Source organism: Tachyglossus aculeatus, chromosome 6 (genome assembly GCF_015852505.1).
Source record: "Tachyglossus aculeatus isolate mTacAcu1 chromosome 6, mTacAcu1.pri, whole genome shotgun sequence".
In the NCBI taxonomy this organism is placed as follows: domain Eukaryota; kingdom Metazoa; phylum Chordata; class Mammalia; order Monotremata; family Tachyglossidae; genus Tachyglossus; species Tachyglossus aculeatus.
The window spans coordinates 59,537,034-59,681,212 of record NC_052071.1 but is presented as its reverse complement, the minus strand read 5'-3'; the positions used below and the strand labels follow the sequence as shown (position 1 = coordinate 59,681,212).

General features: G+C 49.2%; 2 protein-coding genes across 3 annotated transcripts; one reads left to right on the top strand and one right to left on the bottom strand.

Annotated features, from left to right (window-relative positions):
* Nucleotides 1–27,576: 27,576 nt before the first annotated feature.
* Nucleotides 27,577–38,774, top strand: LOC119930055 (vegetative cell wall protein gp1-like). The gene is made up of 5 exons (XM_038748493.1): nt 27,577–27,639; nt 28,318–28,358; nt 30,815–30,930; nt 31,379–32,239; nt 38,639–38,774. Exons 1-5 carry the CDS (start codon nt 27,623–27,625, stop codon nt 38,669–38,671), a joined length of 1,068 nt encoding a protein of 355 aa, XP_038604421.1. The 5' UTR covers nt 27,577–27,622; the 3' UTR covers nt 38,672–38,774.
* A 17,498-nt stretch (nt 38,775–56,272) lies between these two features.
* On the bottom strand, nt 56,273–140,828 carry RPS6KA6 (ribosomal protein S6 kinase A6). Of its 2 annotated transcripts, XM_038747982.1 has the most exons (21): nt 140,773–140,828; nt 122,346–122,462; nt 112,435–112,516; nt 108,500–108,580; nt 105,882–105,961; nt 104,029–104,135; nt 103,712–103,749; nt 99,355–99,497; nt 96,709–96,779; nt 94,091–94,179; nt 92,342–92,406; nt 91,302–91,404; nt 90,931–91,055; nt 81,345–81,470; nt 78,407–78,496; nt 75,088–75,246; nt 66,353–66,514; nt 65,150–65,226; nt 62,538–62,655; nt 58,428–58,568; nt 56,273–56,497 (listed from the first exon to the last, which is right to left on the bottom strand). In XM_038747982.1, exons 1-21 carry the CDS (start codon nt 140,815–140,817, stop codon nt 56,372–56,374), a joined length of 2,145 nt encoding a protein of 714 aa, XP_038603910.1. In that variant the 5' UTR covers nt 140,818–140,828; the 3' UTR covers nt 56,273–56,371. The 2 variants fall into 2 exon arrangements, with proteins under 2 accessions (XP_038603910.1, XP_038603911.1); XM_038747983.1 differs by lacking the exons at nt 62,538–62,655; nt 65,150–65,226.
* Between the last annotated feature and the right edge of the window lie 3,351 nt (nt 140,829–144,179).

The following is a 144,179-nucleotide window of genomic DNA, read 5'->3' as shown; positions in this document are numbered from 1 at the left end:
TGAGGAGTGGGGAAACATGAATTGAGCATTTTTGTAGAAAAATGACCCAAGCAGCAGAGTGAAGTATGGACCTGGAGCAGGGAAAGACAGGAGGTAGGGTAGATCAGTGAGGAGACTGATTTAGTAGTTGAGAGGGGATAGGATAAATGCTAGGATTAACGTGGTAACAGTCTGGATGGAGAGAAAGGGCAGATTTTAGTGATGTGATGACACTCAAACCTAAAGGGCTTGATGACACATTGAATGTGTAGGTTGAATGAGAGAGATGAGTTGAGAATAATGAGGTTGTGAGACCATCACTGTCTACAGCGATGGGAAAGACATGGGGAGAATAGGGTTTGGGTGCAAAGGTGACATGTTAAGTATGAGATGTTGGCGGGACATCATCCAAGTAGAGATCTCCTAAAGGCAGGAGGAAATGTGAGACTGCAGAGAAGGAGAGAGACCAGGGCTGGAGGTGTAGATTTGGGTATCATCCACGTAGAAGTGGTAGTTGAAAACATGGGAGCAAATGAGTTCTCCAAGGGACCGGATGTAGATGGGAGAATAGAAGGGGACCCAGACCTGAACTCTGAGGGATTCCTACAGTTAGGGGGTGGGGACAGAGGTGGAGTCAGTGAAAGAGACTAAAAATGAATGGCCCGGGAGATGGGAGGAGAACCAGGCGAGGACAGTGAAGCTGAGGTTGGATGATGTTTTCAGCAGAAGAGGAAACATTATCATCTCCAACCCACTGATCATGCTCTGGCCCTGCCTGGAGCCCCGCTACCACTTCAAATCGACCAAACTGCATCCTTTCCCGTTCAGGACCCCAATCTCAGATCTCTAGCTGTCGTTGTCCCTAAGCAGTTCTTCGGCACCCCGCCCCCTGGGTTCTGATTTCTGGCTGCTTGAGGTTCCCCCAGCTCAGGAAGATAACCCTGATCTCACCCGCCTATGCAGGAGTAGGCCCCTGAATCCACCCACCTATGTAGAAAGATACCCTCGACCCCTCTCTGGCTGCGTAGGATGATGCTGACCCTGCCCATCTGGGCAGGAGGACTCCCCTGGTCCCTCTCTGGCTGTGTAGGAGGACACCTTGACCCCTTTCACTTTTACAGATGGAATCCCCCTTACCCCCTCAGCTGTGTAGAGGGGGGTACCTCTGCCCACTCGTCCCTGTGCAGGGAAATACCCGGAGTCCCCCCACCAGCCAAGGGGGCCCAACCCCAAGCCCGGCTGCAGGCAGCTGACTCTCCGCGGTGGCCTCAATTTCCCTCCCCACCGGGGCCTTCCTGCGACTGAGAAAGACTCTCCCCCCATCGGTGTCCCCCCGGATCCTCTCTGCCTGACAGCGAGGCCTATTGTCTGGGAGCACAATGAGTGGAACAATGAAGAACAAACCCATCATTTTGGGGAGAAAGATTTTTGCTCCAGAGCGAGGGCGGATGAGGTCTGCCAGGGCCTGTGTGGAGTGAGTAAAACAACGAGATCCAGCCCCCCCGACACTCCCCAAACCCCGGCAACACTCTGTCAGACACGCACACACCTACCCACACTCACTGTTGATGCGGGTAGGGGAGAACACGAGGTCACAGCAGGGTCACGCAAACCAGGCCGTTGGTTATTTGATGCCCAGGGTTCCTTTGAGAAGTCATGCAGAAAGTCACGCAGCTTAGTACAGTACCTGGCACATAGTAAGCGCTTCACAAATCATCACTAAATCCTGTAAGACCCACCTTCACGACAACGCTAAAATCGTCCCTTTCCTCTCCATTCAAACTGCTACCACATTAAAACAATCGCTCATCCTATCTGGCCTGGATTACTGTATCAGCCTCCTTGCTGACCTCCCAGCCTCCTGCCTCTCCCCACTCCAGTCCATACTTCACTCTGCTGCCCGGATCATTTTTCTACAAAAACGTTCAGGACATGTCTCCCTGCTCTTCAAAGAACTCCAGGGGCTGCCCATCCATCTCCACATCAATCAATCAATCAATCATTCGTATTTATGGAGCGCTTACTGTGTGCAGAGCACTGGACTAAGAGCTTGGGAAGTACAAGTTGGCAACATGTAGAGACGGTCCCTACCCAACAGTGGGCTCACAGTCTAGAAGGGGGAGACAGAGAACAAAACCAAACATATTAACAAAATAAAATAAATAGAATAGATATGTACAAGTAAAATAAATACATACAAAAACTCCTCACCATTTGGCTTTAAAGTAATCCACCACCTTGACCTCTTTTATCTCACCTCGTTACTCTCCTTCTACAACCCAGCCTGCACACTTCACTCCTCTACTGCTAATTCATTCAATCGTATTTATTGAGCGCTTACTGTGTGCAGAGCACCATACTAATGTTCTCACTGCGCCTCCATCTCTCTTGTCTTTCTGCCAACCCCTAGCCCTTGTCCTACCTCTGGCCTGGAATGCCCTCCCTCCTCAAATCCAACAATTACCCTCCCCACATTCAAAACCTTACGGAAGGCACATCTCCTCCAAGAGGGCTTCCTAGAATAAGCCTCCCTTTCCTCTTCTCCCATTTTCTTCTGTGTCACCCTGACTTGCTCCCTTTGTTCTTCCCCTCCCCCAGCCCCACGGCACTTACGTCCATATCTGTAATTTATTTGTCTTGATGTCTGTCTCCTCGCCTCTACACTGTAAGCTTGCTGTGGGGAGCGGATTCCCTGTTTATTGTTGTATTTTAAGCCCTGTGTGGGCATGGGTTGTCTCCCTTTATTGCTGAATTGTACTTTCCAAGTGCTTAGTACAGTGCTCTGCACACAGTAAGCGCTCAATAAATATGATTGAATGAATGAAGGAAATATTATTAAAAAAGGGAGGGGGGAGGGGATCCATTTTGACTTTATGTCTGTTGGGAGGGACTCCTTGCGTGAGCTTGGATTGCTCTGCTGACTCAGTTATTCTTCAAGGTAATGCCCTTCCCTTCCCATGCCATTGGACACATGCTGTCGAGTCATTTCCACCCCAAGGTGACACCACGGACATATCTCTCCCAGAACGCCCAGTTCTCCATCTGCCATCATTCTGGTAGTGCATCCATAGAGTTTTCTTGGTAAAAATACAGAAGTGGTTTACCATTGCCTCCTTCCATGCACTAAAATTGAGTCTCCACTCTTGACTCTCTCCTCTGCAGCTGCTGCCCAGCATGGGTGAGTTTTGACTTGTAGCAGATTCCCGGCCACTCTCTAGAATGGGTAGGCCTCTGCTTTACTCTCCCTCCCAAAGCCGAGACTGGTAGAGTACTGGAAACTCTCCAGGTGTGACCCTGACAGGGGCCATTGCACGTTAATCATCAATAATATCTATTGAGAACTTACTATATGCAGAACACTGTACCAAGTGTTTGGGAAAGTACGATGCGACAGAGTCAGTGGACACAATCCCTTCCAGAAAGAGTTTACATCTATCAATCATCTTTATTGAGGGCTTACTCTTTGCAGAGCGTTGTATTAAGCGGTTAAGTCTACAGGGACAGGGCATAATAACAATAATAATAATAATAATGGCATTTATTAAGCATGTGCTCTGTGCAAAGCACTGTTCTAAGCACTGGGGAGGTTACAAGGTGATCAGGTTGTCCCACAGGTGGCTTACAATCTTAATCCCCATTTTACAGATGAGGTAACTGAGGCACAGAGAAGTTAAGGGACTTGCCCGAAGTCACACAGCTGACAATTGGTGGAGCCAGATTTGAACCCATGACTTCTGACTCCAAAGCCCGTGCTCTTTTCCACTGAGCCACGCTGCTTCACAAACCAGGAGGCATCAAACCAGATGCCTCCTGGGTCCAGTGTGCTGTACTGGGCTCCTACTGTGCGCTGAGCGCTGGGGAGGATATAAGGCACTCAGATTGGACACGGTCACTGTTTGACATGGACCTCACAGACTAAGAAGGACTCAGAGCAGGGATCTTAATCCCATTGTACAGAGGAGGAAACGGAGGCCCAGAGAGAATTCGTTACTTGCCTGAGGTCACCCAGCAGGCCAGGGAAGAGCTGAGACTTATGTTGCAGTGGGAGGTGAGAGATGAGGCTGGAGATAGCGTCCCCGTCAAAGGTCCCGTAACCCCCAATCAGCCCAAACCAGGAAACGCCAACCATCTCCAAGGGAGACCATTGGGAGAAATGAAGGAAAACCAAAGTAGAGTTCTCCCTCTCTCCCTCCTGCCACTCTTTCCCTCCCCCGTCCTCCTCCCCGTCCCCTACTCTGCCCAACCAATGCTCCTTTCCCCAAACACCCACATTGCCCCCTCAAAGACATTCTTCCCTAAGGTGGACTGCCCTTTCAAGTGAAAGGGCACTTAAGTACATATCTGTAATCTGTAAGTTCCCACGGCACTTATGTCTGTATTTGTAATTTATTTATATTCATGTCTATCTCCCCCTCTAGACTGTAAGCTTGTTGTGGACAGGGAATGTGTCTGTTACACCGTTGTATTGTACTCTCTCAAGCACTTAGTACAGTGCTCTGCACCTGGTAAGCACTCAGTAAGTACAACTGACTGCCCCTGAGACCCTTCCCCAGGTCTAGAGGAGGGGAGGGTCTCCTAGCCCCTGGAAGAATCCTCCAGGGCGACCGTGAACATTAGAATGATGGTATTGATTCCGCTCCAGGTGTGATCCAAGTGATGGGGTGGATAGAGGATAATCAGTTCTGGCACAGTCTATGAGGGAGTGAGAGCAGGGAAACCAATTTCCAGAGAGATTCGGTGACTGGCCCGAGGTCATTCAATCATATTTATTGAGTGCTTACTGTATGCAGAGCACTGTACTAAGCGCTTGGGAAGCACAAGTCAGGAACATATAGAGACGGTCCCTACCCAACAATGGGCTCACAGTCTAGAAGGAGGAAATTTACCTCATATAATCTACCTTTGATGGCCTTGAAGACCAGAGGGAGAGAAATAAAAGCGGGAGGTTATTTGCATGAAGCAAGTCGCTCCCTTTTCACCTCAAATATTCTCTTTTCTGGCCTTGAAGACTTTAGGTAAAGAAATAAAAGGAGGAGGTGGTTTGCATGAAGCAAGTCACTCAGTGGGGTAGAGCCAGGACTAGAACCCAGGACTCCTTACTCATGTTCTGGGGCTCTCTCCACTGGAGCCAAACTGCCTGCGAGAGAGAGAGAGAGAGAGAGAGAGAGAGAGAGAGAGAGAGAGAGAGAGAGAGAGAGAGAGAGAGAGAGAGAGAGATGTGTGAGTGTCTGGGCGTGTGGGTGTTTGTGTGCATACATGGGTGACCTTGACCCAGAAAATAATAATAATTATTATAGTGGCATTTATTAAGTGCTTACTATGTGCAAAGCAGTGTTCTAAGCGCTGGGGAGGTTACAAGGTGATCAGGTTGTCCCACGGGGGGCTCACAGTCTTCATCCCCATTTTACAGGTGAGGTAACTGAGGCCCAGAGAAGTTAAGTGACTTACCCAAGGTCGCACAGCTGACAATTGGCAGAGCCGGGGTTTGAACCCATGACTTCCGACTCCACAGCCCGTGCTCTTTCCATTGAGCCATTCTGCTTCTCACAAAGAGTATCATTTGTGAGGGGTTCTCAGGGTCGTCTGTGTCAACCTCCTTATGCGTGTGTGTGTGTGTGAGAGAGAGAGAGTGAAAGAAAGAGATGGAGAGAGACACACTCAGGACAGAGCATCAGGTGCGAGGAGCTCTTGGGGTCTTCTGTGTCAACACAGCCCTGTATTCATGGACCTGTAGTCAATCAGCAGCCCACAGACACTCCTGGATCATAGCCACTAGACACCAGCCCATTTTATAGATTTGGGAGTCGGGAGATCTAGGATATAGTCACAGCTTTGTTCCTGGCCTGCTAGGAGATTTTGAGCAAGTCACTTAGCGTCACTGGACCTTTGTTTCCTCCCCTGTAAAATGGGCATAAACCCACCTGTTCTCCCTCTCTCTGAGACTGTGAGTCCCTTGGGGGACAGGGACTGTCTCTGCTCCGATCATCCTGTATCTACCCAAGCCCCTAATGCTTAATCAATACTGTTATTATTAGCATTGTCACTGAAAACTCAATGAAGCTCAGAGGGGAGTGAGACAGTCCAGAAAGTAGCCTAGTGGAAAGAGCATGGTCTTGGGAGTCAGAGGACCTGGGTTCTAATGCCATCTCCCCAACTTGTCTGCTATGTGACCTCGGGCAAATCACTTCACTTCTGTTGGCCTCAGTTACCTCATCTGAAAAATGGGGATTAAAACTTTGAGCCCCATGTGGGGCAGGAACTGCGTCCAACCTGGTTATCTTGTATCTAGTCTCTCGATTAGAACAATGCCTGGCACATAGTCAAAAGCATAACAAATACTGTTCTAAAATTTTTAAGAAAGGTTTCTCTGCTCTGGACTAGAGCTGTATTTTAACTTTCCAAGAGTGGAGGCAAACTGGTCGAGAGGATTACTTACTGTGGGGAATTCCAGAGGCCTGTGTTCAAGACTCCCCTCTACTAGAGAAGCAGCTTGGCTTAGTAGGTAGAGCCCGGGCTTGGCAGTCAGAGAACGTGGGTTCTAATCCCGGCTCTACCATGTCTGTTGTGTGATCTTGGACAAGTCACTTAACTTCTCTGGGTCTCAGTTACCTCATCTGTAAAATGGAGATTAAGAGTGTGAACACCATCAGGTTTTAGCTCCCCAAAGTCACCCCTCCCCCATCCCCCATGGTCTCAACCCTCTCCGCTACTTTCCCATCCTTCTCGGCAGTATCTTCAAATGTGATCTCCTCCCTCCTCTCAAGTGCCACCCCAACCACCGGTGCTTCGGATCCCGTTCCCTCTCATCTTATGAAAACTCTCACCCCTTCCCTCCTCCCCTCCTTAACTTCCGTCTTCAACCACTCACTCTCCACTGGTTCCTTCCCCTCTGCCTTCAAACATGCCCACGTCTCCCCCATCCTAAAAACACCCTCTCTTGACCCCACTTCCCCTTCTAGCTATCACCCTATCTCCCTCCTACCCTTAATAATAATAATGATGGCATTTGTTAAGCATTTACGATGTGCCAGGCACTGTTCTAAGTGCTGGGGGAGATACAAGGTCATCAGGGTGTCCCTCATGGGCCTCACAGTCTTCATCCCCGTTTTAAAGATGAGGGAACTGAGGCCCAGAGAAGTTCAGTGTCTTGCCCAAAGTCACACAGCAGACATGTGGGGGAGCCGGGATTAGAACCCATGACATCTGGCTCCCAAGCCCGTGCTCTTTCCACTGAGCCATGCTGCTTCTCACTGCTTCTTTCCTTTCCAAACTCCTAGAACGAGTCGTCTACACTCCCTGCCTCGAATTCCTCCATGCCAACTTTCTCCTCGACCCCCTCCAATCTAGCTTCCGTCTCCTACACTCCACCGAAACTGCCCTCTCAAAGGTCACCTATGACCTCCTTCTTGCCAAATCCAATGGCTCCTACTCTATCCTAATTCTCCTCCACCTCCCGGCTGCCTTTGACACTGTGGACCACCCACTTCTCCTCAAAGCGCTAACTAACCTTGACTTCACAGACTCCGTCCTCTCCTGGTTCTCCTCTTATCTCTTCGGCCATTCATTCTCCATCTCCTTCACGGGTTCCTCCTCCCCCTTCCATCCCCTTACTGTAGGAGTTCCTCAAGGGTCAGTTCTTGGTCCCCTTCTGTCCTCTATCTACACTTACTCCCTTGGTGAACTCAATTGCCCCCACGGCTTCACTACCATCTCTACGCCGATGACGCCCAAATCTACAACTTCGCCCCTGTTCTCTCTCCCTCCAGTCTCGTGTCTCCTCCTGTCCTCAGGACATCTCCATTTGGATGTCTGCCTGCCATCTAAAACTCAACATGTCCAAGACTGAGCTCCTGATCTTCCCACCCAAACCCTGTCCTCTCCCTGACGTTCCCCTCACTGCGGATGACACTACCATTCTTCCCGTCTCACAAGCCCACAATCTTGGTGTCATCCTCAACTCTGCTCTCTCGCTCACCCTACACATCCAATCTGTCACCATAACCTGCCAGTCTCACCTCCACAACATCGCCAAGATCAGCCCTTTCCTCTCCATCCAAACTGCTACCTTGCTGGTTCAATCTCTTATCCTTTCCCCACTGCATCAGCCTCCTCTCTGATCTCCCATCCTCCTGTCTCTCCCCGCTTCAGTCTATACTTCACGCTGCTGCCCAGATCATCTCTGTGCAGAAACGCTCGGGGCATGTCACTACCCTCCTCAGAAATCTCCAGTGGCTGTCTGTCAACCTTAGAATCAAGCAAAAACTCTTCACTATTGGCTCCAAAGCTGTCCATCCCCTCGCCCCCTCCTACCTCCCCTCCCTTCTGTCCTTCTCCAGCCCAGCCTGCACCCTCTGCTCCTCTGCCACTAACCACTTGTATATATTTGTACATATTTATTACTCTATTTTATTTGTACATATTTATTACTGTATTTATTTTATTAATGATGTGTATATAGCTATAATTCTATTTATTCTGATGCTATTGACACCTGTCTACTTGTTTTGTTTTGTTGTCTGTCTCCCCCTTCTAGACTGTGAGCCCGTTGTTGGGTAGGGACCATCTCTATATGTTGCCGATTTGTACTCTCCAAGCCCTTAGTACAATGCTCTGCACACAGTAAGTGATCAATAAATTCGATTGAATGAATGAATGAATTCATTAATTCATTCAATCGTATTTATTGAGTGCTTGTCGACTTGAAGTACAAGTTGGCAACGTATAGAGACGGTCCCTACCCAACAGCGGGCTCACAGTCTAGAAGGGGGAGACAGAGAACAAAACAAAACATATTAACAAAATAAAATAAATAGAATAAATATGTACAAATAAAATAAATAGAGTAATAAATACATACAAACATATATACATATATACAGGTGCTGTGGGGAGGGGAAGGAGGTAAGGCGGGGGGGATGGGGAGGGGGAATGAATGACTGGGACTGTGTCCAACCTGATTACCTGGTATCTACCCCAGCGCTTAGAACAGTGCTTGGCACACATGGCCTCTGACTCCCAAACCTGGACTCTTTCCACTGAGTCACGCTGTTTTGTTTTTTTTTTTGTTTTTCTCCCCCTTCTAGACTGTGAGCCCGTTGTTGGGTAGGGACCATCTCTATATGATGCCGATTTGTACTTCCCAAGAGCTTAGTACAGTGTTCTGCACACAGTAAGTGCTCAATAAATATGATTGAATGAATGAACAAGTATCATAATTATCATTAGGCCCCAAACCCCATCAGTGTTGCCTTTCATCCCTAGGCTCTGCCTTTCGTCCCTGGGTCAGGAACTGTGACCTCCTGTGGGACCTTATCCCTTTTCCAACCTCCAGCTCCATTCATTCATTCAGTTGTATTTATTGAGCGCTTACTGTGTGCAGAGCACTGTACTAAGCGCTTGGAAAGTACAAGTTGGCAACATATAGGGACGGTCCCTACCCAACAGCGGGCTCACAGTCCCAGCCCAGTTGGGAGGCTCCAGCTGCAAAAACCAGCAAGGCGCTGCCGTCTTCAGCTGCAACATTGGAAGCACATGACATTCCCGTCCCACCGCCGGGAAAACCAGGACACGATCCCGGCCGGAACCCCAGTCCGCTGCCACAGATCCAGAGAGAAGCAGCATGGTGTGGTGGACAGAGCACGGGCCTGGGAGTAAGAAGGTCATGGGTTCTAATCCCAGCTCTGCCACTTGCCTGCTGTGTGACCTTGGACAAGTCACTTCACTTCTCTGGGCCACAGTTACCTCATCTGTAAAATGGGGATTGAGGCTGCGAGCCCCACATAGGACAGGGACTGTGTCCAACTCGATTTGCTTCTATCTACCCTATCTCTTAGTATGGTGCCTGGCATATAGTAAGTGCTCAATAAATGCCATAATAATTATTATTATCATCATTATAATAATAATAATGGCATTTATTAAGTGCTTTACTATGTGCAAAGCACTGTTCTAAGTGCTGGGGAGGTTACAAGGTGATCAGATTGTCCGGGGCGGGCCTCACAGTTTTAATCCCCATTTTACAGATGAGATGACTGAGGCCCAGAGGAGTTAAGTGACTTGCCCAAAGTCACACAGCTGACAATTGGCGGAGCCGGGATTTGAACCCATGACCTCTGACCCCAAAGCCCGTGATCTTTCCACTGAGCCACGCTGCTTCTCCCATTATCCAGGTGGATCTGTGACTTTTGGACATTTGATATTCACCCAGAGCACTTATGTACATTTTTTTTCGATGGTATTTGTTAGACGTTTACTATGTGTCAAACACTGTTCTAAGCGCTGGGGTAGATACAAGTTAATCAGGTTGTACAAAGTCCCTGTCCCACGTGGGGCTCACAATCTAACTAAGAGGGCAAACAGGAGAAGTGAATCTCGGAGAAGTTAAGTGACTTGTCCAAGGTCACACACAAAGCAACTGGCCGAGCCGGGTTTAGAACCCAGTTCCTCTGACTCTCAGGCCTGTGCTCTTTCCACTAGGCCATGCTGCTCTTTATATCAAAGTCTGTCTCTCCTCTAGACTATAAGCTCGTTGTGGGCAGGGAATGTGTCGAACAATTGTACTGTATTACTCTCCCTGTCACTTAGTACACTGTCCTGAACACAGTAAGTGCTCAATAAATATCACTGATGGTGATGATGGGAGGGATGTTTAGGGGTCAGTTTCCCATCTGCCAATTAGTCAATCAATCACTGCTACTTACTGAACACTTACTGTGTACACAGCACTGATGTTTAGGGGGTCAGTTTCCCATCTGCCAATTAGTCAGTCAATCACTGGTACTTACTGAACACTTACTGGGAGAGTACAACAGCGTGGCTCAGTGGAAAGAGCCCAGGCTTTGGAGTCAGAGGTCATGGGTTCGAATCCCAGCTCTGCCATATGTCTGCTGTGTGACCTTGGGCAAGTCACTTAACTTCTCTGAGCCTCAGTTCCCTCATCTGTAAAATGGGGATTAAGACTGTGAGCCCCACGTGGGACAGCCTGATTACCTTGTATCCCCCCAGTGCTTAGAACAGTGCTTTGCACATTGTAAGCGCTTAACAAATGCCATTATTATTATTACTGTGTACACAGCACTGAACTAAGTGCTTGGGAGAGGACAATGGATTAAATAGCCATACAAACATATGCTGTATTAGACACAGAATGGAGCATACTCACTAATAAGTGAAACAGCCTGAAGTGAAGCAGCGTGGCTCAGTGGAAAGAGCCCGGGCTTGGAATTCAGTGGTTATGGGTTCAAATTCCGGCTCCGCCAATTGTCAGCTGTGTCACTTTGGGCAAGTCACTTCACTTCTCTGTGCCTCAGTTACCTCATCTGTAAAATGGGGATTAAGGTTGTGAGCCCCCCATGGGACAGCCTGATCACCTTATATGCTCCCCAGCGCTTAGAACAGTGCTTTGCACATAGTAAGCGCTTAACAAATGCCAGCATTATTATTACTGATAATCGAATTATTGAGAAGCAGTATGGCCTAGTGGATAGAGCACGGGTCTGGGATCAGAAGGACCTGGGTTCTAATCCTGGCTCCGCCACTTGTCTGCTGTGTGACCTTGGGCAAGCCACTTAACTTTTCAGTGCCTCAATTACCTCATCTATAAATGGCTCTGCCACTTGTCTGCTGAATTACCTTGGGCAAGCCACTTAACTTTTCTGTGCCTCAATTACCTCATCTATGAATGGCTCTGCCACTTGTCTGCTGTGTGACCTTGGGCAAGCCACTTAACTTTTCTGTGCCTCAATTACCTCATCTATAAAATGGGGATTAAGACTATGAGCCCCATGGGGGACATGGACCGCGTTCAACTTTATTAGTGTGCATCTCTCCCAGCTCCCAATACAGTGCCTGACAATAAGTGCTTAACAAATACCATAAAAAAGTCTAATAATGATGACATCCTTATAGCCCTTACTACGTGCCAAGCACTGTGCTTAGTAGTGGGGCGATCTGAGGTCATCAGATCGGTCACAGTCCATGACTCAGTCTCTGATCGCCTGTATATATGTATATATGTTTGTACATATTTATTACTCTATTTATTTATTTTACTTGTACATATCTATTCTATTAATTTTATTTTCTTAGTGTGGTTTTGTTCTCTGTCTCCCCCTTTTAGACTGTGAGCCCACTGTTGGGTAGGGACTGTCTCCATATGTTGCCAACTTGTACTTCCCAAGCGCATAGTACAGTGCTCTGCACACAGTAAGCGCTCAATAAATACGATTGATTGATTGATTGATGGATTGAAGATTCCTCCGCCCTGGTCCATCCAGGGGGACGGGCACAGGTCGGCCATCCTCTTCTGCCCTGCTGCCCGTCAGAGAGCCCCCGGCAACTCTGGGCATCCACTAAAGAGCAACGTGGACCACCAGTGGCGGCCAGAGAAGAGATGGGGCTCTCCCCGCCACCAGCAGCAATGTGGACAACTCTCCCGGCTACCAGAAGGTTTGGTTTTCTCATCATCATCATCATCACCAATAATAATAATAATAATGATAGCATTTATTAAGCGCTTACTATGTGCAAAGTATTTAATAATGATAATTCTGGTATTTGTTAAGTGCTAACTAGGTGCCAGGCACTGTAATAATAATAATAATAATAATAATGGCATTTATTAAGCACTGACTACATGCAAAGGACTGTTCTAAGCACTAGGGAGGTTACAAGGTAATCAGGTTGTCCCACATGGGGCTCACAGTCTTAATCATCATCATCATCAATCGTATTTATTGAGCGCTTACTATGTGCAGGGCACTGTATTAAGCGCTTGGGAAGTACAAATTGGCAACATATAGAGACAGTCCCTACCCAACAGTGGGCTCACAATCCCCATTTTACAGATGAGGTAACTGAGGCACAGAGAAATTAAGCGATTTGCTCAAAGTCACACAGCTGGCAAGTGGCGGAGGTGGGATTTGAACCCATGACCTCTGACTCCAAAGCCCGGGCTCTTTCCACTGAGCCACGCTGCTTCTCAAGAACTGTACTAAGAGCTGGGGTATAGATACAAGCAAATCGGGTTGGACACAGTCCCTGCCCCCCGGGGGGCTCGCAGTCTCAATCTTTGTAGAGTGCTTTGCACACAATAAGCGCTCAATAAATATGATTGAATGAATGAATAAATCAATCAATCGTATTTATTGAGTGCTTACTGTGTGCAGAGCACTGTACTAAGCGCTTGGGAAGTACAAGTTGGCAACATATAGAGACAGTCCCTACCCAACAGTGGGCTCACAGTCTAAAAGGGGGAGACAGAGAACAAAACCAAACGTACTAACAAAATAAAATAAATAGAATAGACATATACAAGTAAAATAAATAAATAAATAAATAAATAAATAAATAAATAAATAAATAAATAGAGTAATAAATATGTACAAACATATATACAGGTGCTGTGGGGAAGGGAAGGAGGTAAGATGGGGAGGATAGAAAGGGGGACGAGGGGCAGAAGGGGAGAGGAGGGGGAGAATCCCCATTTTACAGATGAGGTGAGGCACAGAGAAGTGAAGTGACTTCCCCAAGGTCACACAGTGGACAAGTGGTGGAGGTAGGATTAGAACCCATGACCTCCAGACTCCCAGGCTCATGCTCTAGCCACTATGCCGTGCTGCTTCAATAATGGTATTTAAGCACTTACTATGTGTGAGGCAGTGTACTAAACGCTGTGGTGGATACAAGCAAATAGGGTTGGTCCCATGTGGGGCTCACAGTCTCCATCCCCGTTTTACAGATGAGGTAATTGAGGTACAGAGAAGTGAGGTGATTTGCCCAAGGTCACAAGTGGCGGAGCCAGGATTAGAACCCATGACCTTCTAATTCCGAGGCCTGGGCTCTGTCTACTATGCCGTGCTGCTTCTCTGTGTGCAGAACACTAGACAAAGCACTTCGGAGAGCGCTCTTTTCTTCTCCTCTCCCCTCCCCTTCTTGTCTTTTCTTCTGTTCTTATTTATAGCCGTTCTTTTGTATTTCAAACCACTCTCGTGTTCTCGAACCACTGTGGGCTCACAGAACATACTGAGCTACTGTTCTATGGGCACCACACCGAGCACATTCAGGGAGCAATCAAGTTGGAGTACTTATTAAGCACTTAATAATGATAATAATAATAATAATGTTGGTATTTGTTAAGCTCTTACAATGTGCCAAGCACTGTTCTAAGCGCTGGTGGGGGGGGGGGAAGCAGCGTGGCTCAGTGGAAAGAGCACAGGCTTTGGAGTCAGAGGTCATGGGTTCAAATCCCGGCTTCACCAACTGTCAGCTGTGTGACTTTGGGCAAGTCACTTCACTTCTCTGGGCCTCAGTTCCCTTATCTGTAAAATGGGGATTAAGACTGTGAGCCCCCCATGGGACAACCTGATCACCTTATAACCTCCCCAGCGTTTAGAACAGTGCTTTGCACATAGTAAGTGCTTAATAAATGCCATTATTATTTTTATTATTACAAGGTAATCAAGGTTGTCCCACGTGGGGCTCACAGTCCTCATCCCCATTTCACAGATGAGGGAACTGAGGCTCAGAGAAGTGAAGTGACTTGCCCAAAGTCACACAGCTGACAAGGGGCGGCGCCGGGATTAGAACCCACGACCTCTGATTCCCAAGCCCGGGCTCTTTCCACTGAGCCGTGCTGCTTCACTTGGTTGTAAAGCAGTAAAACAAACGCTACCTTATGCAGAGCTCTGCACTGAGCGCTTACCTCACACAGAGCCCTGTACTGAGCACTTCTGACACGCAGAGCATTGGGCTCCAACAGTGTGCAGAACGCTGTACTAGATGCCCTGAAACTTATAATGAAGCATTACAAGTGCTCCCTATGAGCTTTTTGAAAGTAGTCTCATACTTATACCCGTGTGGGACAGACACTGTGTCTAACCTGATAAACTTGTGTCTTTAGAACAGTGCCTGACACATACAAAGTGCTTAACAAATACAATAATGATAATAATAATAATAATAATAATGAAAAGCTAAGTGGCCGGATCTTCGGATCTAGCCCTTCTCCTGTCGTATTAAAAGCACTTCTCCTCCAAGAAGCCTTCCCTGATTTCCTCTTCCCCAACACTCTCTTGCACTTGGATGTGTACCCTTTATTTACTTGATCTCAGCCCCATGGCACTTATTTCTGTATCCATAATTCATTTATTTCTATTAATGTCTGTCTTTCCCTCTACGCTGAGAGTTCCTTATGGGCAGGGAATGTTATATCATACTCCCTCAAGCACTTAGTAAAATGCTTTGCGCACAAATGCTTAATAAATACAGTCAATTGATTGATGGATGGATAGATTGATTCCCCATTTGACCATAAACTTCTCATGGGCGAGGTTATGTTTTAGGCTCTTTTGAATCTTTGGAGTCAATCAATCAATCAATCGTATTTATTGAGTGCTTACTGTGTGCAGAACACTGTACTAAGCACTTGGGAAGTACAAGTTGGCAACATATAGAGACAGTCCCTACCCAACAGTGGGCTCACAGTCTAAAAGGGGGAGACAGAGAACAAAACCAAACATATTAACAAAATAAAAATAAAATAAAAAAATAAAATAAAATAAAATAACATAAAATAAAATAAAATAAAATAAAATAGCTCTGGGCCAATTAGGCACCCCAAATAATGCTCATCCCACAGTTGCTGCTGGTAAAGTGCTCTGCATCCAGGAGTTCTGTTCAGTGCTCCGTACGCAGTCGGATCCCAGAATGGCATTTTTTTGTTGTTGTTTTTTATCTTTTTCTTAAGAGTATTTACTAAGGACTTGCTATGCGCCAGACTTAAGTATTATGTTGCCAACTTGTACTTCCCAAGAGCTTAGTACAGTGCTCTGCACACAGTAAGCGTTCAATAATTACGATTGAATGAATGAATGAAGCGCTGAGGTAGATACAAACAGGTTGGACACAGTCCATATCCCACGTGGGGTTCACAGTCTTAATCACAATTTTAAAGCTGAGGTAACTGAGGCACGGAGAATAATAATACTAATGATGGTATCTGTTAAGTGCTTACTCTGTGCTAAGCACTGGAGTAGATACAAGGTTATCAGGGTGACCTCTCCCCCTCGTCCCCCTCTCCATCCCCCCCATCTCACCTCCTTCCCTTCCCCACAGCACCTGTATATATGTATATATGTTTGTACAGATTTATTGCTCTATTTATTTATTTATTTATTTATTTTACTTGTACATATCTATTCTATTTATTTTATTTTGTTAGTATGTTTGGTTTTGTTCTCTGTCTCCCCCTTTTAGACTGTGAGCCCACTGCTGCATAGGGACTGTCTCTATATGTTACCAACTTGTACTTCCCAAGCGCTTAGTACAGTGCTCTGCACACAGTAAGCGCTCAATAAAAACGATTGATGATGATGATGATGACCCACGTGGGGCTCAGTCTTAATCCCCAATTTACAGATGAGGTAACTGAGGCTCAGAGAAGGTAAGTGACTTGCCCAAAGTCACACAGCTGACAAGTGGTGGAGACGGGAGAAGCAAAGTGACTTGTCCAAGGTCATACAGCAGGTACGTGGTGGAGCTGGGATTAGACCCAGGCCCTCTGATCCCCAGGCCGGTGCTCTTTCCACTAAGACAGGCTGCTTCTCACAGACTAGGCACTTGGGAAAGCTCTCTACCCAGAGTAATAATAACAATAATAATGATGGCATTTATTAAACGCTTCCTATGTGCAAAGCGCTGTTCTAAGCGCTGGGAGGTTACAAGGTGATCAGGTTGTCCCACGGGGGGCTTACAGTCTTAATCCTCATTTTACAGATGAAGTAACTGAGACCGAGAGAACTTAAGTGACTCGCCCAACTGTCAGAGCCGGCATTTGAACCCACGACCTCTGACTCCAAAGCCCGTGCTCTTTCCACTGAGCACCCAATACAGAGCTCTACACTGATTAAACACCCTGTACAGTTCTCTCTGCCCCATGGACGCTCAGTATAGTAGTCTGCAGGGAATAGAGAGTACAGCACTCGACAGGAGGTGGGGACTCGGTGATGGGGACGATGGCCATAGCACGCGAGACTCCACCTGAATCTCTGAGGCCGCCTCGGTCAACTGGAGGCCCAACGAAAAGCCCAGCCGGTGATGTCACAACAGTTGCCCCTCTGCTCCGTGGGACGCACGGCCGGCGCTGAGGTAATAAAGCCGGTCAGAGTGCGAGGGTCAGTCGGGGCCGGTGGTCTGGAGGGAAGGAGCTGGCTGCCGGAGGACAGAGGGCAATGGAGCAAACCAAGCTGTAAGTAAAATCCACAGAACCAACCGTCCACTAGCCCACGGTCAGTCCGAGGCAGAGGGGCACACTTGGTGTTGGGGGACTAGCCCCAGTCCCTCTCAGCATCCTGATTCTGCTGGTGGAGGCTGGGTGGCCCAGGCAAACTGGCCGCAGGGATGGACTGGGTGGACTGGTGCTCGTATTTATTGAGCACTTACTGTGTGCAGAGCGTTGAACTAAGGGCTTGGGAAAGTACAATACAACAATAAGTGAAGTAGAAGGTTCTGCACACACCTAGGAAGCTGTTCTGGTGGGAATTTGGAAGGTGAAGCAATCAAACTCTGCAACTTTGAAACAGCCCAGAAAGATCAATAAATTGCTCATAATTTGCTGCTAAGATTTTGGCATTTAAGGTGTTATACTACTACTACTACTAATAATAATAATGGCATTTGTTAAGCTCTTACTATGTGCAAAGCACTATTCTAAGCTCCGGGGGGAAACAAGGTGATCAGATTGTCCCACGTGGGGCTCACAGTCTTCATGCCCCATTTTACAGAGGGGGTGACTGAGGCACAGAGAAGTTAAGTGACTTGCCCAAAGTCACACAGCTGACAATTGGCAGAGCCGGGATTTGAACCCACGACCTCTGACTCCAAAGCCCGGGCTCTTTTCCACTGAGCCACGCTGCTCCTCCTTGCTTCCAGCAGAAGCAGTATGGCTCAGTGGAAAGAGCACAGGCTTTGGAGTCAGCGGTCTTGGGTTCATATCCCAGCTCCGCCGATTGTCAGCTCTGTGGCTTTGGGCAAGTCACTTAACTTCTCTGCTTCCCAGTTACCTCTTCTGTAAAATGGGGATTGACTGTCAGCCCCTGGTGGGACAGCCTGATCACCTTGTAACCTCCTCAGCACTTAGAACGGTGCTTTGCACATAGTAAACGCTTAATAAATGCTATTATTATTATTATTATTATTATTAATAAACTGTGACAGTCCTTCCCCACAGTGAGTTTCTGGGCAGCAGGGATGGGCTAGGCTTACTGGGGCAGAATGGGCAACTGAGGTGGACTGGGCAGCAGGGTTGGGCCAGGCAGACTGGGTAGTTGTGGCAGGCCGGCACAACCCCGTCTCGTGGAACGGATCGGCCGGGACGAAGGGTCAGCCGTCCGCCCCTCTCCCCCGATAATAATAATAATAATGGCATTTATTAAGCGCTTACTATGTGCAAAGCACTGTTCTAAGCTCTGGGGAGGTTACAAGGTGATCAGGTTGTCCCGAGGGGGGCTCCCAGTCTTAATCCCCATTTTCCAGATGAGGGAACTGAGGCCCAGAGAAGTGAAGTGACTTGCCCAAAGTCACCCAGCTGACAAGTGGTAGAGCCGGGGTTCGAACCCATGATCTCTGACTCCAAAGCCCGGGCTCTTTCCACTGAGCCACGCTGCTTCTCGATGCCCCTCTCTGTGTAGGCCTGAACCCGAACTTTTCCAAAGCGAGGAAGAAGCCGGCTCTCTGGGCGAGGAGGAAGCTGGCAGGCTGGATGAAGGGAGCGAAGACGAAAACCAAGAGTTTTTCGATGCCCCAGAACCGGCCCCGGGCTCAGTCGCCTTCCCCCCATCACCCTTTCCCGAACAAGAGACGTGTGAGAAGGAGAATACGGATACGGCATGTACGGCTGCGGGCCCCGTCCCCATCCCCATCCCTGCGGACCCGCCCGCGGGCCCTACCGCTTCTTACCCTCAGCATCCTGGGCCGAGAGACGGGAGACCGGGGTTCTTGTCACCTTTACCTCTGGGCCTCGGTCTCCACATCTGTAAAATGGAGACGAGGAGGTGATCGCTGAGAATGTGCTCTGGAAATTTGAAAGTGCTGTCCCTAAAAATCACGGTGCAACTATTCGGCACGGTGCCTGCTGAGAGCTCACCAGACTGAGCCCCTTCCTTCCTCTCCCCCTCGTCCCCCTCTCCATCCCCCCCATCTCACCTCCTTCCCTTCCCCACAGCACCTGTATATATGTTTGTACATATTTATTACTCTATTTATTTTACTTTTACATATCTATTCTATTTATTTTATTTTGTTAGTATGTTTGGTTTTGTTCTCTGTCTCCCCCTTTTAGACTGTGAGCCCGCTGTTGGGTAGGGACCGTCTCTATATGTTGCCAATTTGTACTTCCCGAGCGCTTCGTACAGTGCTCTGCACGTAGTAAGCGCTCAATAAATACGATTGATTGATTGATTGATCGCCTGGCGAGCACTTCCTACGTCCCACCATGGGCTGGCCGGGTATCCTCGGGGAGGGCGTGCTGGGATCAGTGGTCCTAACCTCCCCGGTTCCTCCCTCCAGACCTCAACTCGGTGTTTGGGGAACTGCCTCCGCAGTTGAAGGTCAAAACCGACCCCACCTTCACCCGGCCGCCCGGCCCTAAGAGGAGGGCGAAGGTCAAGCATGTGACCCTGTTCCCCAATGCGGAGGTGAGTGATGATGAGCTAGCTGGGGGGCAGCTGCCCCCCAAACACTTCAGTCTTCCCTCTGTCGCCTGCCAAAATGGGGCAAGGGGCCGCCCGGCCGAAGCGGTGCGGCTTGATGAGGACAGGGTGGCCGAAGATCAGGTTTCTAATCCTTGCCCGCTGTGTGACCTTGGACAAGTCACTCTACAGCTCTCGCTCCAATTTCCTCGTCTGTAAAATGGGGATAAGTTACCTAACAATGATGATAATAATGCCAAGCAATCCTATTGATTGAGTACTTGCTGTGTGTAGAGCACTGTGCTAAGCACTTGGGAAAGTACAATATAACAGAGTTATAATAATGATTGTAGTATTTGTTCAACCCTTATTACATAATAATGGCATTTATTAAGCGCTTACTATGTGCAAAGCACTGTTCTTATTACATGCCAAGCACTGTACTAAACTCTGGGATTATCGGGTTGGATACAGTCTCTGTCATTCATTCATTCATTCATTCAAATCGTATTGAGCGCTTACCGTGTGCAGAGCACTGTACTAAGCACTTGGGAAAGTACAATATAACAGAGTTATAATAATGATTGTAGTATTTGTTCAACCCTTATTACATGCCAAGCACTGTACTAAACTCTGGGATTATCAGGTTGGATACAGTCTCTGTCATTCATTCATTCATTCAATTGTATTGAGCGCTTACTGTGTGCAGAGCACTGTACTAATCACTTGGGAAAGTACAATATAACAGACTTATAATAATGATTGTAGTATTTGTTCAACCCTTAATACATGCCAAGCACTGTACTAAACTCTGGGATTATCAGGTTGGATACAGTCTCATTCATTCATTCATTCAATCATACTGAGCGCTTACTGTGTGCAGAGCACTGTACTAAGCACTTGGGAAGTACAATATAAGAGAGTTATAATAATGATTGTAGTATTTGTTCAACCCTTATTACATGCCAAGCACCGTACTAAACTCTGGGACTGTCGGGTTGGATACAGTCTCTGTCATTCATTCATTCATTCAATCGTATTGAGCGCTTACTGTGTGCAGAGCACTGTACTAACCACTTGGGAAAGTACAATATAAGAGAGTTATAATAATGATTGTAGTACTTGTTCAACCCTTATTACATGCCAAGCACTATACTAAACTCTGGGATTATCGGGTTGGATACAGTCTCTGTCATTCATTCGTTCATTCATTCATTCAATCGTATTTATTGAGCGCTTACTGTGTGCAGAGCACTGTACTAAGCACTTGGGAAAGTACAATATAACAGAGTTATAATAATGATTGTGGTATTTGTTCAAATCTTATTACATGCCAAGCACTGGACTAAACTCTGGGATTATCAGGTTGGATACAATCTCTGTCATTCATTCATTCATTCATTCAATCGTATTGAGTGCTTACTGTGTGCAGAGCACTGTACTAAGCACTTGGGAAAGTACAATATAAGAGAGTTATAATAATGATTGTAGTATTTGTTCAACCCTTATTATACGCCAAGCACTGTACTAAACTCTGGGACTATAGGGTTGGATACAGTCACTGTCATTCATTCATTCATTCAATCGTATTGAGTGCTTACTGTGTGCAGAGCACTGTACTAAGCACTTGGGAAGTACAATATAACAGAGGTGTAATAATGATTGTAGTATTTGTTCAACCCTTATTACATGCCAAGCACTGGACTAAACTCTGGGATTGTCAGGTTGGATACAGTCTCTGTTATTTATTCATTCATTCAATCGTATTTATTGAGCGCTTACTGTGTGCAGAGCACTGTACTAAGTACTTGGGAAAGTACAATATAACAGAGTTATAATAATGATTGTGGTATTTGTTCAAATCTTATTACATGCCAAGCACTGGACTAAACTCTGGGATTATTGGGTTGGATACAGTCTCTGTTATTCATTCATTCATTCAATCGTATTTATTGAGCGCTTACTGTGTGCAGAGCACTGTACTAAACGCTTGGGAAGTACAAGTCGGCAACATATAGAGACAATCCCTACCCAACAACGGGCTCACAGTCTAGAAGGGGGAGACAGACAACAAAACAAAACGTGGACAGGTGTCAAGTCGTCAGAACAAATAGAATTAAAGCTAAATGCACATCATTAACAAAATAAATAGAATTGTAAATATGTACAAGTAAAATAAATAGAGCCCACACAGAGCTCACAATATAAGTCTGAGAGATAACAGGCATTTTAGACTGTGAGCCCACTTTTTAGACTGTGAGCCCACTGTTGGGTAGGGACTGTCTCTATATGTTGTCAACTTGTACTTCCCAAGCGCTTAGTACAGGGCCCTGCACACAGTAAGCGCTCAATAAATACGATTGATTGATTGATTGATTGAATCTTTTCTCCCTTTTAGACTAATCAGGTTGGACATGATCCATGTTCCATATGGGGCTTGGGAACAAATCATTATGTTTGGTTTTGTTCTCTGTCTCCCCCTTTTAGACTGTGAGCCCACTGCTGGGTAGGGACTGTCTCTATATGTTGCCAATTTGTACTTCCCAAGCGCTTAGTACAGTGCTCTGCACATAGTAAGCGCTCAATAAATACGATTGATGATGATGATGATGATAATAAAGATAATGGGGTTTATTAATGGCTTACTATGTGCCAAGCATCTAGAATAGATCAGATGGGACATGGTTCCCATCACACACAGGGTTTACAGTCTAAGAGGGAGGGAGAGTTGGTGTCTGATCCCCCCCATTGTAAAGATGAGGAAACTGAGGCCCAGAGAGGTTCTGGGACTCGTTAGGGGTCACAGAGCGGGCCGGGAGCAGACTGGGACTAGGCCCCGGGGCCACCAGCGTGCGGGTCATTCATTCATTCATTCAGTCGTATTTATTGAGCGCTTACTGTGTGCAGAGCACTGTACTAAGCGATTGGGAAGTCCAAGTTGGTAACATATAGAGACGGTCCCGACCCATCAGTGGGCTCACAGTCTAGAAGGGGGAGACAGACAACAAAACTCGGTGGAAAAGAGCCCGGGCTTTGGAGTCAGAGATCATGGGTTCAAATCCCGGCTCTGCCAATTGTCAGCTGTGTGACTTTGGGCAAGTCACTTCGCTTCTCTGGGCCTCAGTTCCCTCATCTGTAAAATGGGGATTAAGACTGCGAGCGCCCCGTGGGACAACCTGATCACCTTGTAACCTCCCCAGCGCTTAAAACAGTGCTTTGCACATAGTAAGCACTTAATAAATGCCATCATTTAGACTGAGCCCACTGTTGGGTAGGGACTGTCTCTATATGTTGCCAATTTGTACTTCCCAAGTGCTTAGTACAGTGCTCTGCACATAGTAAGAGCTCAATAAATATGATTGATGATGATGATCATGATTATTATTATTATTATATTAACAATCGAGTGATGCCTGTGTTTGCGGTGCAGCTGTTTATGGGCGACGACGACCCCGATCTGAACGGCCACATCAAGATACTACACAACAAGGGCCAGGAGGACGAACCCAAGAAACACTACCTGCGGCTCCGGGGCCTGCCGACGCAGGTCTTGCCCATCCCGGGAGCGGGGAGGCCCTTCTCGGAGGAGGAGAGCGACTGCCCGTGAGCGGGGAGCGCGGCCCCCGGAGACGGTGGGCAGGGACCTGTGGTGCTCCGTCCAGTCCCGCTGTGCTCCCAAGTTAATAAAACATGGCTCCCTTGGCCAAGCATTGGGCGAGGGATGACGTCCAGTCTCGGGAAGAAGCTTTTGTCTCGGTCGAAGGGGGAAGGATCCATGGTGGGACACTGGTAGAGAGGCAGGGATGGAGACAGGAGAGTCAGGGGGGTGGGATGGTCTGTGCTGGGTTATTTTTATTGTTGCCTGTTCTACTTGCCTGGAATGCCCCCAATCCCTCTGCCCATCCACCAAGCTCGCTCTCTTCCTCCCTTCAAGGCCCTGCTGAGAGCTCACCTCCTCCAGGAGGCCTTCCCAGACTGAGCCCTTTCCTTCCTCTCCCCCTCTCCATCCCCCCATCTTACCTCCTTCCCTTCCCCACAGCACCTGTATATATGTATATATGGTTGTACATATTTATTACTCTATTTATTTATTTATTTTACTTGTACATTTCTATCCTATTTATTTTATTTTGTTGGTATGTTTGGCTCTGTTCTCTGTCTCCCCCTTTTAGACTGTGAGCCCACTGTTGGGTAGGGACTGTCTCTATGTGTTGCCAATTTGTACTTCCCAAGCGCTTAGTACAGTGCTCTGCACATAGTAAGCGCTCAATAAATACGATTGATTGATTGATTGATTGATTCTACTGATGAGAAGCAGCGTGGCTCGGTGGAAAGTGCACGGGTTTGGGAGTCAGAGGTCTGCCGCTTGTCTGCTGTGTGACCCTGGGCAAGCCACTTAACTTCTCTGTGCCTCAGTTACCTCACCTGTCAAATGGGGATTAAGACTGCGAGCCCCACGTGGGACACCCTGATCACCTTGTAACCCCAGCACTTAGAACGGTGTTTGGCACACAGTAAGTGCTTAACAAATGCCATCATTATTATTATTGTTATTATAAGACAACCTTGATCACCTTGTAACCTCCCCAGTGCTGAGAACAGTGCTTTGCACATAATAAGTGCTTAATAAATGCTATTATTATTATTGTATTGATCAATCAATCAATCGTATTTATTGAGTGCTTACTGTGTGCAGAGCACTAGGCCCCGGGGCCACCAGCGTGCGGGTCATTCATTCATTCATTCAGTCATATTTATTGAGCGCTTACTGTGTGCAGAGCACTGTACTAAGCGCTTGGGAAGTACAAGTTGGCAACATATAGAGACAGTCCCTACCCAACAGTGGGCTCACAGTCTAAAAGATGTCTGTCTCCCCCCCTTTAGAATGTGACTAAGTGTACTAAGTGCTTGGGAAGTACAAGTCGGCAACATATAGAGATGGTCCCTACCCAATAAAGGGCTTACAGTCTAGAAGGGGGAGACAGACAACAAAACAAAACGTGTAGACTGGTGTCAAAATTGTCAGAACAAATGGAATTAAAGCTAGATGCACATCATTAACAAAATAAATAGAATAGTAAATATGTACAAGTGAAATAGAGTGATGAATCTGTACAAATATATATACAAGTGCTGTGGGGAGGGGAAGGAGGTGGAGGTAGGGTGGGGGGGATAGGGAGGAGGAGAGGAAAAAGGGGGCTCAGTGCGGGAAGGCCTCCTGGAGGAGGTGAGCTCTCAGTAGGGCTTTGAAGGGAGGGAGAGAGCTAGCTTGGAGGATTTGTGGAGGGAGGGCATTCCAGGCCAGGAGAAGGACATGGACTGGGGGATGACGGCGGGACAGGCGAGAACGAGGTACAGTGAGGAGGTTAGTGGCAGAGAAGCGGAGGGTGCGGGCTGGGCTGGAGAAGGAGAGAAGGGAGGGGAGGTAGGAGGGGGCGAGGGGATGGACAGCCTTGAAGCCGAGAGTGAGGAGATTTTGCTTGATTCGTAGGTTGACAGGCAGCCACTGGAGATTTTTGAGGAGGGGAGTAACATGCCCAGAATGTTTCTGCACAAACACGAACCGGGCAGCAGCGTGAAGTATGGATTGAAGTGGAGAGAGACACGAGGATGGGAGATCAGAGAGAAGGCTGATGCAGTAGTCCAGACGGGATCAGATGAGAGCTTGAATGAGCAGGGTAGTGGTTTGGATGGAGAGGGAAGGGAGGATCTTGGCGATGTTGTGGAGGTGAGACCGGCAGGTTTTGGTGACGGATTGGATGTGAGGGGTGAACGAGAGAGTGGAGTAGAGGATGACACCAAGGTTGCGGGCTCGTGAGACGAGAAGGATGTTAATGCCATCTACAGTGGCGGGAAAGTCAGGGAGAGGGCAGGGTTTGGGAGGGAATATCCTGAGGACACACCGGGCATGGCTCTTTCCAGGCCACTAGCCCAGCCGACCTTCAGTCTTCCGGGCAAACAGCTGTTACCCTGGACTATCCCCCCCTAATAATAATAATGATAATGATATTAATTGTGGTATTTCATTCAGTCATTCATTCAATCGTATTTATTGAGCACTTACTGTGTGCAAAGCACTGTACTACGTGCTTGGGAGAGTACAATATAGCAACAGACACATTCCTGCCCACAATGCGCTCACAGTTGAAAGTGGGAGGCAGACATTAATACAAATAGATAAGTAAATTAACAGATTACTGATATATACAGATATTTATATTTGTAAAGCACTTAACTATGTGCCGAGCACTGTTCTAAGCACTGGGGTAGATTTAAGGTAATCGGGCCGGACACAGTCCCTGTCCCACATGGGGCTCACCGTCTTAATGCCCACTTTACAGATGAGGTAACTGAGGCTCAGAGAAGTGACTTGCCCAGGTTCACACTGCAGACATGCGATGGAGCCAGGATTAGACCCTTGGTCCTTCTAATTCTCAAGACCATGCTTTCACTCATTCATTCATTCAATCGTATTTATTGAGTGCTTACTGTGTGCAGAGCACTGGACTAAGCGCTTGGGAAGTCCAAGTTGGCAACATGTAGAGACGGCCCCTACCCAGCAGTGGGCTCACAGTCTAGAAGGGGGAGACAGAGAACGAAAACAAACGTATTAACAAAATAAATAAATAAATAAATAAATAAATTTAAATAAATAAATGCTTTATCCACTAGGCCCATGTTCTATCCACTAGACAACTAGGCCACGCTGCTTTCTGGTGGGGCTAAGCCCTGTGGGGCATAGAGAAGCAGCGTGGCTCAGTGGAAAGATCCCGGGCTTTGGAGTCAGAGGTCATGGGTTCTAATCCCAGCTCCACCACGTCTGCTGTGTGACATTGGACAAGTCACTTCACTTCTCGGAGCCTCAGTTACCACATCTGTAAAATGGGGATTAAGACTGTGAGCCCCACGTGGGACAACTTGATCACCTTGCTTCCCCCCCAGCGCTTAGAACAGTGCTCTGCACATAGTAAGCGCTTAACAAATGCCGTTATTATTATTATCATTATTACAAATAAACTGGGTTGGATACAGTCCCTTGTCCCACATGGGGCTCACAGTCTCAATCCCCATTTTACAGATGATGTAACGGAAGCACAGAGAAGTTAAGTGACCTGCCCATGGTCACCCGGCGGACATGTGGCAGAGCCAAGATTAGAACCCACGACCTTCTGACTCTCAGGCCAGGGCTCTATCCACTATGCTATTCCGTCTCCGTTTTCCATGAGGAAACTGAGGAACAGAGAAGTGAAGTGACTTCCTCCCTTCAAAGCCCTCCTCAGGAGAGCTCACCTCCTCCAGGAGGCCTTCCCAGACTGAGCCCCCTTTTTCCTCTCCTTCTCCCCATCCCCCCACCCTACCTCCTTCCCCTCCCCACAGCCCCTGTATATGTTTGTACAGATTTATTACTCTATTTTACTTGTACATATTTACTATTCGATTTATTTTGTTAATGATGTGCCTCTAGCTTTATTTCTATTTATTCTGACGACTTGACACCTGTCCACGTGTTTTGTTTTGTTGTCTGCCTCCCCCTTCTAGACTGGGAGCCCGTCGTTGGGTAGGGACCGTCTCTCTATGTTGCCAACTTGTACTTCCCAAGCGCTTAGTCCAGTGCTCTGCACACAGTAAGCGCTCAATAAATACGATTGAATGAATGAATGAATGACTTGCTCAAGGTCACCGAGCAGACAAGTGGTGGAGCTGGGGTGAGACCCCAGGTCCCCAACTTCCAGGCCTGTGTTACCCCTCCCTTTAGGCCGCGTTGCTTACATTGGTGTCTCCCTAGCCTATGTTCTAAGCATGGTGAGGGGTTCCAGGGCCTCAGTGCTCCGTGAGCACTGTTGCCCAGTCAACGACGGCCAGAAGGGTTCTTGGTGGCCACCCCCTTTGTGAGGTCACAGGCCAGTCTGACCGACTGGCTCCCCACCCGTCCGTTGGGCTCCGGCTGGAGCGAGCGCATGGCCACGTCCAAGCTGTAAATCCGGGGGATAATCCGGGCTGGGCGTGGTGTGCGATGACATTTCCTTCTGCCTTCGATGCCGCCTGGCAGGGCCACCCCGGGGGCGGGCTGGGGAGAGACCCCAGGGAGTGATCGGAGGGACCCCAATCCCAAGGGGCAGAAACCACCGGGGCGGGGATTCTGTGGGGTGCTCCTCCCTGGATCAGAGGGGACTTTTGGGAGGAGGGAGGCTGAAGGAGCAAAGCCACCTGCATCCACGGGGCTGGAGGGTCTGCTCCTCATAATCAATCAATCAATCGTATTTATTGAGCGCTTACTGTGTGCAGAGCACTGTAGTAAGCCCTTGGGAAGTACAAGTTGGCAACATATAGAGACAGTCCCTACCCAACAGTGGGCTCACAGTCTAAAAGGGGGAGACGGACAAATGACTCCCCGCTCTCCCCTGCCCCGAATCCGAACGAGCAACTCCTGCCCCAGAGGCAGGGAAGGGTTGACTCAAAGGCCCTGCCTCACCCCCCTCCATCAGCCCACGAGAGACCGGGCCGCTGAGGCTGCTGGACCGCTGGCCCTGGTCTGTCCCAAACCACCTCTGCAGCCCGCCGCTTCCTACCCCCGCAGCCAGCCCGCCCCCACCACTCATCCTGGGCCAAAAGAGCCTATTTTCCCACCTATTTTCCTTCTTCCCTCTTGCAGGTACCAAGCAAGCCTTGGAGAGCATGACAGATCCACATCAGGTGAGCCTTCCATCTCCACCCCAGTCAGGCCCGGCCTTCTGTTAAAGTTTTCCCACCTGACCCGGCCTTGGCCTCCAAATGGGGTGACGGGTGCTCCAGAGTTGGCTGCGAGGTTCTCTGACTGCACAGTAGGGGAGAGAGAGACAGAGAAAGACAGAACAGGAGGGGACCGTCTCTATATGCTCATTCATTCAATCATATTTATTGAGCGCTTACTGTGTGCAGAGCACTGTACTAAGCGCTTGGGAAGTACAAGTTGGCAACATATAGAGACATATAGGGGCCCAGACTGAGCCCCTTCCTTCCTCTCCCCCCTCCATCCCCCCCTTACCTCCTTCCTTTCCCCACAGCACCTGTATATATGTATATATGTTTGTACATATTTATTACTCTATTTATTTTACTTGTACATATCTAGTCTATTTATTTTTGTTAGTATGTTTGGTTTTGTTCTCCGCCTCCCCGTTTTAGACTGTGAGCCCACTGTTGGGTAGCGACCGTCTCTAGATGTTGCCAACTTGTACTTCCCAAGCGCTTAGTGCAGTGCTCTGCACACAGTAAGCGCTCAATAAATATGATTGATTGATTGATTGCAAGTTTCTCTGACTGCACAGTAGGGGAGAGAGAGACAGAAAAAGACAGAACAGGAGGCTACAGCCCAGAGGCCGCTGCATTCTGGGCCCATCAGACTGGCAGGGGAGAAGAGACAAACTAAGCACAGCAGGGGAGACTGTATGGGACTGTCAAGAAAGGAGGCTGGAAGGCAGGAGTCCCTGGTTCCGGTCCCTGCTCAGCCCTGGTCTGCTGGGTGACTTTGGGCATTCATTCAATTCGTTTATTTATTGAGCTCTTACTGTGTGCAGAGCACTGTACTGAGCGCTTGGGAAGTACAAGTTGGCAACATAGAGAGACGGTCCCTACCCAACAACGGGCTCACAGTCTAGAAGGGGGAGACAGACAACAAAGCAAAACACGTGGACAGGTGTCAAGTCGTCAGAATAAATAGAATTATAGCTAAATGCACATCATTAACAAAATAAATAGAATAGTAAATATGTACAAGGAAAATAGAGTAATAAATCTGTACAAGCATGTGAGCCTGCTCTTGGGTAGGGACTGTCTCTATATGCTCATTCATTCGTTCAATCGTATTTATTGAGCGCTTACTGTGTGCAGAGCACTGTACTAAGCGCTTGGGAAGTACAAGTTGGCAACATATAGAGACGGTCCCTACCCAACAGCCGGCTCACAGTCTAGAAGGGGGAGACAACTTGTACTCAACAGCTTGTATGTTGCCAACTTGTACTTCCCAAGCACTTAGTACAGTGCTCCGCACACAGTAAGCGCTCAATAAATACGATTGAATGAATGAATGAATGAATAAATATACACAGGTGCTGTGGGGAGGGGAAGGAGGAAGGGCAGGGGGGTTAGGGAGGAGGAGAGGAAAACCTCTGTAAGACGGATTTGAACCAACTGTTCTCCGTCCCTCTTTGACAACGAGCCCCAGGTGGCCCAGGGACCGCGTCAATCAATCAATCAATCATATTTATTGAGCGCTTACTGTGTGCAGAGCACTGTACTAAGCGCTTGGGAAGTACTAGTTGGCGTCCAATCTCAATCTCTTATTTCAGTCCCAGGGGTCAGGGTTCGACACCTAGTTAGAGCTGAATTGACCCAATGTGGGATCCGGTTGAGAGGGAGGAGTGGGGGTGTGGAATGTGCATGGGATTAATCAGGGAAGGCTTTGGGAAGTAGGTGGGCCTCGATCTGGGATTTAAGGGAGGGGGAGGTGGAATGGGAGGAAAATGAATTAAGAGGGGGAGATAATGTAATCTCCCAGATTGGATGTAAAAAGTTTCAGAGAAGTGGTGAAGGATGTCATAATAATCGTGGGATGAGATCCCATTTAGGCTGAGCAATGAACTGAGGCCACCAACACACACATAATAAGCGCTTAACAAATGCCATCATTATTATTATTATTATTATTATTATTATTATTATTAACACACTCCTGCTTAGCTATCTCAATCCATTAATGAGAAGCAGTGTGGCTCAGCGGAAAGAGCCCGGGCTTGGGAGTCAGAGGTCATGGGATCTAATCCCGGCTCCGCCGCTTGTCAGCTGTGTGACTTTGGGCAAGTCACATCACTTCTCTGGGCCTCAGTGACCTCATCTGTAAAATGGGGATGAAGATTGGGAGCCCCACGCGGGACAACCTGAATACCTTGTATCTCCCCCAGCCCTTAGGACAGTGCTTGGCAAAGTGCTTAGCGAATACCATCATTACTATTATTTATTGGGTGCCTATCATGTGCAGAGCACTGTGCTGAACTCTGGGGGTAGTGTTAAAGAGTAAGGAGACCCTCTCCCTGTCCTTGGGAACCTGAACAAAGGGCAGAACAAAGGCTGGACGTTGGCCCCATGCCCACCTCTGCCATATCCGATTCCAGGCTGGCAACCAGAATCTTGGCACCAGCTTTATTTCCCTCTGGCCTTCCCCAAACCCCCTCGCCCGGGCACCAAGAAGCGATCGAAGCCCTCTCAGCTCACGGCAAGGAGAGAACACGTGAGTGGGGCTGAGGGCACAGGGGGTGAAGCCCAAACCAGGAGGCGGTGCCCCCGACCTCGCCAGCCTGGGGAATTGGGGGAGGAGGGCGGGGAAAGGGAGAGAATGCACCGAACCCCTTCTTCGGACAATCCCAGGGACCGTGTTCAGATGGAAGATCTTTGTGGGATGAGGGCAGGGGGAGGGTGGTCGGGGGGCGAAGGGTGGGGTCTGACCTCCCCAAAAGTCACCGAGGCCGAGGGAGGTGGGGGTGGAGGGAGGTGATGGTTTGGTACGGGGGGTGGGTGGAGGGAAATGGGGGTGGTCTGAGATAGGAGGTGGGGACGGTTTGGGGCAGGAGAATGGGTGCGAAGGAAGGTGGGGGCAGTTCAGGAGAGGGTAAGGGGGTGGAGGGAGGACAGGGAGCCGGGGTTGGCCACGCCGCTGAGCCTCGGCCTTGGTGTTTCAGAGCGCAGCTGCCCTTCCTTCCCCGCTCCCCCCGGGCAGGAGGCCGCTCTGGATGAGCCGCTCCTTGGGAGAAATGTCCTGGCAGCTGAGGGCGGACAACAGGCCTAGGAAGCACCCGGCGGCCGTGCCCATCTCGCCCTCGCAGGCCAAGCCGGCTCCGGTCCCACCCCCACAGGACCCACCCCCGCCCTCCCCACCGGTGCCAGCCTCGCCGTCAGAGGCCTCAGCCACGCTGCCACATGCCCAGCCGGAGAGCCCCGGCTCGGGCCTACTCCCGGCCCCGGCGGGCTGTCCCCAAGACCGGGCCCCTCCTCTGCCCCCAAAGCCCGGGTTTATGAGGTTCTTCAAGTGGAAATGGAAGACCCCCAAGGAGGCTCCTGAGAGACCCCCGAGGGGCCCCTCCCGGCCTCTGGGGACCCCGCTGGAGGGGTCTCCGCCGGGTGCCCCCATGGTGGAGCCGGAGGGCAAGAAGATGGCCGTGCCTGCCCTCCTCAAGGGCCCCTCGGCCCCCGGCTCCCCGGAACCCCAGTCCCCCGAGCCCGAACCCAGCGGGCGGCCGGCCCCGACCTCGCTCCGACGCTTCCTGAAGAAGCATCGCTCCGGCCCCAGGACCGGTCACCCTGGGCCCCCCAGCTCTCCTGAGGCGGCCTCCCCTGACCAGCATGAGCGGGATGCAAGACCCCCCGCCCGCCCCCCAGAGAGGCCTCCGCCCCCCAAGGCCGCCTCCACCCCCCGGATAACCGAGAAGACGCTGGCGAACCAGCTGCGGGTCGTGCGAGTGGAGCGGCCCTCCCGGGACCCCGCGACGCCCCCCGAGGAGCCGGCCCCGCACCCCGCCGAGGGCACCCGTGCCGTCCCGTTGGTGAGCCTCGGGGGACGGCCGCGGTGCCCAGAGGGGTGAGGGGGCCGGGGGGCCGGCCCGCCATCAGAAGTGCGGCCTAGCAGCCACAGCACAGGCCTCACAGGCAGAAGGATGCAATTTCTAATCCCCATCCCACCGCTTGTCTGCTGTGTGACCTGGGGCAAGTCACTTCACTTCTCTGGGCCTCAGTTACCTCATAATAATGATAACGATGGCATTTGTTAAGCTCTTACAATGCACAAAGCACTGTTCTAAGCGCTACGGGGGATACAAGGTGATCAGGTTGTCCCACGGGGGGCTCACAGCCTTCATCCCCATTTTCCAGATGAGGTCACTGAGGCTCAGAGGATAATGATAATGATGGTGACGGCATTTATTAAGCGCTTACTATGTGCAAAGCACTGTTCGAAGCACTGGGGAGGTGACAAGGTGACCAGGTTGTCCCACGGGGGTTCACAGTCTTCATCCCCGTTTTACAGATGAGGTAACTGAGGCTCAGAGAATACTAATAATAATGATGATGGCACTTATTAAGCGCTTACTATGTACAAAGCACTGTTCTAGGCACTGGGGAGGTTACAAGGTGACCAGGTCGTCCCACGGGGGTTCACAGTCTTCATCCCCGTTTTACAGATGAGGAAACTGAGGCTCAGAGAATAACAATAATAATAATGATGATGATGATGATGGCGTTTGTTAAGCGCTTACTATGTGCAAAGCACTGTTCGAGGCACTGGGGAGGTTACAAGGTGACCAGGTTGTCCCACGGGGGTTCACAGTCTTAATCCCCATTTTACAGATGAGGTAACTGAGGCACAGAGAATTTAAGTGACTTGCCCAAAGTGACACAGCTGACAATTGGCGGAGCCGGAATTTGAACCCATGACCTCTGACTCCAAAGCCCAGGCTCTTTCCACTGAGCCATGCTGCATCTGCAAAATGGGGATTGAGGTTGTGAGCCCTGGGTGGGACAAAGACTGAGTCCAACCTGATTTGCTTGTATCCACCCCTGTGCTTAGTATAGTGCCTGGCATATGGTAAGCACTTAAATACCATAAAAATAATATATATTATTATTTATATATATATTATTATATATAATAATATATATTATATATATATATATTATGTATATATAATATTATTCTTCTTTGGGCCTAGTTACCTCATCTGCAAAATGGGGATTGAGGTCGTGAGCCGTGGGTGGGACAAAGACCCGATTTACTTGTATCCACCCCAGTGCTTAGTACAGTGCCTGGCATATGGTAAGCACTTAAATACCATAAAAATAATACATATAATAATAATAATATAATATTATTCTTCTCTGGGCCCCAGTTACCTCATCTGCAAAATGGGGATGAAGACTAGGAGCCCCACGTGGGACAGGAATTCTAACCAACCTGATTTTCGGGTGGCTAGTACAGTGCCCGGCACATAGTAAGCATTTAGAAGCATCGAGAAGCAGCGTGGCTCAGTGGAAAGAGCCCGGGCTTTGGAGTCAGAGGTCATGAGTTCAAATCCCGGCTCTGCCAATTCATCGTCATCAAACGTATTTATTGAGCGCTTACTGTGTGCAGAGCACTGTACTAAGCGCTTGGGAAGTACAAATTGGCAACATAGAGAGACAGTCCCTGCCCAACAGTGGGCTCACAGTCTAAAAGGGGGAGACAGAGAACAAAACCAAACATACTAGGTGACTTTGGGCAAGTCACTTCACTTCTCTGGGCCTCACGCTCATCTGTGAAATGGGGATGAAGACTGGGAGCCCCACGTGGGACAACCGGATCACCTTGTAACCTCCCCAGCGCTTGGAACAGTGCTTTGCACATAGTAAGCGCTTAATACATGCCATTATTATTTAGAAATACCATTTTTAAAAATGGGCTATCTCTTCCCCCCGTACAAGACCCCCGACCTCCCCTCGTCCCCTTCATCCCCAGCTCCAGAACCACTGGGTCCCCTCTCCTCAGAATGGCTTCCGCCGTCCCCGACCCCACCGGAGTCTGTGCAAGTCCGGCCCCAGGGCCTCGGTGCTGTGAGAGGGAACAAATGGAAGCATCTGGGTCATGGGTTCTAATCCCGCCTCCGCCACTTATCAGCCGGGTGACTCTGCGCACATCACTTCCCCATCCCTCAGTTACCTCATCTGTAAAATGGGGATTAAATCTGCGGGCCCCACTTTGGACAACCTGATTACCTTGTATGCATTCATTCAATCGTATTTATCATCATCAATCGTATTTATTGAGCGCTTACTATGTGCAGAGCACTGTACTAAGCGCTTGCTATGTGCAGAGCACTGCGCTGAGCGCTTGGGAAGTCCAAGTCGGCAACGTGTAGAGACGGGCCCTACCCAATGACGGGGCTCACAGTCTAGAAGGGGGAGACGGACAGCGAAACAAAACATGGGGGAAGGTGTCAAGTCGTCAGAACAAATGGAATTAAAGCGAGATGCACCTCATTAACAAAAGAAATAGAATAGTCAATATGTACAAGTAAAATAAATAGAGTAATAAATCTGTGCAACTATATTGACAGGTGCTGTGGGGAGGGGAAGGAGGTAGGACGGGGGGATGGGGAGGAGGAGAGGAAAAAGGGGGTTCAGTGTGGGAAGGCCTCATGGAGGAGGTGAGCTCTCAGTAGGGCTTTGAAGGGAGGAAGAGAGCCAGCTTGGTGGATGTGCGGAGGGAGGGCATTCCAGTCCAGGGGGAGGATGTGCTTGGCACTTAACAAATACCATTATTATTATTATTCCCCATAAATGCCATTATTATTATTATTATTATTATTATTATTATCTCATGTGCACTGAGATCATCAGAGGGCACGGCGCTGTTCTGCAGCAGGGAGGGATTACAACATGATGATGGCATTTATTAAGCACTTACTATGTGCAAAGCACTATTCTAAGCACTGGGGAGGTTACAGGGAGATCAGGTTGTCCCACGAGGAGCTCACAGTCTTCATCCCCATTTTCCAGATGAGGGAACTGAGGCACAGAGAAGTGAAGCAACTTGCCCATATCAATCAGTCAATCAATCAATCGTATTTATTGAGCACTTACTGTGTGCAGAGCACTGTACTAAGCGCTTGGGAAGTACAAGTTGGCAACATATAGAGACGGTCCCTACCCAACAGTGGGCTCACGGTCTAGAAGTCACACAGCTAAGTGGCGGAGCAAGATTTGAACCCATGACCTCGGACTCCAAAGCCCGGGCTCTTTCCACTGAGCCACAACATGCAGAGTGCTGAATCTGCCATCGACTGTGTGCGTGGTACGGTCTATGTGTAGAGCACTGTACCTTGTCCCTTCTGGGTGGAGAGCACTGTATTGGACCCCTAAAGTAGGCAGCGCACTGTTCTGGGCGTCTAAAGTGTGCAGAGAGCTGTTCTGCGTGCTTGCGGAACATTCAGGAGTAAAAGACAGGCTTCGTGCCTTCAGGAGCCTTTTCTGTCATGGGGGTGGCAGGCAAGGAGGGTTTTTTTAAAATGCCAGGCACTGTGCTAAGCGCCGGGGTAGGTACAAGTTCATTAAGTTCTGGACCGTGAGCCCACTGTTGGGTAGGGACCGTCTCTATATGTTGCCAACTTGGACTTCCCAAGCGCTTAGTACAGTGCTCTGCACATAGTAAGCGCTCAATAAATACAATTGAATGAAAATGCCAACTTGTACTTCCCAAGCGCTTAGTACAGTGCTCTGCACACAGTAAGCGCTCAATAAATACGATTGAATGAATGAATGAATGAAAAGAAGCAGCATGGGCTAGTGGAAAGACCACAGGCCCGTGAGTCAGAGGACCTGGGTTACAATAATAATAATGGCATTTATTAAGTGCTTACTATGTGCCAAACACTGTTCTAAGTGCCGGGGGGATACAAGGTGATCAGGTTTGAATGAATGAATTAGGTTGGACACAGTCCTTGTCCCTCAGAGTGCTCACAGTTTTAATCATTATTTATCATTATTATTATTATTATTATTATCCATGTTAATGCCTGTCTCCCCCTCTAGCCTGTAAGTTCTTTATTCATTCAATCATATTTATTAAGCGCTTAGATTGTGTGCAAAGTACTGTACTAAGCGCCCGGGACAGCACAATATAACAATTTACGGACACACATGCACACGCATAGACTGTACCTTGCGTCTGCCGTTTGCTGGGCCTGGGATTCCTTTTCGCTTTTCCCTCCTCAATCTCCCCAAGCGCTTAGTCCAGCGCTCTGCACACAGTAAGCGCTCAATAAATACGATTGATTGATTGATTGATGGGAACTTCCGACGGGTTTCGGTCCCCGGGGTCCCCGTGGAGCCACTTCTTTGCCAATCTCAGGTAGCCAAATGCCAGCCTGGGTTGCCCAGAGGCCCGGTGGATCTGGCTTGGATCAGGCGGAGAATTCGCCCTTCATTCATTCATTCAATCGTATTTATTGAATGACACCTCAAGGGGCGGGTGGCCAAGGATGGGGGGGCGGGTGAGGAGAGTGAGCGATGCCAAGACCCAAGCGCTTAGTACAGTGCACTGTAAGCGCTCAATAAATACGATTGATGATGAAGACCTGGGAAGGCCGGCCTCGGGGCACATACTACACCAGCGGATGGACTGGCCTCCACCCTCTTGGAGGCAGGAGACAGGGCCAAGTGACCTTTCAAGATCCTTTCATTCAGTCAGTCAATCAATCAATCAATCAATCGTATTTACTGAGCGCTTACTGTGTGCAGAGCACTGTACTAAGCGCTTGGGAAGTACAAGTCAATGGTATTTATTGAGCGCTTACTGTACTAAGCACTTGGGAGAGTACAGTGCTTTGCACATAGTAAGCGCTTAACTTAGTAAGCCAGGAGCTCGTGGCTCAGTGGAAAGAGCTCGGGCTTTGGAGTCAGAGGTCATGGGTTCAAATCCCGGCTCCACCAACTGTCAGCTGGGTGACTTTGGGCAAATCACTTAACTTCTCTATGCCTCTGTTACCTCATCTGTAAAATGGGGATTAAAACTGTGAGGCCCCCATGGGACAACCTGATCACCTTGTAATCTCCCCAGCGCTTAGAACAGTGCTTTGCACATAGTAAGTGCTTAACAAATACCATTATTATTATTATTAACAAATGCCATCATTATTGTTATAATACAACAGCAAACAGATGCATTCCCTGCCCACAGTGAGCTTAATATGTTTTGTTGTCTGTCTCCCCCTTCTAGACTGTGAGCCCGCTGTGGGGTAGAGACCGTCTCTATATGTTGCCAACTTGGACTTCCCAAGCGCTTAGTACAGTGCTCTGCACACAGTAAGCGCTCAGTAAATCAATCAATCGTATTTATTGAGCGCTTACTGCGTGCCAAGCACTGTACTAAGCGCTTGGGAAGCCCAAGTTGGCAACATATAGAGACAGTCCCTACCCAACAGTGGGCTCACAGTCTAAAATACGACTGAATGAATGAATTAATGAATGAATAAAAACCGTTGTATTTGTTAAGTGCTTACCATACAATAATAATAATAATGATGGTATTTGTTAAGCGCTTACTATGTGCAAAGCACTGTTCTAAGCATGGGGGGGATACAAGGTGATCAGGTTGTCCCACGGGGGGCTCAGTCTTCATCCCCATTTTACAGATGAGGGAACTGAGGCTCAGAGAAGTGAAGTGATTTGCTCAAAGTCACACAGCAGACAGGTGGCGGACCGGGATTCGAACCCACGACCTCTGACTCCCGAGCCCGGGCTCTTTCCACTGAGCCACGCTGCTTCAGTAGAAGAGTAGAAGTGAAGTCACACAGAGGGCAGTTGGAGGAGCCAGGATTTGAACACACAACCCCTGACTTCCAAGCCCGTGCTCTTTCCACCGGGCCACACTGCTTCTCAAGATCTGGCCCGGAGAGTGTAATAATAATGATGATAATAATAATAATAATACAAATTGTGGTATTTGTTAAGCACTTACTATGTGCCAGGCACTGTAGTAAGCGCTGGGGTAGATACAATCCCATACAATCGCTGAGAAGCAGCTGGACTCCGTGGAAAGAGCCTGGCCACTGGAGTCAGAGGTCGTGGGTTCAAATGCCGGCTCCGCCAATTATCAGCTGGGGGCAAGTCCAGCGCTTAGAACAGTGCTTTGCCCATAGTAAGCGCTTAATAAATGCCATTATTATTATTATTAAGTCACTTAACTTCTCTGTGCCTCAGTTACCTCATCTGTAAAATGGGGATTATTTTAATCCCCTACCTGTTGGGTAGGGACCAGCTCTATATGTTGCCAACTTGTACTTCCCGAGCGCTCAGTACAGTGCTCTGCACACAGTAAGCGCTCAGTAAATACGATTGAATGAATGAATCAATGCATCCAAAGCACTGTACCGCACGGGCGGGCCCTGACTGTTGTGTCCTTTCTCCTTTCCCAGCCCGGAGCCGAGTGGGTCCACAGACTGCTCTGAGGAATTACCAGTCGCCGAGGGCTCCATGGTGGAGGAAGCAGTGGGGGGGACGCCCCCCAACCCCAACCCCCGCCACCACCACTGGCGAGCGGCTCAGCAATAAACCCCTTTCCATGGGGCATGAGATGGACACTGAGTGGTCACTGCCAGGGGTTGGATGAGCATGAGGGAGTTGGGATGGGGGGAAGAGGAAAGCAGATAATAATAATAATAATAATGGTATTTGTTAAGTGCTTACTATATGCCAAGCACTGTTCTAAGCGCTAGGGTAAGTACAAAGCTATCAGGTTGTCCCACGTGGGGTTCACAATCTTAATCCCCATTTTCAGATGAGGTAACAGGCCCAGAGAAGTGAAGTGACTTGCCCAAATCAATCAATCAATCAATCAATCAATCAATTTATTGAGCGCTTACTATGTGCAGAGCACTGTACTAAGCGCTTGGGAAGTACAAATTGGCAACACATAGAGACAGTCCCTACCCAAAAGTGGGCTCACAGTCTAAAAGTCACACAGCTGACAAGTGGCAGAGGCAGGATTAATAATAATAATAATAATGGCATTTACTAAGCGCTTACTAGGTGCAGAGCACTGTTCTAAGCGCTGGGGAATTTACAAGGAGATCGGGTTGTCCCACGTGGGGCTCACAGTCTTCATCCCCATTTTACAGATGAGGGAACTGAGGCTCAGGGAAGTGAAGTGACTTGCCCAAAGTCACACAGCTGACAAGCGGTGGAGCCGGGATTTGAACCCATGACTTCTGACTCCAAAGCCCGGGCTCTTCCCGCTGAGCCACGCTGCTTCAGTAGAAGTGAAGTCACACAGAAGACAGTTGGAGGAGTCAGGATTTGAACCCTGGATTTTTTAGACTGTGAGCCCACTGTTGGGTAGGGACTGTCTCTATGTGTTGCCAATTTGTACTTCCCAAGCGCTTAGTACAGTGCTCTGCACATAGTAAGCGCTCAATAAATACGATTGATTGATTGATTGATTGATTTGAACCCACAACTCCTGACTTCCAAGCCCGTGCTCTTTCCACCGGGCCACACTGCTTCTCAAGATGAGGGGGTGGGGGAGAGGGGAGACAATCCAGTAGCCACTGGTGTTTACAGAGCACCTATTCAGTGAACCCCCTCTCAGGGTCATTCATTCATTCATTCATTGTCGCATTTATTGAGCGCTTACTGTGTGCAGAGCACTGTACTAAGCGCTTGGGAAGTGCAATCCACACTGGAGAGCTTCCAGGACTCTACCAGTCATGACTACAGGATGGAGAGTCAAGCCCCAGAGAAGCAGTGTGGCTCAGTGGAAAGAGCCCGGGCTTTGGAGTCAGAGGTCATGGGTTCGAATCCCGGCTCCGCCACATGTCTGCTGTGTGACCTTGGCCAAGTCACTTAACTTCTCTGAGCCTCAGTTACCTCATCTGTAAAATGGGGATTGACTGTGAGCCCCACGTGGGACAACCTGATCACGCTGTATCCCCCCAGCACTTAGAAAAGTGCTTTGCACATAGTAAGCGCTTAACAAATGCCATTATTATTATAATTATTATTATTATTATTACCCATTCCATTTCTAGCTTGGCCAGTGGCTAGTGAGTGGAAGGAAATCTGTTACAAGTCAAAACTTCCAGACTGTCTCCCCCTTCTAGACTGTGAGCCCGCTGTTGGGTAGGGACCGTCTCTATATGTTGCCAACTTGGACTTCCCAAGCGTTTAGTACGGTGCTCCGCACACAGTAAGCGCTCAATAAATACGATTGTATGAATGAATGAATGAAAACTCCCCTGTGCTGGGCGGCAGCGGCACAGAGAGAGTCGAGGGTGGAGACTCGTTTGCTATGTGGAAGGAGGCGATGGTAAACTACTTCTGATTTTTACCAAGAAAACTCTATGGATACGCTACCAGAACAAGCGCACATGGAAGTGGGGCGTTTTGGGAGAGATGTGTCTATGGCATTGCTATGGGTTGGACACGACTCGATAGCATAAGACAACATCATCATCAATCGTATTTATTGATGATTTTTTACCAAGATTACCATACCAAGATTACCGGCTCAAGGTAACCAAGATTACCTTGGTTACCAAGGTTACCATAGATTTTTACCAAGAAAACTCTATGGATACGCTATCAATCAATCAATCGTATTTATTGAGGGCTTACTATGTGCAGAGCACTGTACTAAGCGCTTGGGAAGTACAAATTGGCAACATAGAGAGACAGTCCCTACCCAACAGTGGGCTCACAGTCTAAGAGGGGGAGACAGAGAACAAAACCAAACATACTAACAAAATAAAATAAATAGAATAGATATGTACAAATAAAATAAATAGAGTAAAAAATATGTACAAACATATACACATATATACAGGTGCTGTGGGGAAGGGAAGGAGGTAAGATGGGGGGATGGAGAGGGGGACGAGGGGGAGAGAACAAGCGCAGATGGAAGTGGGGAGTTTTGGGAGAGATGTGTCTATGGCATTGCTATGGGTCGGACACGACTCGACAGCATAAGACAACAACAACCCGGTGTGGTCTCATCACTTCGGAGGCATAAACGGGAGGTAGAAGACACACTGAGAAGCTTGTCCTCCTGGGGATTCCCCTCTAACAGCTAAGCGGGTGCAACAGAAGGCGGCAGGGCCCTTTGACAGACTGGGGGAAAGGAACAGATGGTCTCCTGGAGATCAACATTCATTCAATCGTATTTATTGCACGCTTACACTGTGCAGAGCACTGTAGTGAGCACTTGGCAACATATAGGGACGGTCCCTACCCAACAATGGGCTCACGGTCTAGAAGGGGGAGACGGGCAACAAAACAAAACTTGGGGACGGGTGTCAAAACCGTCAGAACAAATAGAATTAAAGCTATATGCTTCAACAAAATAAATAGAATGGCAAATATGTACAAGTAAAATAACTAGAGTTGTAAATCAGTACAAATATATATACAAGTGCTGTGGGGAGGGGAAGGAGGTAGGGCGGGGGGATGGGGAAAAAAGGGGGCTCAGTCTGGGAAGGCCTCTTGGAGGGGGTGAGCTCTCAATAGGGCTTTGCAGGGAGGAAGAGAGCGAGCTTGGCGGATGTGTGGAGGGAGGGAATTCCAGGCCAGGGGAAGGACGTGGGCCCTGTAGCCTCTTCGCTGGTCTGGAGTCATCATCCTCATCATCATCAGTCGTATTTATTGAGCGCTTACTATGTGCAGAGCACTGTACTAAGCGCTTGGGAAGTACAAATTGGCAACATATAGAGACAGTCCCTACCCAACAGTGGGCTCACAGTCTAAAAGGGGTCGTGGGGAAGCGACTACAGCTTGGAACCAGAGACCGTGGAGCCGGTTCCCCATCCCGCAAGGTGCCAGCCTCTCCCCACCCCCGGTCCCATCCTTCCTCCTTTTTTTTTTTAATGACATTTAAGTGCTTATTACGTACCAGGCACTGTACTGAGTGCTGGAGTAATGCACAAGCTTATCAGGTTGGACACAGTCCCTGTCCTAACCTGATTATCTTATATGTACCCCAGATCTTCCCCCTCTCAGGGTCGCACCTAGAGGGTTTCCAGTCCTCTACCAGTCTCGACGATGGGAGGAAGAGTGGAGCAGAGGCCTGTCCATTCCATCCCTAGCTTGGCCAGTGACAGGTGATCTGCTACAATTCATTCATTCATTCAATCGTATTTATTGAGCGCTTACTGTGTGCAGAGCACTGTACCAAGCGCTTGGGAAGTCCAAGTTGGCAACATCTAGAGACGGTCCCTACCCAACAGCGGGCTCACAGTCTAGAAGGGGGAGACAGACAACAATACTAATAATAATGGCATTTGTTAAGCGCTTACTATGTGCAAAGCACTGTTCTAAGCGCTGGGGGGGATACAAGATGATCAGGTTGTCCCGCGTGGGGCTCACAGTCATCATCCCCATTTTCCAGATGAGGTAACTGAGGCTCTGAGAAGTTAAATGACTTGCCCAAGTTCACCCAGCAGACATGTGGTGGAGCCGGGATGCGAACCCATGGCCCCTGACTCCAAAGCCCGTGCTCTTTCCACCTAGCCACGCTGCTTCACAACAAAACACGTTAACAAAATAAAATAAATAGAAGAAATATGTACAAATAAAATAGAGTAATAAATCCGTACAAACATATATACATATATACAGTGCTGTGGGGAGGGGAAGGAGGCAAAGCGGGGGGGAGGGGGAGGGGGGGGGAAGGGGGAGAGGAAGGAGGGGGCTCAGTCTGGGAAGGCCTCCTGGAGGAGGGGGAAGGAGGAGTACAGTGCTCTGCACACAGTAAGCACTCAATAAATACGATTGAATGACCCCATGGCCCCTTCGTGGGACAGCAGGCAGACCCGAGGCTCAGGCCGGGAGTGCGCTTAGTACAGAGCTCTGCACACAGTAAGCGCTCAATAAATACGATTGAATGAATGAAGGCCTCCAGGAGGCCTTCCCAGACTGAGCCCCTTCCTTCCTCTCCCCCTCGTCCCCCTCTCCATCCCCCCATCTTACCTCCTTCCCTTCCCCACAGCACCTGTATATATGTATATATGTTTGTACATATTTATTACTCTATTTATTCATTTATTTATTTTACTTGTACATATCTATTCTATTTATTTTATTTTGTACGTTTGGGTTTTTTTCTCTGTCTCCCCCTTTTAGACTGTGAGCCCAATGTTGGGTAGGGACTGTCTCTATATGTTGCCAATTTGTACTTCCCAAGCGCTTAGTACACTGCTCTGCACGTAGTAAGCGCTCAATAAATATGATTGATTGATTGATTGATTGAATGAATGAATGTGAGACTGATGGCCAAAGGCGGTGGACTATCGCCACCTGCTGGGCGCGCGGGGAATGGCGTTGGAAGTGGAAAATCCGGCGACCAAAAGACCTCACCGGGAAAACTCAGAGGCATCAACCCAGCCTTTATTAATAATCAAGCAATCAATCAATCAATCAATAGTATTTATTGAGCGCTTACTGTGTGCAGAGCACTGTACTAAGCGCTTGGGAAGTCCAAGTTGGCAACCTCTAGAGACGGTCGCTACCCAACAGTGGGCTCAGTCTAGAAGGGGGAGACAGAGAACAGAACCAAACGTATTAACAAAATAAAATAAATAGAATAGATATGTACAAGTAAAATAAATAGAGTAATAAATATGTACAAACATATATACGTATATACAGGTGCTGTGGGGAAGGGAAGGTGATAATAATAATAATAATAATAACAATAATAATGATAATGATGGTTCAGAGAAGCAGCGTGGCTCAATGGAAAGAGCACGGGCTTAGGAGTCGGAGGTCATGGGTTCTAGACTGTGAGCCCGCTGTTGGGTAGGGACTGTCTCTATATGTTGCCAACTTGGACTTCCCAAGCGCTTAGTACAGTGCTCTGCACACAGTAAGCACTCGATAAATACGACTGAATGAATGAATGAATCCCGGCCCCGCCAATTGTCAGCTGTGTGACTTTGGGCAAGTCACTTCACTGCTCTGGGCCTCAGTAACCTCATCTGTAAACTGGGGATGAAGACTGGGAGTCCCCCGTGGGACAACCTGATCACCTTGTAACCTCCCTAGCGCTTAGAACAGTGCTTTGCTCATAGTAAGCACTTAATAAATGCTGTTATTATTATTATTGTTATTATTATTATTATTATTATTATCTGGGCCACAGTTCCCTCATCTGTAAACTGGGGATGAAGACTGGGAGTCCCCCGTGGGACAACCTGATCACCTTGTAACCTCCCTAGCGCTTAGAACAGTGCTTTGCTCATAGTAAGTGCTTAATAAATGCTATTATTATTATTATTATCTGGGCCACAGTTCCCTCATCTGTAAAATGGGGATTAAGACTGTGAGCCCCACGTGGGACAACCTGATCACCTTGTAACCTCCCCAGCACTTAGAACAGTGCTTTGTACTGAGTAAGCCCTTAATAAATGCCATCTTTATTAGAGAAGCAGCAGGGCTCAGTGGAAAGAGCCCGGGCTTTGGAGTCAGAGGTCATGGGTTCAAACCCCAGCTCCGCCAATTGTCAGCTGTGTGACTTTGGGCAAGTCACTTTACTTCTCTGGGCCTCAGTTCCCTCATCTGTAAAATGGGGATGAAGACTGTGAGCCCCCCGTGGGACAACCTGGTCACCTGGTAACCTCCCCAGCACTTAGAACAGTGCTTTGCACAGAGTAAGCCCTTAATAAACGCCATCGTTATTAGAGAAGCATCATGGCTCAGTGGAAAGAGCCCAGGCTTTGGAGTCAGAGGTAATGGGTTCAAACCCCAGCTCTGCCAATTGTCAGCTGTGTGACTTTGGGCAAGTCACTTCACTTCTCTGAGCCTCAGTGACCTCATCAGTAAAATGGGGATGAAGACTGTGAGCCCCCCGTGGGACAATCTGATCACTTTGCATCCTCCCCAGTGCTTAGAATAGTACTTTGCACACAGTAAGCGCTTAACAAATACCATTATTATTATTATTTAAGCGGTTACTGTGCACCAGGCGGTCTTTAATAATAATAACAAGCGCTTAGTACAGTGCTCTGCATTCAGTAAGCGCTCAATAAATACGATTGAATGAATGAATGAATAATGATGATGCTGGTGGCTCAGTGGAAAGAGCCCGGGCTTGGGAATCAGAGGTCATGGGTTCTAATCCCAGCTCCGCCACTTGTCAGCTGTGTGACTTTAGGCAAGTCACTTCGCTTCTCTGGGCCTCAGTGACCTCATCTGTAAAATGGGGATTAAGACTGTGAGCCCCATGTGGGACAACCTGGTCACCTGGTAGCCCCCCAGCTCTTAGAATAGTACTTGTCACATAGTAAGCACTTAACAAATGCCATTATTATTATTATTTGTTAAGTGCTTACTGTATGCCAGGCACTGTACTAAGCGCTAGGGTGGATACAAGCAAATCAATCAATCAATCGTATTTATTGAGCGCTTACTATGTGCAGAGCACTGTACTAAGCGCTTGGGAAGTACAAATTGGCAACATATAGAGACAGCCCCTACCCAACACAGTCCCTGTCCCACGTGGGGCTCCCAGTCTCAATCCTCATTTTACAGATGAGGTAAATGAGGCCCAGAGGAGTGAAGTGACTTGCCCGGGGTCACAGAGCCGGCACGTGGCGGAGCCGGGATTAGAACCCATGACCTTCTGACTCGCAGGTTCTTGCTGTATCCGTTAGGCCAGGCCGCTTCTCATCCCTCCGTCACGGAAGCCTGCTGGCTTCTCTTCACCAATCAATCAATCAATCGCATTTATTGAGCACTTACTATGTGCAGAGCACTGTACTAAGCACTTGGGAAGTACAAATTGGCAACATATAGAGACAGTCCCTACCCAACAGTGGGCTCACAGTCTAAAAGGGGGAGACAGAGAACAAAACCAAACATACTAACAAAATAAAATAAATAGAATAGATATGTACAAATAAAATAAATAAATAGAGTAAAAAATATGTACAAACATATATACATATATACAGGTGCTGTGGGGAAGGGAAGGAGGTAAGATGGGGGGGATGGAGAGGGGGACGAGGGGGAGAGGAATCAATCGATCAATCAATCAATCGTATTTATTGAGCGCTTACTATGTGCAGAGCACTGTACTAAGCGCTTGGGAAGTACAAATTGGCAACACATAGAGACAGTCCCTACCCAACAGTGGGCTCACAGTCTAAAAGGGGGAGACAGAGAACAGAACCAAACATACCAACAAAATAAAATAAATAGGAAAGAAATGTACAAGTAAAATAAATAAATAAATAAATAAATAGAGTAATAAATATGTACAACCATATATACGTATATACAGGTGCTGTGGGGAAGGGAAGGAGGTAAGATGGGGGGGATGGAGAGGGGGACGAGGGGGAGAGGAAGGAAGGGGCTCAGTCTGGGAAGGCCTCCTGGAGGAGGTGAGCTCTCAGCAGGGCCTTGAAGGGAGGAAGAGAGCGAGCTTGGCGGAGGGGCAGAGGGAGGGCATTCCAGGCCCGGGGGATGATGTGGGCCGGGGGTCGACGGCGGGACAGGCGAGAACGAGGCCTAACGGTGAGGAGATCAGCGGCGGAGGAGCGGAGGGTGCGGGCTGGGCTGGAGAAGGGGAGAAGGGAGGTGAGGTAGGAGGGGGCCAGGGGATGGACAGCCTGGAAGCCCAGGGTGAGGAGTTTCTGCCTGATGTGCAGATTGATTGGTAGCCACTGGAGATTTTTGAGGATTTTCACCACTTTTCTCTTGTTTGTAACCAGCTTGAGCGATCAATTTTCCAAGGGAGAATTCCCCTTACCTTCCAGTTCAGAGTCTTTATCCTCCATCAGCTTGTCAAAACACTGCAGCGCTTCCTCCCGGAAGCGGCATTCCCATCCCGCTCGATGCCCAGAGTCCCTCGGGTTGCTTCCGCTGTGCTCAGCTGATGAAGCAAGATCAAATCAGGTTGGGGGAGCCCCAAATCAGGTTGTTTACGCCAAGATAAGGAAAATTTCTCTTACTGGATTTTCTGGACCCTTTCAGCCGCCGGCCGTCCACGTTGGGAACGCACTCGGCGCATCCAGCAGGCGCTGAGGAATCCTGTGGGTTTTTGTTCCGGTCAACCGGCTGGGGGATCTTCGTGTTGCTTCACCCCTCATCAATCGTATTTATCGAGCACTTACTATGTGCAGAACACTGGACTAAGCGCTTGGGAAGTACAAATTGGCAACATCTAGGGACGGTCCCTACCCAACGGTGGGCTCACAGCCTAAAAGGGGGAGACCGAGAACAGAACCAAACATACTAACAAAATAAAATAAATAGAATAGATATGTACAAGTAAAATAGAGTAATAAATATGTACAAACATACATACATATATACAGGTGCTGTGGGGAAGGGAAGGAGGTAAGATGGGGGGATGGAGGGTGGGGGGAGAGGAAGGAAGGGGCTCAGTCCTCTGGTCCAGTCTTCTCATCTGTGAAATGGGGAGAAGATCCACGCTCTCCCTCCCTCCGCCTAGACCCGGCGTACGGAAGGGCCTGTGGGGAGCTAGTGGGGCACGGTTCCCCTAGCAGAGGGACCACGTTTGGCCCTCGGGGACTTGAGCCCCCCACATTTGCCCTCACGTCCCCCCGTACCAGGCAGGGCAAGGAACAACGGAAAACCGGATTGGGAGTGGAAACCCCGGCGCGGTGGCAGCCGTCGCTGCTGGTGGTGTTCACAAAGCGGCGGCACGTAGACGTGGCTCGGGACAGGCCGGGGCCCGCGATCCAGCAGCCGTGGGCGAGTGGATGCCTTGGCGCTTCTCACGGAGGGAAAGGAGGGAAGATGGGGACAGAGTGGGAAAGAAAAGAAGGGGAGGTGGGGCCCGAAAACCAATTAGCTCCTCAAAACATGAGCAAAATGAGCCAGAAATCCCAACATTTCCTCTCTCGGGGTCCCCGCTACGCTCGCCGCCCCGCACCCTGGTGATTGACAGCCCGGCTGGAGCCCCGGCCCAGCTGAGGCAGCGAGGCGTTGGAGAAAATTAATCACTTTTTGGCACTTATTGGTTCCTCGTTCCTGTTTAAAATTCGTTTTAGAATTCATTAAACCACCTTAGAAATGTAATTCTTCTTCCTCCCGCTCCCCCGGGGCCTCCGCTGTGTGTTTGTCTAAGAAAATTAAGCCCCGAACTAAACGCTGAAGAAGGGAGAAACGCTCAATGAGCCCCGGGCATTAGCGGTGTTCATTTGCATTAATTAATTTGAAGGGGAATTAATCGGGTTGCGAGGCAGTTCTGAGCCATCCCCCCGGAAGCGGGCCCAGAGCCCCCCGGGGTTAGGCGAGAGGACCCCGCCGCCCCCCAACCGGCTCTACCGGTGGATCGGGCCCATCGGGCCAGCATGTCTGCTGTGTGACCTTGGGCAAGTCACTTAATAATAACAATAATAATAATAATGGCATTTATTAAGCGCTTACTATGTACAATGCACTGTTCTAAGTGCTGGGGAGGCTACAAGGTGATCAGGTTGTCCCACGGGGGGCTCACAGTCTTCATCCCCGTTTGACAGATGAGGGAACTGAGGCCCAGAGAAGCGAAGTGACTTGCCCAAAGTCACCCAGCTGACAATTGGCGGAGCCGGGATTTGAACCCATGACCTCTGACTCCAAAGCCCGGGCTCTTTCCACCGAGCCACGCCGCTTCTCAACCCTTCTCAACCCTTAACTTCTCTGAGCCTCAGTTACCTCCTCTGTAAAATGGGGATTGATTGTGAGCCCCACGGGGGACAGCTTGATCACCTTGTATCCTCCCCAGCGCTTAGAACAGGGCTTTGCACGTAGTAAGCACTTAACAAATGCCAGCATTATTTATTATTTTATTTATTATTCATTTATTTATTTATTATTTATTAAATTATAATAAATAATTTATTTATTATTTATTTTCTGAGCCCCGCACTTGCAGTGTCGATTGGGTGCCCACCATGGAGCCAAACACCAACCGGGGGCATTTTGCGGGCACGGCCTTTGAGGGCAGGGTCTGAATTGGGCCCCCCAGGTGAGCAAACCGTGCTTAGAGTTCACATTTGGACTCCAGCTAGATTGCTACTGCCCACGCGATTTCTGGTGCCTCTTCAGCTCGTGGAATCGGACAACAATCCCCCACTCTGCAGCTTGTAACATCTCCTGCTCTCCCCGACAAATAACAATAATACTAATTCTGGTATTTGTTAAGCACTATGTGCCAAGCACTGCTCTAAGCTCTGGGAGCTACAAGGTCATCAGGTTGTCCCACGTGGGGCTCCCAGTCTTCATCCCCATTTTACAGATGAGGGAACTGAGGCCCAGAGAAGCAAAGTGACTTGCCCAAAGTCACACAGCTGACAATTGGTGGGGCAGGGATTCGAACCCAGGACCTCTGACTCCAAAGCCCGGGCTCTTTCCACTGAGCCGCGATCAGAGAAGTGAAGTAACTGGCCCAAAGTCACACAGCTGACAATTGGTGGAGCAGGGATTCGAACCCAGGACCTCTGACTCCAAAGCCCGGGCTCTTTCCACCGAGCCGCGATCAGAGAAGTGAAGTGACTTGACCAAAGTCACACAGCTGACAATTGGTGGAGCAGAGAGATTCGAACCCAGGACCTCTGACTCCAAAGCCCGGTCTCTTTCCCCTGAGCCACGATCAGAGAAGTGAAGTGACTTGCCCAAAGTCACACAGCTGACAATTGGTGGAGCAGGGATTCGAACCCAGGACCTCTGACTCCAAAGCCCGGGCTCTTTCCACCGAGCCGCGATCAGAGAAGTGAAGTGACTGGCCCAAAGTCACACAGCAGACAATTGGTGGAGCAGGGATTTGAACCCAGGACCTCTGACTCCAAAGCCCGGGCTCTTTCCACCGAGCCGTGATCAGAGAAGTGAAGTGACTTGACCAAAGTCACACAGCTGACAATTGGTGGAGCAGGGACTTGAACCCAGGACCTCTGACTCCAAAGCCCGGGCTCTTTCCACTGAGCCACGATGATGTTATTTGTTAAGCGCTTACTGTGTGCCAGGCATTGATTCAATCGTATTTATTGAGTGCTTACTGTGAGCAGTGCATTGTACTAAGCGCTTGGAAAGTACAATTCAGCAACAAATAGAGCGGTAGGGTAGACACAAGCCAATCAAGTTGGACACGTCTCTGTATGTTGCCAACTTGTCCTTCCCAAGCGCTTAGTACAGTGCTCTGCACACAGTAAGCGCTCAATAAATACGATTGAATGAACGAATGACACAGTCCATGTCCCACAAGAGCAGCGTGGCTCAGTAGAATGAGCACGGGCTTTGGACCTGTATAGATGGATATACGTTTGTACATATTTATTACTCTATTTATTTATTTATTTTACTTGTACATATCTATCCTATTTATTTTATTTCGTTAGTATGTTTGGTTTTGTTCTCTGTCTCCCCCTTTTAGCCTGTGAGCCCACTGTTGGGTAGGGACTGTCTCTAGATGTTGCCAATTTGTACTTCCCAAGCGCTTAGTACAGTGCTCTGCACACAGTAAGCGCTCAATAAATACGATTGATGATGATGATGGTCACGGGTTCAAATCCCGGCTCCGCCGATTGTCAGCTGTGTGACTCCGGGCAAGTCACTTCTCTGTGCCTCAGTTACCTCATCAAGGCCCTGCTGAGAGCTCACCTCCTCCAGGAGGCCTTCCCAGATTGAGCCCCTTCTTTCCTCTCCCCCTCGTCCCCCTCTCCATCCCCCCCGCCTTACCGCCTTCCCCTCCCCACAGCACCTGTATATATGTATATATGGTTGTACATATTTATTACTCTGTTTATTTATTTATTTATTTATTTTACTTGTACATTTCTATCCTACTTATTTTATTTTGTTGGTATGTTTGGTTCTGTTCTCTGTCTCCCCCTTTTAGACTGTGAGCCCACTATCGGGTAGGGACTGTCTCTATGTGATGCCAATTTGTACTTCCCAAGCGCTTAGTACAGTGCTCTGCACATAGTAAGCGCTCAATAAATACGATTGATTGATTGATTGATTGTAAAATGTGGATGAAGACTGAGAGCCCCCCGTGGGACAACCTGATCACCTCGCAACCTCCCCAGTGCTTAGAACAGTGCTTTGCACGTAGTAAGCGCTTAATCAATGCCGTCATTAATTAATTAACGAATCCCGTGCCTATCCGAGGCCCGGCCAAGGGGGTCACGGTGCCCACCCTCGCGACACCGTGCTCCCGTGCGACCGGCTCCGAAGAGCGGGTCGCCGCTGCCGGGCTTGTCGAGGCCTCAGAAAACTCTCCGCCCGCAAAAACCACAGAGTTTGGTCCTTCGTAAAGTATTATAAATTCGCAGCCTTTTTATTCTAGTACCCGCAGAATGCCAGTTATCAACATGGTTATCTTCATCGCGGTCGCTCACAAGAGTCTCAACAAGAACAAAAAATAAATACAATTTCTGTGTTGTCTTTGGCATGTCATAATTCGCAGGGAAAGCAACCGTAGCAGCACTGGGCGAGGAGAACGCACAACCGGATTCAGCCTTACGAGGAGGAGGATGTCATACAATGCAAACTTTAATGTCAATATATACAGAGCTTCAAAGGAAACAACCCACCCCTCCAAAAAAAATTTTTTTTTAAAGAAATAAATAGAAGGGGATACAAAATCCACAATCTGTTTAGAGCGGGGAATGAGCGGTTCGGTATCGGATCGCTGGGGACGCCGCGTCGGTCGGTATCGCCGCCGTTAAGAAGGACTTCGGGCAGGACGTCCATTATCATCATCAATCGGATTTATTGAGCGCTTACTGCGTGCAGGGCACTGTACTAAGCGCTTGGGAAGTCCAAGTTGGCAACATATAGAGGCGGTCCCTACCCAACAGTGGGCTCCCAGTCTAAAATCCTGCACAGAGGTCTCACTAACGCCCTTTCCCGTTTGGGAAATTGCAGCCACGGTCACCAGTCGGAGGATCAGTGCAAGAACGCCAAAGTGCGGGGAATGCTGTCCAGGCCCCCCCATACACGTACACAATCTACACACAAACACACTTGTGTGTGTCTGCCCACAAAGCCTGCGATTCCTCATTAAAAAACCAGACAAAAAACAGAAAAAAAAAAAAGGAAAAACATCACAAAGCCCAAAAATCCTGCACAGAGGTCTCACTAACGCCCTTTCCCGTTTGGGAAATTGCAGCCACGGTCACCAGAAGGAGGATCAGTGCAAGAACGCCAAAGTGCGGGGAATGCTGTCCAGGCCCGCCCTACACGTACACAGTCTACACACAAACACACTTGTGTGTGTCTGCCCACAAAGCCTGCGATTCCTCATTAAAAAACCAGACAAAAAACAGAATAAAAAAAAAGGAAAAACATCACAAAGCCCAACCTCCTCCCCAAGACTGGACTATGGAATCGAAGCTCGGGATGGAGTCCTCATCGCTCAGGTGGGACGGCATCCAGACGTTCAGCCGAGAGTTTCTAGACCGCGAGCCCGCTGTTGGGTAGGGACCATCTCTAGATGTTGCCAATTTGGACTTCCCAAGCGCTTACTACAGTGCTCTGCACACAGTAAGCGCTCAATAAATACGATTGATTGATTGAGTTTCAAGAGAAGCAGCGCGGCTCAGTGGAGAAGAGCCCGGGCTTTGGAGTCAGAGGTCACGGGTTCAAACCCCGGCTCCGCCAATTGTCAGCTGGGTGACTTCGGGCAAGTCACTTCACTTCTCTGGGCCTCAGTTGCCTCATCTGTAAAATGGGGATTGAAACTGTGAGCCCCACATGGGACAACCTGATCACCTTGTAACCTCCCCAGCGCTTAGAACAGTGCTTTGCACAAAGTAAGCGCTTAATAAGAGCCCACTGTTGGGTAGGGACTGTCTCTATATGTTGCCAATTTGTACTTCCCAAGCGCTTAGTACAGTGCTCTGCACATAGTAAGCGCTCAATAAATACGATTGACGATGATGACGACGCGACAAGAACGACTCGAAAAACGGTGGCTTCTGGTCGGGTGGTTCTCCTTAGGCGGAAGCACGAAACAGTGCCGAGGGGGACCCCCCCCCCCCCGGGACCCTCCGCGTGCCACGGCCTTGGACTCCAGAGCGGGAGTGACCCCGACGCCCTCGGCGTGTTGATCCCCAGCGGGAAAAGCGAATCCCGGCTCCGCAGAGGGTCCAGGAGTTGCAGAATGGAAGGAAGCAGGGAGCGGGGAGGCGTTTGAGGCCATGGACTTGTTTCCAGGAACTAGAAAGCGGGACCCGAAGGACGCCAGTCATCTGTGCATGGCACAATTCCCACCCCTTTCCTTGGTGCCCGCTGGCTGGTCTCGCCGACACAGAGACACGCACACCTCGGGGCGGAGCACAGCCAACTTTCTGCCCTCCTCCTCCTCGTCACTGCTGCTTCCCTCCGGGCGGTCGCTTAGCAGAACCGAGGCCTGGTCCCTCCGGAGGCCCTGGCGATGGGGAAGACCCTTTCGGCCGCGGACAACCGGCAGGGTCCCACCCCGCCTCGCCATCCCCATCTTCAAATTCCACGCAGCGCTGGGACCTCAACAGGGAGAGAAGCTGGGTGGTCTTAGGCGAGGCGGCCCCTCCTCTGGAGTCCCAGACGCTTGGCGAATGGGTCGGAGCGCGGCACCCTCCCCGACAATCCTGTCGGTCTTCAACTGAGCCCGCTTTCGAAGATGCCGAGCCACTGTGCGATCAACTCTCTGCAAGGCTTGGGGACAACCGATGCCACCAGGGCGATGGCTGCTCTTAATCTTGAGCGACGTCACATCCCAGAGCCCAGATTGAGGAGGAAGAGCACCAGGTTTCAGTCGGGAGGTTGGAGTCCCGACACCACCACCGATTTTCTGTGTCGCCCGACTGACGTGCGACCTTCTCTGGGGCCTCATTTCTCTCCCTGCACAGAGGGGAAACCCATTTGTGTCAGGGATATCGTGCATGTGTGTTTGTGTATCCCTGTGTGTGCGTGCGTGGAGTGGGGTGGCGGGGGATGCGTGGACAAAAAACGTGAAAACTTCTTGAGCACATTGGAAGGGCAGAATTTTTCATTTTCTCATAGGATACGATCGAGGGAAATGATTTACAATTTTGGTACCAATCACAGTAACTATTTCCAAGTCCGTACACTCAATGCTGAAGCATTCTTGGAGCTAATAAAAGCAGGCTGAAAACCTATCTAGTCTTTCCAAGGTGACTGGGACAGTCGTCTTTTTCATAAAACAGCCAGCTAACTTCCCCTAATTCGATAAGCAGGGAAACGCGCATCGCTTGGCAGCTCTCGCCTGACTCTCGGTAAACACAAAACCCAACCGACAAAACGCCCATGAAAATCGCCTCCGCTCCGAAAGCGGACCCCGCGATTTGCGTTATCGAGCTGTCTAATGTTTTTTTTCCTGAGTTTATTCACGCTAAGATGTGCTTTAGGACTAACGCTTGTTGGTCTGAGCAGAAATGGTGGCGTTTCCTAGTGGCGAGGACCCCGGTTTTCGTGCCCGGCCCGGCCACCCTCTGAATTCCGGCTGAAGCCGGGGCGAGGGGCCGGTCGGGGCAGCCTGGCTATCACTGCCCACCCTCACGGTGGTAGTCGCTGGCCTAGGCTACCCTGGAATCGTCGGCGGGAGGCAGGGTGGGCGCATCCCTGCCCCTCCACAATAGACTTCCCCTTTCCAAGCCAGACGGCCTCCCCCCCCCCGCTCGCCTTCCACGGTCCAGTCTCCGTGAGGCTCTAGCCCCTACCTTTCCCCAGGGCAACCTAAACGGAACCCCCCATTTACCAACACCCGCTTTCTGTTTTTTTTTAAATAGGTAGCAACAAAACCAAAAACTTGGAAACCGCCTCTGGGCAATTCCCCTTTCCCTGTGCCCACTTTATTTTGCTCCGGGTGAGCGGTACAGAGAGGGGCAGGCCGGAGAAAAGAGCTTTCTCTAGGGCTTCGCCTCTCCCGGATCACCGCCAGCGGAAAAGTTATCCGCCGATCCAGGCGGGCGAGGCGAGGGGACGGCGCCCGTCCTACCCGCCCTGGGCAGACACTGCTGGCCACAAAGTCAGGGGACGGCGGGGGAGAGCCCCGAGGTGGGACCCCGGAGCTCCTAGAGTGCTGGGAATGGTAGGGGAGGAGAGGGGGAGAGACAGAGAGACAGAGACAGCCGTACACGTTTTCCTTTCTAATTAAATACCAAACCTATAAGTCTCCCGGCCTAAGTCGCACAGTACATCAGTGCTTCAAAATAAGTTTCCTGTTCCCGGCGTGAACCAAAATACACAGCAACAGAACCCCAAGTGCTCGCAAGCAGCTCACAAGTATTCACAAAGCCCGAGCCGCCCCCCACCCCTGCCTGCTTCACACTGGCGAGTTCCTTCAGGCCCGCCGGGGGTGACGGGCGCCCGCCGCGCTGCCGTCTCTGCCCGGGGCCTCGGGGCCACGAGGTTCGGCCGGAAGCGGTTCCAAATCCGTAACCGGAGGCCGTGGGCCGATTCGGCCGGCTTGGTTTGCGACGCGCTCCGTCGGAGGGGTGGCTCGTGAAGAGAACTTCTTCCTAAGTGAAAGGCGACTCTGCTTCCCTGACTTAGCATTAGGCCGCGGGACGGGGGTGGAGTCAGGGGGAGAATTGATCCCATGGGCCCACTGGGAGGTGTTGGGAGGACTCATTGAGGAGGTCAGTGCTCACACTCGCAGGGGACCCGGGCCACGGGACCCCCGGTTTAAAACCCAAGTTCTCAAGTGGACTTAAGACGCCCCTCCGGCCCCGAGGCCTCACTGCCCTTCTCCCCGGGCGAGAGTTACCACCGCCACGGAGCTCCCGCTCGCTCCTGCTGCCCTACCTTCCCCGGCGCGGCCACCGAAGGGGAGATGACAGGATCCACCGGATGGGCCCGGGCCCTCTCCCCGACCCGCAGACGGACAGTGCCGGAGCCTCCGATCTCCGGTGGGACCGGAACGCCGGTTCCCCGCGGCCTCCAGCCGCACGTCCTCTCCGGGCCCGTACACGGAAGCGCCTCTCTGTCGGGATGACGAAGCCTAACGGTCAACCGAAATAAAACGCACACGTGGGCAGCGCCTGCAAACGACACGGTGGGAGTCCCGAGGGCCGGGGTCTTTTTCTTTTTCGTCTTTTCTAAAAAAAGGGACTTGTACAGAGTCTTCAAGTAGTGCAGCGGGAAGCTCCGTCGGTCGCAGGCGGGGCCGGCGGCCGTCCCGAGTTCTGTCGCGGCCCTGCCGGAGCGCTCGCCTACAAGTCCGTGGACGTCAGCTTCTTCATGCTCCGCCGCTGAGCTAAACTGGAAGCGGCCACGGGCTCCAAGACCGGCTGGAACGTCTTGTGATTCAGGGCCGAGTAGGTGGCCGCCATGGCGCCCTGGGAACGGGGGAGACGTAGCACGGTGTCAGCGGCCGGCAGCCGAGGCGGGCCCCCTCCCGGACCCCTGCTTCCCCCCGTGGGGGGAAAAGCGGCATTTTAACGGGACATTTCTACTGTAGACGGGAGGCCGCGAAGCCTGCTGGAATGAACATGGAAACGGCAGGCCGGAGACCCGGGTTCAGGCCTGACCCCAGCACCGGCCGGCTGGGTGCCTTGAGGAGAGTCACTGAGCCTCTCTGGGCCTTGGTGTCCTCCTCTGTAAAACGAGGAGATAAGATCCCTGCCCTCCCTCCATCCTACACTGGGACCCCCCCCCCGAGCCCCTTCCTTCCTCTCCCCCTCGTCCCCCTCTCCATCCCCCCATCTTACCTCCTTCCCTTCCCCACAGCACCTGTATATATGTATATATGGTTGTACATATTTATTACTCTATTTATTTATTTATTTTACTTGTACATTTCTATCCTATTTATTTTATTTTGTTGGTATGTTTGGTTCTGTTCTCTGTCTCCCCCTTTTAGACTGTGAGCCCACTGTTGGGTAGGGACTGTCTCTATGTGTTGCCAATTTGTACTTCCCAAGCGCTTAGTACAGTGCTCTGCACATAGTAAGCGCTCAATAAATACGATTGATTGATTGATTGATTGATTGACCCACCCCGGGGGGGAGAGGCAGGGGTCATGCCCCATCAGAGCTTAGAACAGTGCTGGCACTTAGAACAGTGCTTTGCATATAGTAAGCGCTTAATAATAATAATAATAATAATGGCATTTATTAAGCGCTTACTATGTGCAGAGCACTGTTCTAAGCGCTGGGGAGTTTACAGAGTGATCAGGTTGTCCCACGGGGGGCTCACAGTCTTCATTCCCATTTTACAGATGAGGGAACTGAGGCCCAGAGAAGTGAAGTGACTTGCCCAAAGTCACACAGCTGACAGTTGGCGGAGCCGGGATTTGAACCCATGACCTCTGACTCCAAAGCCCAGGCTCTTTTCCACTGAGCCACGCTGCTTCTCACTTAACAAATGCCATCATTATCTGATTATCTTGTGTGGGTCCTACCACTTAGTAAAGAGCAAGTGCTCAATGAATCACATGATGAATAATTAATGGGGGAAACTGTTCTCTAGTAAGCACAAATCGACTGGGAATACTACTAATAATAATAACTGTGGTACTTGTTAAGGGCTATGTGTCAAGCACTATACTAAGAGTGGCACAACATCATCATCAATCGTATTTATTGAGCGCTTACTGTGTGCAGAGCACTGTACTAAGTGCTTGGGAAGTACAAGTTGGCAACATATAGAGACAGTCCCTACCCAACAGTGGGCCCACAGTCTAAAAGGGGGAGACAGAGAATGATGATGATGATGAAAGAGCCTGGGCTTTGGAGTCAGAGGTCATGGGTTCAAATCCCAGCTCCGCCAATTGTCAGCTGTGTGACCTTGTGCAAGTCACTTAAACTTCTCTGAGCCTCAGTTACATCATCTGTAAAATGGGGATCAAGACTGTGAGCCCACGTGGGACAACGTGATCACCTTGTATCCCCCCGAGCGCTCAGAACAGTGCCTTGCACATAGTAAGCGCTTAACAAATGCCATCATTACTATTATTACTAAGTACAGGGGCAGATACAAGTTAATTAGGTCCCACATGGTGCTGACTGTCTAAGTAGGAGGGAGAGCAGGTATTGAATCACCATGCAGATGAGGGAACTGAGGCACGGAGAAGGGAAGGGACTTGCCCAAAGTCCCCCAGCAGACAAATGGTGGGGCTGGGATTCGAACCCAGGTCCTCTGAGTCCCGGGCCCGGGCTCTTTCTACTAGGCCTAGCACCCAGGATGGCTCCCCGCTGCTGGGACCCGCCCCGGGGTCTGCGGCCCGGCGGTCGAGGTGGTCCCGAGGGCCGGCCGGGAGCGAGTTACCTTGACTAGATGGGGCGCGTCTTGCCTGTTGAGCTGATAGTGAGGCAGCTGGTCCCTGCAGGCGATCCACGAGTGTTTCAGGACTTGCTCGGCGGTGAATCGCTGCTGAGGGTCCACGTGGAGCATGTGGGACAGCAGGTCCTGCGTTGGAAGGGGGAGAGAAAACAAGCAGGCCCAAGTCAAGCCGAATACGCAACTCCACGCCCGTGACCGCGGCAGAAAAAAAAAATCACCGCTCCAAACATCAACGCGACATGCCAAACAAAATAGAGCCCACTCTGCCCAAGTCGCAATGCTTGCCTTTTGTATTCTATCTGAGAAAAAGCAGGCTGATGGCGTCAAATGGACGCTGGGCCACGCCGGTAGTTTAAACGGGCAGAGATATGTAATTTTATTTATCCTAGAAGACGGAGGGGGTCGGTCCAACCTTCCTAATCTCTCTCTCCCACGGGGCACGGACTGGACCGCTCCCCCAGCAGTACACAGCACTACCGGCCAAAAAAACAAAGGGATTCCGCAGGCTCCCCATTACGACATCCAGTAGCAGAGCGTGGTCTGGCTTTCACCATCCGCTCTGGCGGATGACATGTCTCCTCCATCGTGTCCTCGCCCCTTTCCCTCTTCCTCCCGTGTCCATAAACAACGCACGTATCTGTCATCACCGCTAGACTGTAAGCTCCCCCAGGGCCGGGACCTCGGCTCCTCCTGTTCTTTGCCTGTCCCAACTGCCAGGGCTCAATCCCAATGGCGGTCGCCCAACAGGCTTCTCTCTAGTAAACGGCTGCCAGAACGGAATTGGATTTCTGTCAATCCCGTTGATCCCCCCCGAGAAGCAGCCGGGTAAGACGGAGCCCCACGGTAGAAACGGCAGCTCGTATAAAAGCGTATCGTTAGGGTGAGAAGCGGAAAGGGACAGAGGCCCAGAGGGAAGAGCAGACCGGACCATTCCAACAAGGATCCGGGACCCGGCCCGGAGCAAAGCCAAAGGTGGCAGCCAACTGGGAGGACCAGAGGTTCACCGGAGCCCCAGACAACCCCTCCCTCAAAAAGGTCCCGGGGTATCGGCTCTGTGACGTCCCCCGGGGGGTTGGGGGCTGTGCTGAGGGGCCTGGCCCCTCTGCCCCCTCCAGTCAGGCCCCTGATTTGGGAGATGGGGGTTAGTGGGGAGAGGGAACTGACCACCCCTTGCGTCGCTCAAGGGTCCTGGTGGCAGGGCGGTGGCTTTGGATTGGTGAACGCCACCCCCTAGGCTATGAAGATGTCACCATCCTCTGCCTGAGCCGTCCAAACACTGACTCAGAACTCACTTTGGAAAGGCCCAGTTCAGGCCCAGGTGCCCACAGGCTCTGTGGCACAGGAATTGCTTAATAAATGTAATTAGTATTATTATAGTCCAGCGCTCTGCACACAGTAACGAATGAATGAATGAATTGTACTTTCCAAACGCTTGGTCCAGTGCTCTGCACGCAGTAAGCGCTCAACAAATACGATTGAAGGAAGGAAGGGAATGGACAAACTCCCTACAGCAAGCCCCGTCGGAAGGGACTTTGGAGCTGCGACTTGCCTCCTGGTGCTCGTTTGGGGGTGGGGGGGCTGAACAGGTGGGGCTCTTGGCCCTTCTATGCCTGTTTTCGGGGGGAGCCACGTGTTCCTGCTATGCAGACTGGAAGAATGTACTTGTACTTGCCAAGTGCCTAGTACAGTGCTCTGCACACAGTAAACGCTCAATAAATACGACTGAATGAATGAAAGAACGCCAAACTCGTTGACGGGGCCTCACGGCTCCACCAACCATCTCTCGGAAAAGAGTGGCACGTTTTAGCTGGAGGATGAGCCGGGACTAAGGCGGAAATACAAATGGAAGCCAGGACGCTCAGGAATCGCTGAATTTTCTCGGCAGCAAAGAAGAAAGCCATCTCCCTCGCGACTCCCGCCTAACTCACGGTTGCCACTGGGCTGGCCGTTTTTCAGTTGCCCGGGGGGACACCCTCGGAGCTGAACAGGAAAAATGGGGACAGATTATGTGGGGTCAAAGCGGGGACAAACCTCCCCGGGGAAGGGGCTGTGGATTTGAAAGTGATTGTGCGCCTGACTGGAAGCCATTCCTCATGCCAATGGGCAGGCTGGATCCCACGGGCTAGGAAAGTCCCCTCCATGGGAAGAGCAAGCCAACTAGAAACGTTTGGGTTTGACTTCATTTTCGTCCTAATTCTCAGACGGGAGGGGAAGTCTGCATAGAGTCCACGTTCTCTCTCTGGCCTCCAGTCATCTCAGACCATGGTGAAGCTAAGCTCCCTCTACACGGACTGGGGCCCTCTTCGGAAAGACATTGCGAATAAATGGGCTTGGGCGGAGCTGAATTTGCACCCGAAACATTTCCTTTGGAAGCCGTTCCAAGTCAGCTTGGGCCCAGGGAGGGTTGCATCCCTTTGAGATAACTGGAAAAACGCACTCTATCCCAGCAGTCGAGCCAGGAAAAACGTTCCCCGTACCCGGGCTCCTCTCACACCTTCCTGGAGCGGGGAGAGTCCGAAATGCCCGCGCTTCCCCCTACCTCGAGGTGTGGGGGGGCCTGTCTGGTGGCTACCATCAACTGTTGGCCAGGACCCCGCTACCTAAGCTAGCCCTATCCTTAAAGATGGAAGGATGCAGGCCACCCCTCCCCTTCTGCCGCTTCCCTCAGCCTCTGGTGGGGATTTCTCCCTGGACTCCGCCGGGTCCGATGGAGGCAAAGTGAAACCCAATGTGAATCCTGACCCCGAGAGGGGCCGCTCTGAGGACTGGTCAGAGACCCGAGTGCTGGAGGATGCTCAGGCGGCTCAAGCGAGGACCGGGGAAGAAGCGGAGCCCAGGGAGAGAGAGAGAGGCCGGCGACGCGGAATGGAAAACGGAAAGGGAAGTCAGGAGAAGGCAGCGGGACTGACCGCTCCAGCGGGGTAAGCGGAAAGCCCCAAGGGGCGAAGAGAGGGCCCAAAGCCCAGGGGATCACAAAGAGAGCTGAGCCTGGGAGAGAGGAGCGAGTCCTCAGCGCTACGCTGTGACTACTGCCCCGTCTCCGGATGCCGGAGAGGCCCGCGGGGCCTCGTCGGGATCCACCCTGGCTACCTGACTCAGCTCCGCTCGCCAAGTTCTCAGCTCCGCAAGGAGAGTCGCCTTCTGCTCGTCAATAAAGTGGTCGGCAATCTGCTAAACCAAAACTGACCGGGAAACCGACATCCGCTGTACACTTCTGGGGAGGCCATATTCACGTATGGCCCGCTTTTTGTTTGCCCCTCCAGCCCCTCAGGGAAAGTTGGATAAATGGCCCAAAATGGTGCGGGTTCTACCGGCACGGTGTGAACCACGTTGTTATTTTACAGGATATTTAGGGACCCTAGATGCCGTCCCACACCAATCTGAACATATCAGTCGCTCCCCACAGGTGTCAAAAATACACACTCTGTCAAGTCCAATTTTTATCTCCGGCAAAACGATCGGTGCCCGGGGCCTGTGTCTCCCTCGGTCTTCATTAGTCCATTTGGGACAGGCTTAAGCTCCTTAAACCATTCTGTCCAGCTAGGAAGATAATTTGTCCTTTTTAAGAGGAAGAGTTTTTTGTGCGTGCAGCGGGGGAGACCGTGATCTCTAGATATCATTTGTGCCGTCGGCTCAAAAGGAGGCTTGAGTCCGAACGTATGGAAACAGTACTCGAATCTGAGAAATACTATTCCAGTTCATTTGCACTAAAAAGCCATCTCTCATTTGAGCTTCGGAGCAGTGGCCTAGGGAGTCTTCAAAACCAAGATCCGGCTAGGAAAGCGATCCCCCTTTTAGACTGTGAGCCCACTGTTGGGTAGGGACTGTCTCTATATGTTGCCAATTTGTACTTCCCAAGTGCTTAGTACCGTGCTCTGCACATAGTAAGCGCTCAATAAATACGATTGATGATGATAGCGATCATTCCACCAGAAGAGGAAGGGCTGACGCAAACCCCGGCTACCCCAGAAGCGCAACGGCGGACTCGAACGCCCGGGCTGGCCGGGTTAGTCAACACTTCAAACGCGGCTTAGTCGGGGTCTGTGATATCGTGTTCGCATGCTTAATGAAAGGTACAACAAAATATATTTACACCTTTGCTGCATCTGAAACTGTGTCCCAGTTGCCACCGCTTAAAGAGAACTTCCCACTACCTATCCGTAAGAGGATTTCTTCGGGAGTGTCATTGGGGCCATTAGCAAAAGGAGTATAGCTAGTGAAAAAACACACAAACACAGGTTTTAGTAGCAGAGAATTACAAACATGGGGCACCTCGGGAGGGTGGCGGACGCAGGATTTCATGCAACGCTTCGCTGGGGACTACACGAAAGACACCGTCTAATGCCCTCCCCGCCCCCTCCGCCCCCCTCCAGCCTTCCGGCCCGGCCCCTGAGCAGACGGGGCCACGGGACGGTGGGGTTCCCCGCCGCTGCGGCTTTTTACTCCTCACGGGAGACTTGCGGAAAGGGACTGAGATCTGAAAATTGTGGCAGCGGGACAACAACCGGAGTCTAAGAATGGCTACTTTCCTCTTTTTTTCAACGGGTGCCCCAGGATAAACCATTTAGTTCTAGGTTTGTGGGTCCCGCCGTTCGAATCTTCACTAAGCTTGAGAGCGTGGACGAGTTTGGAGTTCAGGCTTTTTCAAAATAGGGCTTAGGCTTGAAAACCTGAACCTGCTGGGCGAGACTGGGAAACGGACACCCCTCTTGCCCCTCATCCCGCCTCCCCTGTACCCCTGGATCACCCCTTCCCTCCTGGAGCGGGCCCCGAAGATCGGGAAACGTCAGCTAGTAGGACCCGGCTGCTCAGTTTTCTTAATTTGCCAAGGCAGCCCCTGCTGATGGGCTCGAACGCGTCCGCCGGGCCTCTTCGGGAAAGAAAAGGGGCATCCCATACAGGCCCCGCTGAGGGGTATTTTCTAGCTCTCCCTATGTTGGGGGCAGTTTCCAATCGGCATACCGAACGGTGAATGGACACCGTGACACCAGGACAGGGGGAAGTGAATCCGGAGGGAGTCATTAGACGGACGTGGTCCGGAGAGCCGACTGGCTGATTGTTGTCCGGGCGGAGAATCGAGCTTCCGAACTCGGTGCCCAAGTGGAGTCCCCTGCTGCTTCGCCCCAAAGATAGAGTGACTCGAGAAAAAAATGAGGCCCGGAGGGGGTTCCACACTCTCCGGCTCGGCAGTTTGGGGTGAGAGGCAAGAGGCAGTGTGGCCTAGTAGTCAGAAGGGCCCGGGTTCTAATGCCCGCTCCGCCACTTGTCTGCTGTGTGACCTTGGACAAGTCGTTTTGCTTCTCTGGGCCTCAGCTGTCTCATCTGCAAAATGGGGATTAAGACTATGAGCCCCACGTGGGACAGACAACAATCAGCCAGTCGGCTTTCCGGACCACATCCGTCTAATAACTCCCTCCTCCGGATTCATTTCCTCCTGTCCTGGTGTCACGGTGTCCATTCACCGTTCGGTATGCCGATTGGAAACTGCCCCCAAAACAGGGAGAGCTAGAAAATACCCCTCAGCAGGGCCTGTTTGGGATGCCCCTTTTCTTTTTTTTTAGACTGTGAGCCCACTGTTGGGTAGGGACTGTCTCTATATGTTGCCGATTTGTACTTCCCAAGCGCTTAGTACAGTGCTCTGCACATAGTACGCACTCAATAAATACGATTGATGATGATGTCAGGGACTGGGTTGTATCTAACCCAGTGCTTAGTACGGGGCCTGGCACATAGTAAGCGCTTAAAAAATACCATTAAAAAAAAAAAGGCTGGGAGGCCTGGATGGATCCAACCTTGTTCCAGCCCAATATGTGCGTGGTGGTGAAAAGATAATCCATAGATGCCGGGAAGGCCAAGTGTGAGGTGGGAGTCAAGCACACAGCCGAAAGGCAGCTTGGAGATGGAGTGGGCCGGTCTGAAAGGACTCTCCTGTGGCTAAAACCCCGACTCCCACACCGTAAAGCCCGGTCAGCTCTCCTAGACGACGGGCGATGCTCTATAAAGAACCCAGGTGAAGGAAGGCTCAAGCCAACACCCGCACTCAGCACCTCCCGTGCCGCTGTGGGCCATCTGGGCACGCGTGTCTGGGCGGAAGCGTGCTCCTGGGTCATACAACTGTGATGGGGGGGTTGGAGAAGTGGGTTGGAGGTTGTGGCGGGGAGATGCTGCCAGAGCACTCACATCCCGGGAGAGGCTGGCCACAGTTTGCAGAGAGACACACAAACGGGTTACAGCAGGCCAACTTGTACTTCCCAAGCGCTTAGTCCAGTGCTCACAGCACACAGTAAGCGCTCCATAAATACGATTGAATGAATGAATGAATGCCAGCCACTATGGCTTGCAAATCCCACGGCCAGAACAAGACGACCCAGAGAACAAAATTAGGTTGCCCATTGATAAGACGTATTAATGCCCTTGGCCTTGGGAAGGTGGCGTTTGGTCATTTCACTCTAACCTGGGGAGGAAAGGAGGCCTGAAGCTCTGCATCGGGGGCCGGGTCCTACCCTGTTCTAGCTGGAACCCACCCCACTTTCCTCGGGACTCCTGCTCGACAGACAAGTAACAATCCTTTCCCTCAGGTCACAGCCCTGTCCCCGGAACCCGGTGGTCGCCGGGAAGCCCCGGAAGCCGGGGAAACGGGCCCGGCGTGCGAGACGTTTCGGACACCACGGCGACGGCGGCCCTCGGCGGGAGCGAGAGTTTCCTACCCAGCCAGCATTGTGTACAAGAGAACCCCCAGGCTCCAGATGTCACACGCAGCATCGTACCCCTGCCTCATGAGAACCTACGAGAGAAAAACGTCACCATCAAAAGCGGCAGACATCAGGCTAGCGCCCGTGAAGGAGCGGGGTGGCCCCTATCTCGCCGGAAGCGGCAGGGAACAGTACGTAGAGCGTGGGCTTGGGAGTCAGAAGGTCATGGGTTCTCATCCCAGCTCCGCTAATAATAATAATAATAATAATAATAATAATAATAATAATAATAATAATAATGTTGGTATTTGTTAAGTGCTTACTATGTGCAAAGCACTGTTCTAAGCGCTGGGGGGGGTACAAGGCAATCAAGCTTGTCCCAAGTGGGGCTCACAGTCTTCACCCCCATTTTACAGATGAGGGAGCTGAGGCCCAGAGAAGTTAAGTGACTGGCCCGAAGTCACACAGCTAAGTGGTGGAGCCGGGATTCGAACCCCTGACCTCTGACTCCCAAGCCCGGGCTCTTTCCACTGAGCCACGCTGCTCCTCATACTTATCTGCTGCGCGGCCTCGGGCAAATCACTTCTCTGGACCTCCTTCCCTTCCCCACAGCACCTGTATATATGTATATATGTTTGTACATATTACTCTATTTATTTATTTTACTTGTACACATCTATTCTATTGATTTTATTTTGTTAGTACATTTGGTTTTGTTCTCTGTCTCCCCCTTTTAGATTGTGAGCCCACTGTTGGGTAGGGACTGTCTCTATATGTTGCCAACTTGGACTTCCCAAGCGCTTAGTACAGTGCTCTGCACACAGTAAGCGCTCAGTAAATACAACTGATTGATTGATTGATTGGCCTCAGAGTTCCCTCATCCGTAAAATGGGGGTTGAGACTGTGAGCCCCCGATGGGACAGGGACTGTGTTCAAACTGGTTTGCTTGTATCCACCACAATGCTTAATACAGTGCGTGTGGCACATAGTAAGTGCTTAACAAATACCATGATTATTATCATCATCACCTACCACCATCCCTGCAGCCTGAAATTACACTGCAATTGACAGCCCGGTTCTTTTGGACTGAAGTGAACGCGATTCCAAAGCGCACGAGCAGGGCAGACGCCACGATGGAACCGGTTGGGCCCGGTGACCCCGCGGGGGAGAGCGCAACAGCAGAGCGAGGGCCCGACGCCGGGGCGGAGCCGGGACTACCTCGGGGGCCACAAAGTTGGCGGTGTAGCAAGGAGTCAGGAGCAGTCCGTTGTCTCCCCGGAGCTGTTTCGCAAAGCCGAAATCGCATATCCTGATGGAGTCCGCGTTGTTGGAGTCATCCATGTATAAAATGTTACTAGGTTTCAGGTCTCGATGCACTACCTGGGGGATAGGAGAGAAAATCTTTAATTCCCAGGGTTTCATGACTGCACCTCTGAGAGGCCGATAACCTCGGGGGATGTCACGCCCCTTTCCCCCCGGGCCTCCCTTCCCAATGCCTTGCCATACTTGCACAAACTGGAATTGATTTTCGGGAATGAGACCCGCTCTGACTTTCACCAAGAGGCTTAAATGCAAAAAGGTTAACTCTCCTTATTCATTCATTCATTCAATCGTATTTATTGAGTGCTTACTCTGTGAAGAGCACTGTACTAAGTGCTTGGGAGGTACAAGTCGGCAACATATAGAGATGGTCCCTACCCAACAATGGGCTCACAGTCTAGAATGCGGAGGCAGACAACAAAACAAGTGGACGGGTGTCGTCGTCAGAACAAATAGAATTAAAGCTAAATGTACATCATTAACAAAACTCAACATGTCCAAGACTGAACTCCTTATCTTCCCTCCCAAACCCTGCCCTCTCCCTGACTTTCCCATCACTGTTGACGGCACTACCATCCTTCCCGTCTCACAAACCCGCAATCTTGGTGTCACCCTCGACTCCGCTCTCTCGTTCACCCCTCACATCCAATCCGTCACCAAAACCTGCCGGTCTCACCTCCGCGACATCGCCAAGATCCACCCTTTCCTCTCCATCCAGACTGCTATCCTGCTCGTTCAATGTCTCATCCTATCCCGACTGGATTACTGCATCAGCCTCCTCTCTGATCTCCCATCCTCCTGTCTCTCCCCACTTCAATCCATACTTCACGCCGCTGCCCGGATCGCCTTTGTGCAGAAACGCTCTGGGCATGTTACTCCCCTCCTCAAAAATCTCCAGTGGCTACCAGTCGACCTACTCATCAGGCAAAAACTCCTCACCCTGGGCTTCAAGGCCGTCCATCCCCTCGCCCCCTCCTACCTCCCCTCCCTTCTCTCCTTCTCCAGCCCAGCCCGCACCCTCCGCTCCTCTGCCGCTAATCTCCTCACCGGGCCTCGTTCTCGCCTGTCCCGCCGTCGACCCCCGGCCCACGTCATCCCCCAGGCCTGGAATGCCTTCCCTCTGCCCATCCGCCCAGCTAGCTCTCTTCCTCCCTTCAAAGCCCTACTGAGAGCTCACCTCCTCCAGGAGGCCTTCCCACACTGAGCCCCCTCCTTCCTCTCCCCCTCCTCCCCCTCCCCATCCCACCTGCCTTACCTCCTTCCCCTCCCCACAGCATCTGTATATATGTATATATGTTTGTACGGATTTATTACTCTATTTTATTTGTACAAATTTATTCTATTTATTTTATTTTGTTAATATGTTTTGTTTTATTGTCTGTCTCCCCCTTCTAGACTGTGAGCCCACTGTTGGGTAGGGACCGTCTCCATATGTTGCCAACTTGTCCTTCCCAAGCGCTTAGTATGGTGCTCTGCACACAGTAAGCGCTCAATAAATACGATTGAATGAATGAATGAATGAAAATAAACAGAATAGTAACTATGTACAAGTAAAATAGAGTAATAAATCTGTACAAACATATATACAGGGGCTGTGGGGAGGGAAAGGAGGTAGGGCGGGGGGAGATGGGGAGGAGGAGAGGAAAAAGGGGGCTCAGTCTGGGAAGGCCTCCTGGAGGAGGTGAGCTCTCAGTAGGGCTTTGAAGGGAAGAAGAGAGCTAGCTTGGCGGATGGGCAGAGGGAGGGCATTCCAGGCCAGGGGACGATGGCGGGACAGGCAAGAACGAGTGATTGAGCACTTACTATGGACTAAGCGCTTGGGAGAGGCCAATACAACAGAGTTGGTGGACAAGTTATCTGGCCACAACAAGCTTACGGTCTAGAGTGAAGAAGCATGGCTCAGTAGAAAGAGCACGGGCTTTGGAGTCAGAGGTCATGGGTTCAAATTCCAGCTCCGCCACTTGTCAGCTGTGTGACTTTGGGCAAGTCACTTCACTTCTCTGTGCCTCAGTTACCTCATCTGTCAAATGGGGATTAAGACTGTGAGCCTCCAGTGGGACAACCTGATCACCTTGTAACCTCCCCAGTGCTGAGAACAGTGCTTTGCACATAGTAAGCGCTTAATAAATGCCATTATTATTATTATTATTATTAGAGGGGGAAACGGACATCGGTGCAAATAAATTGGTTATGGAGGCGTACTTGAGTGCTGTGGGGGCTGAAGGTTGGGTGAATATCAAGTGCTTAAGGGGTGCAGATCTATAAATCCATATGCGATGCAGACGGGAGAGAGAGTAGGGGAAAAGAAGGCTCACGCTTTCAGCTCTCCTTTAATTTTAGACGATAAGGAGACCAAAAGCCGAATATTGCCCCGGACCAGATACGGGGAGAAGGTAAACGCCTAGCAAAATGCCACTAAGACAGCGAACAACCTTTCTTTAGTGGGGGGAATTCCAAAGTCCAAGAGAAATCTACATTTATTCATCCTGAAAAAGACGACTCGAAAATGTGATAGCCTTACTGCTGGATTTGCTAAGAAATATTTCCTGTCAAATTACCTTAAGTAAATTATGAAGGTCACCATTTGAAAATGAACCACCATTTTAAGAAAATGAAACGCCATCAACGACTTTAATTTGAACACGAACAAGGAAATGTTCTCATAATTGAATGACCTGATTGATCTTCGGGTAATGATTTTTGCTTTTATAACACAAAAATAATATTGGGATGATAAATTCAAATAGAATATGTTAAATTAGAGTCTGTACCCGATGTCTGTACCCACAAAGATTATAATGAAATTCAAGATATCCATCTCAAGTCCTGGGATAATGATTTTCTTTGACTTTGTTTTTCTGGGAAAAATCCTAATTTAACACTCTCATTTAGTCTTCAAGAAAAAAGAAATTCAAAATTCAAAATGAAGCAAGGAGAGAGAATTAATGTAACTGACGCTCAGAAGCTTTATGTACACTCAAGGACTCGGTTATTGACTGGAAGCTCGTTGTGTGCAGGGATTGTCTCTCTTTACTGCTACACTGTACTTTCTCAAGTGCTTAGTACAGTGCTCTGCACCCAGTAAGCGCTCAATAAATACGACAATGAATGAACGGTCTACTTCAAAGTAGGAGAAAATTACAAAAAAGCCAGGCTTTTTTTTCCATTTTCATTCATTCATTCAATGGTATTTATTGAGGGCTTACTGTGTGCAGAGCACTGTACTACTACTACTACTAATAACAATAATAATGATGGCATTTATTAAGCACTTACTATGTGCAAAGCACTGTTCTAAGAGCTGCGGAAGTTACAAGGTGATCAGGTTGTCCCAAGGGGGCTCAGTCTTCATCCCCATTTTACAGATGAGGGAACTGAGGCCCAGAGAAGTTAAGTGACTTGCCCAAAGTCACATAGCTGATAAGCGGCGGAGCCGGGGTTTGAACCCATGACCTCTGACTCCAAAGCCCGGGATCTTGGGAAGTACAAGTCGGCAACATCTAGAGACGGTCCCTACCCAACAACGGGCTCACAGTCTAGAAGGGGGGAGACAGACAACAAAACTAAACAAGTGGACAGGTGTCCAGTCATCAGAATACATAGAAGTAAAGCTAGATACACATCATTAACAAAATAAATACAATAGTAAATATGTACAAGTAAAATAAATAGAGTAATCAATCTGTACAAACATATATACAGGTGCTGTGGGGAGGGGAAGGAGGTAAGGTGGGAGGATGGGGGGGGGAGAGGAAAAAGTGGGCTCAGTGTGGGAAGGCCTCCTGGAGGAGGTGAGCTTTCAGTAGGGCTATGAAGGGAGGAAAAGAGCGAGCCTGGCGGATGTGCAGAGGGAGTGGGGGCATTCCAGGCCAGGGGGAGGACGTGGGCCGGGGGTCGACGGCGGGACGGGCGAGAAGGAGGCCCGGTGAGGAGGTGAGCGATGGCAGAGGAGCGGAGGGTGCGGGCTGGGATGGAGAAGGAGAGAAGGGAGGTGAGGTAGGAGGGGGCGAGGGGATGGACAGCCTTGAAACCGAGAGTGAGGAGCTCTTTCTAGATCCACAAATTGTGCATACTGAGTGCTCACTGTGCGCAGAGCACTGCACTGACTGCTCAGGAGAGGACTAGAGTGTTAGTAGAAATTCACAGTCTAACAATACTTCCAATAACAATAATAATGGCATTTATTAAGCGCTTACTACGTGCAGAGCACTGTTCTAAGCGCTGGGGAGGTTACAAGGCAATCAGGTTGTCCCACAGGCTTAATCCCCATTTTGCAGATGAGGGAACTGAGGCCCAGAGAAGTGAAGTGACTTGCCCAAAGTCACACAGCTGACCATCGGCAGAGCCAGGACTTGAACCTATGACCTCTGGCTCTAAAGCCCGGGCTCTTTCCACCGAGCCACGCCACATTTCTTCGACTAGGCTGCAGACAGCCTAATATCAAGCTTATTACTGTGTGCACAGCACTCTAAGGTGACGGCATTTTCCAAACCAAATCCCTGGATCAGACTGATCATAAAGGACCAGGGAGGGTGAAAGATGGTAACGGATTTGAGGGAAAAGTTAAAAGAAAGAACCTGGCCCGTACAATTCAAGTATTACAACGCCTCGCCGTTTCCAGCCCCGACACTTTACATTTCCGATTTCATTACACTCCACTCAAATGATCCATCTCCTGAGGGTGCCGTGCTGTTACTCGGTTTTTACAGTCTGCACAAACGGAATTGCACTTTCAATTTTGTTTCTTGTTTTTAAATAACAATAATAATAATAATAATGGCATTTATTAAGCGCTTACTATGTGCAGAGCACTGTTCTAAGCGCTGGGGAGGTACAAGGTGATCAGCTTGTCCCACGTGGGGCTCACAGTCGTAATCTCCATTTTACAGATGAGGTAACTGAGGTCCAGAGAAGTTAAGCGACTTGCCCAAAGTCACACAGCTGACAAGTGGCAGAGGCAGGATTAGAACCCACGACCTCTGACTCCCAAACCCAGGCTCCTTCCACTAGGCCACGCTGCTTTCCCGGACTCCATTCTTCCCATTATTCCATTCACCAAAGGGTGCGGTGTATGTTTGTGGGTGTCTTCGCATACGCACACACACATATGCAGTGCCTCTATCTTTATTTAGCAAGGATTTAACACTGAAAATAACCTTTTGCAGTCATTCATTCAGTAGTATTTATTGAGCGCTCACTGTGGGCAGAACACTGTACTGGTACTTCTGAAGCGCTTACTATGTGCCAGGCACTGTCCTAAGCGCCGGGGTAGATACAAGATAATCAGGTTGCACACAGTCCCTGTCCCTCAAGGGGCTCACAGTCTTAATCCTTTCATTTTTCCTGTACTCCGCGGTTCTTTCGGACGTTTGCTGTATTTGTGTGGGGATCTCTCCATACTTCCTGAATGACCCAATCTACAGAGGAAAATCTGAAGGGGGGGCAAGGGGGAGAGAGGAAGGTAGTGTGTTTTAGAACGAAAACTAAAAAACCCTCAAAGCTTTTACATTAATAATCCAAGGGGCTGGACATATTTTCCACCGCAATTTGGGCTCTTGGAAAGACATGAAAACACTGCTAGAACTGTACTGAGCACTTGGGAAAGACCAATACGACAATGAACAGTGGCAATCCCTGCCCACAGCGGGCTTACAGTCTAGAGGGACAACACCAAAGCCCCCACCAAAGTGGCTTCTTGAAGGGGTCAGGGATTCCTAGCTGGATTATGCAGACCGAAGTCTTAAAAACACCTAGCTCACCGAGAACCCCTCTGTGCTGAGCCCACTGTTGGGTTGGGACCGTCTCTATATGTTGCCAACTTGTACTTCCCAAGCGCTTAGTACAGTGATATAATACTTATATACTGTATATATGTTTGTATGTATTTATTACTCTATTTATTGTACTTGTACATATTTATTCTATTCATTTGATTTTGTTAAGATGTTTTGTTTTGTTCTCTGTCTCCCCCTTCTAGACTGTGAGCCCGCTGTTGGGTAGGGACCGTCTCTATATGTTGCCAACTTGGACTTCCCAAGCGCTTAGTACAGTGCTCTGCACACAGTAAGTGCTCAATAAATATGATTGATTGATTGATTAATCCCTATTTCACAGATATGCACTGCTATGCACTGCTATGTGCTGTGCACAGATATGCACAGAGAAGCAGCGTGGCTCCCTGGAAAGAGCCCGGGCTTTGGAGTTAGAGGTCATGGGTTCGAATCCCGGCTCTGCCAACTGTCGGCTGTGTGACTTTGGGCAAGTCACTTAACTTCTCTGTGCCTCAGTTAACCTCATCTGCAAAATGGGGATTAAGACTGTGAGCCCCACGTGGGACAACCTGATCACCTTGTAACCTCCCCAGTGCTTAGAACAGTGCTTTGCACATAGTAAGCGCTTAATAAATGCTATCATTATTATTATATGGTAACTGAGGCCCAGAGAAATCAAGTGACTTGGCCGAGGTCACACACAGCACGTAATTAGTGTGGAATCGGGACTATAATCCAGTTGTCTTAAAACGCCGGGGTTGGGCTCGTGCCAAAACGTGCGCTAACACAAGCCGGGGCTGTAAAACCTTCCCGAAAGCTGACATGGTGCAGTCGTAGCTGTGTGTGTGTTCTTGAGCCCATTGTTGGGTCGGGACCGCCTCTATATGTTGCCAACCTGTACTTCCCAAGCGCTTAGTCCAGTGCTCTGCACACAGTAAGCGCTCAATCAATACGATTGAAAGAATCAATGAAGCAGCGTGGCTCAGCGGAAAGAGCCCGGGCTTTGGAGTCAGAGGTCACGGGTTCGAATCCCAGCTCCGCCGCTTGTCAGCTGGGTGACTTTGGGCAAGTCACTTCACTTCTCTGGGCCTCAGTTACCTCATCTGTAAAATGGGGGTGAAGTTTGTGAGCCCCCCGTGGGATAACCCAATCACCTTGTAACCTCCCCAGTGCTTGGAACAGTGCTTTGCACACAGTAAGCGCTTAATAAATGCCATCATTATTATTATTATTATTCTGATGAACTGTACTCTTCTCAAGGCCCTACTGAGAGCTCACCTCCTCCAGGAGGCCTTCCCAGACTGAGCCCCTTCCCTCCTCTCCCTCTCGTCCCCCTCTCCATCCCCCCCATCTTACCTCCTTCCCTTCCCCACAGCACCTGTATATACGTATATATGTTTGTACATATTTATTACTCTATTTATTTATTTATTTTACCTGTACATATCTATTCTATTTATCCAGCTTTTCCTGGATACCCAGGCTAAAGGGTCTGCAGGGATGGGGCTCCCCCAAGTGAACTAAGATCCCTTTCCCCTTCGGCTTCCAGTGCTCTTTCCCGGCAGTGCTGAAAGAACGGCCTGCTAATCGTCCATCTCCCCGGTACCCTGACATCCTGCGGAATTGGGTTTTATCCAACCGCACCGCCAGCCCAATAACCTGCGGGCAAACTGAGGCAGCACAGCTTAGGACAGAGCACTCGGGGCTGGGAGCCGCAAGAGCTCCCTGTATGTATGTATATATGTTTGTACATATTTATTACTCTATTTATTTTACTTGTACATATCTATTCTATTTATTTTATTTTGTTAGTATGTTTGGTTTTGTCTCCCCCTTTTAGACTGTGAGCCCACTGTTGGGTAGGGACTGTCTCTGTATGTTGCCAACTTGTACTTCCCAAGCGCTTAGTACAGTGCTCTGCACATAGTAAGCGCTCAATAAATACGATTGATGATGATGATGATGACTGTCTCTATATGTTGCCAATTTGTACTTCCCAAGCGCTTAAGTACAGTGCTCTGCACATAGTAACCGCTCAATAAATACGATTGATGATGATGATGATGACTGTCTCTATATGTTGCCAATTTGTACTTCCCAAGCGCTTAAGTACAGTGCTCTGCACATAGTAAGCGCTCAATAAATACGATTGATGATGATGACTGTCTCTATATGTTGCCAATTTGTACTTCCCAAGCGCTTAAGTACAGTGCTCTGCACATAGTAATCGCTCAATAAATACGATTGATGATGATGGCTGTCTCTATATGTTGCCAATTTGTACTTCCCAAGCGCTTAAGTACAGTGCTCTGCACATAGTAAGCGCTCAATAAATACGACTGATGATGATGACTGTCTCTATATGTTGCCAATTTGTACTTCCCAAGCGCTTAAGTACAGTGCTCTGCACATAGTAATCGCTCAATAAATACGATTGATGATGATGGCTGTCTCTATATGTTGCCAATTTGTACTTCCCAAGCGCTTAAGTACAGTGCTCTGCACATAGTAAGCGCTCAATAAATACGACTGATGATGATGACTGTCTCTATATGTTGCCAATTTGTACTTCCCAAGCGCTTAAGTACAGTGCTCTGCACATAGTAAGCGCTCAATAAATACGACTGATGATGATGACTGTCTCTATATGTTGCCAATTTGTACTTCCCAAGCGCTTAAGTACAGTGCTCTGCACATAGTAAGTGCTCAATAAATACGATTGATGATGATGATGGAAACCGCTCTGAAATTAGGAGGGAGTCTGAGGCGGCCTGGCCCATCTCCCACTAGCCCGAACGGCTCTTTTCCCCGGAACGGTTCGCCCAGGGAAAGCGCGGCGAGTCCCCGCGCTTGGCCACTTACTCCTTGACAGTGAAGGTAGTCTACTGTTTTCGTGATGGTGTACAGCACGGCACTAGCCTCCCGCTCGGAGAAATATTTCTGCCTGAGGATTCGATCCAGCAGCTCCCCTCCTTTCATCAGCTCCGTAACGAGGTAAATGTACCTGCCGTCGTCGTACACCTGGAGAAGAGAAGAAGTAGGCACCGCTGAGGTTCCGTCCTTCGGCCCGGTCGGCTCTGCTTCGGAACCACTTCAGCTTGTTTCGGGCTTTCCCGCGAGATGGGCCGCGGGGCTTGGTGGAAAGAGCCCGGGCTTGGGAGTCAGAGGACGTGGGTTCTAATCCCAGCTCCTCCGCTTGTCAGCTGGGTGACCCTGGGCCAGTCACTTGCCTTCTCTGGGCCTCAGTTCCCTCATCTGTAAATTGGGGATGAAGACTGTGAGCCCCCTGTGGGACAAACTGATCACCTTGCATCCTCCCCGGCGCTTAGAACAGTGCTTTGCACATAGTAAGCGCTTAACAAATGCCATCATTATTATTATTATTATATTATTGAGTGCTTACTGTGCGCACAGCACTGTACTAAGCGCTTGGGAAGTACAAATAGGCAACATATAGAGACGGTCCCTACTCAACAACGGGCTCACAGTCTAGAAGGGGGAGACAGAGAACAAAACATGTAGACAGGCTTAGTGGAAGGAGCCCGGGCTTGGGAGTCAGAGGATGTGGGTTCTAATCCCGGCTCCTCCGCTTGTCAGCCGGGTGACCTTGGGCAAGTCACTTGCCTTCTCTGGGCCTCAGTTTCCTCATCTGTAAAATGGGGTTTAAAACTGTGAGCCCCATGTGGGACAACCTGATTACCTTGCATCCTCCCCGGCGCTTAGAACAGTGCTTTGCACATAGTAAGCGCTTAACAAATGCCATCATTATTATTATATTATTGAGCGCTTACTAAGCGCTTGGGAAGTACAAGTTGGCAACATATAGAGACGGTCCCTACCCGACAACGGGCTCACAGTCTAGAAGGGGGAGACAGAGAACAAAACATGTAGACAGGCTTAGTGGAAGGAGCCCGGGCTTGGGAGTCAGAGGATGTGGGTTCTAATCCCAGCTCCTCCGCTTGTCAGCTGGGTGACCTTGGGCAAGTCACTTGCCTTCTCTGGGCCTCAGTTCCCTCATCTGTAAAATAGGGTTTAAAACTGTGAGGCCCATGTGGGACAACCTGATTACCTTGCATCCTCCCCAGCGCTTAGAACAGTGCTTTGCACATAGTAAGCGCTTAACAAATCCCATCATTATTATTATATTATTGAGCGCTTACTAAGCGCTTGGGAAGTACAAGTTGGCAACATATAGAGACGGTCCCTACCCGACAACGGGCTCACAGTCTAGAAGGGGGAGACAGACAACAAAACCTGTAGACAGGCTTAGTGGAAGGAGCCCGGGCTTGGGAGTCAGAGGATGTGGGTTCTAATCCCGGCTCCTCCGCTTGTCAGCTGTGTGACCTCGGGCAAGTCACTTAACTTCCCTGTGCCTCAGTTACCTCATCTGTAAAGTGGGGATTAAAAGCGTGAGCCCCACGTGGGACAACCTTATTACCCCAGGGTTCAGAACAGTGCTTGGCACATACTAAGCACTTAATACCATCATAATAATTATTATTATTATTCATTCAATCACTCATATTTACTGAGCGCTTACTGTGTGCGGAGCACTGTACTAAGCGCTTGGGAAGTACAAGTTGGCAACATCTAGAGACGGTCCCCACCCAACAACAGGCTCACAGGCTTTTTCGACTCTCTGCTGGGACCACAGCTATTTCAGCCATCGTGGGGCAACAGGACGAGGAAGGTCTTTAAAGTCTCCCTGCCCCTCCCTTGGCTGCCCGGGGGAACAGGCCGACTCTCCATGTTGTAAAAACCGTCACTATACAAAAGTTTTTAAATCTGGAAGTTGCCCATGATGAAGATAAACTTTCTTGCCTCTTCCAAATATACTGGTACCATATGCCCTGAAGATAAACTTTCTTGCCCCTTCCAAATATACTGGTACCATATGCCCTAACCCAAGGACTCGCCTTTTGAGAGACGACCGAAAGGTCACAAATTCCGTTTAGTTACCTCTCCAGAACTGATCGCTGAGGGGAAAAGGAAAAAGCTTGGGTGATGAATAGACCTCTGTCAAAAACGATCTGCTCCCCATCCCCTTCCCTCCGAATCTGTCGCTGAATCTGGCAAGCGCTGAAGTAAGATTTGGAAATCTCCCGAAATTCGGTCATCCTTTCAAGTTTTTATGGAACCACGCAACATTGGACATTCCTGCAACTCAATGTACAGCTGCCCACTTTGCCATTGTGTCGCAAAAGAGTGGAAATTCCATTTTGCAACCTTTCAAACTCATTGAGCAGAAGCGGTGTGGCCTAGTCATCATCGTTATCAATCGTATTTATTGAGTGCTTACTGTGTGCAGAGCACTGTACTGAGCGCTTGGGAAGTACAAGTTGGGAACAAATAGAGACAGTCCCTACCCAACAGTGGGCTCGCAGTCTAGTGGAAAGAACCTGGGCATGGGACTCAGAGGATCTGGGTTCTAATCCCAGCTCTGCCTGCCGGGTGACCTTGGACAATCACTTCACTTCTCTGTGCCTCAGTTCCCTCCACTGCAAAATGGACATTCAATACCTGGTCTCTCTCCTACTTAGGCTGCGACCTGATCATCTTATAGCTACCCCAACGCTTAGGACACGGCTTGGCACACAGCAATAATAATAATAATGGTATTTATTAAGCGCTTTCTACGTGCAAAGCGCTGTTCTAAGCGCTGGGGAGGTTACAAGGTAGTCAGGTTGTCCCACGTGGGGCTCACCGTCTTCATCCCCATTTTACAGATGAGGTGATTTTGTTAGTATGTTTGGTTTTGTCTCCCCCTTTTAGACTGTGAGCCCACTGTTGGGTAGGGACTGTCTCTATATGTTGCCAATTTGTACTTCCCAAGCGCTTAGTACAGTGCTCTGCACACAGTAAGCGCTCAATAAATACGATTGATTGACTGATTGATTCATTTGCCCAAAGTCACACAGCTGACAACTGGCCGAGGCGGGATGTGAACCCATGACCGCCGACTCCAAAGCCCGTGCTCTTTCCACTGAGCCACACTGCTTAAGTACTTAAATACCACTATTACTATTATCATTAACTCAACGGGCAGCGAATACCACTATTATTATTATTATTATTATTATTATTATTATTATTATTAACTCAACGGGCAGCATTCCTGGAAGAAGGAAACTAGGCTGAGCAGGAAATGGGTTCCTCTCAGGCCCTCAGGGTGAATACTTACATCCTTTAACGTGATGATGTTGGGGTGCTGGCCGTAACGCATCAAGATTTCAATTTCTTCTGACGGATCTCTTTTACTTTTATCAATTATCTGTGAAGTAAGATTCGGGGAAACTCTGAGGAAAACGAAGTCTTTTTGTTTCCTTGAGCTTTCACGCGCCCAGCCCTGTTTAGGGGATTTTCGGAGGGGGCTTGGCCAGCTGGCCCTCGCGGCTCCGAACGGATAACATGCTGACTTGGAGCAGTCGGCTCTTTGCGCGGCGTAGTGGACAGAGCCCGGGCCTGGGAATCCCAAGGTCGTGGGTTCTAATCCTGGCTCTGCCACTTGCCTGCTGTGTGACCTTGGGCGAGTCACTTCCCTTCTCCGGGCCTCAGCTGCCTCATCTGTAAAATGGGGATTGAGACTGTAAGCCCCACAGTCTCCCCCTTTCAGACTGTGAGCCCACTGTTGGGTAGGGACCGTCTCTATATGTTGCCAACTTGTATTTCCCAAGTGCTTAGTACAGTGCTCTGCACACAGTAAGCGCTCAATAAATACGATTGATGATGATGATGACATGGGACAGGGACTGTGTCCATCCTGATTTGCTTGTATCATAATAATAATGGCATTTATTAAGCGCTTACTATGTGCAAAGCACTGTTCTAAGCGCTGGGGAGGATACAAGGTGATCAGATTGTCCCGCGTGGGGCTCACAGTCTTCATCCCCATTTTACAGATGAGGCCCAGAGAATAATAATAATAATGACAATAATAATGGCATTTGTTAAGTGCTTACTATGTGCAAAGCACAGTTCTAAGCGCTGGGGACGATACAAGGTGATCAGGTTGTCCCGCGTGGGGCTCACAGTCTTCATCCCCATTTTACAGATGAGGCCCAGAGAATAATAATAATAATGATAATAATAATGGCATTTGTTAAGCGCTTACTATGTGCAAAGCATTGTTCTAAGCGCTGGGGACGATACAAGGTGATCAGGTTGTCCCGCGTGGGGCTCACAGTCTTCATCCCCATTTTACGGATGAAGCCCAGAGAATAATAATAACAATAATAATGGCATTTGTTAAGTGCTTACTACGTGCAAAGCACTGTTCTAAGTGCTGGGGAGGATACAAGGTGATCAGGTTGTCCCGCGTGGGGCTCACAGTCTTCATCCCCATTTTACAGATGAGGGCCAGAGAATAATAATAATAATAATAATAATAATAATAATAATAATAATAATGATGGCATTTGTTAAGCGCTTACTATGTGCAAAGCACTGTTCTAAGCGCTGGGGAGGATATAAGGTGATCAGGTTGTCCCGCGTGGGGCTCACAGTCTTCATCCCCATTTTACAGATGAGGCCCAGAGAAGTGACGTGACTTGCCCAAAGTCACACAGCTGACCACTGGTGCAGCCAGGATTTGAACCCATGACTCTGACATCCAAGCCCGGGCTCTTTCCACTGAGCCACGCTTATATCCATCCCAGCGTCTAGTGCAGTGTCTGGCACGTAGTAAGCGTTTAACAGGTACCATAATTATTACCCTCCCAGATGCCCGTGGCAAGGGGACTCAGGAGCGTCCCCACCAGGTCCCCCAGTGAGCCGCACACAGAGCTCAATCAATCAATCAATTGTATTTACTGAGCGCTTACTGTGTGCAGAGCACTGTACTAAGCGCTTGGGAAGTACAAGTTGGTACAATATAACTGATCGATTGACTGACGTCGGTTGGGTGCGCATGGACCCTGGACCCAAAAGGGCCCCCGCTGTTGGGAGAACGTTCCCAGTTCTGCCCAAAACGCATGGTGGAAACACCCATTACGGGAGAAGCGAGCGCACCGTCTCCAGCCGAACAAACGTATGGGTGAATCTGATTCTCCATTCATTCATTCAATCGTATTTATTGAGCGCTTACTGTGTGCAGAGCACTGTACTAAGCGCTTGGGAAGTACAGGTTGGCAACATATAGAGACGGTCCCTACCCAAAAGTGGGCTCACAGTCTTGGTAAGGCTTACTATGGTACTCTGCACCCAGTAAGTGCTCAATTCATTCATTCATTCAATCGTATTTATTGAGCGCTTACTGTGTGCAGAGCACTGTACTAAGCGCTTGGGAAGTACAGGTTGGCAACATATAGAGACAGTCCCTATTCAACAACGGGCTCACAGTCTCAATATATAGCACTGATTAAAAATGCCATCGATTCCCATCCTCGGGGAGCTCCGATCTAACCAACGGAGCCTCAACATTTATTTGGCACTAAATGACATAGCGCTTCGCGGCTCGGTGGAAAGAGCACGGGCTTTGGAGTCAGGGGTCACGGATTCGAATCCCGCCTCGGCCAATTGTCAGCTGTGTGACTTGGGGCAGGTCACTTCGCTTCTCTGTGCCTCAGTTCCCCCATCTGTAAAACGGGGATTAAGACTGTGAGCCCCCTGTGGGACCACCTGATCACCTTGTAACCTCCCCCAGCGCTTAGGACAGTGTTTTGCACATAGTAAGCGCTTAATAAATGCCATTATTACTATTATTAGGTGCATTTTTGTCCGCTTCTCTGAAAACTCGACTCAGTCTATTTAGACAGAGGTGCCGATCCAAGCAAATTCACAAACTGCTTTCAGGATCCAAACACATGTGGTGAAGCTTGGCCTCTAGACTGTAAGCTCTCTGTGGGCAGGGAATGTGTGTTATGTTGCTTACCGTTCTCTCCCAAACACTTAGTACAGTGCTCTGCACACAGTAAGCGCTCAATACAGACGATTTATTGACCGATTGAAAGTGACGACGTCTTCGGCGGGAAACACAACAGCATTCCAACGCGCAGCTTGGAAAACCCGGACATCCTCACCAATCCTTCCGTCCTCTGAGAGGGTCCCCCGCCCGAATGACTATTTAATACGCTACTTCTAACGCCCACCCAAGTAGACTGGATGCCCCCACACACAAGTACCTTCACGGCCAATTCCATGCCGGTGGCTCCGTGCACGCATCGCTTGCACACTGAATAGGAGCCAACGCCAATGTCCTCCTTTAATTCGTACACGTCATTAAACTGGGCGCCGCTGCCGTGGAGTTGCTTCAGAAAAACAAAAACAGAGCACGGAAATATTTGTCGGAGGATGGAGACTGGTCCCAGAACCGCGGAAATATATCAACCGTCTTCGAGTGCTTGTAAAGGAAAGTCTGGCTGGGTTTTTCCTCTTGGAGACTGAAAGCTCCTATACTGTACTGTCCTCTCCTAATCGCTTAGTACAGTGCTCTGTACACAGTGAGCGCTCAATAAATAGCATTCATTGGCTGACTGATCTACAGGGGGGTGAGCCAAGTTGAAGCAAGTAGCGGTCTTCCACGGTGAGCCCACTGTAGGGACCGTCTCTATATGTTGCCAACCTGTACTTCCCAAGCGCTTAGTACAGTGCTCTGCACACAGTAAGTGCTCAATAAATACGACTGAGTGAATGAATGACCCCACAAAAATGGGGATGAAGGCTGTGAGCCCCCCGTGGGACAACCTGATCGCCTTGTCACCTCCCCAGTGCTTGGAACATCATTATCATCATCAATCGTATTTATTGAGTGCTTACTATGTGCAGAGCACTGTACTAAGCGCTTGGGAAGTACAAATTGGCAACATATAGAGACAGTCCCTACCCAACAGTGGGCTCACAGTCTAAAAGGGGGAGACAGAGAACAAGACCAAACATACTAACAAAATAAAATAAATAGAATAGATATGTACAAATAAATTAAATAAATAAATAGAGTAAAAAAAATGTACAAACATATATACATATATACAGTGCTTTGTACATAGTAAGCGCTTAATACATGCCATCATCATCAATCGTATTTATTGAGCGCTTACTATGTGCAGAGCACTGTACTATGATGATGATGATGATGATCATCATCATCATCATCAATCGTATTTATTGAGCGCTTACTATGTGCAGAGCACTGTACTAAGCGCTTGGGAAGTACAAATTGGCAACATATAGAGACAGTCCCTACCCAACAGTGGGCTCACAGTCTAAAAGGGGGAGACAGAGAACAAGACCAAACATACTAACAAAATAAAATAAATAGAATAGATGTGTACAAATAAATAAAATAAATAAATAAATAGAGTAAAAAAATGTACAAACATATATACATATATACAGTGCTTTGTACATAGTAAGCGCTTAATACATGCCATCATCATCATCATCATCAATCGTATTTATTGAGCGCTTACTATGTGCTGAGCACTGTACTATGATGATGATGATCATCATCATCATCACCAGCCGACCCTGCCCGCGATTTGCCCAGTTGGTGAATCCGTTTAACGGGAAGAAGCACCGCAGAGGAGCGTACCCCACGTGGGCAGGGCAAACGCTGGGGTCGTGAGGTTACGGAGCGGGGTTGGGGCACGGATTCCCACATCATCATCATCATCATCATCAATCGTATTTATTCAGCGCTTACTATGTGCAGAGCACTGTACTAAGCGCTTGGGAAGTACAAATTGGCAACATATAGAGACAGTCCCTACCCACCAGTGGGCTCCCGGTCTAAAAGGGGGAGACAGAGAACAACACCAAACATACTAACAAAATAAAATGAATAGGATAGATATGTAATAAAATAAATAGGATAGATAGGTATCTTTCCACATGATGGAAAGATCTCCAAATCCTACCCTGCGGGGGTCTTCCAAGGAGTGAAATGAAATAACTAACGGAACGTGCTTGGACCATGAACGCCGCAAATAGAAACTCAGGTCAAGCATTTAGTATGGGGCTCTGGCCACAGTAGGCCCTCGATAAATACGAGCAGTTGCAATACAACTGATTGACGGGACCTCTCCTCTCCTCAGAAATCTCCAGTGGCTACCAATCAATCTACGCATCAGGCAGAAACTCCTCACCCTGGGCTTCAAGGCTGTCCATCCCCTCGCCCCCTCCTACCTCACCTCCCTTCGCTCCTTCTCCAGCCCAGCCCGCACCCTCCGCTCCTCCGCCGCTGATCTCCTCACCGTGCCTCGCTCTCGCCTGTCCCGCCATCGACCCCCGGCCCACGTCCTCCCCCTGGCCTGAAATGCCCTCCCTCTGCCCATCCGCCAAGCTAGCTCTCTTCCTCCCTTCAAGGCCCTACTGAGAGCTCACCTCCTCCAGGAGGCCTTCTCAGACTGAGCCCCTTCCTTCCTCTACCCCTCGTCCCCCTCTCCATCCCCCCGTTTTACCTCCTTCCCTTCCCCACAACACATATATATATATATGTATATATACTTGTACATATTTATTACTCTACTTATTTATTTATTTATTTATTTATTTATTTATCTTATATTTACATACCTATTCTATTTATTTTATTTTGTTAGTATGTTTGGTTTTGTTCTCTTTCTCCCCCTTCTAGACTGTGAGCCCACTATTGGGTAGGGAGTGTCTCTGTGTGTTGCCGACTTGTACTTCCCAGGCGCTTAGTACGGTGCTCTGCACACAGTAAGCGCTCAATAAATACGATTGATTGATTGATTGATTGACCGACATCACCGCCGGTTTCCAAAAGTGGCGGCCGAAGCCGAGGGCCGAAGGAATTCCCCGCACAGGGGGAGCGTCGTCAGTGGGGTCCTGGTTCCCGAACCGGGGCTGGAGACCCCATTCCTCTCCCAGTTACCCAGGATTTTGAGCTCACGCTCTGAGCGTAAGCTCATTATGAGTAGGGAGTGTGACTAACTGTCTTGTATTGTAATAATAATAATAATAATAATAATAATAATAATAATAATAATATAGTGGTATTTGTTAAGTGCTTACTAAGTGCTGGGGTAGATACACGGTAATCAGATTGTCCCCCGTGGGGCTCACAGTCTTCACCCCCATTTTACGGATGAGGTAACTGAGGCACGGAGAAGGCAAGTGACTCGCCCAAAGTCACACAGCTGAGTAGAGAAGCAGCGTGGCTCAGTGGAAAGAGCACAGGCTTTCGAGTCAGAGGTCATCATCATCATCATCAACATCATCAATCGTATTTACTGAGCGCTTACTGTGTGCAGAGCACTGTACTAAGCGCTTGGGAAGTACAAGTTGGCAACAGACAGAGACAGTCCCTACCCAACAGTGGGCTCACAGTCTAAAAGGGGGAGACAGACAACAAAACCAAACATACTAACAAAATAAAATAAATAGAATAAATATGGTTCATATCCCGGCTCCGCCACTTGTCAGCTGGGTGACTTTGGGCAAGCCACTTCACTTCTCTGGGCCTCAGTTCCCTCATCTGTAAAATGGGGATTAAGACTGTGAGCCCCCCTTGGGACAACCTGATCACCTTGTAACCTCCTCAGCGCTTAGAACAGTGCTTTGCACATAGTAAGCGCTTAATAAATGTGATCATTATTATTATTATTATTATAAGTGGCAGACCCACGATCTCTGACTCCCAAGCTCGTGCTCTTTCCACTAAGCCAAGCTGTTTCTCCTGAGAGCGTAGAACAGTGTTCTGTACATACTGAGTGCTTAATAAACACCACCGATTGACTATTCGTGGCTCGGTGGAAAGGGCATGGGCTTTGGGGTCAGAGGTCATGGGTTCGAATCCCAGCTCTGCCACATGTCTGCTGTGTGACCTTGGGCAAGTCACTTAACTTCTCTGAGCCTCAGTTACCTCATCTTTAAAATGGGGATTAAGACTGTGAGCCCTCCGTGGGACAACCTGATCACCTTGTATCCCCTCCAGCGCTTACAACAGTGCTTTGCACATAGTAAGCGCTTAACAAATGCCATTATTATTATTATTACAGATGGGAAATGTATTGACATGGCGTAGTGGACAGAACCTGGGGCTGGGGGTCAGGAGGTCATGGGTTCTAATACTGCTTCAACCACTTGTCTGCTGTGTGACCTGTCATTCATTCATTCAGTCATATTTATTGAGTGCTTACCGTGCGAAGAGCACCGTACTAAGCGCTTGGAAAGTACAATTCGGCAACAAATAAAGACAGTTCCTATCCAACAACGGCCTCACAGTCTAATGGGAAAGCCACTTCTCTGTGCCTCAGTTACCTCATCTGTAAAATAGGGATTAACACTGTGAGCCCCATGGGGGACAACCTGATTACCCTGTATCTACCCCAGCACTTAGAACAGTGCTTAGCACATAGTAAGCAATTAACAAACACCATCATATTATCATTCATTCATTCAATCATCTTTATTGAGCGCTTACTGTGTGCAGAGCACTGGACTAAGTGCTTGGGAAGTACAAGTTGGCAACATAGAGAGACGGTCCCTACCTAACAGCGGGCTCACGGTCTAGAAGAGGGAGACAGACAACAAAACATATTAACAAAGATAAAATAAACAGAATAAATATGTACAAATAAAATAAATAGAGTGATAAATCCATACAGACATATATACATATATAGAGGTGCTGTGGGGAGGGGAAGGAGGTAAGGCGGGGGGGATGGGGAGGAGGGGGAGAGGAAGGAGGGGGATCAGTCTGGGAAAATCTGTAAAATGGGGATTGAGATTATGAGCCCCTTGTGGGGCAAGGACTGTGTCCACCTCAATTTGCTTGAATCCCCCCCAGCGCTTAGTACAGTGCCTGATATGTAATAAGCACTTAAAATTATTATTATTTTATTATGGTATTATATGATATGTTATATATTATATATATATATATATATATATGATATGATATTATGGTAATTGTGACATTCATTGGCTCTGAACCCTTGTCAATGGAGCTCTTGAATTTAGGCTGATCTTTTCTTTCAGGGCATTGAGATTCCTTGTTTGGGGTGTTTTTCTTTGCAGACACGCATGCTCTCAATAAATACGATTGAATGAACGCTGTCCCTCGTAGAGTGTCAGCCATTACTACCCGATTTGCTGGTATCCACCCCAGCGCTTCATACGGTGCCTGGCACATAGCGCTTAGCAATTACCATAATTATTTTTGGTATTATTATTACATCTGATGAGTCTGGAGCATCACAAATCAATCAGTTTGTATTTATTGAGCACTTACTATGTGCAGAGTATCGAACTAAGCACTTGGGAGACTATAATATAAAAATATAACAGCTAGTGGACTCATTCAGATCAACTGTTAAAATTCTCTAGACTCTAAACCTGTTGTGGGCAGGGAACGTGTCTGTTGTAAGGCACAGTAAGTGCTCAGTAAACACAAGCTTATTGAATCGTGAGGCCCCAGATTCATCAGATGTAATACTAATATAAAGAATAATTATGGTATCTGCTATGGGGAAGCAGCATGGCTCAGTGGAAAGAGCCCGGGTTTGGGAGTCAGAGGTTGTGGGTTCTAATCCCGGCTCCACCACTTGCCAGCTGGGTGACTTTGGGCAAGTCACTTAACTGCTTTGTGCCTCAGTTCCCTCATCTGTAAAATGGGGATTAAGACTGTAAGCCCCACATGGGACAACCTGATCACCTTGTATCTCCCTCAGCGCTTAGAACAGTGCTTGTCACATAGTAAGCGCTTAACAAATACCATTATTATTATTATTAGTAGTAGTAGTAGTAGTATTGTTAGGAGAGGTTCCACATTACTATGGCCAGCACTGACTCTGGCAGAAGTAAAATGGACGCGTCAACCCACCACATGTGACCCACCACCCGATCACTGGCTAAGCCCCCCTCACGCTCTCTCGGAATGGTCCTTCTCCCCGAGCCCCAATTTTGGGATTTATAAATTTGCTTTCTCGTTTCTCCATGACTCTGGGCCCCTCCGCCGGCCAACCACCCGGGGCCCCTGGAGCTGGCCCCTGGGGAAGCAGCGTGGCTTTAGTGGAAAGAGGGAGTCAGAGGTTGCCGGTTCTAATCCTGCCTCCGCCACTTATCATCATCATCAATCGTATTTATTGAGCGCTTACTGTGTGCACAGCACTGTCCTAAGTGCTTGGGAAGTCCAAGTTGGCAACATATAGAGACGGTCCCTACCCAACAGTGGGCTCACAGTCTTATCAGCTGTGTGACCTTGGGCAAGTCATTTAACTTCTCTGTGCCTCAGTTACTTCATCTGTAAAATGAGGATTAAGCCTGTGAGACCCACGTGGGACAACCTGGATACCTTGGATCTACCCCAGGGCTTAGCACAGTGCATGGCACATAGTAAGCGCTTAACAAATACCATCATTATTCATTCATTTATTCAATCATATTTATTGAGCGGTTACTGTGTGCAGAGCACCGGACTAAGCGCTTGGGAAGTACAAGTTGGCAACATACAGAGACGGTCCCTACCCAACAGTGGGCCCACAGCCAACTTGTACTTCCCAAGCGCTTAGTACAGTGCCCTGCACACAGTAAGCGCTCAATAAATACGATTGATTGATTGACTGATTGACAGAAGTCTATTACTTTTCCTTCTAGACCGTGAGCCCGTTGTTGGGTAGGCATCTGTTGCTGAATGATACTGTCCAAGCGCTTAGTGCGCTCTGCACACAGTAAGCGCTCAATAAATACAATTGATTGATTGACTGATTGATAGAAGTCTATTATTTTTCCTTCTAGACCGTGAGCCCGTTGTTGGGTAGGGATCTGTTGCTGAATGATACCGTCCAAGCGCTTAGTGCGCTCTGCACACGGCAAGCGCTCAATAAATACGATTGATTGATTGACTGATTGACAGAAGTCTATTATTTTTGCTTCCAGACCGTGAGCCCGTTGTTGGATAGGGATCTGCTGCTGAATGACACTGTCCAAGCACTTAGTGCGCTCTGCACACAGTAAGCGCTCAATAAATATGATTGATTGATGACTGATTGATAGAAGTCTATTATTTTTCCTTCTAGACCGTGAGCCCGTTGTTGGGTAGGGATCTGCTGCTGAATGATACTTTCCAAGCGCTTAGTGCGCTCTGCACACGGCAAGCGCTCAATAAATACGATTGATTGATTGACTGATTGATAGAAGTCTATTATTTTTCCTTCTAGACCGTGAGCCCGTTGTTGGGTAGGGATCTGTTGCTGAATGATACCGTCCAAGCGCTTAGTGCGCTCTGCACACGGCAAGCGCTCAATAAATACGATTGATTGATTGACTGATTGACAGAAGTCTGTTATTTTTCCTTCTAGACCGTGAGCCCGTTGTTGGGTAGGGATCTGTTGCTGAATGATACCGTCCAAGCGCTTAGTGCGCTCTGCACACGGCAAGCGCTCAATAAATACGATTGATTGATTGACTGATTGACAGAAGTCTGTTATTTTTCCTTCTAGACCGTGAGCCCGTTGTTGGGTAGGGATCTGTTGCTGAATGATACTGTCCAAGCGCTTAGTGCGCTCTGCACACGGCAAGCGCTCAAGAAATATGACTGAATGAACGATGCCACAGGGGGAGAGTGCTGGATGTTGAGAAATGGTCCAACTTAGAGATAAGGTAAATCGAGGACAGCCCATTAAAGCCCACTGAGCCCCTTCCTTCCTCTCCCCCTCGTCCCCCTCTCCATCCCCCCATCTTACCTCCTTCCCTTCCCCACAGCACCTGTATATATGCATATATGGTTGTACATATTTATTACTCTATTTATTTATTTATTTATTTTACTTGGGCATATCTATCCTATTTATTTTATTTTGTTGGTACGTTTGGTTTTGTTCTCTCTCTCCCCCTTTTAGACTGTGAGCCCACTGTTGGGTAGCGACTGTCTCTATGTGTTGCCAATTTGTACTTCCCAAGCGCTTAGTACAGTGCTCTGCACATAGTAAGCGCTCAATAAATACGATTGATGATGATGATGATGAAATGAAGGAAGAAACGGGCCCCTCTGAGCTCCCAGCAATCTCCCCGGCCCGGGACAGTCAGCAGAGTAAATCTCCGGCTCGGGCTCCTCACACGGAGCCCCTCTTTTCCCTCTCCTCCTCCCCATTACCCCCAACTCTGCCCTACCTCCTTCCCCTCCCCACAGCACTGGTATATATTTGTACAGATTTATTATTCTATTTATTTTACTCATACATCTTTACCGTTCTATTTCATCGATCGCATTTATTGAGCGCTTACTGTGTGCAGAGCACTGTACTAAGCGCTTGGGAAGTACAAACTGGCAACATATAGAGACGGTCCCTACCCAACAGTGGGTTCACAGTCTAAAAGGGGGAGGCAGAGAACAAAACCAAACATACTAACAAAATAAAATAAATAGAATAGATATGTACAAGTAAAATAAATGGAGTAATAAATATGTACAAACATATATACAGGTGCTGTGGGGAAGGGAAGGAGGTAAGATGGGGGGGATGGAGAGGGGGACGAGGGGGAGAGGAAGGAAGGGGCCCAGTGTGGGAAGGCCTCCTGGAGGAGGTGAGCTCTTGGTAGGGCCTTGAAGGAAGAGAGCGAGCCTTTACTGTTCTATTTATTTTGTTAATGATGTGCCTGCAGCTCTAATTCTTTTTCTTCTGACGATTTTGACACCTGCCTACTTGTTTTGTTGTCTGTCTCCCCCTTCTAGACCGTGAGCCCGTTGTTGGGTAGGGACCGTCTCCATAAATTGCCGACTTGTGCTTCCCAAGAGCTTAGTACAGTGCTCTGCACACAGTAAGCGCTCAATAAATATGACTGAATGAGTGAATGAATCAGGGAAGCAGCGTGGCCCTGTTGGATAGAGCACGGGCCTGGGAGTAAGAAGGACCTGGGTCCTAATCCTGGCTCCGCCGCTTGTCTGCTGCGTGACCTTAGGTGAGTCACTTCACTTCTCTGGGCCTGCCATCTGTCAAATGGGGATTAAGACTGCGAGCCCCTTGTGGGACAGGGACTGTGTCCAACCCGATTAGCTTGTATCTACCCCAGTCCTCAGGACAGTGAATTACACGAGAAGCAGCGTGGCTCAGTGGAAAGAGCCTGGGCTTTGGAGTCAGAGGTCATGGGTTCGAATCCCGGCTCCGCCCTATGTCCGCTGAGTGACCTTGGGCAAGTCACTTAACTTCTCTGAGCCTCAGTTACCTCATCTGTAAAGTGGGGACTAAGACTGTGAGCCCCACGTGGGCCAACCTGATCACCTTGTATCCCCCCCAGCGCTTAGAACAGTGCTTTGCACATAGTAAGCGCTTAACAAATGTCAACGTTATTATTACTACATAGTAAGCACTTAAATACCATCGTTATTATTATTATTAATCAGCTTCCTCCCACAGGTGGGACTGCCAACTGAGGAGGAGGAACCCGTAGCTCCCATGGAACCATCCCGGGATACGGAGCGGCGGGCAATTCCACGGAAAGCCCCGGGGCCCAGCACCTCGGGGTTGGGCTTGGCACTGCTGATGGTGGTTCGACGGGGCCCATGGGGCTGATGCTTGCCACGTTCCCCCGTCCCGAGGTAGAATGGAAAATTTTAGACCGTGAGCCCACTGTTGGGTAGGGACTGTCTCTATACGTTGCCAATTTGTACTTCCCAAGCGCTTAGTCCAGCGCTCCGCACACAGTAAGCGCTCAGTAAATACGATTGACGATGATGATGAATGGAAACACCCCATTCCGCACCCTCCAGGCGGTCGACGACACACAGGTTGCCGGCCAATTTACCTGTACGATGGGCAGTATGTTTGTGAGGGGAGATGTTTTATGATCTTCTATGGCGGTCGTGGCAACGAAGCTAAATCCTTTGAAGAGCTGATGTGCGTTAGCGCTGGGGGGAACTCCGGGAGAATCTAGTTTTCAAAGAACACACACATTAAAAATTAATGTGTTAAAAATGCCTCCGCTCGGACAGCTTCGGCTTAGTGTTTCCCTGGAACATTTCACAACATTACCCATTTCCCTCCCGTCTTCAGCCCCACCAAAGGAGAGTTTCGGGTCAAAGGGCTCAAAAAGACGATGATCCTTTCGACTGTTCCCAGAGAGCGAGGAAGCCTTATTCCCGGTGCGGTTTAAAATTCCCACCTGGCACACGTTACCTTTGGGGGTTTTTGCAGTGAACTCAGGATCAAAACAAAAAGTATCTTCTGGTTTCCCAGATGCTGGCTTGAATGGGGGTTGGATCTCTCTTCTGTACAGTTTCTAGAAGACACAGCAGGAACCCCGTGCTTAAGGATGAAGGTGGAGATGAAAGGACTGGGAAGTTCGAAACTGACTTGTGTTGGGCGCTCGGGACCCAGAGGGCACAGAGAACAAGAATGGAGGGGCCCATCCCCGTGTTTTCTGGCTGTCAAGCCCGTTGAGGTGGGGAGAAGGAGGCCGCCGCTGAGCCCTGCCCTCCCCTGGTCGGGGCACCAAGGAAAAGAGACCCGGGCCCGGGACGCCTGGCACCATCTCGCCCTCGGGGCCCGGTATACGGCCTCGACCGGGCATCCTGGCAGCTTCTCGAGCACACGGGCAAACACCACACCCAGAGTGTCGGGCTGCCTGGAGGGAAAGGAGGAGCCCCTTTTGCGGTTGGTGGGGGTGCGGGCCCAGCCCAGAACGGGCGGTGGGGGCCAAATGGAGACTGTGAGCCCACTGTTGGGTAGGGACCACCTTTATATGTTGCCAACTTGTACTTCCCAAGCGCTTAGTACAGTGCTCTGCACACAGTAAGCGCTCAATAAATACGACTGATTGAATGGATGAATGAATGAATGAATGGAGTGGTCTGGGGGAGACAGGAGTATTCCGGCCAAGCCACACTCATGACACATCTCTGTCTCTCCCTCCTTCCCCCCCACTCAAAGGAGCTGAGGTCGGATGGGGCAGATGTGATCCTCGGTTTACAGGTGAAGGAGAACAAGGCCCAGAGGTCTGCCTTCACGCTTCACTGCCTCGGTGAATAGACAGTTCTGGGTCATGTTTGGACCGGACTGAGAATTTCAGGTGGGAACTAATAGAGACCCACGGTCTAGATTTGGTTACGAAAAAGCAGACTCGACTGGCAAGTATTTGCTTCCTCGCCTGTCTTACCCCCACTGCGTAAACGGCTCCTCTGACAAAAAAACAACTTCTTAAATTCCTCTGTACTTACATTCCAGTCGACAGTAGAAAAAAAAAGGTGCCGTTTAATTTCCTCCACTCCGTCCGAACCCGCTCCTGTGGTGGTGAGAAGAGTGACGCTCTTATTGTACAATTCTTTTCGGGTGCCCCAAACGCTTTCTCTCTCTTTCTTTCTTTCATTCACTCGTATTTATTGAGCGCTTACTGTGTGCAGAGCACTGTACCAAGCGCTTGAAAAGAACAATACAGCAATAGAGACAATCCCCGCCCACAACGGGCTCACAGTCTAGAGGGAGGGAATGTTCCATCCTCTCCCGTTTGCCCTCTTTCTTAGCCTCAAATGGGATGTGATGATTATGTATTGTAGGGTGTTTGGCACGTAGTAAGCACTGAATAAATACCACAGTTATTATTTTTCATTCATTCAATTCACTCAGTCGTATTTATTGAGCGCTTACTGTTCACCCACCCCTCAGTGCTGGCAAGGCTGGTGTCTAACGTCCTGCCATGTTGGGCTATTGGGGAGGTTGAGGAGGGTTGGCGCAGACCATCCTTAAGGGAGCCTTCTCTGGGCTGGTTTCCTGGGATGACCCAGGATGGTTCCCCACCAGTCCAGGATCCCTGCAGGGCTAGGGCTGGTCCGGGGGGAAGGACAGGAGGAGGAAGAGAACCGGCAATAGACCCCCAAGCCCTGCTACCCCGAAGCACGGGACAGACTGCCCGACTGACCAGCTGATGGCCTCCCACGTACGTCACGTCCATCGCCTGCCCCCCAAGGAGTGCTTATGGCCTTGAGGAGGCCCCCAAGGATGTCCCGGGTCCACCTGCTTGGCCCCCTGCCTTGTCCTGGGTGGCAAGCAGACGAGCTGGGCAAAGTGACACTTTGGCATCCGTGAGCTGGTTGTGGGCAGGGACTATCTCTTCTTATTACGGTACTGTACTTTCCCTCGCGCTTAATACAGTGCTCTACACACAGTAAGCCCTACAAAAATATGACTGAATGAATGAATGGCCATGAGAAGCGGCGTGGCTTAGTGGAAAGAGCACGGGCTTGGGAGTCAGGAGGTCGTGGGTTTTAATCCCGGCTCCGCCACTTGTCAACTGTGTGACTTTGGGAAAGCCACTTAACTTCTCTGGGCCTCAGTTACCTCATCTGTAAAATGGGGATTAAGAGAGTGAGCCCCACGTGGGACAACCTGATTACCTTGTATCTACCCCAGCGCTTAGAACAGCGCTTGGCACATAGAAAGCACTTAACCAATACCATCATCATCATTATTATTATTACTATTACGCCATTCTCCCCTCCCTCCTGCAAGGCACTTTGCCAAGATGTTAAGATACACGTATTTGAGCTTTATGTGATCACACGATTTTTTTTTCTATTCATTCCCTCATACTGGTTGTTCAACATGAGAATGGGTTGCTTATACAGTTAATTCATTCAATCGTATTTACTGAGCGCTTACTGTGTGAAAAGCATAATGCTTTTCAATGGCAAGATCTGAAAATCTCACCAGAAAATGTGAAATGGGGAGGGAGGGAGGAAAGACAGAAAGAAAGAGAAGAGAAATATACAGAGAGAACGGGAGAAAGAAACAGAAAAGAGGGAGGGGGGGGGAGAGAGAGAGAGAGAGACAGAGAGAGAGAGAGAGACAGAGACAGAGACAGAGAGACGGGGAGACGGTTAAAACCAACTGAAGACTGAAAAGCCATTCACAAAACAACTACAATATTAACATAAAATATAATGTAAAAATTTCAGGAGAAGAGAGTATACCTAATCTATTTGAAGGGTTCCTCTTGAATAGCATCCTTAGAAGACTTTGTGCTTCGGGACTAAGAAACTGAGGCATTCCAAGTTTTGCTCTGGAAAACAAACGTGAAAGCTCTGAGTACAATACACCAAGCACACTTCTCACAATTTAGCATTGCAAACCAGGCCCTCTGGACTTCTCAGTGAGCATACTGACCACCACGTACAGGAGGCTCTTTTCTTTTCACTGAAGGAGGCAATGTGAGGTGGCATTCGACCCAGAATGCGGTAAAGGTTTGCGGGCGGCAGAGGAGTTTTGCCTGGGCAGTAAATAATACGAGCTCCCCGAGCGCTGCTGTCCCCCGGAAAGGACTTCCAGGGCCCCCCTTCAAGTGAAGGGGTCTGCCGAGACTTGGGTGGTCAAGAAAAACAGCACTGATAGTGGACTACCTACATCGTTCTCTCGACGGCAGTCAGGAGGAGGCACCTGCTGCTCTCTCTAGGCCCCTTCCAGAACAAGCGGCTTCTGGGATTTTCCTTTTTTTTAATGTTATTTGTTGGGCATTTACTATATGCCAGGCACTGCAGTAAGCTCTGGGGCACAAGTGATTTCTGGGATTTTTCTTTTTTTTTTAAATGGTATTTGTTGAGCATTTGCTACATGCCAGGCACTGTAGTAAGCGCTGGGACACAAGTGATTTTCGGGATTTTTCCTTTTTTTTTTTTAACAGTATTTGTTGAGCATTTGTTACATGCCAGGCACTGTAGTAAGCGCTGGGGCACAAGTGATTTCTGGGATTTTTCTTTTTTTTTTTTTTAAATGGTACTTGTTGAGCATTTGCTACATGCCAGGCACTGTATTATGTGCTGGACAAGTTAATCACATTGGACACAGTCCATGTCTCACATGGGGCTTACAGTCAATCTCCATCTTACAGATGAGGGAACTGAAGAAGTTACAGGCCTTGCTCAAGGTCCCACAGCAGACAAGTGGTGGGGGCCAGAATTGGAACCCAGAACCTTCTAATTTTCAGGCCCGTGCTCTATCTCTATCCACCAGGCCATGCTGCTTCTCTAAGGGATTTTTCTCCTTGCCGTCTCCTCCTCTTCCTCCCAGAGGGTGAATGAATCAGGCAACTCTGGTTCCCAAAGATCAGAAGTTCCCCACAGAGTCTTGAACTAGTCCAAATAGTAAGCATTGTATGTATCCACTGTACACCCCATTATTTATTCTGATTATTCTACCAGGAAATATCCTTAGTGATATGCACTGTATGCATCCACTGTACACCCCATTATTTATTCTGATTATTCTACCAGGAAATATCCTTCTTTTGCTACTTACGTGACCTAAGGGCTCAATCTCGACTCTCTAATCATCGACCCTTTGCTCACAGCCTCTCCGTTACCTGGAATTCCTGTTACCTTATTCCCGCCATCCCACCATTCTCCTCATTTTCAAAGCCTTACTGAAATGACATCTCCTCCAGGAAGCCCTCCCTGACTAACCTCACATTCCCTCACCCTATTCTCCCCTGCCTTTTTCCTCACCTATGCTCTTGGGCCCATACCGCCTGTGCACTTTGACACTTCACCGTCACGGCACTTACATACAAAACCTTTTCTTCTGTTGCTCCCCCTAACTGGAATTTATTTTAATGTCTGTCTCCTGCTAGATTGTAAACTCTTTATAATCTAAGTACACTACAGTGAGTGATTTACATTTTACATTAGTGCTTACATCAGAGTGTAAGCTCTTAGTAAATGGGTCACTGTTTAAGAGCGCATTGTATCCAGGGTTCAATAAATACCATTTCAACAATTCAACAACGAAGCTGCATGGCCTAGTGGATAGTGCCCAGATTTGGGTTCTAATCCAGGCTCTGCCACTTGTCTGCTCTGTGACCTTAGGCAAGTCCCTTCACCTTCTGGGCCTTGGTTCCCTCATCTGTAAAATGGGGATTAAGATTGTGAGCCTCATACGGGACACTGACTGCGTCCCACCTTTGTTTGTGTCTGCCCCAGTGCTGAGTACAGTGTCTGACGCATAGTAAGCACTTAGAAAGCTTAACAAATACCATAAAAAATAAACGCACTGCTGGTAGTACTATCTCACCCGGATTTCAGGACTGTTAATCCATCAAAGGGCAGATACGGTTGAAAGCCAATTATTACTGGACCCCGATTGAGACGAACTTCAAGATTTTGCCACAAAGTCATATTATTAGGTTTTGGAAAGTTTCGCCCCCAAAACTTGAAAAATAAAAGGATTGGCATTTTGGATTTTTTTATTCTGAAGACCGTTACCTTAAGTCACAAGGGTGAAAAAAATTTGTTAAATTGAAGAGAAAACAGCCACCTGGAAGTAAGCGGCCAACGGCCCCAGCGCTAAGGGGGCATGGGTAGTAGCGAACAGTCGGTCAGACGTTTCGCGAGCACGGCGAACACTCGGTCTGATGTTACGGCAGGGACCTGTCACTAATAAGACCTAAAAATCCCCTCACCTGGCCAACCGTGAGGTTCACTGCAAAACTTTACAGAAATAAGTCAAATGAAAAATCATCTTTCCGCAGTCACTTCTGAGAACTGTCTCTGTCCAACCAAAGACAAGTCGCTTGAGAAAAATTTGCATCTCCACTTACTTCAATATCATATTCATCGTTTCATTTCTATCTTTCCCTTGGAACGGCAGGGTACCGGTTAGCATTTCAAACTGGAAGAGATGGGAAACGGGTCATTTTAGCATGTTGGAGCGATAGATAGACACTGTTAAAGCTTTTTGTAAAACAGATTTGACTTGGAAACACACGGTCACCATCTGAAGAGATCTGTAGCCCATTTCTCAAAACCATGATGGGAGGGGGGTGGTCATGGACGGGACATAATTTTCTCCGCCTACGCTCATTAGCTTCGTGACTGTCAAACTTTTTGAATGATAAAGTGTTTCCTTTACTCAGCCCAGGAGAGATGAGGACAAGGAAGAAGAAAGTAATGGCAAGGTGGGAAAGCTGGGATGATTGCACTCTCCCAAGTGCTTAGTACAGTGCTCTGCACACAGTAAGTGCTCAAGAAATAACACTGATGATCAGGAAAAAGGTGAAAAGTCCCTGGCAAAGGGCTCAGGGATCAATCCAAAGCTTCTCTTGGTAATGACCATCATCCTGATGGATACTTGGCCCACACTGGGGAAGGAGGGTGAGGCGAAGGGGCCCAGGGAGGGGGGAGAGGGATTCATTCATTCAATCATATTTATTAAGCGCTTACTGTGTGCAGAGCACTGTACTAAGCGCTTGGGAAGTACAAGCTGGCAACATATAGAGATGGTCCCTACCCAACAATGGACTCAAAGTCTGGAAGGGGGAGACTGACAACAAAACATATTAACAAAAGGAGACAGACAACAAAACATATTAACAAAATAAAATAAAATAAATAGAATGGTAAATATGTGCAAGTAAAATAAATAGAGTAATAAATCTGTGCAAACATATATACAGGTGCTGTGGGGAGGGGATGGAGGTAGGGCGGGGGAGGTGGGGAGGGGGAGAAGAAGGAGGGGGCTCAGTCTGGGAAGGCCTCCTGGAGGAGGTGAGCTCTCAGTAGGGCTTTGAAGGGAGGAAGAGAGCTAGCTTGGCGGATGGGCAGAGGGAGGGCATTCCAGGCCGGGGGAGAGGACGTGGGCCGGGGGTCAACGGCGGGACAGGTGAGAACGAGGCCTAATGGTGAGGAGATTAGCGGCAGAGGAGCGGAGGGTGCGGGCTGGGCTGGAGAAGGAAAGAAGGGAGGTGAGGTAGGAGGGGGCGAGGTGATGGACAGCCTTGAAGCCCAGGGTGAGGAGTTTTTGCCTGATGCGTAGGTTGACTGGTAGCCACTGGAGATTTTTGAGGAGGGGAGTAACATGCCCACGCCGTTTCTGAGGAGCCGGCTCCAGACAGAGTTTCGGGGCTAGTGTCTCTCCCCTGGGACGCCAGAATTCCTCGTGGGGACAATGATAATAACGGTATTTGTTAAGCCATTACTACGTGCCAGGTACTGTACTAAGAGCTGGGGTGGATACCAGCAAATCAAGTTGGACACAGTCCCTCGTCCCACATGGGGCTCACAGTCTCAATCCCCATTTTACAGATGAGGTAACTGAGGTACAAAGAGGTGAAGTGACTTGCCCAAGGTCACACAGGAGACGAGTGGCTGAGCCGGGATTAAGACCCATGACCTTCTGACTATCAAGCCTGGGCTCTATCCACTCCGCCATGCTGACGAGCCCGCGGGGCAACCATCCGTCCTTAAAGCTTCCCTGCCCAGGGGCCCCTCGCCTAGCGTCCCCACCTGCCCATCTGAAAACAATCGAAGGGGAAGGGAACGGTCACGGGGCAGAAACGTGAGGGCGGCAGTTTAAGAGACGGCGCAAGTGGATGGCAAGAGTCAGCTTGCTGGCACTCGAACGCGGGAAATGGGACGGACACGACTTCGCTACGGAGGCAATCGTTTGAAATCAGGTCAAAAGGAGGTTGGGAAGCAGAGATTTAAATGAGGTAATCAAACTTGAGTCAAAATTAAAGTCCTTCTAAGAGAAGGGCAATTATGCAAATCATTATTCAAATAGAAAGGGGAGTTCTCAAAATCAAATTCTTGCGGTTTGAAATCCACAAATGTGGTGCAGGCTGATTAACGGCCAAGTGGTTGTCCCCTAGCAGAGAAGCAAATATTAAACTCTTGAGCCCGAATCAATGACTATTCATCTAGCAGCCCTTTTAGGCTGCTAAACCAGTAGAGATTTTTCCACCAAGGATTTCTCAGTCTTAATGTGACCTGCTGCATCATTTTGTCACTGCCCCAAATTCTGGGCAGATTAAACTTGACCGTAGAGGAGGGGTTCCCAAGTCCACAGACCTCAACTTTGGGCCCCATGCCACCCCCGCGAGAGAGAGAGCGTAAGTGAGCGAGAGAGATCCTTAATTTCACTTCCTAGGAGCAGGATACATAAAAATACTTTCACCTACAGGCACTGTGGACAATCTCTCTCCTCCAAACTCCAACCCTAAAAGGCGCTCTCAGGAATTCCTTAAAACTCCGAAGCCCCCTTATAATCTAGACTATAAGCTCATTGTGAGCAGGGAACGTGGCTACCGCCTCTGCTATACTGTATTCTCCCAAGTAATTGATACCGTGCTCCGCTCGGTAAATACGACTGATTGACTGAAGCGGCGGGGAACCCGACTTGGTTTAAAAACGAGTCCCCAAGCTGGTGGCTTCCCCGGGGCCTGGATCGACTACTCAAGTCAACTCACCATGAGCACCCCAAATGACCACCAATCGGCACTCTGGGTGTGCCCCCGCCTGTTCACCACTTCGGGGGCCATGTATTCCACGGTGCCACAAAATGAGTAGGCCTTCTTTTCTTGGTCTACGGATTCTTTGCTGAGGCCAAAGTCTGTAAAAATAAAAGTACGAGCACGTACATAACAAAGGACTCCCCCTGAAATGGCAATTCCCATGCCCGACGCCCCCTCCCCCCGCCAGATACACGCAACTTTGCAGAAAGACTAAGTTTTTCACAGTTGGACAGAATTTTTCTTCGGCAAGTGATTTTGGGTGAATTCGGGCTAACTGTGTAAAATCCGAGGGGAAAATAGTCGGCGTTTCATTACGCTAACCTTACGAAATTCAATCCCAACGTGTGTACATTCCAAGTTCTTTCAAAAGGCGACAGCTAAACTCTTAAGTGACCCGAGTTTTGCTTTTACTTTGGGAGAAGAAGGCTGAGGCTTTGAGGAGGAGCCGAGGAAATCATCACGCTGAACGTGAGTTTATAAAAATAATGCCGCCATTCAAAGACTGGATCCAGATCTAATTATCGGGGCTGGTTTTGCCAAGAACGCACACATTTCTCAAGGCAAGTCTCTCCTGCATCCTTTACACTTCCCTTCTAAGACGAGTCTTTCTGTGTTTTGGGGAAAGTCATCCTGCCAAAGAATTGACCGCTTGGGATTTTCTTAAAAATGTCTCCTAGGCTGGCCTCATTACTGAGCTGGTTTGCCTATGGCCCTAAGGGGCGGAAGAAAATCCCAACCGCTAATATGCTGTTGATCCTAACCCTTTTTTTTCCCCAAAATGCATATAAGGCCCAAAAAAGGGAAATGACCAGGTGGAGATCTGTTATTTAATTGGAAACCAATTCTGATAGGGCAACAGTCCTGCACAGGCTGGCGCTGCTCTCTTCTGAAATTGTGACTCCTTCAAGAGGCCTCCCCTGGTCAATTTCTTACATTCTGGCATTTCCGCACCACCTGAACACTTAGATATCCACTCCCTCCCTGCCTAGGCCCTTATACCCTGATGCTTCCTCTGACCGGTGGTTTATTTGTTGGTGCCTAGACTGCCAGCTCCTCGAGGGCAGGGATCGTTTCCATCCACTCTTCTGTACTGTCCCAAACGTTCAGGACAGAACTCTACACGCTTGGCGGAAGCCACCGATCAACTGGTCCCATTCTGTGTTCACTCCCCGCGGTCTCCGAGAAGGCTTAGCTCCTTCACAATTCGGAGCTTTGTCCCTTATCAATCCAGCTTCCCTTCCCCCGGCTGCTCGCTGCTACGCGTGACTCGCTTGAACCACATCCCAAGGCGAAACAGCAATTTCCTCTGTAACCGACTGTCCCTTTCCAGATGTTGCAGGGAGACTGGATAATGAGGGGGTTGGGTTGCTCTGAGCTGAACACCCGCAGAAGGTCGCAAGCCCCCACCAGCCCCCTATACCCACATACACAGCCTTTAGGGTGACAAAGGAGGGGATCCTCTCCACCCTCCTGGCCCTGGGACCGTGATTTTTTAGAAGATTTTTGTGTCCCTGGGATTAAGAAACAGAGACTGCCAGAGCAACAGAACAGAAACTACTTAAGCCTCCTTTCCTTTCATTCATTTCTTTCAATTATATTTATTGAGCTCCTACTGTGTGCGGAGCACTGTACTAAGCGCTTGGGAAGTACAAGTTGGCAACATATACAGACGGTCCCTGCCCAACAACGGGCCACAGAAAAACCTGGCGGAGACTTTCTCTAAAATAAACCAGGCAATTTTAATGGGCCTAAAAGAAAGGTATTAAATTATAATTAGCTCCGCATTTAATGCCCTTAGACAAGGCGTTCAGACACGGAACATAAGAACTTCACATTCTGGGTGAGATCTTAAGGTCGCTACAGTTCCAATATAACAAAAAGATGCCGACTTGTACTTCCCAAGCGCTTAGTACAGTGTTCTGCACACAATAAGCGCTCAATAAATATGATATTGATTGACTGATTCCTGCCTGGAAGAGAACTCCTGGAGGTCCACATTTCAGTGCCCTTTTTTTAAAAAAAAACTTCCTATATACAATTATGCCAACTCTACGGGTTTGGGGGGGTACCCCAATTTTTTTTAATGGTATTTGTTAAGCCATTACTATGTGCCAGGCACTGCTCTAAGCACTGGGAAAGACACAAGCTAATCACGGTGCAGACAGTCCATGTCCCTCATGGGAATCCCAGTCTGAATCCCCATTTTTACAGATGAGGTACCGGAGGCCCAGAGAAGCAAAGTGACTTGTCCAAGGTCACACAGCAGGCAAGTGGCGGAGTGGGGATTTTCAGAAGATCCCTCCTTCCACCTTTTCCCTCTGCCCCCAATCCGACCCGCGGCTCAGGTTAAGCCTGGGTGGGAGCCAAAGACATTCCCACTCCTGCTTTGTACTTTCCAGAAAGCGATCTTTCTGGCAGAGTGGTGCACCAGCACACTTTTCACTTCTACAGCGCGTGCACTGGGTTGCTTTTTATGGCTTCGCGGTACGCTTCCAGAGACTGGCTCGCTGTTCAGGAGTTCGGATAAAATGCAAAATTCAGCTGATGGAGAGAGGGTTGGAAGCAAGGTTTCGCGAAGCTCTAACTGCTGTGCATCTGCTTCTCCTCATGCTTTGGCTGACATGATCAGCCACTCCACGAGTACCCCGGCTTTATGGCGAAGAGCGCGCCACCTCGGTGCAATCTGTCTCGCCCCGAAGAGCCCGGGCCTCGCAGTCAGGAGACCCCAGTTTTAATCCCGGTTCTGCTCCTGGGCAAGCCGCTTCACCCCTCCGGCCCCCGGTTTCTTCACCTGTAAAATGGGGAGAGGGAGACCCGTTCTTCCTAATTCTGCGATTGTGGGCCCTGTGTGGGATAGGGACTGGGCCCGAGCTGAGCATCTTGTACTTCTTCTAGCACTCAGCATGCTAGGGAGTACAGTCACAACCCCCATTTTACAGGTGAGGTAACTGAGGCCCAGAGAAGTAAAATGACTTGCCCAAGGTCACCCAGAAGCCAAGTGGCAGAGCCAGAACTAGAACCTAGGTCCTTCTGATTCTCAGGCCCGGGTTCTAGCCACTATGCCATGAAACATTCTGCCCCCGACCTGGCACCATTACCCTGTATCTACCCCAGTGCTTAGAACAGTACTTGGCACATAGTAAGCACTTAATGAATACCACAATTATTATTACTATTACTTTAAAGATGCTTTCTCCAATTAAGCCCTCTTTTCTGCGGCTCCCTCTCCCTTCTAGGTCATCCATGCACTTGGATCTCTGACCTTTGGGCAGTTGGTATGCGCTACACCCTTGGACTCACAGCACACATGCCTATAAATATCGTCAATTATTTACTTATAATAATAATAGTGGCATCTGTTAAGCGCTTACTATGTGCAAAGCACTGTTCTAAGTGCTGGGGAGGATACAAGGGATCAGGTTGTCCCACGTGGGGCTCACAGTCTTAACCCCCATTTCACAGATGAGGGAACTGAGGCCCAGAGAACTTAAGTGACTTGCCCAAAGTCACACAGCTGACAATTGGCGGAGCCGGCATTTGAACTCATGACCTCTGACTCCCAAGCCCGGGCTCTTTCCACTGAACCTTTATATCTGCCTCCTCTCTAGACTGTGAGCTGGTTGTGGGCAAGGTACCAACTCTGCTGGGGCGCACTCTCCCAAGCACTCAGTACAGTGCCCCGTACACAGTGAGCATCTCAAATACCAGTGATTGACTGACATAACAAATAACAACACTAATAAATAAATCACCCTGCAACACCCTCCCTCTTCATATCTGACAGATGATTCCTCTCTCCACTTTCAAAGCACTCATTTCCTCTTTCCCAATCCCTTCTGAATCGCCCCGATTTGCTCCCTTTATTCACCACCCCGTCAGTCCCCCAGCACTTACGCAAATATCTGTAATTTCGTTATTTAAATTAACGTCTGTCTCACCCCCTACACTGTAAGCTCGTTGTGGGCAGGGAACGTGTCTGTTATATAGTTGTGTTGTACTCTCCCAAGCCCTTACTAAAGTGCTCTGCACAGGGTGCGACTGATTGATACTATCATCACCATTATTACTGTCCTAATTTTTTCAGTTGGGAAAATGTTCCATCTTAGACAAGGATGGCAATTCTATAAGAAAAGGAGATTATTTTTCTACAGTGATAATAAACCTACAGCTATAATGCAAACCGAATCCCAGAAGAAAGGGAGAGAAAAAACAGAAAACATGAAGGGGACAAAATCTAGGTGACAAAAATCACTGGGACAATCAAGTAAACTGCACAGGTTATGAATTAGCTGTGCTAAGAAAATTTACCTACCTGTTAACTTGATATGTCCTGCTTCATCAAGCAAAATGCTGAAAATTAAAATTCACATTCACCAAAACACATCGATAAAACATTGTCACATACTTAAAACGAGCCACTACCCAAAAGGTCGCTCACTAAAACGGCAAACATGTTTGAAAAGTCGCCATGGTTATTTTAACTCTGCATCTCTAACCCAGGGGGTGGCTTTGACTTCCCTGGGAGTTTTCCCATGAAATTGGGCAACAGGTCAGGCGGGGAGTGGGGGGGGGGGGGGGGGACAGTTCAACAGAGGTACAAACAGTAGAGGAGAATACTTTTTACTTTACTTTTCTGGCTTCAGGTCCCTGTACACAATCCCCAGGCTGTGCAGATGATCCAAAGCAAGGGCCAGTTCTGCGAGGTAGAATTTCACATCTTCCTCTGTAAACATAACCTAATAAGAACTGTATAGATTTACCTTCTGATCTTTGCTTCAATTCCTAAAGCTGCAAACTTCAAAATTTTTTTTTTAAAAAAAGGACTGCTACCTCTCGGAACATTTTAACCGAGTCTGAAACTGGAAAGAGCGGTTCCTTAAGCCAGACACACACATACACACACACACTCTCACAAATACAGATGCTTTGAATTTGCCCAATTTCTAATCACCTCAAGGAATCCCCTCTAGTTTTCCCCTCTAGTAATCAGCTCCACTGACCATTGTGTTCAGATCATCTAAGGATGAAGTGGTTTTCCCCACCTGGATCCCGGAAGCGGGGCCGGAACCCAATTCCTGCCAACCTGGGCCACTCCCGGCAGCGGTGGCTTCGATGGGAAGCCTACAGAGGCTGGACCAGCGTGGCTGGAACGGTCTTTTACGGCGGTCACGACCGGAGCCTGGGTCTGCTTCCCACCCTCCCTGGCCCACCTTTGGTCCCCCTGGACGGCAGCCAGTGAAAGGAGAACACCAAACCCAAACAATGAGAACCACTGCTCCCCTCGAGACCGTCAGGGCGACGAGCCCGGGCTTCATGTAAATTTCCTGGGATCAATGGTCTTGGCCAGAGGGAGCTTTGTATCAGCCATCCGGACTTTAATAATAATAATAATGATGGCATTTATTAAGCGCTTACTATGTGCAAAGCACTGTTCTAAGCGCTGGGGAGATTACAAGGTGATCAGGTTGTCCCACAGTCTTCATCCCCCTTTTACAGATGAGGTAACTGAGGCACAGAGAAGTTAAGTGACTTCCCCGAAGTCACACAGCTGACAACTGGCAGAGCCGGGATTTGAACCCATGAACTCTGACTCCAAAGCCCGGGCTCTTTCCAGTGAGCCACGCTGTAGCGTTTTGGCCGCGGCAAGAATTTAACAGGAATGAACAGTGGCACCATTACCCATTTGATCCAAAGCCCGGGCTCTTTCCAGTGAGCCACGCTGTAGCGTTTTGGCCGCGGCAAGAATTTAACAGGAATGAACAGTGGCACCATTACCCATTTAATCAGTTAATAAATTCTGCAAGGTGCTAAATCCTTCGCTTTTGGAGACTACAAATTGGGCTTTTTTAGTTGGTACCACAGAGACGAAGTTACAAAACGGTACAAAGTTTAGGAACACGCTTAATCACAGGTAAAAACACACATGCAAACTATCTTCTTACCCTACCCGAACAGAAAAACGCTATCTTATTGACTTTATATCCCCATCTACATTAATAATAATAATAAAAAAAGTTGGGAACAACAGTCAAGTCTTACCCCCGATGGTGTGAATTACAAAATATTCGACATTGAGCGGAACACGAACATGGTTTCTAAACTACTAGAAGTATCAAAGAAAGACACACCGAAAGGAGTCTACTTACAAAAATGTGTGTTTGTTACTCTTGTTGTTCCCCGACCCCTCCTAGGCTACAAGTATTCAATATTGACTGATTGCAATATTGTGGTAGCCCCTACTCAAAAAGAGCTATAGTTACACGATTGGAAGGAAAACGGTAGGCTCTTCCAAAGGACTCTCTCTCGAAGCTGCTCTGAGACATCCGTAGCCCGGCACCAAGCCGGTCAGATCATTCGAGAAGAGAACGGATAAATAGGTCAGTGTTTCACAGGAACAAGTTGGCCAAAAAAAACCACGGGAAAACGGGCTGCTCTTTCTATCTCTAGGAATGCCCCAAGGATGTTCCGATGCAGATACTTACCTCTTTGGACAATCGGGTGAAAACATCTCCTCCCCTGAGAAAATCCAATATTAAATAGAGCTTCCCTTCTGTCTGAAAGGCTGATTACAGAGGAAAAAAATATAAATTAATATTTCAACGCTCTTAAGTATTTCAATATTTGAATACATTGGTTTGTCAGTCAGTCAGTCGTATTCATTGAGCACTTACTGTGTGCAGGGCACTGGACTAAGCATTTGGGAGAGTACAATATAACAATAAAAGGACACATTTCCTGCCCACGATGAGATTACGGTCTTGGGTGGGGGGGGAGACAGACATTAATATAAATAAACAAATTACAGATATGTACACAAGTACAGTGGGGCTGGGAGGGGGGATGAGTAAAGATAGCAAGTCAGGAAGACGCAGAAGGGAGTTGAAGAAACGGAAAATACGGTTTAATCAGGGAAGGCCTCTTGGAGGAGATAATGATAATGATGATGATATTTGTTAAGCGCTTACTATGTGCCAGGCACTGTACTAAGCACTGGGGTGGAGACAAGCAAATCAAGTCAGGCCTTTAGTCATTGAGCTTTTGACCAAAATGATCATGAAAAAGCAGTGATTGCATTTGGTCTTGGGCCCTGGCTCCTGCACATAATAATAATAATGATGGCATTTGTTAAGCAGAGAAGCAGCGTGGCTCAGTGGAAAGAGCCCGGGCTTTGGAGTCAGAGGTCATGGGTTCAAATCCCGGCTCCGCCACTTGTCAGCTGTGTGACTCTGGGCAAATCACTTCACTTCTCCGAGCCTCAGTTCCCTCATCTGCAAAATGGGGATGAAGACTGTGAGCCCCCCGTGGGCAACCTGATCACCTTGTAACCTCCCCAGCGCTTAGAACAGTGCTTTGCACATAGTAAGCACTTAATAAATGCCATCATCATTATTATTATTAAGCGCTATGTGCAAAGCACTGTTCTAAGTGCTCAGTCCTTGCCCTCACGTCTGGCTTCCCTTTACACGAGAAAGTAAAACGAGCGGACAATGGGTGTCGGCCCATCTACGCCCTATCCTGCCGTCAGACACCTGCGAAGAATCCTCGTCCAAGTGGTGTCCTAAGGGTGGCTGAGGAAGGAATTTGCTCCGTGTCGTCTTGAGAACTGGCTCGTGCTGTCGGTTCGGCAGGAAAATCGCGGCTGCTTTCCGGAACTGGAGTTCTCAGAAGGCATGAGGACCGGTGGGTTCTCACCTGGGGAATTCACTCCGGGGGCCCACCTCCCTGAGGATCCAGCTGCCTTCTGAGTGTGCAAGCTGTCAGCTACACTGTCGGCTCCTCCAGGGAAGGGACTATTTGTTCTGGGAGCTCAACATGACGGATTGGTTGACCTCAAGCCCGGAGAGTTCAGCCCATTTCCTGGGTGGTTCTCCTTCGAGGCCTAAGTCCCGGCTGATCCCAGACACGCGGGCCTCCTGCCTTTGGGGACTACGGGATGAACACTTGTTTCTCCAAAGATGGGCACGGGGAATGCCGGAGAAGCCTTCTGGGAGGCTCTGTGGACTTGACTCCCAAAGGGGTGGAAGGTGAAAGGGGGCGACTGAAAGAGCCTGGAGAGGCGGGGGGGGGACCCGATGAACAGAAAGAGGGAAGGATAAATACTCCTTAGAGAATTGGCCAAAGCCAGCCTTTAGAGCAGGAAAGGATGCAGTCGATGAACTGCTTAGCCTAGAAACAGCACGTCAGGAATCCGGGAAACCAGCAACCACTTGTCCATCGTGGGGTCCCTGGGGAATCTAATCACCATTGAATGGCTCTTCTCAAGTCTAAAGAAAACCATCTGTCTTGGGGGCTGGAGATGTAGAACAGAAGAGGAGGGGATGGAGGGGGGCCGGTGGAACAGAGGGCGAAGGGAGGGTTTCTGATGGATGGGGAAACCCAAATTCACCACAGGAAAAGAGTCTCAATGTGGACAGAGTGTGACCTGGTCCTTGAAACACCTGGTGGACCCAGGGCTGGTCACCGAGGCCTTGGAGATTTGGGCTGAGATGGCTGAGGCCAGGAAAGGGGCTGTTCTAGAGATGAAGATGGGCTGGGTCGGGGCTCCGAAGTTGGCCCGGTGAGCTGAAGAAGTCCTGTGATGATGCCTGAGAGAATATTGGAGCTCTGCATGGGCGGGGCAGGGTGGGGGGGAGTGGGAATTGGCCCTTTCGAGAAGCCACGGAGTATGAGCCGCCCTCAGGCTGAGGTCTCTTGGCCCAGACAGATGAGAAAATGGAGATTTTTTCCCTCCTTGCTTGGCGTGTGACCGAGAGCCCTCGTGCCTCCGCGTCCTTGGCGCAACGCAGGAGACCCCAGTGAGCTTCTCCTCGTTGGCTCCAAGAATCTTGGTTGGTCAGTCCGGAGAAAGGAGCGACAGCCTCCCGGAATGATGTCGGGGCTTTCCGAATGCCCCTGTTTCTGATACATTCAGAGCAGGGCCTTTTCCTGGGGACCAGGCCCTCGGTGTCTTAGGGGCAGCTAGGCGGAGACCACATCCGCCACGGTGACGGCCACTGTTAGGACACCAGACGCCAATGCCGGGAGGGGTTCTTGGGGACCCCCCACCCACCTCCAGAGAGCCTTAGTTTCCTGCTACCCCTTTAAGTAACAAAATACCTACCGTAGTGCAATTTGACAATAAATGGGTGATTCACTTCTACGAGTATATCTCTTTCCATCTTCGTACGAACTCTATCTCGAACTGGAAAGGAAAGGGGAAAAAGTACGTTACAGAAAGTCTGAATAAGTGACATCAGTTTTTTCACTTGACTCTCAGTTCACATTGGTTAACTGGAATACTTGGAGTTAAGCCTCTATTACCTCTTTTCATCTATCCCTCATTCTCAAGGACTTCTTGCAGACAGACCCCATTTTTTTTACTATAAAAAAGATGTATTTGTTTCTTAATTCATTCAATCGTATTTATTGAGCACTTACTGTGTGCAGAGCACTGTACTAAGCGCTTGGGAAATCCAAGTTGGCAACGTACAGAGACGGTCCCTACCCAGCAGCGGGTTCACAGTCTAGAAGGCAGAGACAGACAACAAAACAAAACACATTAACAAAATAAAATCAATAGAATAAATATGTACAAGTAAATAGAGTAATAAATATGTACAAACATATATACCGGTGCTGTGGGAGGTCATTCATTCATTCAATAGTATTTATTGAGTGCTTACTGTGTGCAGAGCACTGTACTAAGCGCTTAATCCAGCCTCAGGATTTGTGTGCTCAATTTCAGATTTTTTTTTTCCCATTTTCACTCCCTAGCCTTCAAGCTAATGTGGAAACAGCATCAACTGGTGAAATGGATGAGGCCCTCTCCCCACCTGTTTGACAGGGAACAATCCAATCATGACAATCAGGGGATGACGAGAACAATCTGATCATCGTAACTATACCAGAGCTTAGCACAGTGCTTGGAGTATAAAGAAGTGCTCGATAAAAGCCATCACCGCCACAGATTTTCAAAATTGGTTTTGATTCTGATCATTTTGACACCTGTCCACATGTTTTGTTGTCCATCTCCCCCTTCTAGACTGTGAGCCCGTTGCTGGGTAGGGACCGTCTCTATATGTTGCCGACTTGTGCTTCCCAAGCGCTTAGTACAGTGCTCTGCACACGGAAAGCGCTCAATAAATACGACTGAATGAATGAATGAATAAAACCAATCATGTTTATTGAGTGCTTATGTATACTGAACAGTGTACTAAATGCTTGGGAGCGTGGCTCAATGGAAAGAGCATGGGCTTTGGAGTCAGAGGTCATGGGTTCAAATCCCAGCTCCGCCAATTGTCAGCTGTGTGACTTTGGGCAAGTCACTTCACTTCTCCGTGCCTCAGTTACCTCATCTGTAAAATGGGGATTGAGACTGTGAACCCTCCGTGGGACAACCTGATCACCTTGTAACCTCCCCAGTGCTGAGAATAGTGCTTTGCACATAGTAAGCACTTAATAAATGCCATCATTATTATTATTATTACAATATTAAAGAGTTGGTAGACAAATCCTCTGCCTACAAGGAGCTCACTGCCTAGAGCGGGAGACAGACGTTAAAATAAATTACGGACATGTACACAAGTGCCGTGGGTAAAGGGTACATCCAAGTGCAAGGATGACGCAGAAGGGAGAGGGAGTAGGGGAAATGAGAGCTTAATCAGGGAAGGCCTCTTGGAGGAGATGGGATTTTAATAAGGCCTTGGGTGATCTGTCAACTATGAAGGGGGAGGAAGTTCCAGGCCAGAGGGGGGAGGTGGGTGAGGGGTCGGCGGCGGGACGGACAGAAGCAAAAAGCCCCTAAAAAAACCAGAAATCCAGATATCTAACATTCAGAACGGTGTCAGGGGCCTGGATTTGATTTACTTTCGCTTCAGTTGGGTAATGGGAATAGGAAGTGGCTTCTTATCAAAGAAACACCAAAATGTCTCATCCTTATGAGCAAGCCAGAATGGCAATCAGTAGAGGGGGAGTCAATTTCAACCCGTTGCCCTCTGAACTCTGCCCAGACTTGTGTCAGCACAGACTGACTGCCTGCCAAATGCCATTTCGAAGTGGCAGGGCCGGAATTAGAACCCAGGTCCTTCTGACTCCCAAGCCCGGGCTCTACCCACTAGGGCACACTGCTTTTCCCCCACAAACTATTGATTTCACCCAGCCGAGAAGCCCCCACCCCGCCCAGCAGGCCAATTCAGGCCCCCTCCTCCCATCTCCACTGCCCCCCGCCTTACCTCCTTCCCCTCCTCACAGCACCTGTATATATGTATATATGTTTGTATGTATTTATTACTCTATTTATTTATTTTATTTGTACATATTTATTCTATTTATTTTATTTTGTTAATATGTTTTGTTTCGTTCTCTGTCTCCCCCGTCTAGACCGTGAGCCCGCTGCTGGGTAGGGACCGTCTCTATATGTTCATCATCATCAATCGTATTTATTGAGCGCTTACTATGTGCAGAGCACTGTACTAAGTGCTTGGGAAGTACAAATTGGCAACATATAGAGACAGTCCCTACCCAACAGTGGGCTCACAGTCTAAAAGGGGGAGACAGAGAACAAAACCAAACATACTAACAAAATAAAATAAATAGGATAGATATGTAATAAAATAAATAGGATAGATATGTATCTTTCCACATGATGGAAAGATCTCCAAATCCTACCTTGCGGGGGTCTTCCAAGGAGTGAATTGAAATAACTAATGGAACGTGCTTGGACCATGAACGCAGCAAATAGAAACTCAGGTCAAGCGTTTAGTACGGGGCTCTGGCCACAGTAGGCCTCGATAAATACGAGCGGTTGCAATACAACTGATTGACGGGACCGACATCACCGCCGGTTTCCAAAAGTGGCGGCCGAAGCCGAGGGCCGAAGGAATTCCCCGCACAGGGGGAGCGTCGTCAGTGGGGTCCTGGTTCCCGAACCGAGGCTGGAGACCCCATTCCTCTCTCAGTTACCCAGGATTTTGAGCTCACGCTCTGAGCGTAAGCTCATTATGAGTAGGGAGTGTGACTAATTGTCTTGTATTGTAATAATAGTAATAATAATAATAATAATATAGTGGTATTTGTTAAGTGCTTACTAAGTGCTGTTGCCAACTTGTACTTCCCAAGCACTTAGTACAGTGCTCTGCACCCAGTAAGCGCTCAATAAATACGACTGAATGAATGAATGAATGAATTCAGGGCGAGTTCCAGGGTGCTGAGGCAGCCTTCATTCGTGACTGACTGACTGACACTGGTGGGAGCGCTCCGCCGGGCTGGGGAGAGACGGAGAGAGACCCTGAAGGGGTGGACAGAGAGAAGCGGTGCCTGACTGTCCGCTCTGAAACAGCAAGTCGTCCCTCTAGACTGTAAGCTCAATCAATCAATCAATCAATCAATCAATCGTATTTACTGAGCGCTTACTGTGTGCAGAGCACTGCACTAAGTGCTTGGGAAGTCCAAGCTGGCAACATATAGAGACGGTCCCTACCCAACAGTGGGCTCACAGTCTAGAAGGCAGGGAATGTGTCAGCTAATTGCTGTACTGTACTCTCCCAAGCACTTAGTACAGTGCTGTGCACACAGTAAACACTCAATAAATACGACCGACTTGGGGGGAGCCCACGTCATCTCCCCACTTAAATCCTACAGTGCTCCAAGCACCCAACAGAGTACTTCCTGTGAAGAGGATTGAAGCTAATAATAAAAATAATAATAATAATCATAATGGCATTTATTAAGCGCTCACTATGTGCAAAGCACTGTTCTAAGCACTGGGGAGGTTACAAGGTGATCAGGCTGTCCCATGGTGGGGGAGCTCACAGTCTTCATCCCTATTTTACAGATGAGGGAACTGAGGCCCAGAGAAGTGAAGTGAATTGCCCAAAGTCACACAGCTGACAATTGGCAGAGCCGGGAACTATATTTACGACCCACCACAAGACGAGGACGGATGGTGTGAAAATACACCGATCTACCATTTCAGACCCACCCATACTGAACCCGCTCACCGGGGCGTTTTTCAAATGAGGTTTTGTTTCCCAAGTCTCACGCTGAAAAGTGCCCTACCTTTTAAAGAAGCTTTCTTTAACACTTTCATTGCGTAGAGCTGTCCGGCATCTGGCCCGATGATCTTCCGTACAAGAAAAACCTGGGAAAAAAAAAAAGTCGAAGACACTGCCAATGTGGAATAACAATATTACTAATAATAATAATTATAGCAATAATAAATAATAATAATGGTACTAACGTGCTCGCTATGTGTGAAGCATGACCTAGTGAATAAAGCATGGGCTTTACTCTGGGCCTGGCACTGTACTAAGCGCCGTGGGAGATAGGAGCTCATCAGGTTGGACATAGTTCCTGTCCCACAGGAGGCTCACAGTCTTAATCCAGTCTTATGTTGCCAACTTGAACTTCCCAAGCGCTTAGTAAAGTGCTCTGCACACAGTAAGCGCTCAATAAATACGATTGATGATGATGATAATCCCCATTTTCCAGCGGCAGAGGCAGGATTAGAACCCAGGTCCTTCTAACTCCCAGGCCCGAGCTCTGTCCATTAGGCTGCACTGCCATGACTGAAACGGGAAGCTGGGCCCAGGGGTGCTCCGGGAAAGGCTCCGGGTCTCCCGGTAAAACCCGGAGAGGGCTGGGGGAAAGAAACGCTTGAGTCACTCCATGGGTTCAATCATACTTGCTGAGCGTTTACTGTGTGTAGAGAACTGTACTAAGCACTTGGGAGAGTCCAATGCATTAATAAACAGCCACATTCCCTGCCCTCAACGGGCTGACAGTCTAGAGAACTAGAGTTTCCAGGCCCCTGAAGATGATGGGGCCAACTGTGGGTGGACTTCTGAGGACCCACTGTCCTCCGGGGCTTGGGGCGCGGGGTCTGGGTTCGGGTATCTCTGGGCCCCTGGGGGTCCAAAGTCTCTCTCCGTGGGGTGGGGGTTCCAGGGCCCTCCACAGTGGGGTTAAATCTCTCTTGTGGGGAGTTCACCTCCTCCAGGAGGCCTTCCCAGACTGAGCCCCTTCCTTCCTCTCCCCCTCGTCCCCCTCTCCATCCCCCCATCTTACCTCCCTCCCTTCCCCACCGCACCTGTATATATGTATATATGTTTGTACATATTTTCTGACTCTATTTATTTAATTTATTTGTACATATCTATTCTATTTATTTTATTTTGTTAGTATGTTTGGTCTCTGTCTCCCCCTTTTAGACTGTGAGCCCACTGTTAGGTAGGGACTGTCTCTGTATGTTGCCAATTTGTACTTCCCAAGCGCTTAGTACAGTGCTCTGCACACAGTAAGCGCTCAATAAATACGATTGATGATGATGAGTGAGGAAGACCCCCGGAGCTCCCTCAGCACCACACGGGAGGCCCAAGCCCCCGTGTCCCCGCCGCCCCGAGCACCACTCAGGCCGCTTCCAGCCCCCGAACCCAGACCCGCCGGCCCCTCCGACAGGGGAAACACAAGGGGTGCCGCCCTTCAGCTGCCCACCCGGGGCCCCCTGATGCCCATCAGGGAAGGGCCAGGGGGCTGCCGCACTATGCGCTGCCACCTCCACCCCTTCGCTTTGACCACCTTTCCCTACAGGAATGCTTTGTTCCATGACGCTTCTCTTCAAAATCGCTGCGGGCAGATTTGAGCTGGGGAGAGTTTCTGCTCGACCACATTCAACCCGATTTTTCATCTTCCAGCCTGTTATTCAGTTTCTAAACCCGTTAAGCCACATGGAGCTGGAATAATTAGTGACTTTTACAACTATTTAGGTTGGCTTTAATACGAACACGCCAGTATGCAAACTCTACTCCTGCCAAGATCGTCGGGGCGGCCTCGGGCGGATGAAACCGCTGAGAATTTACATCATCCCGTCACTATCTTCATTTCTGTGTGCTGGCTAAACCCCCAAGAAGTTCCTGGGTATTCTAGTGGTTTGAGGAGAATGGAGGATCTTTAGCAAGTAGGAAGAAGGTGGGTAAAAACCAAAAGGAAACAGTCTCCTAATAGGAGGCGTGCAGTTTTAAACCCTTGGGAACTTTGAAAAGCTCACACATTTAAAAGCTCACACACCCCTCCAGGCTGCTAACAGGCTGCAGCCTACCTCTTTTAAAAGAGGTACATTATCTCCAAGTTCTTGAAATTCCTATTTCCCTCTCCTGCCTCACACCCCGGGGTGACTGTGGGCACGTGCACTCCGAGGAATGACCGCCTTCACACCTAATTCCCACCCACCTTCCTAAAACCACGGGCTTGAATAATAATAATAATGATGGCATTTATTAAGCACTTACTTTGTGCAAAGCACTGTTCTAAGTGCTGGGGAAGCTACAAGGTGATCAGGTTGTCCCACAGAGGGCTCACAATCTTAATCCCCATTTTACAGATGAGGTAACTGAGGCCCAGAGAAGTTGAGTGACTTGCCCAAAGTCACACAGCATGACCTCTGACTTCAAAGCCCATGCTCTTTCCACTGAGCCACGCTGCTTCTCTACAATACAAGGTTGTCAAGTTCGACACAGTCCCTGTCGTGTTTGGGGGGTCACAGCCTTCACCCGCACTTTACAGATCATCATCAATCGCATTTATTGAGCGCTTACTGTGTGCAGAGCACTGTACTAAGCGCTTGGGAAGTACAAATTGGCAACATATAGAGACAGTCCCTACCCAACAGTGGGCTCACAGTCTAAAAGGGGGAGACAAAACCAAACATACTAACAAAATAATAATAATAATAATAATGGCATTTATTAAGCGCTTACTATGTGCAAATCACTGTTCTAAGCACTGGGGAGGTTACAAGGTGATCAGGTTGTCCCTCGTGGGGCTCACAGATTTAATCCCCATTTTACAGATGAGGAAACTGAGGCCCGGAGAAGTTAACTGACTTGCCCAAAGTCACACAGCTGACAATTGGCGGAGCCGGCATTTGAACCCATGACCTCTGACTCCAAAGCCCGGGCTCTTTCCTACTGAGCCACGCTGCTTCTCAAATAAATAAAATAAATAGAATAGATATGTACAAGTAAAATAGATAAATAGAGTAATAAATATGTACAAACATATATACATATACACAGATGAGATGACCGAGGCCCGGGGAAGTGAAGTGAAGAACGGGGTCGCTCGATTAGCAGAGACTGCTCATCTTCACGTCTTTAAGAGCAACTCTCCGGGCAATTCTGCTGCTCTGCCTTTCTAAAATGACTGTTTTGAAGAAGGGGGCCGCTTGATTCGCAAAAATTGTTCACCTTTATATTCCTTTATATTAAATATTTATATTATAAGAGCAACCCTGGGCATCTCTGCCGCTTCCCCAAGGGAGAGGCCCTGCAGGGGCAGCCGACAGGCCTCTAGACTTCTGGCTGAGATCCTCCTGCGGACATCACTGTCCACTTTTCAACGCTCCCGTCCCTCGAATGCCCGCTGTGCATCTAAGTGTTAGGGAGAAGCTGTGTAGCCTAGTGGAAAGTGTACTGGCCTGGGATTCAGAGGTCCTGGCTCCTAATCCGGGCTCCTCCACTTGCCGGCCGTGTGACCTCAGGAAAGTCGCTTCACTTCCCCGGGCCTCGGTCATCTCATCTGTAAAGTGCCGACGAAGGCTGCGACCCCCAAGCACGACAGGGACCGTGTCTAACTTGACAACCTTGTACCTTAGAGAAGCAGCGTGGCTCAGTGGGAAGAGCCCGGGCTTGGGAGTCAGAGGTCGTGGGTTCCAATCCCGGCTCCGCCCCTTATCAGCGGTGTGACCTTGGGCAAGTCACTTCACTTCTCTGCGCCTCAGTTACCTCATCTACAGAATGGACTGTGAGCCCGTAGTTGGGTGGGGACCGTCTCTACGTGTTGCCAACTTGTACTTCCCCAGCGTTTAATACAGTGCTCTGCACACAGCAGGCGCTCAATAAATATGATTAAATGAATGAATGAATGAAGACTGTGAGCCCCACGGGGGACAACCTGATGACCTTGTATTTACCCCAGCGCTTAGAACAGTGCTTGGCACACAGTAAGCACTTAAAAAATACCATCATTATTATTATTATTATTACTGTCTAGCCCAGGGCTTTAGTTCAGTGCCTGGCACACAATAAGCACTTAAATACCATTAATAAAAAACTGGAGCGCAGCTTTGGCAGAAAAAGGGATTATAGTTTAACAACTCCAGACTCCGGGTGGCCTTCTTGATGTGGCTGGGAAGACCACAATGCCCATCTCGCCATTTAGCCCCACCCCAACGGGAAGGACCCAGACAGGGAGGGCCTCTCTGATTCCGACCATCTACGTTCAAATATTGATAAATAAAGTCCGGGCGTTGCCCAGTGCTGAGCAGAAAGCTGCATGGATAGAGCCCACCCGGGGAGTCAGGAGGTCGTGGGTTCTAATCCCAGCAGCTCCACCACTTATCTGCTGTGTGACCTTGGGCAAATCACTTCACTTCTCTGTGCCTCAGTTACCTCATCTGTAAAAAGGGATTAAGACTGTGAGCCCCATGAGGGACGGGGACTGCGCCCAACCCCATTTGTTGTATCCAAGGCCCTACTGAGAGCTCACCTCCTCCAGGAGGCCTTCCCAGACCGAGCCCCTTCCTTCCTTTTCCCCTCGTCCCCCTCTCCATCCCCCATCTTACCTCCTTCCCTTCCCCACAGCACCTGTATATATGTATATATGTTTGTACATATTTATTACTCTATTTATTTATTTTACTTGTGCATATCTATTCTATTTATTTTGTTAGTATGTTTGGTTTTGTTCTCTGTCTCCCCCTTTTAGACTGTGAGCCCACTGTTGGGTAGGGACTGTCTCTATATGTTGCCAATTTGTACTTCCCAAGTGCTTAGTACAGTGCTCTGCACATAGTAAGCGCTCGATAAATACGATTGATGATGATGATGATCCACCCCAGCGCTTAGTACAGTGCGTGGCACACTGTTAGTGCTGAACAAGTACCACAATTATCACTACTGTTAGGAAATTTCTGCCTCCATGTCCCTCACTTCTCTCGTATCTGAAGGGAACCGAGTTCAAGTTTCCCAGGACACACTGAAATGGGGTTCCGGGGGGGCGCCGCCGTTGATCCCTTGCAGGCCCGGGCACTCTCTGGCCTGGGATTCTCTGCTTGTTGTGCGTCACGTTGCAATGATGATGATGATGGCATTTGTTAAGCACTTATTACATGCAAACCACTGTTCTAAGCGCTGGGGGAGATACAAGGTGATCAGGCTGTCCCACGTGGGGCTCACCGTCATCATCCCCATTTTCCAGACGAGGTAACTGAGGCTCGGAGAAGTTAAGTGACTTGCCCAAGGTCACACAGCAGATCCGTGGCGGAGCTGGGATTCGAACCCACGACCTCTGCCTCTGACTGAACGAGCCCGTGCTCTTTCCGCTGGGCCACGGCGCTTCCTGCTCCTCCGCCCTGGCTCCGGCCCCACCCACGTGGCCTTCAATGCCGCGGCCGGCTGGACCCCGGCATCGGAAAGACTGCCCAGCTGACCGTCCCGCGCTTGGCCGCCTCCGACCCGCCGGGCCGAGACGAGCCTTAACGTCGTCTAAAGCCGAGTCTGGCCGGGGCGTTTTACCCACCGCGCCTCTGAACCGGATTTGGCAGCTCCGGGTTTCTTGAAATTGCTTCCACGCTGATGTGAATCAGAGCCCTGGCCCCGGTCCCGCTCAGGTTCAGCTCGGAACCAGTTACACCTACACGGTGCCTACACGAGTGACGTCACCCTGCCGAGCGACTGTGCTGCAGCTGGCGGGAGCACACGCACAAGTACAGGAGCCAAAGCTGACGACGCCCCCGCAGAATTTCAGCTTGCAAGTCAGAAACAAGTTCCTCTGACGCCCGCCTGCCTGCTTTCCACAGGTATTTTCAGGCCCTGGCTCAGAATCGCCCCAACCCACTCAGACCATCTCCATATCTCTCTGTCTCTCTCTCTCTCTGTCTCTCCAGCTTAACGTCTCTTGTCCCGCACGCGCCGTCGGGAGCCAGCGGGGCCGGAGCTCCTCTTTTTTCCCGAAGGAGCAGTGTGCACCCCCGATTCCGGGTTAAGTGAGAGGGGATTTCTCGACAGAACGAGAGTTCTTCAGCATAAATGAAGGGGTTGGCCAGTTTCCCGAGAAGGCTCCCGAGGCACTGGGCTTTGGTACCCCTCAAATATTGTTAAGCGCTTACTATGTGCTGAGTACTGCTCTAAACACTGGGTTAGATACAAGGCTATCGGGTTGTCCCACGTGGGACTCACAGTCTTAATCCCCATTTTACAAGCGAGGTAACGGAGGCACAGAGAAGTTAAGTGACTCGCCCAAAGTCACACAGCTGACGATTGGCGGAGCTGGGATTAGAACCCACAGCCTTGGACTCCAAAGCCTGGGCTCTTTCCACTAAGCCACGCTGCTTCTCTGCGGGGACTCACCTGCTTACTGACCGACTGAGCCCCAGACTGAGCCCCCTTTTCCCTCTCCTCCTCCCCATCCCTCCTCACCCTATCTCCTTCCCCTCTCCTCAGCATTTGCATATATATTTGTACAGATTTATTACTCTACTTTACTTGTACATATTTACTATTCTATTTATGTTGTTAATGAAGTACATCTAGCTTTAATTCTATTTGTTCTGACGATTTTGACGCCCGTCTCCATGTTTTGTTTTGTCGCCTGTCTCCCCATTCTAGACCGTGAGCCCGCTGTTTGGTAGGGACCGTCTCTATATCAATCAATCAATCGTATTTATTGAGCGCTTACTGTGTGCAGAGCACTGTACTAAGGGCTTGGGTGTTTATGTTGCCGACTTGTCCTTCCCAAGCGCTTAGTACAGTGCTCTGCACACCGTAAGTGCTCAATAAATACGACTGGATGAATGAATGAACGAGCCCACTGTTGGGTAGGGACTGTCTCTATATGTTGCCAATTTGTACAGTGCTCTGCACATAGTAAGCGCTCAATAAATACGATTGATGATGATGATGGTTGGATCGGTTTTTTGTTTTGGTCAAATCCTCCGCTCAGCTTTAGCCTAACGCAGGCCTCCCGGATCCACCAGGGCAACTGAAGCCCACCGAGGGCAGGGACCACTGACGTCCCCCTAGGGGGAAGGCCTTCTCCGCTGGGCCTCAGGCAGGCACCATGGGGTGCCCCTTAATAATAATAATGGCATTTGTTAAGCGCTTACTACGTGCAAAGCACTGTTCTAAGCGCTGGGGGGATATAACGTGATCAGGTTGCCCCACGTGGGGCTCACAGTCAATCCCCGTTTTACAGATGAGGTAACTGAGGCTCAGAGAAGTGAAGCGACTTGCCCGAGGTCACACAGCAGACGTGTGGCGGAGCCGGGGTTCGAACCCATGACCTCTGACTCCAAAGCCCGGGTTTACGTATGTACGGGTGCCGGAGCAGGCAGGGCAGCAAGCCCGGCTCTGCCCCTTCAACCGCCTCGGGCGATTCCTCTCCGATCCTCTGCTGCGGTTTCACCTTATTCCCGGGACCCTCGGCGGGAAGGAGGGTGACGGCTCACCCGGCCCCGGCCCGGGCTGCAATCAATCAATCAATCAATCGTATTTATTGAGCGCTTACTATGTGCAGAGCACTGTACTAAGCGCTTGGGAAGTACAAACTGGCATCACATAGAGACAGTCCCTACCCAACAGTGGGCTCACAGTCTAAAAGGGGGAGACAGAGAACAGAACCAAACATACCAACAAAATAAAATAAGTAGGATAGAAATGTACAAGAAAAATAAATAAATAAATAAATAAATAAATAGAGTAATAAATATGTGCGACCGTATATACATATATACAGGTGCTGTGGGGAAGGGAAGGAGGTAAGACGGGGGGATGGAGAGGGGGACGAGGGGGAGAGGAAAGAAGGGGCTCAGTCTGGGAAGGCCTCCTAAGCCTGCAGGGAGTCGGGGGCAGCCAGGACCTGAGCCCGACCAAAGATCACAACGCAAACCTGCAGCAGCCTCTGTGACTTCAGGAACAGGCAGGGTGACGGCCCCAAGCCGAGGGACAGGGAGTCCAGTGGTTAAGAAGCAGCACAGCTCATTCATTCATTCATTCATTCGTATTTATTGAGCGCTTAATGTGTAAGCGCTTGGGAAGTACAAGCTGGCAACACATAGAGACGGTCCCTACCCAACAGTGGGCTCCCAGTCTAGAAGGGGGAGACAGAGAACAAAACCAAACATATTAACAGAATAAAATAAATATGTACAAGTAAAATAAATAGAGTAATAAATCTGTACAAACATATATCCAGGTGCTGTGGGGAAGGGAAGGAGGTGAGGCGGGGGGGATGGAGAGGGGGAGGAGGGGGCTCAGTGTGGGAAGGCCTCCTGGAGGAGGTGAGCTCTCAGTAGGGCCTTGAAGGGAGGAAGAGAGCTCATGAGCCTGGGAGTCAGAAGGACCTGGGTTCTAATCCCGGCTCCGCCATGGGTAACTTTGGGCAAGTCACCTCACTTCTCTGGGCTTCACTTACCTCATCTGTAAAAAGGGGAGTGAGACTGTGAGCCCCATGTGGGATAGGGACAGTGTGCAACCTGCTTAATTTGTACCTTCCCCAGCTCTTAGCACATAGTAAGCGCTTAACATTTTTAGACTGTGAGCCCACTGTTGGGTAGGGACTGTCTCTATATGTTGCCAACTTGTACTTCCCAAGCGCTTAGTACAGTGCTCTGCACACAGTAAGTGCTCAATAAATACGATTGATTGATTGATTGATTAACAAGTACCATCATTATTATTATCATCTCCCTAAATGGGAATTCATTCCACTCAGGCAGTTGGCAGCATCTCCCTTCCCCCCGGGAGGTGGGGGGTGGGGGGTGGGGGGTAAAGAAAAGTGGGCCCATTGTTAGGTAGGGATTGTCTCTATTTGTTGCCGAATTGTACTTTCCAAGCGCTTAGTACAGTGCTCTGCACAAAGTAAGCGCTCAATAAATACGACTGAATGAATGAATGAAAAGTCTCCCCACCCTCCCAGGTGATCCCTGACCCACTTGGGAAAACCTGCCTCTCCCGCTTCAGGATGACTAGACTGCAACTCATTGGGGGCAGGAAATGTGTCTGTTTATTGCTGTATTGTACTCTCCCAAGTGCTTAGTACAGTGATCTGACTGTGAGCCTGCTGTTGGGGAGGGACCGTCTCTATATGTTGCCAACTTGGACTTCCCAAGCGCTTAGTCCAGTGCTCTGCACACAGTAAGCGCTCAATAAATACGATCGATTGATTGATTGATCGATAGGGACCGTCTCTATATGTTGCCAACTTGGACTTCCCAAGCGCTTAGTCCAGTGCTCTGCACACAGTAAGCGCTCAATAAATACGACTGAATGAATGAATGAATGATCTCCACACAGTAAGAGCTCAATAAATACCACGGACTGGTTGAGGCGACATAGCAGTTCACCCCGCAGGTAAGCGGCGGCCTTTATTCCCTATTTCCTCCTGACCCTTCGGACCACGGAAGTGGGATTCCTTCTGGCGCCACGGCAGGGTAGAAAGTCGGCCGCCAAAATGTGTGTCTGTGGGCCGGAGAGCTACGGATTTCCCTTCTAGACTGTGAGCCCGCTGTTGGGTAGGGACTGTCTCTATGCGTTGCCGACTTGTACTTCCCAAGCGCTTAGTACAGTGCTCTGCACACAGTAAGCGCTCAATAAATACGATTGATTGATCGACGGCTTTTTTTAAGCGCCTGGGTCAGCAGAAGACCGGGTGGTTGCTGAAGAGACTGGGGGGTACCGGGGATGCTGCTGGAGGTGAGGTGAGGGAAAGAAGGCGAGTGGAGAAGCCGGAAGGAAGGAAGAAAAGAAGGGGGAGGAACGGGTTTTCCCATCCGCAGCTTGTGAGAATCTCCGGGAAGAGGGAGAGGGCCTGGAGGACGGTCCCTGCACCCGAGACGAGGACATCGGGGGCCGCCCGCCCGTATCGGTCTTTCCCAGAGGAAGAAGACATGGGAAACCGGAGACCGCTTGCCTTACCTTTCCGAAAGATCCCTGGCCAAGAACCTTGAGCAGCTCAAACTGGGCAGGATCTGCCTTTTCACAGCCTTCTTTCACGTGGTGGGTAATCGGGATTTCTTTAACGCTTCCTTCATCCTGTACAGAAAATCCAAACAACGCTGTACTGAATTCACCGAAACAGCCCTGAAACAAACCCAAAAAAAGCCACTCTAAAAACTAACATTCGTTACCCAACCGGTGGCCTTGGCACGTCCTGCGTTTCCCCAAGGATGGGGAACACACTCACTATGCGCTCTCGCTCCTTTTTCACGACTACAAGCTCCGCGAGGGCCGGGGGAGCATCTACCAATGATGTTGCGGAGCTCTCCCAAGCGCTTAGTACAGTGCTCTGCGTACGCTAAGCGCTCCACAGATACCATCAATTGATCGACTGATACAGCAGCTCGCGGCCTCTTCCCCGGCTCTGCTCTTGAGTGACGGGAAGAGGCTGATTGGGGGGGTGGGCCTCTTTTCCATCCGGCTTTTCCAATCGTGTGGACTTTTGCGCGCTAACAGGAAGATCTTCAGTCAAAGCGGCAGAGAGAATTCCTCAAGTGGCACGTGGAAAACAGGGAACACGATTCAGAGTTGGCCACTATGTGGGCCGCCGACATTTCCCCCGGCCCGCTGGCACAAGATTTCCCCTCTGCCGGCTTGGGGGGCAATGCTAAGTACGACGGGAGCACAGCTAATTTCACCAGAATACAGTTTTCTTCACACCTCCTTCCCACCGACTCCCACACGGGCCCAGAGATGCTAAAAAATTAGAACAGCGACGGTTTCATTAACCACACTCATTTCAGAAGCTGTAAAAAGGGAGAGGAAACTGAATAGATTAAACGTCTTTGGGTCCTGAGAAAGGGAGCTCGGCAACCGTGATTTGGAGTTTTCTAAAACCACTTGAGTGCGATTCTGAATCTGAGGTTATGAACAGAAATTGTCCATTTTGATAGCAGATTGATTCTTGGCAATGAAATTGTTTTTCCAAGGGGTCAGGCGCCAGCTAAAAGCATTTTTATTGGCCGTCGGGAAGAGCGGGGTGGACATGACGTGAAATAATTTGGGGCAGACGCAGCAAATAAAGTAGTCTTGTATGACTACTCCAGAAGTCTCACAGTGTGGCTCAGTGGAAAGAGCCTGGGCTGTGGATTCGGAGGTCATGGGTTCCAATCCCGGCTCCGCCAACTATTAGCTGTGTGACTTTGGGCAAGTCACTTAACTTCTCTGTGCCTCAGTTCCCTCATTTGTAAAATAGGGATGGAGACTGTGAGCCCCCTGTGGGACAACCTGATCACCTTGTAGCTCCCCAGTGCTTAGAACAGTGCTTCGCATTTAGTAAGCGCTTAACAAATGCCATCATTATTATTATTATTCAAGGCTATCTATTGGGCACTTGCTGTGTGCAGAGCACTCTGAGCACTCGGGAGAGTTTGCTAGAACAAACCTTGCCCTCATCAAGCTTCCAGTCGAATGCCTACAATCTAGACTTTAAGATGCAGCGTGGCTCAGTGGAAACAGCACGGGCTTTCAAGTCAGAGGTCATGGGTTCAAATCCTGGCTCAGCCAATTGTCAGCTGTGTGACCTTGGGCAAGTCACATAACTTCTCTGGGCCTCAGTTCCCACATCTGTAAAATGGGGATTAAGACTGTGAGCCCCCGTGGGGCAACCTCATCACCTTGTAACCTCCCCAGCGCTTAGAACAGTGCTTTGCACATAGTAAGCACTTAATAAATGCCATTATTATTATTATTATTATTAATGATGGGAAGGAGAGGAAAACTAGGATATGGACCCGTACCGTGTGGGGCAGGCGGGCTCGCACTCCAGGGCACAGCCGACGCAGAACGGATGGGGAATGGTGCAGAAGTACGGCCTAGTGGACAGAGCTCCAGCCTGGGAGTCAGAAGGACCTGGGTTCTAATCCTGTCTCTACCTGTCTGTTGTGTGACCCTGAGCAAGTCACTTCACCTCTCTGTGCCTCCGTGAACTCATCTGTAAAATGGGGATGAAGACTGAGAGCCCCGTGTGGGACAGGGACCGTGGCCAGCCCGATTACCTTGTATCTAGTAAAGTGCCTGGGACACAGTGAACACTTAAATACCATTTCTTACTATTATTCTAGTCAGTGCCCCGTTTATCTGAACTGTGGCTGGCCATGGTTCATTCATTCCTTCAATCGTATTTACTGAGCGCTTACTGTGTGCAGAGCACTGTTCCAAGCGCTTGTACTGGTCTACCAACTCTGCTATAGGGCATTCGCGCAGGCACTTAGTACAGTGCTCCACACATAGTAAGTGTTCAACAAATACCATTCACTGGTATTCATAAAAATACCTATTTATTTTATTTTGTTGGTATGTTTGGTTTTGTTCTCTGTCTCCCCCTTTTAGACTGTGAGCCCACTGTTGGGTAGGGACTGTCTCTATGTGTTGCCAATTTGTACTTCCCAAGCGCTTAGTACAGTGCTCTGCACATAGTAAGCGCTCAATAAATACGATTGATGATGATGATGATGATGATCGATTCATTCAGCAATGTGCTGATGGCCATCCGGAGGTTTAATGAAGCCCAGCAAGGCAACAGATGCACTGGAATAGATTTGGCACAGGGTGTGGGTAGTTTAATTTGCAGGCACTTTTCCAGTTAAATTCCAACCCCGATCATTATTCCTTCATTGCTTCTCAATTACCCACCGGCCTGGACAGGCACCGGAGTCAAGGGCAGGGCGGGAAAGCCCCGGGGGCAGGGCCAAGCTGAGGAGGGGTCCACTGGGGTCGTCGGAAATCTGTGCCTGGGACACACTTTGGAAAATGCCTGCAGCGTGGCTCAGTGGAAAGAGCCCGGGCTTTGGAGTCAGAGGTCATGGGTTCAAATCCCAGCTCCACCAATTTTTTTTTTAATGGCATTTATTAAGCGCTTACTATGTGCAAGGCACTGTTCTAAGCGCCGGGGAGTTTACAAAGTAATCAGGTTGTCCCACTGGGGGCTCACAGTCTTAATCCCCATTTTACAGATGAGGGAACTGAGGCCCAGAGAAGTGAAGTGATATGCCCAAAGTCACACAGCTGACAAGTGGCAGAGCTGGGATTTGAACCGATGACCTCTGACTCCAAAGCCCGGGCTCTTTCTATTGAGCCACGCTGCTGTGTGACTTTGGGCAAGTCGCTTCACTTCTCTGGGCCTCAGTTACCTCATCTGTAAAATGGGGATTGACTGTGAGCCCCACGGGGGACAACCTGATCACCTTGTAACCTCACCAGCGCTTAGAACAGTGCTTTGCACATAGTAAGCGCTTAATAAATGCCATCATTAAAAGGACTGCGTACTGTGCTCTAAGGAGGATAGAGCAGGGTTGTCACGCTCTGCACACAGTAAACACTCAATAAATACGATTGAATTTATCGAGGCCCAGCGTAAAGCTGTGCACTGTACCAAGTGCTTAAGAGATCATCATCAATCGTATTTATTGAGCGCTTACTATGTGCAGAGCACTGTACTAAGCGCTTGGGAAGTACAAGAGATGCTCCGGAGATGCCCTGCCCACAGGGAACTTCTGCTCTAACTGGGGAGGCTGATGAAGAAATGTCCTCTGAAACGCCGAGCAGAGCATGACAGTGGGAAGCAAAGCACTCCCTGCCTTAATTAATTAATAATGGCACTTGGGGTTTTTTTTTGTTTTGTTTTGTTTCGTTTGATGGTATTTGTTAAGCGCTTACTATGTGCAAAGCACTGTTCTAAGCGATGGGGGGGGTTACAAGGTGATCAGATTGGCTCACAGTCGTAATCCCCATTTTCCAGATGAGGCAACTGAGGCCCAGAGAAGTGAAGTGACTTGCCCAAAGTCACACAGCTGACATTTGGCAGAGCCGGGATTTGAACCCGTGACCTCTGACTCCAAAGCCCGGGCTCTTTCCCACCAGCGGAGGCAGGTGGGGAGGCTCCCTTGGCTCTGCCTGGCCAACGGGGAGCAGAGGGAGCTCTTTTCTTTCCCCAGCCCTTATCTGATTTCACATTTCTCCCCCTCCAGACTCTTTCCACTGAGCCACACTCCCTTCAAGGAGCAATGTGGCCTAGTGGACGGAGCCCGGGTCTGGAACTCGGAAGACCTGGGTTCCAATCCCGGCTCTGCCGCTTGTCTGCTGTGTGATCTTGGGCAAGTCACTTCACTTCTCTGGACCTCAGTGACCCCATCTGTAATATGGGATTAAGACTGTGAGCCCCAACAGGAACAAGGGACTGTGTCCAACCTGATTGCCTTGTATCTACCCCAGCGCTTAGATCAGCGCTTGGCACATAGTAAGGGCTTAACAAATACCATCAAAAGACCCCAAAAACTTATTTAAAAGAGTGGGAGCGGGAGGAAGAACAAAGCAAAGAGGTTGCCAACTTGTACTTCCCAAGCGCTTAGTACAGTGCTCTGCACACAGTAAGCGCTCAATAAACGATTGATGATGATGATGATGAAGAAATGGAATAAAAAACGGAGAACACCGCGGTATTCGCTTTGGTCCGTAACCGTAGAGATGGACGTGGAGGTTGCTGTGGGGCGAGGCCGGGTACCAGGCACCTCCTTGCCAGCGGGCCGGCCTGCCTGCTGGGCACCAGCTAAGAGCTCCGTGAGCCCCCGATGATTTCTACTAGCCGTGGTCTTCCCCCGGCTCCCCGCCGGACGCCCACCAGTGGAGGCAGGTGAGGAGGCTCCCTTGGCTCTAGCAAAGTCAAAATCCCGGCCAACACCACCGGCTCTGCCTGGCCAACAGGGAGCAGAGGGGGCTCTCTTCTTCCCCCAGCCCTTATCTGATTTCACGTTTCTCCCTCTGCAGACTTTAAGCCCCTTGAGTGCAGGGATCGCGTCGTGCTCTACTTTCCCAGACGCTTAGCCCAGTGCTCTGCACACTTTGGGCACTCAACGAATACCCCTGATTGACTGGAGATTTCCGGGGAGACTGCTGCTGACCTGCTGAACTTGAAGCCCTGGGCTTCAAGGCTGTCCATCCCCTGGCCCCCTCCTACCTCACCTCCCTTCTGTCCTTCTCCAGCCCAGCCCGCACCCTCCGCTCCTCCACCACTAATCTCCTCACCGTACCTCGCTCTCGCCTGTCCCACCATCGACCCCCGGCCCACGTCATCCCCCCGGGCCTGGAATGCCCTCCCTCTGCCCATCCGCCAAGCTAGCTCTCTTCCTCCCTTCAAGGCCCTGCTGAGAGCTCACCTCCTACAGGAGGCCTTCCCAGACTGAGCCCCTTCCTTCCTCTCCCCCTCGTCCCCCTCTCCATCCCCCCATCTTACCTCCCTCCCTTCCCCACAGCACCTGTATATATGTATATATGTTTGTACATATTTTTTTTACTCTATTTATTTATTTATTTATTTAATTTATTTGTACATATCTATTCTATTTATTTTATTTTGTTAGTATGTTTGTTCTCTGTCTCCCCCTTTTAGACTGTGAGCCCACTGTTGGGTAGGGACTGTCTCTATATGTTGTCAATTTGTACTTCCCAAGCGCTTAGTACAGTGCTCTGCACATAGTAAGCGCTCAATAAATACGATTGATGATGATGATGATGATGCTGACCCGTGGCTCCCCTGCCCCCCGCCTCACACCATTTCCCCGGGCTTCCCTTCGGAGGAGGCGATGCGGGGTGGGGGCACCTCTGGGCTGCAAGCTCTTTGTGGGCTGGGAGGGGATGTGTCTGTATCATTCTGCTGTCCTCTCCCAAGTGCTCGGTAAAGTGCTCTGCACACAGTAAGTCCTCAATAAACACCACGGATCAATTGAGCGGGGCGGGGGAGCGGAGAGCTGGCCCCGGAAGAGAGCCCTCGAGGAGGGGGTGGCCGTCACCCTCTGAAGATTTGGGGGCTCAGGCTCCTGGGGACTCATTTATTCATTCAATCGTATTTATTGAGCACTTACTGTGTGCAGAGCACTGGACTAAGCGCTTGGGAAGTCCAAGTTGGCAACATATAGAGACGGTCCCTACCCAACAGTGGGCTCACAGTCTAGAAGGGGGAGACAGAGAACAAAACAAAGCATATTAACAAAATAAAATAAATAGAATAAATACGTACAAATAAAATAAATGAATAGAGTAAATAGCGCTGGGGTCGTGGCTCAGTGGAAAGAAGCCCGGGCTTTGGAGTCAGAGGTCATGGGTTCAAATCCCGGCTCCGCCAATTGTCAGCTGTGTGACTTTGGGCAAGTCACTTCACTTCTCTGGGCCTCAGTTCCCTCATCTGGAAAATGGGGATTAAGACTGTGAGCCCCACGTGGGACAATCTGATCACCTTCTATCCCCCCAGCGCTTAGAACAGTGCTTTGCACATAGTAAGCGCTTAACAAATGCCATTATTATTATTATCTACATCCAAGAGCTTAGCATGTAGAAAACGCTTAATAAATGCCGGGAATATTAGTATCGTCTTCTGCATGCAGAAAGCGGTCAAAGGATTTTTTGGATGGACTTGACTGAAGTCACTTCGCTTCTCTGTGCCTCAGTTTCCTCATCTGTAAAACAAGGATTGAGACTGTGAGCTCCACGTGGGACAAGGGACTGTGTCCAACCTAATTTGTCTGTATCCGCCCTGGAAGTTTGTACAGTGCCTGGCCCAAGTGAGCGCTTAGCAAATACCATAATTATTATTATTAAGTTCCTTTACACCAAAGGTATACATCTGACACACGTGCATACAGTGGAAGGTGTTTCAAGCCTGCCCATTTCAATATGCTGTATTGTTCAACACTTTTACCTGGCCCGTCTGGGAATACCACCTCTATTGGTTTAGCGTTTATTATACGTTCTGTTTCCTTCTTCCCACCAGGATCGTTTGGGGGGATCTACACCCGCAGCGGAAATACTGGCGATCAAAGAGGATGGAGAAGGGGGCCTTAGGTTACGGGACAGGGAGACCTCAGCGGGGGTAATAATAATCACAGTGATAATAACAGTCATAATATCAATAATGGTCTTTGTTAAACGCTATGTGCCCAGCACTGTACTAAACACTGGGGTAGATACGCGATCAACAAGTCGGACACAGTCCCTGTTCTTCCCGGGGCTCATCAGCGTGGCTCAGTGGAAAGAGCACGGGCTTTGGGGTCGGAGGTCATGGGTTCAAATCCTGGCTCCGCCACTTGTCAGCTGTGTGACTTTGGGCAAGTCACTTCACTTCTCTGTGCCTCACCTGTAAAACGGGGATTAAGACTGTGAGCCCCACGTGGGACAACCTGATCACCCTGTATCCCCCCCGCACTTAGAACAGTGCTTTGCACATAGTAAGTGCCTAACAAATACCATTATTATTATTATAATCTAAGGGGGAGGGAAGACAGGGGCTGAATCCCCATTTTGTAGGTGAGGAAACCAAAGCACAGGGGTGTTTAGCGACCTGCCCGAGGTCCCACGGCAGGGACGGGATAGAGCCGGGATTAGACTGCCGGGCCCTCTTTCACTAGGCCACGCCGCTCCTCCGGAATTCCCCGGGAAAGCTGAGGGAAGAAGCCGGACAGAGAGGGAGGAGTCTGGGAGAGAACCCCGAGAGGAGAAAGTTAATGTGTTGCTCTGTGAGTGACGGCACACGGCCAAACCCGCAGTGAGACCTTAACCTCCAGCCACACCGGGCTTGTCTCTCCCCAGCATGGTTCCCTTTAATAACACAAACCGCCCATTATCCTTCACTGAAATAGAAAACTCATTGGCAACACCAAGTGACTTCGGCACCAAATACGGCTAACCGGGCCAAGTTAAAAGTAAAGCAGCCGTGAGCCTTAAAACATAAGAAAAAAAAATCAGTCTGGCTTTGCTGTTAGTAGTCACTCCACTCCAGATGCTTCTACCTGTCTGGGCGATGGGTTGGCTTCCTAAATGGCCTCAGGTCTTCTCGGTCAATCCTATTTTTTGAGCAGGGCACTGTACTAAGCGCTTGGGAGAATACAATATAACAGTAAACAGACACAATCCCTGCCCACAAAAACCTTACAGCCTAGAGGTCTTCTGCCCGATCCATTCCCGTTACTTCAAAATATCATCATCATCATCATCAATTGTATTTATTGAGCGCTTACCGTGTGCAGAGCACTGTACTAAGCGCTTGGGAAGTACAAGTTGGCAACATCTAGAGACGGTCCCTAGCCAACAGTGGGCTCACAGTCTAAAAGGGGGAGACAGAGAACAAAACCAAACATACTAACAAAATAAAATAGAATAGATATGTACAAGTAAAATAAATAAATAAATAGAGTAATAAATATCTACAAACAAAATATGTCATTAATACGTCCCGATAATTACTTTATTGTTTCTGAAAAAAGGCAATAAACTATTCCACAGATTAGGCAAATATGGGGAGGAATATCATTCTATCATACACTTAGTAACCATCTTGATCTCTTTCCAAACTAGATGAAATGTTTCAGTGAAACCAGGAGGAAGGGAACAAACACTTGAAAATATTAATTTTGCACTGACAACTAAAATACTTCCACATTATCAAACACACACACTCGCAAGGGCCGACACTGAATTTTCACAACATGGCACATTATTTAGCTGATAATGACAGGACTCTCGGTGTTCATGTGATAAATACGAAGGGGAAAATCTAATTAAGGGAAACGATACTTAGGAAGCTCTGCAATGGGGGAGTACTAAAAAGTATCAAATATTGTCAAAGTGAAAGGAAAAGGCTATGTGCTAAAATAGTCAAGAAATGCATTTGTACAAACTAGTGAACTCTGTCATTCAAACTAAAATGTGATTTGATTAATGTTATTTGTTTGTTCCTTAAGACGGAGTACATGGGGTTATCCTCTTTCAGTTAACCCTGCCAAAATATTCAGAGTTACTGTTGCCCAAACTCTTAATTACTCTATTTATTTATTTTACTTGTACATATCTATTCTATTTATTTTATTTTGTTAATATGTTTGGTTTTGTTCTCTGTCTCCCCCCTCTAGACTGTGAGCCCACTGTTGGGTAGGGACTGTCTCTATATGTTGCCAACTTGTACTTCCCAAGTGCTTAGTACAGTGCTCTGCACACAGTAAGTGCTCAATAAATACGACTGATTGATTGACTGATTTAACAGATGAGGTAACTGAGGCACAGAGAATAATAATAATAATAATAATGTTGGCATTTGTTAAGCGCTTACTATGTGCAAAGCACTGTTCTAAGCGCTTGGGGGGATACAAAGTGATCACGTTGTCCCACGTGGGGCTCACAGTCTTAATCCCCATTTTACAGATGAGGTAACTGAGGCTCAGAGAAGTGAAGTGACTTGCCCGAGGTCACACAGCTGGCAATTGGCAGAGCCAGGATTTGAACCCATGACCTCTGATTCCAAAGCCTGTGCTCTTTCCACTGAGCCACGCTGACGAGCCCAGGGAAGAACAGGGACTGTGTCCGACTTGTTGATCGCGTATCTACCCACGCTCACAGTCTTAATCCCCATTTTACAGATGAGGGAACTGCGGCACAGAGAAGTGAAGGGGCTTGCCCAGAGTCACAGAGCGGACAAGTGGCAGAGCCGGGATTCGAAACCACGTCCTCTGGCTCCCAAGCCCGGGCTCTTTCCAATAAGCCACGATGTAAGAAACACCAAACACCAAACCAAAGCAACACCAAACTTCTAGATTGTGAGCCCGTTGTTGCGTAGGGACCGTCTCTATATGTTGCCGATTTGTACTTCCCAAGCACGTAGTCCAGTGCTCTGCACACACTAAGTGCTCAATAAACACGACTGGATGAACCAAATGGAGAAATACCACACTCATTACACTCAGGGGTGGCACAAACTGAATATCAATCAATCAATCGTATTTATTGAGCGCTTACTGTGTGCAGAGCACTGTACTAAGCGTTTGGGAAGTACAAGTTGGCAACATCTAGAGACAGTCCCTACCCAACAGTGGGCTCACAGTCTAAAAGGGGGGAGACAGAGAACAAAACCAAACATACTAACAAAGTAAAATAAATAGAATGGATATGTACAAGTAAAATAAATAGAGTAATAAATATGTACAAACATATATACATATATACAGGTGCTGTGGGGAAGGGAAGGAGGTAAGATGGGGGGGATGGAGAGGGGGGCGAGGGGGAGAGGAGGGAAGGGGCTCAGTCTGGGAAGGCCTCCTGGAGGAGGTGAGCTCTCAGTAGGGCCTTGAAGGGAGGAAGGTCATGGGTTCAAATCCCAGCTCTGCCAATTGTCAGCTGTGTGACTTTGGGCAAGTCACTTAACGTCTCTGGGCCTCAGTTCCCTCATCTGGTAAGACGCAGTGTGGCTCAGTGGAAACAGCCCAGGCTTGGGAGCCAGAGGACGTGGGTTCCAATCCTGGCTCCATCACTCGCCTGCTGTGTGACCTCGGGCAAGCCGCTTAACTTCTCCGTGCCTCAGTTACGTCATCCTGTCATCTCCGACCCTGGGCAGAACCTAGACTGTGAGCCCGCTGTTGGGTAGGGACCGTCTCTGTACGTGGCCGACTAGTACTTCCCAAGCGCTTAGTACAGTGCTCTGCACACGGTAAGCGCTCAATAAATACGATTGAAGGAATGAATGAATGAATGGACATGGCACTCTTTTAAAATACACGTCTTCCCTCCGGGCCCCACGGTAACAGCCATGAGTCGAATGATGAGATGCCTGCAACCCGTCTCGGGACTGCAACCAAACAGCCCCTGGCTGAAAGGAGGAAAATTCATCAGGCACCTCCAGCCGGGATCCCAGAACACGATAAACTCGTCCGAGCGTATTAAAACACCCAACGGAGATGAGGAAGGGTGAGATGGGACGGCAATAGGAGGATGGGGCCTCAGGGTAATCACCCGGGACCTTTGGGGCTATATTTAGTCGGGGCTCCCAACCGTGACAACTCCGCAAACATGGCCTCCCCATGGCGATTGGCAAAAACAAACACGGCAAATCCAGCGGAAAATAGGACCTCCTTTTGTGGGTGAAGAACGGAAATTTTTTCAGGTTTGCCGCACTTTAGCAGCAGGGAGGGAGATGCACCACGAGAGACCACCTTCCTCTGACGGGATACGGCGGGGCAGCCGCCGCGGCCTGACCCGGGTGGGGACCAGATAAGGACCACCCCCTGCCCACCTCCATTTTATAATAATAATAATGGCATTTGTTAAGCGCTTACTATGTGCAAAGCACTGTTCTAAGCGCTGGGGGGGAAACAAGGTGATCAGGTTGTCCCACGGGGGGCTCACAGTCTTAATCCCCATTTTCCAGATGAGGTAACTGAGGCCCAGAGAAGTGAAGTGACTGGCCCAAAGTCACACAGCTGACAAGTGGCGGAGCCGGGATTTGAACCCGTGACCTCCGACTCCAAAGCCCGGGCTCTTTCCACTGAGCCACGCTGCTTCTCTTGCCACTAGCCCGTGCTTCTGTTCTAACTGTAGGGAGAACCGGAGACCCGACAGGGTGGCAGCCGCTTGGCAAGAGCGGCCCAGTGGGGTGAACCGAACACGTCCAGGAGGGCGTGAAATCAGAGTGAGGCCAACTAACTGGACCCCCAGAATGCCTTCCTCCCCCGACGCTCCATTTGGGGGATAATGCCAATTTGTACTTCCCAAGCGCTTAGTACAGTGCTCTGCACACAGTAAGCGCTCAATTAATACGATTGATGATGATAAGCCGCGGCCTAGTTTGGACTGCCTTAGACGAAACACCTAGAGGGTCAAAGCAGGCCTGTTGCTGTTCCCCGCAGAACGTTTCTGAATTTTTGTTGATGATGATTCATTCATTCAATCGTATTTACTGAGCGCTTACTGTGTGCACAGCACTGTACTAAGCGCTTGGGAAGTACAAGTTGGCAACACACAGAGACGGTCCCTACCCAACAGTGGGCTCACAGTCTAGATGATGAAGATGATGGTATTTGTTAAGCGCTTACAACAATAATAATAATAATAATAATGGCATTTGTTAAGCGCTTACTATGTGCAAAGCACTGTTCTAAGCACTGGGGGGGATACAAGGTGATCAGGTTGTCTCACATGGGGCTCACAGTAAATCCCCATTTTCCAGATGAGGGAACTGAGGCTCAGAGAAGTGAGCTTACTATGTGCCAAGCACTGTTCTACACACTCGGGGGGGATACAGGGTGATGAGGTTGTCCCACATGGGGCTCACAGTCTTAATCCCCATTTTCCAGATGAGGTCACTGAGGCACAGAGAAGTGAAGTGACTTCCCGAAGTCACACAGCAGACAAGTGGCGGAGCCGGGATTAGAACCCACGACCTCTGATTCCCAAGCCCGAACTCTTTCCGCTGAGCCACGCCCCTCTGGTCCTTGAGGTGTAAGCCCTTTGTGGGCAGGGACTGTCTCTCTTTATTTCTGTGCTGTACTTTCCAAGCACTTAGTACAGTAATACGATCAGTATTAAATACGACTGAATGAATGAATATGCTACTTCCCAGGAAAACAGGCGGCTATTTTGTTTCCCATCCGGTCTTGGCTTCCTGACCTGGAATGTTTCATCCTCCAGCTTCATCGTCATCGCCTTTATCAAAAATCTGGGCACCAAAACCCTTTTCCACCCTAAATACCTGTATCCTGGACACAGGGACTTGTCATTTCTCACCTGCCACACCCTGAGTAACTACGTCAATCTTCCAGTTTTCCAAGCTAAGATGTAGTAAGGGTATTTATTGAGCACTTACTTTACTCATTCATTCACTCAATCGCATTTATTGAGCGCTTACTGTGTGCAGAGCACTGTACTAAGCGCTTGGGAAGTCCAAGCTGGCAACATATAGAGACGGTCCCTACCCAAAAGCGGGCTCACAGTGCGGAACACTGTACTAAGCGCTGGGAAGGACTACTCGGGTGGGGAAGAGCCACGGCCCCTGCCCCCTGGGGGGGGTCCCAATCTGCAAATATAAATCAATCAATCAATCAATCAATCGTATTTATTGAGTGCTTACTATGTGCAGAGCACTGTACTAAGCGCTTGGGAAGTACAAATTGGCAACACATAGAGACAGTCCCTACCCAACAGTGGGCTCACAGTCTAAAAGGGGGAGACAGAACCAAACATACCAACAAAATAAGATAAATAGGATAGAAATGTACAAGTAAAATAAATTAATAAATAAAAAAAAGGGGAGAGGGGATTGGAGATAGCTACGAAAGGAGAGATGACACCACACGCTTTTAGACTGTGAGCCCACTGTTGGGTAGGGACTGTCTCTATATGTTGCCAATTTGTACTTCCCAAGCGCTTAGTACAGTGCTCTGCACACAGTAAGCGCTCAATAAATATGATTGATGATGATGATACACTGAGACAACATGAAGACCAAAACGAAGCTCAGGGGAGCATTGGGGCGAGAGGAGCAGATTTCTCATCATCCCCGTTCAGATGTCTTGGCGAATAATGGTGTCCATTCGGAACATTCGGAGGTGTGAAATAAAGCTGAGACAAGCTGTGAGGGCCGGGCTACAGTGTGGAGCAACCGTGGAAATTTCCACGACGCAGGTTCTCGCCCCTCGCTCCCCCCAATGCTACTGTTTTCCCCTGGAACTTCTGGGGTGCGTTTTGGGGTGTGTCAGAAGTGGGGGTGGTGGGTTACAGGGATGGAGGGAAGGGAGAGAGAGGAGCGGTTTGGCCTACTGGAACTCAATCAATCAATCGTATTTCTTGAGCACTTACTATGTCCACACCTCTGTACTTGGGAAAGTATGGCACAAGGGAGTTGGAGACATGCTGAGAAGCAGAGTGGCTCAGTGGAAACAGCGTGGGCTTTGGAGTCGGAGGTCATGGGTTCAAATCCTGGCTCTGCCAATTGTCAGCTGTGTGACTTTGGGCAAGTCACTTCACTTCTCCGGGCCTCAGTTCCCTCATCTGTAAAATGGGGATTAGGACTGTGAGCCCCCCGTGGGACAACCGGATCACTTTGTAACCTCCCCAGCGCTTAGAACAGTGCTTTGCACATAGTAAGTGCTTAATAAATGCCATCATTATTATCATTATTATTCTATGTCCTGCCCAACTGTCTTTTACGGCTGTATTTTACTCTCCCAAGTGCTTAGTAAAGTGCTCTGCACACAGTAAGCGCTCAAATATGACTGAATGAACGACTCCACTGTGGGCAGGGAATGTGTCTGTTTTACTGTTGTATTTTGTTCTCCCCAGGGCTTAGTACAGTGCTCTGCACATAGTAAGCACTTGGCAAATACAACTGACAGACCGACTAGCAGGGCAGTCAGGCATTAAAATAAATTATGGCTACTGACCTAAGAGCACAGGCTCCGGAGTCAGGAGACCTGGGTTCTAGCCCCAGCCCTGCCACTTGCCTGCTGCGAGAACCTGAGCAGGTCACTTCACTGGGACTCAGTTTCCTCATCTGTAAAATGGAGAGTCATTACCTGTTCTGCTTCCCACTTAGACTGGGAACTCCATGTCAGACGGGACCGGGCCAGCTTATCTTTGTACCACCCCGGCGATCGGCACATAGCAAGCGCTTCACAAGTTTATGACTATTCTTCCCTCTTCTTCTCTAATGGTATTTAAAAAAAAAACCCAACAGAACAGGATAATAATTATAGTACTTGTTACGCATTTACTATATGCCAAGCGCTGCTCTAAGTGCTGGGGTAGATACAAGTTAATCAAGTGGGACACAGTTCCCTGTCCCACATTGGGCTCACGCCCTAAATCCCCATTTTTCCAGATGAGGGAACTGAGGCCCAGAGAAGTTATACGACTCGCCCAAGGTCACGCAACAGGCATGTGGCAGAGCTGGCACTAGAACCCAAGTCCTTCTGATTTCCAGGCCCGTGCCCTAGCCACTAAGCCACGCTGGCCTTCCCAGACTGAGCCCCTTCCTTCCTCTCCCCCTCGTCCCCCTCTCCATCCCCCCCATCTTACCTCCTTCCCTTCCCCACAGCACCTGTATATATGTTCGTATATATTTTTTACTCTATTTATTTATTTATTTTATTTGTACATATCTATTCTATTTATTTTATTTTGTTAGTATGTTTGGTTTTGTTCTCTGTCTCCCCCTTTTAGACTGTGAGCCCACTGTTGGGTAGGGACTGTCTCTATGCGTTGCCAATTTGTACTTCCCAAGCGCTTAGTACAGTGCTCTCCACATAGTAAGCGCTCAATAAATACGATTGATGATGATGATGATGATGATGAAGACCAATCACTTTACACCCACAGGGGCAGCCAGTCCGCCGCCTTGCAATTCTCTTCTCCCGCGAGCCCTCTAGTCCTCCTCGCCCGCGTGTTTTCCGGCCAGCTCCTTTCCTCGCTTCTCCCTGGCTTGTCCCAACCTTGGAAGCCCAAAGCCTGAGCCTCCTCCAGCACCCCATGATCCACACTCTCCTCCTCCGGGCCCCTCACTCCAGGCCGGCAGCCTGGAGGCAGCGGGCTCTCTGCCTGGGGACGTTCCTCGGAGGTACCAATCAATCAATGGTATTTACTGAGCGCTTAGTGTGTGCAGGGGACTGTACTCAGTGCTGGGGAGAGCACAATGTAACGACCTAACAGAGTTGGCAGACACATTCCCTGCCCACAACGAGCTTAAAGGACTGTAGGAAACAGGCAAGGCTGCACATTCATTCATTCATTCAATCGTATTTATTGAGCGCTTACTGTGTGCAGAGCACTGTACTAAGCGCTTGGGAAGCACAAGTCAGCAACCGACAATCCAGCCTGAGGGCAATCAGCTGTACTTCTCAGAGTCAGGTAAGTGTGGAAAACAAATCTGATGACAGAAAGCCAAAACCACTAAAGCAGGGACCTGGTGAGAGCCCCACTGTTGCCACACTACCTTTTTATTTTTTATTTTTTTTAAATGGTATTTGTTAAGCACTTACTATGTGCCAGGCACTGTTCTAAGTGATGGAGTAGACACGAGCAAATTAAGTGGAACGCAGTCCCTGTTCCACAGAGGGCCCACAGTCTTCATCCCCATTTTACACGTGAGTTAACTGAGGGTCAGAGAAGTGAAGAGACTAGCCCACAGTCACACAGCAGACAAGTGGCGAAGCCAGGATTAGAACTCAGGTCCTTCAGAGTCCCAGGCCCGTGCTCTCTCCTCTAGGCACCCTACTTCAACTTACTTTGGCAAGTCAGTTTGAGCCAGAGCCCTTGACATCCAAGTCCCCGCTTCAACCCCATTGAAAGCGCTCAATAAATACAACTGAATGAATAAATATGATTGAATAAATGAATGAATGAAACCCTCCGGCATCTCCCATCCCACTGGAGCACAAACAAACAGGTAAAAGAGTCTTGTTGAGAAGAAAGCGAGACTTCCCCCACGATGCTAAAACTAGACCTACCCTCCTTCAGGTCCCCAAGGCAGCTCTGCCGTGAAACCAAACGGAGAAAGGGAGTCCTTTTCTGTCAGCATTAAGGTGTAAATAAGGCGTGGAACCAACTGGGGAACTGGAAAGGAGTCCTCACAACGACCATTACCTGAATGCTCAGTCCTAGCCCCATATCCAGAGCAAACTGCTCACTGCGTCTGACCGCTCTGTTACCCCAAATCCTCCAAACCAGGGAGACAACATCTCCCTATGGATATACATACCCGCTGTCGGGTAGGGACCGTCTCTGTATGTTGCCAACTTGGACTTCCCAAGCGCTCAGTACAGTGCTCTACACACAGGAAGCGCTCAATAAATACGACTGAATGAATGAATACCAGAACGACTATTTGGGAGAAGGTAGGACGTTCTGGAGAAAATATGTGGATCGGAAACGACTTGACGGCACCTGATGACGACGAGGGGGGATGCGGCAGAGCTCTCCAAATCACCCCGCAGAGGGGTGGCCAATAGCCAGCCACCTCTGGTTTCCAGGTGTCCCCATCCCAAGTGCCCTCGGGGTGTGGCAATGCCCTGAGGCCCTCCACTCCCACCCCCTCGAGTGGAAGCAAGCTCTCCAAAGGAATTGTGCGCAGGGAACGTACCTGCTTATTGTTGTGCTGTCTTTTCCCGCACGCTTAGTACAGTGCTCTGCACATGGCAAACGCTCAATAAATACCACTAAGAGGCCTGTCCGGGTGACCAGCAGGGAGCCCTGGAGGCTAACACTTGCCCTTCGCCTGGGCGCTGGAAACACTCGAGCGTCTGAGGACGGGGGAGGCGGAAGGACCAGAAAATTCCTCCCGTCCTAAATCCCGGTCAGGGAGCACCCGGGAAGGGCTCCCGGCCGTGGCCTAACAACGCTCGGGATGAAGAGCCATTCGGTCGGACAACTGGCTGCACCGTGGAAATGCAAACTGTGGAACGACGCAACTAAAACAACCACTGGTTTCAATGAGAAAACGGCTACTGGTGGAGACGGTTCTCCTAAACGCGGATGAAAACCCGAAAAATAGCGTGAAAAGCCCCACATGCATCCTGCTGTAAATTGCAATTACTCAAGTTACAAGACCGTTTCAACAGATGTGTGCCTCTCAGTGTCCACATAATTCAACAACGCCCCACCGTCCCACAGAAAACACCCAAAAATAGCCCTTTAAATACCCCCAGCCTCTCCAGAGCTCTTCTGGATTTGATCGGAAAAGGGCTTCGAGCCCCCCAGCTTGGTCCTCTTTCAGCTAGCAAAATATATGGGGGAAAGCGAGCTCGGGGTTACCGGGTGGCCATGGCAATTGAGGAGAGGAGAGGGCTCCTTCTTGGACAGCTCTTTCGAGCCAGGGGACGGGGCTGGGGCTAAGAGATGGGAACAGAGGAATGACGTAGTAGGCGCCTCCCCAATCCCCGCCCTACCCCGCTCACCAAGTGTACTCCTGCTGCTGATAGAGCCCTTTCCCGTACGCGCGGCCACTGACCGGCCGCTTAATGAAAATCCCACCGCCAAGGCTGACTCGGAAGAATCAATCAGTGGAATTTATTGAGCGCCTACTGTGTGCACAGCACTGTACCAAGCGCTTGGGAGACTACAACATGACAGAGTTGGCAGATGTGATCCCTGTCCACAATGAGCTTCCAGTCTAGATGGGGAGACAGATATTATTTTTCTTGTACATATTTACTATTCCATTTATTTTGTTAATGATGTGCATTTAGCTTTAATTCTATTTATTCTGACGACTTGACACCTGTCCACGTTTTCTTTTGTTGTCTGTCTCCCTTCTATCAATCAATCAATCAATTGTATTTATTGAGCGCTTACTGTGTGCAGAGCACTTCTTCTAGACTGTAAACCCGCTTTTGGGTAGGGACTGTCTCTATATGTCGCCAACTTGTACTTCCCAAGCGCTTAGTAAGCGCTCAATAAATACGATTGAGTGAATGAATGAATATTAAATCATGGATCTGGCTGTAAGTGCTGTGGGGCTGAAGAGTTGGGGGAGGGAATACCAAATCCCCAAAGGGAAAAGACCCAAGGGCAGGAAAAAAGAAGAGATTGTAAACGTCCTTACGTGATAGGGATACGGCTCCCCTTCTTCCATGGGCTCATCCACCATTTTAAGACCATTCAGCTGTAAAAGAGGGAAAAAAAAATGAAGATTGAGCAACCAGGACAATAATACACTGCTCCCCCCACCCCCCTGCCAATTAAGTGTGTGGATGGAGTCGTTGATTCCCAAGACTCTCCTGGTGGGGAGGAAGAGGGAGCGCTGTCAGAAAATCGGGGGGAAAGTCACTTCTTTTGCCCTCAGCCCCCGACAATCATCATCATCATCATCATCAATAATATTTATTGAGCGCTTACTATGTGCAGAGCACTGTACTAAGCGCTTGGGAAGTACAAACTGGCAACATATAGAGACAGTCCCTACCCAACAGTGGGCTCACAGTCTAAAAGGGGAAGACAGAGAACAAAACCAAACATACTAACAAAATAAAATAAATAGAATAGATATGTACAAGTAAAATAAATAGAGTAATAAATATGTACAAACATATATACATATATACAGGTGCTGTGGGGAAGGGAAGGCGGTAAGATGGGGGGGATGGAGAGGGGGACGAGGGGGAGAGGAAGGAAGGGGCTCAGTCTGGGAAGGCCTCCTGGAGGAGGTGAGCTCTCAGCAGGGCCTTGAAGGGAGGAAGAGAGCTAGCTTGGCGGATTCAATCACCTCGGTCACCACCACTACCGTCCCCCGTCGACACTCCCCTCCGAGGACTCATCGGTCCTGTCCTCCCGCCGCTCAACTGGGAGCTTTTTGAGATGCCGGTGGCAGAGTGGAGGTCTACACCGGGCAGGGCTCTCTGGCCGGCTGATGTCCCTCCACCCGACCAAAGGGTCCCCCTTCCTCTCCTCCCGGCCGCTCCCACGGCTGGCTCCAACCCATACTACTGCGGTACCGGACGCCTCGCCCCCAACTTGGCCACGGCCCTTTCCCGGACCCTCGCTGGATGGGCACAGAGCTGGTCTCTGCCACTGAAGCGTCGCTTAGGGTCGCCTTGCTTAAGTCGAAGGATGGAGGAGGAGGAAGAGGATGCTCTGCACATAGTAAGCGCTCAATAAATACGATTGATGATGATGGGAGGGGCAGGAGGAAGGAGGCGGGGAAGAGGGAGGTCGGTTGGTCATTGCGGGCCCCTGGGGGCCAGCTGACTCAGGTGGAGAAGCCCCATCAGATTCTCCTAAAACTCTTGGCCCAACAGAACTGGCTGATCCGAGAACATCCACAGTCGGTCGATCACTTGAGGATCGTGCCTTGCTGATCATCTTTTCAACTAAACCCTTGGTCTGAAGCTTCAAGCAGAAACATCCCCTAGAGCTACCGTAATGGTAATAGTAATAATAGTATTTGTTAAGTGCTTACTGTGTGTGATGCACTGTTCTAAGCGTTAGAGGGGATACAAGGTGATCAGGTTGTCCCATGTGGGGCTCACAGTCTTCATCCTCATTTTATAGATAAATAATAAATAATAATAAATAATGTTGGTATTTGTTAAGCGCTTACTATGTGCAAAGCACATAGCTGGGGGGAACACAAGGAGATGAGGTTGTCCCGTGTGGGGCTCACAGTCTTAATCCCCATTTTACAGATGAGGGAACTGATGAGGTAACAGGCACAGAGAAGTTGAGTGACTTGCCCGAAGTCACACAGCAGACAAGTGGCGGAGTAGGGATTAGAACCCATGACCTCTGCCTCCCAAGCCCGTGCTCTTTCCACTGAGCCATGCTGCTTCTCTAATAAAATAAGGCTTCATTAACCTATAACTCCGTAGCATTCCTAAAACCTCACGGAGCTATTCTAGACGGCTTGGATCATCATTCCACTGTTAATTACACATTAAGCACTAATAACGTAAGCAAACGCCACCAAAATATTACATTCATTCATTCATTCAATCCTATTTATTGAGCGCTTACTGTGTGCAGAGCACTATACTAAGCACTTGGGAAGTACAAGTCGGCAACATATAGAGACGGTCCCTACCCAACAACGGGCTCACAGTCTAGAAGGGGGAGACAGACAACAAAACAAAACACGGAGACAGGTGTCAAAATCGTCAGAACAAACAGAATTACAGCTATATGCACATCATTAACAAAATAAATAGAATAGTAAATATGTACAAGCAAAATAGAGTAATAAATCTGTACAAATATATCCAAGTGTTGTGGGGAGGGGAAGGAGGTAGGGCAGTGCGGGATGGGGAGGAGGAGAGGAAAAGGGGGGCTCCGTCTGGGAAGGCCTCCTGGAGGAGGTGAGCTCTCAGTAGGGCTTTGAAGGGAGGAAGAGAGCTAGCTTGGCAGATGTATGGAGGGAGGGCATCCCAAGCCAAGGGAAGGACGTGGGCCGGGGGTCGACGGCGGGTCTATTTATTTTATTTTGTTAATATGTTTTGTTTTGTTGTCTGTCTCCCCCTTCTAGACTGTGAGCCCACTGTTGGGTAGGGACCGTCTCTATATGCTGCCAACTTGTACTTCCCAAGCGCTTAGTACAGTGCTCTGCACACAGTAAGCGATCAATAAATATGACTGAATGAATGACAGGCGAGAACGAGGCACAGTAATCTCCCGCCTCTTCCCAAGAGTCTCTCTTATGACTGTTGCCACCCCAAGCCCTACCAACCCAACGGTCACCATTAGCACTTAATAATAATAATGAAATATATTAGCGCTGAAGCAGCATGGCCTGGAGGCTACAGCACAGGCTTGGGAGTCAGGACCTGGGTTCTAATCCTGGCTCCACCACTTGTCTGCTGGGTGACCTTGGGCAAGTCACTCCACTTCTCTGGGCCTCGGTTCCCTCACCGGTAAAATGGGGATTAAGACTGCGAGACCCATGTTGGACAGGGACTGAGTCCCAGCTGCTTAGTTTGTATCCACCCAGAACAGTGCATGACACATAGTAAGTGCTTAACAAATACCATCATCATCATTATTATTACTATCAAAGCACTATGAAAAACACTGGGCGAAATACCAGATAATGAGATGGGGCATCCCTGCACCAGTAATAATACAAATAAGAAGAACTGCGATCTTTGCAAAGACCTGTACTAAGCACTGAGGTTGGTACAATATACGCAGATGTGACACAGCTCCTGTCCCACTGGGATTCACAGTCTAAAGGGAAGGGAAGACGGGAATTTAATCCCCATTTAACACAGGAGGAAACAGACACAGAAACAGGATTGAAAACCCAGGTTTCCTGTACTCTTTCTGTTAGACCATCCTGCTTCTGGGCATTCGTAATCCTCACAAAGCTCATGTCGACTGGCACACCCAGTCCATCCGATGGTAAATTTTTTATATCTACGCCTTAGCTCTATGTCGGCAGGGACCGTGTCTTTCGTACTGTACTCTCCCCGAGCGCTTAGTACAGTGCTCTGCGCACAGGAAGTGCTCAACAAATACCACTGA

Excerpts from the sequence above, each read along its gene's own strand:
- LOC119930055 (XM_038748493.1), top strand. Across the intron at positions 28,359-30,814 it reads GCATGACAGATCCACATCAG|GCTGGCAACCAGAATCTTGG; the intron begins GTGAGCCTTCCA and ends ATCCGATTCCAG. Across the intron at positions 32,240-38,638 it reads GCACCCGTGCCGTCCCGTTG|CCCGGAGCCGAGTGGGTCCA; the intron begins GTGAGCCTCGGG and ends CTCCTTTCCCAG.
- RPS6KA6 (XM_038747982.1), bottom strand. The coding sequence starts at position 140,817 with ATGGTGGATGAGCCCATGGAAGAAGGGGAGCCGTATCCCTATCAC. Across the intron at positions 122,463-140,772 it reads GGGAGCCGTATCCCTATCAC|GATGAAGGAAGCGTTAAAGA; the intron begins GTAAGGACGTTT and ends TTTTCTGTACAG. Across the intron at positions 56,498-58,427 it reads ACGCGCCCCATCTAGTCAAG|GGCGCCATGGCGGCCACCTA; the intron begins GTAACTCGCTCC and ends CCCCGTTCCCAG.